Below are 129,007 nucleotides of genomic sequence, written 5' to 3'. Positions count from 1 at the left end.
TTTTCAAAATATCCTAATTAAGGCATTCAAATAAGCAAGCAGCCAGATGAACACCTAGTCCATGTATTCAAGACTGAGATAAACAAAATGTTCAGAATTAATGTGATCTTGCCATACTCATCACACTTACAATGTATATTTTATGTCAAAATAATGTTTCTCTAGCATTTGTAGCACTGTGTCACAATCTTGAAAAATAATATACTAAGCAGTGGTGATAAACAATATCCTGTCCAAATGAAACTTAAAAACAGGCTTTGCTAAAAAAAAATCTACTAGTGAGTATGGGGCTATTATGAATTCTTACAAGTGCTGTGGCTTTTGATGCACCACAGATAAAATAGTCTAGATGGTGCTGCAGTGTTGATACTCTGGAAAAAGTGTTCTTTAAAGGGCTGCCTTTCACCAGGAGCTTCTCTTTGATGGGTAAATGCTTATGGCAACAGCCTTGACAACTTACATTCACTTCTGTGCGTGTCTTAATACCTGTCAGCCAGAGATGCTCAGCAGACAAGTTACATGCCTGAGGAATCACCTTATGCTTAAATGCTACAATAGATTTTTTTTTTTCCAGTCTAAGCTTTTATCTGGCCCTCAGATCAGCTGGACACCTTTAGTCAGCACTGAACCCCTCCTAGGTGGGCTGGTGGTCCTCTTCCTCCATAGCAGTGAAGCTGAGGTAGCACTAGAGCCTTTGTGCTAGACTGCTTTTGATAAAGCTGCCCTACAGAATAAAGTGTTGTTCTGACAGTGAAAAACTTCCCAAAGTCCCTGTAGGAGAAGGGTTTGTGGGATGAAGCCCTCCAGAGCTGACTCAGCTGCATTTTTTTTTTAGAAGCCTGGTGTGTGACACTTTGCTCTCCCACAGCCCAGCACACCACATGCCTGTGGGGAGCATCACTGTATATACCAGGGCACAGGAGGGAGATGATCATGAAGGAAGATGTGTTTATTATCAGGCCAAGTAAAAGCACACAGGAAAGGGCCTCCTTTGTGCTTATTTAAAAATAAATATTGAAGAGCTGGAACAGAGAACACCTTCAGGGGCCTCAGTGAAAATTATGACAGTAGCAAAGTTCATAGCCAGAGACTGTGATATTACAAATCTATTAAAAAATAAGTTTGAGAGTAAAACAAGCGAGTTATTTTTGGGTATGGTTATCTCAGTCATGGTAACATTAAAACAACACCAGAGAGGCTCAGGTCATGGTTCTTTTACAGCTTTTCACTTTTCTAAGCTGCACACAGCTGCTATTTGGGCATGCAGTTAAGTTTCTACATGTGAGGAGAGCTTCTGACACTCCTTGTTCTCCCTGGATAGCTGTACTCTGAAGTTCATGTAGTATCTTTTAGGAATATGTTTGCCTCTGGCTTTCTAATTGCTAATGAAACTACCTGAAGTCAGATGCACAAAGAAGAACTATGTTCAGCCTAAACACTTTTTCCCAAATCTAGAAGGCAAATTGATTGTGATTTATGCATCATATCCTGGAATACAGTGTTTTTCAGGGTTGATCTTTTACCACAAATAAAATCCACCAATACCTGAACTATGTCTCTTGTTCTAGGATTTCCCTAGCAGGAAATCCAAATCCTGTGTAGTGCAGATCTGCCCTAGTGAGATAATTATTGTTCTGGCCAGGTTGTTGTAAGCAACACATCTGTTCAAAGGCAAGGGAAAGGAGCATAATTGCCATGTGAATTGTTGGAAGTCCAGTTTACTAGCAGTGTATGTTTTGAAATGGCATGGAACCACATGTATGTTGAAATCTGCCTCAAAATTGTTTATTTTTTCTTCATGTAAATGGAATATTTTGTGTGGGGTCTGATGCTGAGTGGGTGTGAAAGACTTATGCAAGACAGGAGCCCAAGAGATGCAGAGGCTTGCTGCCAGCTGTATCAGAAAAGCAGGTGAAAAACTTGGAAGAAAAAAAGGCTATAGGTCCACTTTCAGGTGTGGTGAATATTTTACATAGCTTTTAGTTGCTTTAAAATGTGTGGTTGAATTTCAGAGAACCACCTGTGATAGCAAATGGGGCTTAAAATGGCTTCCATTTTAAGGAAGGATTTTGTCTTTTTGTGTCAGAACAGATTGAAATGTGTGTGTGTTCATATCCATATTTTGTTCAGCCATCATGTATTTTCTTGGATTAGAAGCCTCTGAGGTGCTAAGGGTATTTGCATATATGTTACATTTGCAAATGGCCTGTGACTTTGAAGCATTCATAGCTGTGAAGACAATGTGGTTGTGCATCAAAATTTTTCTGTTCTGCTCTCCTCCTCCAAGACTTGCTGGAGGAGCCTTTGCACTTGCTTTATGCCCTGAGCTTCCAGGAAAATCTGGCAGCTGGATTAAACTCTTTTTATTTGTGTTTCTGATAACTGTTCCACAGTGCAAGCATCTTCAGGAACTTGTTGATTCTATACCCTGAAAAACATGACCCCCCAGGGGAATACACGTGTATGGGATGACATTCTCTCTGCACTGAAGCCAGACAGGCTTCCTGCCTTAGGTGGCAGAGTGGGTGTGTAGCAGAAGTCTCCTGCAGAGTGCAGCCATCAGTTGCTAATGTCTTGAACATCTGAGATGGAAATGAAGATGAAAGTTTTTGTCTTTATAACCATTGAGTGCGTTACTATGGTGCTTTCCTTTTTCTCCACTGAGATTTCCATTCTTCCCCCCCTGTGCCCCACCCTTGATTTCCCCCCTTGTTTCAATAATTTAAAGATGTTCAAATCATCAAATTGTGTTCCTCTGCTATGGAAAACACCACCACAATTTAGTCCTTTTATTCTAAAATAAATTAATTTTGTAAGTCTATTTAAGAGGCATTAACAAAACACCTGCCTCTTTAACTTAGCAGTGCTTGCTACCAAGCATGTGCTGCTGCTTGGGCTTCATGTTTGTTATCTGATGCCTTAGTCATGCTACAGAAAGTGCTGCATCTGTTCAGTTCTGGCTAGATTGTTCATTTCCTTCTATTCAGATGCTGACTTTTCAAGTCTTAACATATTGTTTACTTTGCTGCTTTTTCATTCAGAGCCGTGTTTATAATGGGAAGGCAGGCAAGGTTTCCTGAGAAGAGTTGTGCAGTGAAACAAAGTACTGTTATTTCTGAGGGTGTGGAAAGTATTCTTCACCTATTAGACTCTTATGTGCCTAATGCTGGGGAAATAATGGTATTAATGTGCTTAAACTGGTCCTCTTAATGGTACTGAGAATGTCAGAATTTGCACCCAAGATGTGTGTCTGAGAGGTGATCAGAAATCACTGCTGATATAAGCGGCTGGTTATTCATATTCCTTATCTTGGAGACACCTTTGGAAGGAAGTCAACAAAGAGAGAAAAATTATATAAATGTGTCATGTCCAGCTTAGTACGATATGGATTTCTCTAATATTTGATTCAAATAAACAAAGAAACTCCATGGTAAAAATATTTACCTACTACTTTCTCCTCTGAGACTATGCTATTAGACTGTGCAAACAAGCAAAGGGACTAACACTCACAGAACAATAATTAAATATATTTAACAAGTTATAACTGCAAAATAAAAGATGAAATTCCAAAGTACTAACTGATGGGTGCTGCACTTTCTTTCCTGGATGATCCTGATTTATTTTTAATAGTGGTTTGAAAAAGAAGTCTTTTAAAATTGTGCACATTTTAAAGAAGTATTTTCTGATGCAGAGAATTGTGCTAAGCATAAAAACAGCAGCTGTTACTGGAAGTTACAGTTAATTGTTGTACTTTCCAGCACAAGGTTGTTTGGTGGGAACAGTGGGGAAAAAATGCAAGCAACTGCCAAAAAAACAAGCATGTGAGGTGAAACTTGAATGTGCTCTCATGAGAACTTTGTAAGATTCATAAGTAACTGAGGAAAGCAGGCTGTATTTAAATCTCTGGAGATGTATGTGCTGTATGGAGACACAGCACAGCACACAGTGCTGGCAGAAGAGGGGAAGGGGAACAGAAAGTCCCAAGACTGCTAAGGTTCATCAGTATGGATAGAGGACAAAATGCCTGCTGCCACTTCATATACTTTTGTTCCTGGGTTGTGTGTTTGTTTGGGTTTTTGTTTTTGTTTTGTTTTTCTTTTGTGGTTCTCAGAGTAAATTTGAAGCACCTATCCTTTCCCTTGCTCCCACAGCACAGGGTTTTCCTGTGCTTTTTTAATGAAACAAACAAAGCTTGCCCCTGTTGCAAATCTGTAGAGAAGATGGATAAATTAGCCAGGGGCATTTTGTGAGCCCTGCAGGCCAAATCTGATGTGATCCGTGTATGCCTAAGAGCAATCTGGAGAGGAACTTCAGCAAAATATCCCACCTGGGCTCTGGCTGTTGTTAGAGCAGTGGGAAAGCTGTGGCAGAAAGTGTTCCTGGGCAGGCTGAAGGCAGGAGGGGAGGAGGGGGCCCTGGTGCTGTGGGTGCCTCCTGGCCTGGCACTGCCCACTGCTCTGCCCTGGCACTGCTGCTGAGCTGCAGGCTCTGCCACAGGGGCTGTGCTCTGGGAATCCAGCTTGTTAGTCCATCTGTTCTTCCAGCACGAGGCTGTAAAACATTGTAGGTCATAACAGGCAGCTATTTATTTCTTAAATCCTTAGGTGCCAGAGGGGAGGTTTCCTTTATATATATATAAATAGCAATGGAATGCATTTATTAGGAATTGACTGTATTTATTTTGAACCATGATATTTGAACATCCAGATCCATAGACAAAACTCCAAGAAAGTACAATTTCTGCCGTACTCTGAGCTCAGATCTCTGATCACTTATCCTTGCCTGTATTGCCACCCATTGTGAATAATTTCACTGACTTCAATAAAACAACATGCAGTAGCCAACTTTTAACTCAGTACTATTTGCAGCTTCCCAAATTACTCCAGTACTAAGTTTAGCCCTAAAGAACAAACACATTGCTCCCAAAAAAAACCCCAAATCCAAAATGAAAGTTGAACAATACCCTGAAATTAATTTCTTTCAACATTAAAATCAAGACTGATTACTATTAACTCATTAATCAAACATCTTTCAGCTAGAAAAAATTGTTGCCAACCGTTATTATTATTACTTTAACATAAGTGTGACTACTGAATATCAGTTGATATTAGGAAATTGCATAGTTCATGCAAAGTCAAAATACTTCTTTTGTTTTTTATAAAACAGCTAATGTCTGTATAAGTCTGTATGGAATGAGGTGATTGTTATTGTTCCCATTACATTATTAAGTTTTTGTAGTAAAGAATCAGCTGAGGCTTGTCCTGAAAGCAGGAATTTATTCCTTGAAATTTAAATTGTCTATCACAGACAGGTTTATAACATCTTGTTACTGAATGAAACTCTGGCTTTTGTGAATCCAGGATGAATTGTGGTATTAATACCATGTGTCCCCAAAGAATTTACAAAATATTGAATGATTAATTAAAATTTAAATTCTTTAAGCAGGCACAGAATTGACAACAATTTGAGAGCATATTTAAGACATTGTTATGCTATCACACTAGTGTGTCACTGCTTAACATTTGCATGTTAATAACTTCAGGCAAGTAAATGTCACTCATACAGAAATTCCGTGCATAGGAATGGCATGTGTAGGAGAAAGAAGATTTTATGTTTTATAGACAGAACATGTTGTGACCAAAAGGATTTTGAGAAAATGAACAACTTTATGTACCTTGGCCAATGCACAGGCATACAGCAAGTGTGGGCTAGTCCCTGAGTAGGCTGTATAAATAAACTGTCCTTTTCTCATTCCTGACCTGTATTCTCCTTTTTCCCATGTTTTCCATGGGAGATTGAAGAAGCAATATAGTGATGCATATGGAGCCTACTGACTGTGCAAAATTCTAACACAAGTGACAACCTCCCCCTACCATTTTGGATGAAATTGATTACTTCTGGTTAATTATCTGTTTATTTTTATTTTCTGCACAGGTATTTCATATTAGATGTTGGTGTCAGTGGAAGAGTAATTGCTTTCCAGAGCTGAGGGAGCCCTCAGACTGGTTCTACCTCTGTAATCCGTCTGCAGACACCGAGGGTTGGCAGCCACCTGGGACTGCTCCTGCCCAGGGGTGGCCAAGGGGTGAGGGACAGCGCTCACTGCAAGGGTGGGGTAAAAAAAGGATCAGTCTGCAGCTGCATTTGCACCCCATCTTGCTTTATGTGTGCAGTTTATCAATACACAGGACACAGGATCTAGCTTGTCTCTGCTGCCAATGAAAGGCTTAAAATTAGGACTAATTTTCACATTTTATTTTTGATTTTTCTCTGCTCAGACTGAGAACTGTTTCTATAAGCTCTCCCTTCTTGTTCCTGAGACTCTCCAGCCAGTGATACAAGGGTGCAGTCAAATGTGCATGGATGTAGCAGAATTTAACCCACAACAGGGAGACACTGAATTAAATGAGCATTTTGCAAAGGGCTGATATGTCTCTGGACAGCCTGAGTTCATTACAGTTATGTAAGTTTTCTTAAAAACATAATTAAAATTGGAATTATACTCCCCCAAGTATGCTGCAAGATCTGACTTGGAGCTGCAGCAAGCAGAGCTTTGCTTGACCTGCTATTTCTGTCCCTTTGCTGCCATGAATTTGGCATGGCATCCCAGGGAGTGTGATCAAGACAAGCAGTGACAAAGGCCTGATTGCTCCAGATGCTGAGGTGGGTTTGTAAACATCTTCTGCAGATACTGCACGGAAGTGCACAGGCTATTAGTGGCAGCATAGAGGGCTCCTCACTTCAGGAATTAAATCAGGAATGCAGTGTGGAATTTAAGAGAACAGAGTTCTAGGAATCCAAAGGAAAGAGCACCCTGAAATGAGTGAATTGAATGGTGCTCTGAAGTTTAGCCATGAAAGTAGCTCAGGAGCATTGCTGAATTGGATGTCTGTTTATTCATGATCACCACCACCAACCATGGATAGATGTATACATAATAGAAATAAACTTTGCTTTAACTGAATACATTCAATTCACAATGACTAAGCAGAAATAATTTCATTTTCAAGGCTGGATATTTAGGAAGGGGTATATGTCCAACCATTTATCTTTAGTGAGAGATAACCTACACATAAGAACTTCCTTGGGGAATTCAGATCTAGGACTAGCTCTGAGACCAGTTTCTAATTTTAATTACTGCTCCCACATTTAAAATTGCTCCCACAATGCAGATGAAATCCACCTATATAAATCAGCAGCAGCAGGACTCTTTAAATCTTATACAGACCTAGGCTTTGTGCTGACTTCTGCACAGCATCAGCCCCTTGCTGGGCCATCTCCACAGGAATGAATTGTATCCAGAAAGCACAGCGGAAGAGATTCAGATTAGTATTCTACATAAGGCTTTTAATATTGGGTAGCATAAAGGTCAAGTAAATAATCTAAAAATAACTAAGCATTAATGCTTAGTTACCCTTTGTCTCTTTGGTGCTGATCTTACAACAAGCAGTTTTTACCTTTCGTGATCATATTGTGAATTACTAAACCTACTCACTGAGGAGTTGATTTCTTGCTGATCAATAGTGGCTCCATAAACTTTAGCAAAGTTATTTTAAACTGTTTCAATTACCATTTAGCCAATTTGAGTATTCTTTTAAATGTTTAGGCAAGCCATTCTTAAGAAGTGAGTGCTGCTCTTGCATATTAATTCAGCACTGAACCCATTAACTAGCTATGCAGTTAGTTATCTCAATAGTTGAGATTTTCAGTTAATTAGACAGCATGATTAAGATCATAAGAGTTGAATTAAGAGGTCAGTGCATCTTCTCACTACAATTGCATCTAGGATAACTTGACCTAAAAGCCGTATGAAAAGAACGATTTAGCCTTCCCATACTCAAGATACCAATTTTGAATGTGATCAGCCCAATGTTTCATGGAAAGACTTCAGTTTTGAACTTCTATACAGAATTTCTGCTTTGAAAGGTGAATTTCTAGTTGAGACATATGGGTTTCATAGTGTCCAAACAACCATTTGCATAAAAACTGCACAACACAATGACAGAGAAAATTCTTCACTTCTTATGCCATATTGGTCAATTCATATTTAGCATGCACATCATTTTCTTCTCCTGACTGAGGATCTGAGTGATGAATTTCAATAAAAATGACATAGATCATTGCTCCAAGTACACCTCCCAGCAGAGGTGCAACTATAGGAACCCACCACCAATTATTACCAGCCCTGTAAGACAAAAAGAACAAGAATTAGTGTTGTAGCTCTGGTGAACACCTTTCTGTGAATTAGTCCCTGAACAGATCCAGTGGTGTGCCACTTGCTATACTGCAGACCTTTCTATTTTGTCTCACATTTTTGTAAATGGGTGACACCCCCATCTGCTCTGCCCAGGCTGGTTCTGATTGAAACGCTAAATAACAAGCACCAGACATGGTCTGTGTGCTGTACTTGCTGTGTTTTAGAAAATAAGGCCTTTTTACTGCATGTCTGTTTGGGGACAGAGGATGATTTCTCCCTTGTGAAAAGCATGTTTCACTGGCTTGCAGTGAAATGAAAGGGCACGTATTTATTGCCCAGCAATCTTCACTTGTGCTGTCCCCAGATGCTTGTGAATAGATTTTCAGGATGTTACAAAAGTGGCTTATTTCATCTGCATGAAATAAGCCACAAGTTCATACCTGCAATAGTTTATACTATCTTTCTCTTGGCAAATGTAATAAATTAAACTGAATTTTGAGTATATTTACCTTAAGCACTGTAATAAAACAGAGTGACTGTAAAGTTGATTATCCTTAACTGGAGTGGTCAAGATTCAAATTTCATGATGCAGTATCTTATCTCTATGTTTAAAATGCGGTGTCTTTCAGCAAGAGGCAAATAAATGCTTAGAAGTTTTATGCATCTAAAACTTAATCTTAGAATTTTTGTATTCACTAAGAAAGTCCAGCATGCTGATTCCACTGAAATGTTTACATTTGCACAGTTACTAGGATTTAATATTAAATATGTCGATTTATAAGCATATTTAAAGTAAGACTTCCACCATTGAACTGTATAAAACAGTCAATAACAACCTTTTTATGCAGGAATATTGGGCTGGTAGAATTGCTCTCCTTTTCCTAGAGGGCCACATTCAGACAGTAAATAACTGAGTATGCATGTCAAAGCACAGTCTCTCTTGACTGTACTGATGCATTAAGGTGTTTTGATTTGATAACATGCTGTATTAATTGAATATGTGAATCTCCAGTGAAAATCCAGCTACCTCAATTTCATGCATATTGAAAATGGAGATTTTTTTTTTTTTCTCCCAGAAATACAAAGGGACAAATTAATCTGTAAGAGGAACTTTACAGGAAGCTGCAGGGAAACTTTTAAACTGTCAGGATAATTATTCAACACTCAGTTGTATAGCTTTATGCAGAAGTGAGCTTGTGTTTGTCACAATGCAAGAATAGAACTGGGAGAACATTGGTGCCCTGTTGATACTATTACTGCTCGTTCAGAAATGTCTTGCATGTGTATGTTTTACCTTTAGAATTATTTCTATTTTGCCCTGAGGATATAAAGTAACTTCTAATATTGTTTTACTGAGTTTATAAGTCCGTTTGTTTTTGAATCATGGATGGCTGTTGAGCACTTGAATTTCTGGAACAAGCACGGACTAATATTTTATTGAATTAATCAGCAGAACAAAAGCTATATCAAGTACTTGCATGTATTCTTCTGTGTGATGTGTTTATACAGGGGTGTGTAATGAAGGTGTTTCTTGGCCGGTTTCTCTCAGCCTGTTCCATGAACTGGCCTGTGCCTTGTCAGCTCCTGCATGACCTTCTCCAAATCCCGGCCTGTGTTTGCAGCAGCTGCAGTCAGCTGTGCGTTGGATAGCCTGTGCTGAGATGCTGGGTGCAAAGCCTTTCAAGAGGCTGCTGCCAAAACTCGGCTGGGTCAGTCAGGACCCAGCCGAGTAGGGGCTTCTATGGCACTCGGTGCTGTGTCATCGGCACAGGAGCAAGAACTCGCTGCGCCAAGCACAGATGGCCAAAGGCCCCTGAGTGCCCTCAGCCCCTGGCTGTGCCCCGGGGCCCGGCTTTGCTGCCGGCTTAGGGGGGCACCCAGCCCCGCCTCTGCCATCGGCCGCCGCTGCTTGTGCGGGAGGCGGCAGGAGGGCCTGGCCCGCAGGACTGAGCTTGGCTGCGGGAATTCCCGGCAAACTACAGCGTCTAAGCTACAGGGACTGGAACTTGGGCCCGTTTAGACTTGCAGATACACCTTTCACTAGCCAGCTGCTGCGGGAAAGGGAGATACCGCTGTTCGTGAGGTAACCCGGGCTGCAGGGCTGCACCCCGAGGAGAATGCTAAATGCTTCTGAGGCCGCAGTGCCACGCAAATGCCCGTGCAGACAGGAGATTCCCTCCTGGCCCTTCCCGCAGTGCAGCTCTGTTCAGCGCTGCCGCCTCGTCCCCGGTGCCGGCGGCCACGAGGTGTCAGCGTTACCGCGCCGAACCGCGCGGGGCTGTCCCGGGCTGCCGTGGAATGCTGGCACGAAATACTGCTCTGGAGAGCCCTGCCTCTGTCTCTCTCATTGCTGTTTCATGCTCGGTTTTGCTTGTCAAAATCCAATCTGGTATTTGGACTCAACGCTCTGGCTGTTCTCTCACTACGAACAATACTTTGCTCCCCAAACTTTACTTAAGCTTATCAGAATATTAAGCATGTGCTTAAGAAAGACTCCTGGAAATAAACTTTTTTCCCATGGAAAATGGCCTCCGTTTGCTGCCACTCACACAGGCTGACACTGGGTTGCCAACCTAAAAATTTGCAAACTTTGCTGCATTTCTCCAAAACTTAAGCTACCAGCAAGTAGTACCCTTTATTCCCTTACAGCCAGAAATGCCACCTCTGAGATGATACCCAGAGCCTGGGGAAATGACTTCTTTTTCCCATGGAAAATGGCCTCTGTTTGCAGCTACTCACACTGGCCAACAGTGGGGTGCCAACCTAAAAACTTGCTAATTTTGCTGGATTTCTCAAAATTTTCTTAAGCTTATCACAATATTAAGCATGTGCTTAAAAAAGACTCCTGGTTCTCTGATGGGAGCCTTTAACTAAAACAACCATAGCTTGTGTCTTCGGGCTTGGTTTTGGGGAAAATGCTCCTTCAGGTGTCTTTGTGCAAAATATAGTAACAGCAACATTTAGAAAATCCCTGCTCAGATGCATTCCTATCATCTGGACAATTCCATGGTCCAGCAGAAGGGCTCCCCTCCAGTCTAGTTCCCTGCCTGAGAATGTGATAAAACCAGCATTTATTGTACCTTCAAGCACAAAGAAGGGTAGAGGGGATTTCTCTACTGTGAGGTAATTATCTCAATGTTTAGAGTATTTGCTTGGGAGCAGTGTAGAAAGTCTTGCTGTTATTTATCTGATCTGTTCCAAAGTGAGGATTTCCTGGCAGTCCTGGCTGTTCTGTAGGCAATGCTTGAACATTCACTGACATGGACTCAGTTGCCTTGGGAGATGCTTTCATCCTCCTCCAAAGGATGTTCAGTGTCTCCTGAGTATTTCCTGCTGCTGGGTTTGTAAGCACTCCCCTTGTGTCTCTGTGGAGGTTTCATGCTCAGGCCCCAGTTCCCAAACATGCCTTTACTACAGATTGTGAACACCTGTCTCAAGGTTGTGAATTCCATTTAAATGAAGATATCCAAGGTATGTTTGTCAACTGTTGCTGTACCACTTTAAGTTGCTCAGGTACAACAGAGCATCAGGCAATTTAGGATCCTAACTACAATCATTCAGGCTTTTCCCGTGGCTCTTCCATCTACCTAACAAGGCTCAGATTCTTCCTGAGTCTCACCTGGATCTGTGCAGTAAATAAAAAATAACATATTCCTCTTGTATCATTCCCTTGGACTTGGTTATAGCTGTAGCCTTTTAACTGAAGGCAGGGAGGAAGAATTCTTCCTCAATTTTTCTCATCCCTTATATTGTTTTAAGTTCTGGCAAGGATCAGAGATCTTGTATGTTATTTTTTATGTTCACATTTTAAAATTTCTTAACAAGGTCTTTCCAGTGGGACTGCATTCCCTCTCTTACATGAAACCTTAAACTACACTAGAAAAGAATCCATGTTGGTATAGATGTAGAGTTTTCTTGTAGTTTTTTTCATGTATGGCCATACTTGTAGGGAGAAGGGGCGTTCACAAGTATTCTGTGACTAGATCACAATACAATCAGGCTTCCAAACTTTCAGGAATGTAATAGCCAACTTCATAATACGTTATCAGTTATAGAATGACACCATGGCTAATACCACAGCCCACAACTACTTGTGATTATGCAGGTATGAAGAAAGGAGAATCCTGAGAGTGGTATGTTGCTCTGTGTGTCCTTGTTTTTTAAAATAGTACAGTGGTTAGAGCTACTGGGGAGGAAAAGTTTGGATGTAGCCAGACCAATGAGCTGATCTCCCACCAGCAGCTGACCAGAGCTGGGCTACATCCAGCCTTGGCTCTGGCCTGTGCTGTGGCTGTGTGCCCGTTTCAGCTGTGCCATGCCTGGCTTTTTTTTGTATGAGAAAAGCTTTGCTACTGCTTTCCTCAAATAAGGTACATGATTTGTGTAAATAGAAATCATACTGAATAAATAGAGATTATTTGTGCTTCTTCTGTTTCTTGCTAAAATAAAATCTCTACTAAGCAGAGCTCTCCAGTGGCCTACAGTACTACTGGGGATTCCTGCTTGTAAATAACTGGGAAAACAAACAATACAAAAATAAACCAAAATATCTGCTTCCTGATGACAGATTTCTCTTGCTTAGATACCCCAGAGTGCCTCTTACCCTGGCTACGTGTAAGATGTGGATTTGATGTGCAACTAATTAGCTGTGCATTAGGCCAGCCAAGAGCATGTGTGTGTGCACACGGGGGCTTGAGAGGGCTCTGAAAGGTGGGAAAATGAAGGGAGCTTTTCCATTCACTCCTTCCCTCCCAGCCAGGAAGTCAGGCTTTTAGATTGCTGTACATTTCTGCAGTAACTCAGAAGTAATCATAGGCTAAATCAATCTGATATGTCTCTGTTTTTAACAGCACCCAATAAATATTTCCACCTAATTCTCTCCTGATTTTTTTTCCCCCTGAAAGCTGCAGGACACAAGAAGAAAGCACTCATATTTTCAGTGACCTCTAGGAAGCTCTTATATTTTGGGAAAGGTCTTCTTGAAACAATGATTGATATTAGAGATTATGCATGTTTGATTTGCCCTAGGAGCAGGAAATCCTTTTTAAAGCCCAGTTCCTAGAGGATATCTGGCTTAAAGTGCATGAATAGCTGCTTCTGGTATGTAAAGAATTATCTGTATGTATATAAAGTATGACTTGGTACCATGTTGAATCAGGATCTTACTTTCCTAGAAACATTTTTTGCCAGGGGCATTTGACTTCATCTCCAGGCATACTTACGTGAATACTTCCATCCCCCATCCTGCAACGGCTGTGAAGAGCCTTGGGCCAAGATCCCTGGCTGGGTTCATGGCACAGCCACTGTTCATTCCCAGGGAGCAAGTAAGAACAATTACAAGAAGTCCTACTGCAATTGGCTCCAGGCCCTTGGGTACGCTGTTATTTTTGGTGTCAAAAATAGCAAATATAGCCAGAAGAAGAACAGCTGTTGACATCACCTGGCCAAGGCAAAGAAAAGAATATTGAATAAATATATGTAGATTTTTTCAATAATGAAAAGAGGGGCTATGGCAGCTTTGTGGATTGGAGTGGCTTAGAGCTGGTATTTAGTTTTATCCCACTATACAGAATAGCAAAATTTGGAACTCAGTGACTTTCTGCTTCACAGTAATGAGAAGTTGTGATCATCTGTGTGTCTTTCATCTGTGCTGAAAGACAAAGACAAGAAATGTGCTGAGGAAATTTGAAAAAAAAAATCTAAACCAAGAAGATTTAAAAGGCATCTCCTATGTGAGGTCTAATGCTTTGTTTCCACTTTTTTTTCCCTGTCAATTTTACACTTTTATTCACTCAATTTTTGCTGCTAAAGCAGTTCTATTGATAGAAAAGTGTTTTATGTGACTGTAGTTTATGCTGATAATTTAGACTAGATATGCATCTCTTTGTCCAGGTATTGTAAAACATCAGAAGAAAAAGTAAAATCTGTCAAGTCAAAACTGAGCAGCTAAAATTAGGAAGTACCCAGATTAGGGTTGCATGTATAACTGTACCATGAACTCTGTACTGCATATGCTAATTGAGCCACTGAAGGAAATTTTCCTGGAATTACTTCAATGCAAGTACAGCTCTGCTTAAATCAAATGCTTTGTCAATGTTGATTTTGCTAATAATTAACTTGATAGGAAAACAGACAAAAGCTTCAGTGATGTCAAAATATTCAATTTCTATACTGATTTGAAGAAGCTTAAGTTTGAGGGGTTTAAAAATTATTTGGTTTTCATCTGCTTTTAAGTTTGTTTTGAAACTTGCATGGGTAAAAAATAGCTTAGGGAAAGTCTTACCATTTGACTGATCCAAAGATCAAAACTGTCTTTCTTACAAAACTTCAAAATAAGGCTTAGATTTTTTTCAAGCCAGATTGCACAATCTTTTACGTAATGAATTTCTGTGTTCAGGCCATCCCTTGTTTTCTATCCCTTACTCATGCAGTATTTATTTCATGTATTCCTGAAGAAGATGGGTAAGTTGATTAGAAGTATATAAAAGATATGAAACTTCATTTTGTGCTGTTGCGTAATTGGAATTAAAGGACAAAGCTTAGAAATGAAGTTGTGGATTTTTCAGGTTCAGTCATTTGAAAAATAAATACTACAAATCTATCTGCAAAAAAGAAAGTTAGAGAGGAGGCTTGTGGAAGTAGAAAACTCAGTTGTTCAGGGTATGTTAAACTGTCTGCTTAGGCATTATTTAAGGAATAATAGGTCCACAAAATGGGCTGGATTTTGATGTAAGTGGACATGACTGCTGAGATTTATGGAGGAACATTGATTTATGCTGAGCAAAACCTCTTACATATATTGCTTTAAAGACATTTTGAGCGCAACAATTAAGATGATGTATGAGAAAGAACAACTTGAAATTATTTTGCTTGTAAAATATTACTAAAATATAACCCCCTGCAAACAGCATTGCATTCTCATTGTATTGTACAAGATGAGGTGTACAAAATGGTGAGGTTTGGCACACTTTTTAGATCTATGTGGTGTTTTACTGCTTGGCTTTTCAGGTTTTTTTACATTTAATTTGTAAAATTAAGATAGCAAGTGCACTTACCTGATCTGCAAACCCATTTACAAGGGACAGATATGGAGCTGGATATGTTGCAAAGATTTGTGCTGTTGCATTTGGTCCTGTGACTTCAAGTTTTCCGTCGCTGTACTCCATAAAGGCATCTGTAGAAAAAAGCCAGCAACTGCTTGCACTTCTCCATAAACTTTTCTATGTTTTCTAGGATAGAATATATGTGATAGGTCTGTGCACTTCACATTCTCAACTGAAACTGATCTCTAAGGTTCCTTCCAACCCAAACCATTTGGTGATTCTCTGATGTTTTTTTCCCTAGGAGCACCATTATTGGATTTGAAGTTATGTACTCCTCCTACCCTCCTGTCTCATTTCTCCTCCTGTGCCTTGTTTCGTGTACCACAGCTTTCCAAATGGGGCTGATCTTCCCCTGCTCATAGCTCCAAACAGTGCCAAGGAGCACTTTCTGATTCTGAATACAGATGTGTTATTCTGAAGAGATGCTACATTTTTCATAACGACCCAAGAAACGCACGGCATCCTGACTGTGCAGTTGTGGATTCCCAGCCACCAGGAATTACTGCTATTCCATTTGACAATTGTGCTGTTGTAGAAATAGGAAGATATTAAATGGAGTATTCAAATCTTCATAGACAGACATGAGTAACAAACTCAAATCCATTTTTCTATTAGTGGATCTGGTGATGAGATGATACTTGTGAATAAAGAAATAGCTCCCCATCTCCCATGAAAGTCATGGTGAGGGTGATAAGCTCCTCCTGAACCTAGCAGACAAATCTATTTCTCTTTGTTTCTGTCTATTCTAGCTTTGCTTAAAGTCACAACATGAGTGCAGAGAGTTTACTTAGATCAAGCTCTTATTTGAAGTGTCAGATAATTCTGCGGCATTTAACTATTACGAGGGGGAAAAAGGAATGATCTCCTATGTCTGTTTTTCTACCAGTGACTGCTTCTCAGTGGACCTCAAAGGGTACATGAAAGTCCTACAAGTTGCAGGAAGTAAAAGCTACAGAAGAGGTTTGGAAATTAATTAGAGCAAGAGGAGGACTTGAGCAGAGATAGGGATATGAGAAAATCCTGCACTCCTGAATATGAGGAAGATGTCCCTAACCTAGACCTAAGCTTCCTGCTTTGGCTCCCTACCCTACTGCTGCCCTTGTGGCAGAATGCAGTGACTCCCCTGTCAACCCTATGTACATGTTGACATGTTGACACACTGCGGCATCCTGGCCACTGCCCTGATTCTCGCTGTCAGGCTTGAGGAGGACTTAAATTCAGATGAAAATCCTGTTCCAGAATTCCAGTATCCAAATTCTAACACTAACGTTAAAAAGGAAACAATTCTTCCCAAAACAGTTCTCATTGTTCCTAAAGATTTGCCTCTTTGGGATTACTGTGGGTACTGAGCAGACATACGAGGGGCATTTCCATTTTTGTTCTTCCTCTGCTGTACCTAGACCCAGCACAGTCTGCAGACACAATGCCCACAGGAGGGAGATGTTGGAGGAGATGGGCTGGGCCAGTGGGAGCAGAGTTTTGGAGCAGGGGCTTGAAACAAGTGATCCAACTGAGTGGATTCAGTCAGTCAGTTCCTGTTTTTTCCTTTTCTAGCACACTGTATAAAAAACCCTGTGCCTCAGGGATAGGGGGAAATTTTTTTTCTTTTTCCCTGTCAAATATGTAACCTGTTTATCACTGTACCTGGAGTTCATTGCCTTGGAGAGTCACCTCTCAAGGGTGGTCTGAGGTTTGGTCAGGAGGGACTTGATCTCATATCCTGTACCCTCAATGAACAATGTTGGTGATTCTTGCCTACAGGCACTTGTAGCAGGTCTTTAATGTTTCTAATTTGCCTGGAAGATGGATAGCCCTATATCCTGGCTATTAAGTAATTTAAAATCCTTACTGAGAAATACATGATCTCAGAGTATCTGATTTCCCATGAATAATTTTTCTAAATATCAGAATGTTTCCTGGAGTATTAAGTGTTTCAGTAAATTTGTAGGGTACCTGGAATGTTCAAGCCATTGTTTTTCCCTTCAAACTCCTTATGCTCTTTCCTTTCTTCTTTTGTAGCTTTAGCTTCATTCCTGCCATTAGCCCTGTGTGAACAAGAGTCCTCTGCCTGCCTGACATTCATTGAAAAATTGGGGCCTTAGAGACTGCCTGACCTCTAGTTTGTCCTGTGAACATGTCTAAGGTGTACTCACTGTAATAAATCCCAAAGACAGCCGCTGCTCCAACGAATGCTCCCAGGAATTGTGCTAATATGTAAATTGGTAATTTGGTCCATTTTAATCTTCCAGTCACGCACATGGCTAATGAAACAGCTGGGTTTATGTGACCACCTGAAAAATAAATCAAAAATTAAGTCATGTGGATGACTCAGATACATGAGAATAGGTGAAGGATTTGTAAAAATGTGGGCACTTTTGAACACCAGAGCAGTACAAGGTTTTCTAGATGTTATTTTGCAGTTAAATGGTGACTGCAATTAAACTGAAACAAGTTGGATGAAACCAGAGGAAGGAGGGCAAAAGCCACTAAGATCCATCTTTAGTCTTGATGCTTGTGGACTGTGCTCTTTATCAGACTGCTATCCTGCAGTATGTAACTTATAGACAACTTTTCCAGAAAAATAGTAACCTGCCCCCTTGGTTGTGATGGGGTGGTCCCTTATTCTGCACATATTCCCTCTCCTCGAGGCCTTTGGCTTTATTTTTAGGAGAGAACTGGGGCAGAAGAACATTCCTTTAGTATCCCAAGCACATATTAGGATTAAGGACTGTTACTGGCTTGAGCATGTATCTTGAGACAGTTCTGGAGTGCCCTGGATTTAAGTCATGTTTGTGTCCCTGTCTTCAACCTGGGGTTACTTAGAAACTCAGTTTTCATGGAGACAAAATCAAATAATGTTAGAGCTGTCCAGTTTCATGTTGGCTGTTGGTGAGCTGTGCCTAGATGGAATCTGGGGGCAGCAGTGCATAGTCCTTCACCATGTTTCTATCTGGTTCTAGTGCTTTCCAGAAAGGTCCATTATAAGGAAACTGATAAAGTAGCTGTGCTGAAACAAAGTTCAGTTTCCTGTGAAACTTCCTTCCTTTTTTTATTCAGGAGTAGCTACATCTGAACTCATGCATGAAAAATATTTCAGTAGCATTGGAATTCTTCGTGACAATTTTAGTTTCTAAAATATATTTATTATGTCATATGGTCTCTTCCCTCAACATCTTTTGTCAACAAAAAAGGTGTGGTATGCTCTTGGAAAATTTCATTGCTTACAGATACATGGTTGCTACTTAAGAAATACAAATTGCCAAATAAATTAACAGGTACTTCTTTGTAATAAATACTGAAAAATAAAAACCTCAAATTTTGCAAGTATGTGGGAACCTGTGCTTATCTTCCAGATAAGGTCTCATTTCAGTCTGTAGGAATATCAGAAAAAAATGGCCTTTGTCTTTGGTAAAATAACTGAAAGAGCATGTCCTTTATCTGTCAAAGATTAGTGATGGAGAAAGGGTTTCTATGTACAGTTTCTGTGTTTGTTTGCACTTCAGGTCAGTGAGTCATTATCTTATGAAATCCAGGCACCTTTGATACATAATGAACTGACAAACACAGATAACAAGCTGGATAAAACCTTCTTTGTAGCTTTTCCAAATGCTGACCAAGTAGCACCAGTCTTGAATTAAAAGCTGAATTCCTCACTGTGTTTCAAATTCTTCAGCACAGAGCAAATAGATAGATGGCACCTAATTTAACAGCCCTTCATGTGAATTTTGATTAATTGTTGTCTTGTCTTTTGTTCCTTACTCTGGCTGGAATTAATAATTTTCCTTTCTTTCAACACCTGATTTTATTTCCCACCTGTATATAATACAGGGTGACTGTGATGGCCAGGACAAGTTATAATAATATTACAGAGGCCTGATTAACATTAAATATGGAAAGGTAAAGTCTAGTTGAAGGCCCTCAGGCTGACATAGGGGGGTTACAAGATTCTTGATTCCCATTCCACCGGTTTAAAAAAAAATTCACTTCGGACAGTGTGTTCCTCCTTTTGTAGTTGCAGTGATCACAGTCATGGCTCTGAAATGCTAAGTTGGATAATATGGTGGGAAATTATCTAGATATTGAGAATAACTGGATGGAGGAAAATTAAAAAGGGGAATTTTCCTATATAAAAAGCTCAAAATCACCAAGCATGCAGAATATATATTTTGTTAGCATTAATTTAGAATTACATAGAGAACTGATGAAAAATATTTTAGTGGTACCTAAAAATGAGAATTTGACCCAAGAGCCACAGAAATTGCTAAAAAATTCTACATAGGAGCTTGTATTTTGAAGTGTCCACTAGTAATCATGTGTTGGATAATAACAGCCTGTTGAAATATCTGTTCCTATTTTTTCACAGAGAAAATGCACTGCATGCAGAATCCTTTGTCATGGGAAAAACACAGGAAGCACAATACTGCAACATCTGCAACTGCTCTGCCCTGCTGGGATTGAACTCTAATTTTCAACATAATGATGGAGATGAATATCCCTTAAAGGTGCAAATGTAGGCTTGGTCTTCACAGGTTTGTTTTTATGATACTGCATTAGAAGAGTTTAGCTGCCTCCATGTAAACCAAGGGCTGTAGTTAAAAATTGTTCAGATAATAGGAATGTGCTGCTGAATTAATTCTGTGTGATATTAAGGAACAGTTCTGGTTTGTGTCAATGGCAGTGACAAGACTGCCTGTTTTGTAGAACCTGGAGCACTTTCTAATGTGAGACTTTCTAATGGAAACCTTCTGCATGGTGCCTCTTTAAAAAATTTGTAAAGAGAATAGAAATGGCCACAGTAATTTCTGTTACAGGAACTCTTTCTAATGTCCTAATTATACTTAAAGAAATTTGTCCAGACCAACTTGACCCTCTTATGAAGGGTAAGAAATGCCTCTGTGAGACCTGGAGTACAATGTGCTTTAAAGGCCAATATAAACTCTGCATACAACACAAAGTATTGTGTATTTTCATGCACAGCATTGTTCTTACATCATTTTCTATTTTAAAGGAAGGCTTTAATTGTTAAAAGCATTTATGCTAATGTTTCCAATCTTAGTTTAGCCAAATTGAATGGTGGAACTAGGAGGCAAGGCAGCCTCCAACATGGCACTTGTGGGCACTGGTTAGTTAGCCCAGCTAATTTAGCCCCAACTAAAGAGAGATTCCTGACCAATACAGCTTGAGCAAGTGTTACAGCAGAAATAAGGGGGAAAGGATATTACACTGACAGTGTCATTGAATGGAAAGGACAGTACACTGACAGTGTCATTGAATGGATCTCTGGTACTGAACCTTTCTGCTGTTTCTGCTTTCTATGATCGGCTGCTTCTGTGAATAATCAGACAGGAACAGACTTGCTATTGCCTGTCATAGGACATGAAGAAACAAATTGCACTTTGACGGTGGATCCTGTTCATTATACCCATTAGTGGGTCATTCTGCTTTCTGTGTAGCTGGCCACCATTTTATCTGGTGACTGCTGGATTGCTCTTCGTGGTTTTTTCTTTAAACACAGTGCCTGTTCTGCCCAGGATCATCTCTATTGACAGAATTTTCAAAGCAACACCAAGCAGATTTCTGCTTCCATAAAAGCCAGAGGTCTGCCAAGGTTTTCACACTGTAGTTGAGTTCACAATTTGGTGGGACATTTTGTCAAACAGAAAGAATAGAGGGAAATAAGAACACACAAGATTTACTTGCAAAACTCTGGTGTGGACTCTGCTGTAAGGGTGCTTACTGCTCCTAATTCATGACTGTTTATACCATGAAGTGGAAGCCCTTTAACAAGGGAGTCTGGGCACTGCAGCAATAAATGCTATATAAGAAAATAAGTCACTTACCAGAAACGCCCCCGGACACGTACACTGCTATGGTGACTGCCATGGCAAAGCCCACCGACACCGTCATGGGCCCGCCGTGCGCGCCGCGGCTCAGCACGGCCTGGCCCACACAGCCACAGCCCAGAGCCTGCGTTGGGAAAGACAAGTGTGAAATCACAGCTGTGTCTGTCAAGTGTTACTGCTTGGGACTTCTGCTCTCCTGGTATAGCTGCAAATGCTGTTGAATACTGAAACAGTGCTGGGATTTGTCATGTGTGCCACTGCTGCCTTTGCTGCAACTCACATTTGCTTTTTATTTTCCTTGTCTCTGTCACAGGAAAGAATGTCTGCTAATGAGGACCTCTCTCCACACAGAAAGCTGTTCTTCAGGCACAATGAGGGGATGCTGATCAGAACTTGGAGCCAAACAAGACTGCACTGCCTCTACAACAAAACTCAGCATCTGAAAGTGAAACTAATTCTGTGAGGTAAGTTCTCAGCTCCAGACTGATCCGATAAGTGATGAAAAATTTACTGTAAAAGTTATGAAAGGTAGTTCAAAAGGCTTCTAATGTTTAGTGCTGAAACTATGGATTGAGACAACTTTCTGGTATTTACACTGTGTTGTATCATTATGCTGACTTTATATCATATATTTCTCTAGCAAAATATTTCACTGGTTCTGCAGCTTGAAGAATTAACTGAAGTGGAGATATCGAAATAGTTCGCATTGAAGAACTCTAAATGGATTTAAACTAGTTTGGGATTTTTGTTGGTTCTCCTCAGAATAAAGTTCAGTAACAGGTTTAAATATTTGCTCAAGATGATGTTTATTCAGTTCAAAAGCCTCTGTTTACCTTCAAGCATATGTTTAGAGCCTATTAAAGATGACAGGAAAGATATTCAAAGGGACAAAAACCTTTTAGTTTGAGATAGACTAGCTGATTCATTTCTGTGTCTTTGAAAATCTGCTTTTTAAATATATGCTTATGTGCTCTGCTGAACAAGGAGCCAATACTCTATGGAAGATCTCAAATAATTTCTATAGTCTGAAAACTACTGCTTCTCTGCAGCTGTAAGTGATGTGAATCATACAGTTTCTGGGATGTGACTAGATATATGTTGAGCAACCTTATTGCTTATTTTCAGTTGCAAGACAGTTGAATTCAGAAACTGCAAAGTAATGGGAAAATCTGTCTTGCCTTAGAAATAGACTGTACCAAAATGATTTGGTGACTGAGGTTTAACAAGCAAGTTCTGCTAGAATAGATGCAATTTAAACAGGAAAATCATACTTTTGTTTCCATTATTTCCCCAAGGGTTTTAGCTAATACCAAAATGTGACAGAAAGCTCTCAATAAAATTACACTCTTAAGCAGCTTTTCAATGCAGACGGCATTTCTAAGTGCCCTGAGACTGTGTCATGCCCAGGTGCAGCTCTTGCCTTGAGGTCATAATCATGTAAGCAAACAAAACACTCACTGGTGCCAGAGTGTTGCAGCTCTGGTTATGTAAGGGTAGGGTGGTGTTAGATAGCCACAGTTTATTGGACTGTATAATTAGAAGCTCCAGGACACAGTGCACGCTCCAGTCAGCTTCTGTGCAACAGACGAGCCACGCTTGCGTTAGCCCTGCTCTAACCTGCAATGCACGTGATAAGCACAAATGCACATACAGGTAGCAAACCAAAATATCACACATTGGAGTTGGTCGCAGCTGAAATGACATCTATTTTTAAACTTCATATGAGACAATTCATAATGCATTTGTATGTTTAAATGGAAAGAATGGGTTGCTGGAATTCATAAGAATCTAGAGGATGTGGAATTAACATGCTCTAGTTCTCACTTTCCAGATTCCTTACATGCTCTAGTTCTCACTTTCCAGATTTCTTAAAAGGAGTGTTCCAGAAACTGCAGATTTTGGGAAAGATATGACTCAGATGAAGAGCAAGTTCAGTAGGCTGCTCTGGGCCCCTGCACATGCTGGGGTGCAGGTTGAATTCAGGCAACCAGCTCAATCTACAAGTATAGTGTGCACTTGTATTCTGAAATGGCACAGGCAAAGTTTTGCAGATTCAAAGGCCATTCTTTTGAAAACATTACCCCTTTCTGTAAGGATGATGAAAAAGAGAACAGGGTTGAGAAGATGGTTATAGAAAAGGATAGGGGATAGCAACATCTATGTATATCAACTACTAATTCACAAGAGAAGGGAAGGAAATAATGGAGGGAGGCTGTGGGCTCCCTTTCTTTATTACCAGCACTGAGGAGAGTCATACAGAACAGCTGTGTAGTCCTCTTGCATTGTAGCTCCTGCTCTGCATGTCTTAGGGAAATACACAACTACAGATGATCCATTTCTGTGCTAACCAGTCTCTCTTCTACAGAGAAAACATGTGAGCCAGCTGGAACACAGCTGCACTCGGTGAACCTGCTCATGTACAATGACTAAATGCTGCTGCAGGCACAGTCAGTGTGTGCCCATCCAGGAATGGGAAAACTGGGAGCTGAGCCTGCAGGTCTGAGCTGTGTCACTGTAATACTCTCTCCTTTTGCTGACCTTTTAAGAAGGAGAGAAAAGAGTTGCCTCATACCTACTGTAGCTAGGTTGGTGCAACTGGAAACTATCACCTAGTCATGTAATTACACAAACAACAATTTAATACCTTGTAAGTCTTTGCTTGACTGCATTAAGACCAACTAGATCATTAAGTTGTAATTAAATATTCTAAGATTTTAGGCCAAGCTCAGCCATCAGTTGCACCCACAACACTCATTGATTGAAGCACATGGAGTAAATGAGAGTTTAATTTACGTAGAATATAGCCAGATCTCTTTATCTTATCTTGTCTATCTTATGTTGCCAGGTTTTCCTCTTAGCAGTTGTGTATAGCCTGATCTGCTTAAAATTACTGGAGTACTTTCAGCACTGACTTTTTTTTTGTTCATAAAGTCATTACTGCCCTGAAGAATATGCTTGGGTGTGGAGTAGCTGTCTGAACCTTCTCTACCAAAAAAACTTGCTTCATAGCCCATTAGATCATTCTCTTTGTCTTGAATAACAAGGCTAATGTTAGGAAAGGAAAACAACTGGCCTTCAATGAGTGTAAGGTCCTGTTACTGTCTGGAAGCTTGCAGGACTTTCTGTATCCCATTCACCAGAGAGATTAAAGATCATTTTCCCTCCATCTTACTATTTTCAGGATTTTTCCAAATGCTTGTAACAGCATTTTTCAGTGTAAGTAGGATTTCTGCAAGAAACTACAATTTTAGGGAATCTATTTTTCTACATGGCCAGTAAAGTTTTACACATCTTAAAGAATGCTTATATAAAAAGCCCCTTTCTAATCACACAGTCCTAGAAGTGGTGTGCATTTATAGCCACACCTTCTGACTGTCACATTCAAGAGGCAACCAAGCTTTTGAGCAGTGTGGAGGCAATGAGCTGTGCAGTGGTGGACTCTGTTCATCCCCAGCTCCAGCTGTGGTGACACACACCTGCAGTGGGTTCCACAGGTGTCCCTGCAGGCAGAGTGTGGCCTCCATGGCTGCACAGCTGATGATGCTGTGCATGAGTACAGGAACTCAGTGTGTTATAAGGAATACAGTCAGCAGGTACAAAAAAATTTAGTATTTAATCATAAACTGCTCACTTCAGTCATGAAATCCTAGAAAAATAGTGGCTGTACTTGCCTTTCTGTGCAGGTAGGGATCTGTGCCTATGAAAACTTTACAGCATTCTTCATGGTGTACTGTAGTCTTGTGCAGTTCCCCTACCCAACATTAATATTTCCAAATAGAATTAGCTACTTATAAAAGTAGTAAATAAGCTTTTCAGTTTGAGGTGTGCTAAATTGGTGGTGTCTTCCTAGGGGAGTGTGTTTTAGAACTGACTTTTATTTCCACCCCTTTCATTTACAAAGCAAGTCTGATTAAGAATTTACCTATTGAATTTCATAATAAGATGTTTTATAATATTAGAAACTCTTTCCACACATAGATGTATTTTTGCTGTGTATTACATAGGATCTTAATTCAGATAGGGTTTCTAAGCATTCTTTCAACAGGGACAGTAATGCTATAAGTAACAAAAACAGAGACATGTTAGATCTTCTAAAATTCAGGGCATTAGCTCTGCAAGAATTCAGGTTACAGGAAAACCCTTTCAGTCCTCATCCAATTTAATGTTTAATATTTGCTATATTTTGTTAAATCAGAGAGTACTTAAACTTTTAAAGGTGAGATAAAAAATACAGCTTACCAGTCAAGCTTACCAGTCACAGCTCTTATTTTATCATTAATGAAATGTTTTGGTGAGTTGGGGAGGATTTCTGTATGTTATGATTTAATCAAGCTTAGAGTAATAAAAAGTCACTATATCCGTTCTCCTGATGTTCTTCTGGGAAACAACCAATATCCTCTTGAGTTCAGATGGGTTTTAATTTTTTTCAGACTTGCTATCTCATAAATAAGGAGTGCGAAAACCCCCAAGCCCTTACATTTAGTTAATTGAGTAGTATAGACATAAGCCTTCAAATTATTGCCATTTTGAAACCATTTTCTAGTGACAGAAAGAGACATTACTACTTGGAGACATGACTGTAAATTTAATAAAACTTTGGATGATTTGTGTATATAAAGCTTTAAAAACATATAAATATCAGGTTCAAATTGCTTTGTGGGAAAAAAATAGTGGAAATATTGAGGGACAGACTATGCTGTGTTATATAAACTGATGCTTTTAAATTTTATGATTGCTTCTGCATATACAATAGGAGACAAATAAAAGTTTGAAATCACCTAGAGAGAATGCAAAAGTCTGCATTTTCTCATATTTTGTTATGATTAATATTGCACACTCCATCCTGAAATGCTAAATGCTTTTCTTTCCTGAATTATAGAGGGCAACTGGTTTGAGTCAGTTTCTTCACTGAAGCTGTTTTCATTTTATTTTCTGAATTTCTAAAAATTCATAAGAAAATAAAATGTAATATTCAGATGCAAACTTTCAGGAGTAAAACATTGCCTGTTGGGCTAGAAAGAAAAGGCCAGGCAGAGGAACCAAATCTTACCTAGCAGCCTTGAAGAGAAAAAGAACCTGTTCAGTGCTGCTTCCCTCCCACCTTACTCATTTCTTCTTGAGCTATGATGCTTTGCTTCCTACCCCAGCTGAAAAGCTTTAAACCTTTCTAAACTCCTAAAATATGTTTAGTCTCTGCACCAACTCTCAGGGAACTTAGTATTGAGAAAGTGTGCAAGAGTTGGGCATTGCAGACTCGGAGAAAGGAGGTTTTCTGTCCTCTCCTTGGAGTATAAGGATGCCTGCTCCTTTTCTTTTACTCCTTCCTTTGGCTGCAGAAACAGGGGAGCTGGATCTCTGCTGTGTCCTCATGGTTAGAGGTACGTGGTTAGGAGTAATTAAAATCTAAGCTGTTTGCTGTTGAAAAAAAAAAAAAAAAGAAATCTGAATGCTCTTAACAGTAAAGAAACCTGTGAGGAATGGGTTAGAGGAACAGAGTCACATTTGCCTTTAAACATTCGATTGGAGAGCTCCCTAGAATTCACTTTCAACCAGAATGGTTTATGGAATTGTTGAGATCACAAAGATATAAACTCACTGCATAGCACAAACTACATTTATTTTCTTTTATTCTGTTCTCCAACTGTTTATGACAGCTTTAAAAAGTTATTACTTTTATTACCTTTCTTTTATTTGGTGAAACTTTTGAAAAAAACACCTTGTAAATTTGTGTCTGTGAAACATAAATTCAAGTTTTGCACTCACAGTTGAAGGTTGGAGAGATGCAAGTCTTCTGTAAGTCTCAGGCAGAGGTGCCTATGCTTCAGTCCTATAGATGCAAACTTTCTGAGGAGAAGGGTATCCACAGAAAAAGGTTTTGGGAAATTTAGTTCAACTTACTGAAACCTCTTGGTTAAACCATGAGTGTTGAGTTACGTGCTGGGGCGGACATTGCAGAAATGAAAATAATTTTCTTCAAAGCTTTCGTGTAACACAACATCTGAGTCACCTAAAAGTTTGAAATGTCATATACTGGGGGACCTAAGTTTGGATGGAAAGCAAAAGACTCCCATAATTTTTCAGAATGTTTTGCTGCATTAATATTTTGGGATAAAAGAATAATTAGCTAACCTTCCTTTCAAATCTTTCACACTGCTTAATATTCAGCTGAATTAAAGAATGACTTCTAAAACAGAAGGGCTGTCTAGAAAAAAAACCTGATTCTGATAATAATAAGATTATAAAAATAACAACAGTATGCAAGAACCCTCCTTAACCTCCTAACAACTAAGGGTCTTTGTAACCACTTCATCTTCTGTTTGCAATGCTGGTTTAATACAGTTTCAAAAGGAAGAAGAGTTTGTATGTCTTCACCAGAATAATTAGCAAAATGTAATGCCATCAAAATATATGCAACTATATAACATTAGATTCATGAGTGGCATCTATTATTTGTTGGTTGTACTATATTTTTGCTGCCAGAGACCCAAAAGTATGGATCTCTGACATAAGAGCTGCTCTTCAAAGTGCAAACACTGCTAAGGCTCATGGTCTTTGTAGCATTATGTAATATTTTAAAAGCTGAGTGACAGATCAAAATATCAATTATAAATAAGTGTTAATACCCACTTATCTAGCTTTGACAAACTTAAGTTCACTAAGAGCTAATTATACAAGATTCTGTACTCCAGGAAATTCATTGCTGATAGCAAACAAGACAGCTGTTAGAACATGCTGATATTTAATGTTTTACCTTAGACAAAACTTGCTGTAATTTCATCCTATACAAAAAGAAGTCTCCTTTTCACAAAAATTTAGGACTTGGAATTTATCTTTGTTTAAAATTTCTAAGTAGTGGTTTTGTGTTAAATGTTAAACACTTATTTAAGGAGCAAAGGATGAAAAGCTATGTTCTCTTTCATGTAGTAACATCATGCAATGAGAATTCTAATGCATGTTTAGAATAAGGGATATATGTTACCCTGCAGTATTGCAATTAAGGTGCACTGGAATGTAGGGCCACAAAAAGTAGATATAGAAAAATGGTTTAAATTTTAATCTTATGGACTGAGCAATTCCATGTAATGCTAATCTTGAAGATTTTTCTGAAGCAACTCAACTCTGCAACAGAGCAGGAGAAATAACTTGCATAATGAAGTGGTCAGAATATGAAAACAAGACTAAAATATTTTGATGATAAATAGCCTTCCTCATTAGCTGAACTATTTCAGGGCTGTCATGTATTCAGTTAATGCTTGTGCCTTGAATCTTCTAAACACACACAAACATTTGCTTCCATGGGCGTTGCAAGAGGCTCCCCACCTCCAGTTGGAGACCAGGCTTATAGGAATATGCACATAGGAATACATATATAGGTATCTATTAGGAGCATATATACTCCCCACTTGTATTTCTGTGCTAAGTGGAAGCCTGTGTTTTGTCTCAGCAAGGAAGTGAATGCTGTTCTGGCCTCTGGAGATCCTGGCTCCTGTGCAGCTCCTTTCTGGGAAGCTCTGTTCAGTAAGATGCTTTTGAGAGTGAAAATGAAATAGAAACTGTGTTAGGTAGCTGTTAAAGGAAGCCACATGGCCTATTTGGCATCTCCTTTTGGAACTGTTTCAATTCAGATATACTTAATGGTGTAAGTCAGAGTAAATCCCATTTTGGTTGAGAGCAATGCAGTCAAGTTCCAAAGAGGAATTATGGAGAGGAGCATGATTAAAAGCAGAGAGGCAGTTGGATAGGAAAGTTCCAACCAGACTCACTAAAAAGCCACATAAACCATCTATCTGATGCAGCATGGCTTCCTGACTCTCTTGTGCTAGCACACAGGTGTTGTCCCCCAGATTAACTCGGAGAAGTCCCCAGAGGAAATGCACTGAACCAGGAAACATGATGGAGAACTAAAAGCTCCCTAGAGAGCTCTTCCTCAAGGGAAACCTTGGGGCCAGTCCCAGCTGCAGGAGGCTGAGACTGTCTGAGGCTGGGCTCTCAGCCACCATGGTGCAAACAGGCAGGTGTTCTCCCAGCTCAAGATGCTTCCAGGCTCCTGGAGTTTCATGTTTCTTACTGAAATTGGGTGCTTTGCTAAGCATGGCTCACGTGAGCTGTGCCTGTATTATCATGTCGTGTAATGTAAGCACCTGAGAACCTGACTCTGGATCTCTCAGGAGGGATTACTTATTTGGAGCATCTCCAGTCTGATCCACTGGACTGAGCATCCATTAATGGTCAGCACATTTCTTGTGATTCTGGAGCTCATCTTCTACTTTATTTTTACCTGGAAAGAAGTTTGTCTACGTGCACTGAATCCATGTTGCAAGGCAAACTGCAGTATGCTGAGTAGGACTGACCAGGAGATTTTATCCAAACTCTGTGGCCAGTGCCTTTCTCAAGGCTTGTTGTGTCAAATCTGTCTAACATTGCAAACCACACCCTGAGGTGAAGGCTGGGTTTTTGTCTGATGAGTGATTCCACTTCCTAGATTTCCTGTTTGGAAAATAATGTTGCAAGACTGGGAGTTACCAAAGATGGTAGCTTAGGCTCCTATTAGTAAGTAGCCTCTCATGTTATTTTCCAGAAAAAATAGAAATAGGTGATTTGGAGGGACAGAGTTTCACCCGGCTAACTCCCAGCAGTGGGTCCCAGATTTAGGTGTGGTCAGTTAGCACTGGCTTCCAGACAGAGCCTGTAGCTAACAGAAATGCTGTCTCAGCCTCACTCCGTGGCACAGGTGCTCTCCACAGTCTCTAAACACCATCACAGCAACCCCAAGTGGCTTTCAGCAAAAATCAACTGTGAATCAACTGTGCTGTAGGCCGTGAACTCTTCTCTCCATTTGTAACAGCTTTAACACAAGAGTTCTTCCACTATCCTATTACTATGGCTTCTTTTGCATACATGCTGTTCTTCAGAGATTTCTGTCCTCTGACTCACTAGGGTGCCTCTTTCATTAGCTCCAATTGAAATTAAGGGTTTAATATTTATCTGTGCTTTAAGTGCTTACTAGCTGACACAGTTTAAAAGCTACAGCAATAAATAGAATCACAGAATCACAGAATAAACTAGATTGGAAAAGACCTTTGAGATCATCAAGTCCAACTTATTACCTAACAACACCTCAACAACTAAACCATGGCACTGAGTGCCATGTCCAATCTTTTTTTAGACACCTTCAGAATGGTGACTCCACCACCTCCCTGGGCAGGTGATTCTAGTGCCCAATCACTTTTTCAGTGAAGATTTCTTCCTGATGTGTAACCTAAACTCCCCCTGCGCAGCTTAAGACAGCAGCAGAAAAAGCAGTTTCTTCACAATAAACACTTGGTACTGCTGTTACTTGTGCAGTCTGAACACAAGCTGAGGTATCCAAGCACTGAGAAAACTGCAGCTTAATCCAGGTGAGGTTCTTTCTGCTTTAAACCAAGACTGAAACTAGAAAGGGTAAGAGAAATGAGAAACTCAGATTGTCAACAACAATTTTGTAGCTTCATTTTCTACTACACTCATATGGTGAATATACTAGAAAATAGGATCTGGGTTTGCATTTCCTTTCTAGCCTTGTGCAGCATAATATTAAATAATAGCATTTGCAGTCTAATCTGCACTTTAATATGTTTTCTTCTCTTGCTTAATTTTATTAATGGAAAGAGGGGGAGGATCTTGTGGTGAGGACAGAGTACTGGAAGTCAGGTGATGTGGGTTATAGTCAGAGTTCTGCCACAGGCTTCCTGTGCAGGCTCCTGTAATCAGGTTTGCTAATATACAAAATGAAGATAATGACATTTCCCCTCCTTACCAGGGTGTTGTGACATTTAATTCATTAATGTTTGTAAAGTGCTCTGTGCTCCTTGCTTCTAAATGTGCTCCTTACTGTAATAACATCTTATGGATGGTATTAAATTTGAGAATAATGTTATTTTAGTGCCGGTGCACTTCAGTTGGCTGAACTGTAGTAAAGACCATAATTTCCAGTATTTTATGAGCTACTGGAATTTTTAGATGACTTACTTGAAATTTAGCTGATATAGTTACAGTTATAAAACCTATGTCAGTACTGTGCCTGCTACTTTTTCCCCCCCTTTTTCACTATGATGAAATATTTAGCAATAAGCAATATTGCTTTGTCCAGACTAAAAGGAGAAAGAAAGAAAGAAAGAAAGTTTGGCATAAATAGTCTAGTTGCTTGACTTCTGGCTCTGCTACAGAGCCTGCTCTCTCCCCTGGTGAGTCACAGTTCCAGTGCAAAATGCAGAGAAAAACTGCACAAGAAATTAAGTAAAAAAAGAAAATAAAATCTGGGGTTATAAAAATGTGAAATTTAGGTGTTAATCTAAGTTGTAGCAGTACTATAGGACCAAGCAATATATATATATATATATAATAGTACAGTTTAAACCAAAAAATTTTAACTTTTAACTTACAAAATCTCCGAAGGTTTGGCAATGCAACTCCCAATAAGTTCACTCAAATCACAAAGCTAAATTCCTATATTACACAGGAAAACAACTCAACTAAAATTTTCTAAACATGCAGTACAATATGTTTGTTAATGTAAACAGAATCTGTGCATAAAATGAGCTGCTGAGTTTTTAAAAACCAGGAGAGTATTAGCAACATCCATTGTACATATCTGGACTGTTCAGAGTGTGCTCCTTCACTGAAATTCTACTCCTAGATGAAATCTAATGCCAATCAGACAATTGTAATACATAAAACAATCTGTTTTTTATAGGCAGTGATAATTACATGGGGTGAAGAAAGGAATTACAAACTTACCATCATAGGAGCAATTCATTCAAGCTGTGCACGGTCAGGCTGTAACCTCACTGCTGGCACAGTACAAGAAAAACGTACATGTCCCCTTTCAAGCACTGTCCAACATTAGATTAGTAGGAAGAAAGGAAAGCAGCTGACACTTACTATCAGTATAAAAGTTCCCAGGAACTCTGAGAGGGCTTCTTTAACCAGGCTGTTCTTCAAGGAAAATTTCTCCTTTAAACTCCTTTTGTTTTTCCGGCTCATTTTGGCTTCCTCTATTGCTCTGGTGCCCTGGTTACAAATACACACAAAATTTGTTCTGTATTCGTCCCCGCTCCAGCTGAACTTTGACACTTTTACTTAAACACTGAAATATGAGATTTCATCTTGTACAGCCAGTGAAATCATCTGACTGCAGGCATTGACAGAACCAATTCAACATGCCCTGACAATTCATGGGTTTGTCATTCTATGCCTTCTCTGAGTGCACTTCTACTTATACTGGTTAGATAATGCCAGTAAGTTCACAATCAGATTTCTTCTTTTTTCTTACAGAATGGATTAATCATTACCTTTCCTATGTTACTTTTTTTTTTTTTTTTTAATCCTGGTAAGAATGAATAAAATGTTGTTTCTATCATCTGATCAAAAAGAAAGGCAAAAAGATAAACCACGAAGTAAGGAACCAATATATAGTTGCAAATTTCTCTCTGACCTAGATTGGGATTTAAACCATGCTACTATTGGTTGTCAAAGAATTTTTCAAGGGGAAGTTGTAAAGAGAGCGAATGCCTGGGAGAATGCTGTGCTGTACCCTGCACACAAAAGCCCATAACTTCTGAGACATTTCAGTGGCTAATGAGGATTCTTACCTTGGTGATGTGTGTTGAATTTGCATATTCACTCACAATACTCTTTTTGGACTAAATGCCTTGCTCTCTAGTGAACTTCCCTGTTTACAAAAGAGCAACGAGGCAGAATAAATGAAGAACATTTAATGAAATCTGCTTTGGTCCAGTGGCTCCCTACAAGGCAGAACAGGGAAGTGAAGCACTGACTTACTATATATTTCCTGTATGTTTAGCTTAAAAGTGCGTGGTTGCTATAATATGGAGCATTATAATATTATTTTCTATGGTCTTAAGACTTGAAGTTGCCAAATATCTCGAAGAACTGCGCCTCCTAGAGAAAAATATGACACCTTTATTTCTTCAGCATCTTGATCAGTTTTATCAGATGTGATACAGACTTGACACTGTCTAGTTGATTTACAAGTATTTTCCGCTGTTTGACTTGACACCAGAACCTCAGTCCGGTTCCGGTAGATTATTTTGGCATGTATTGTAGCTGAGGTTTGTATCTGTCCTAAACAGGGTTAGGGCAATGAGCCACTTGTTATCCCATCAGTGTTCCTCCTAGCCTCCAGCTAGCTCCTGATGCGTGTTCCCTGCAGCACTTACCACCACCAGCTTCATCCCTTAACCCTCCAGTTCTCCCCACCACCCAGTTTTCATCCTTAACTGCTTTTCTGTGTCCTTTTACTCACCTTTCTCTACCTCTGCATCCAAACAGCAGTGTGTCCCCAGGTGGTTCTGGAGGCGCTGGCTTGTGGAGCAGCACGGAGCTGATGCAGCAGCAGATGGCAGCATCTGTGCTGGTGCTGCCTGACCGGGGACACCCGTGCAGAGGCGGTGACACTGCTGCAGGACAGCTCCAGGTCCTGCTCCACAGGTCCTGCCTGTGGCACAGGCAGCTGGGCCTGCCTCTGGGGAGCCCCTGAAAATAGCCTGTGTATGGCAGCTGGAAAACCTTTAGCCCACACCACCAAGAACAAACATATTATTCAGGACCTTAATTATCACAGCGTGCTAGAGTGTATGTTATGTCTGTGAGAGAATTCTTTCAGAATAATGTATACATTAGAACTGAGGGAGGATGCTTGGGAGGGTATTCATTACAGCAGGAATGAGATTAAACCACTTCCTCTCTTTCAGGAAAATGATAAATAAAGAAACATGTTTATGAAAGCAATTTTTAGTTGTTTGTCCACAGCAATTCTTTCTCTTATGCAGATGCAAGTCTTGCTCACCTAGTAGTATGTAGATATCTCTGACTTTGGTCTCATAGCATTAATTAATGCTATTTTTCAACTAATAGTGGGGTGATAATATGTCAGAGACAGAAATTCATACTCATTTGTTCAGATCATTATGACTTCCGTATATGAATTTTCTGTCTTTGCAGGGTGGAGAACTGGCACAAAAGCATCTATTTCACCTTTGATCCTATCAGATTTTCTTCAATGCTTTATAAAAATCATATGATTTAACTCCATTAATAAAAACTGGGATGCTAAGTTAGACCAAAGGTTCTCCTCAGCTCCATAATGAGACTCAAGCAGGTGCTCTAAGAAAGTATTGAAGAACAGAGTACACAGGGGAAGACTGCTCCCTTGGTAAATCCTTCCAGCTTTTGACATGTGGCAATTTAAAGGCACTGCCTCACTTTCCAAAGAGAAAAGGGGGCAGCTCAGAACATTTGAATTCAGTTTCTCCTTTTCTTATATTTAAGAAAGAGATTCTAAGATATTTACCTAATCTAACAAATATGTATGTAGCATTTTAAGAAAGACAAGTAAAGTGTGAATATAAACACCATGAAACCTTTGAGTTTAATTACTATCTATTTGATTAATCCTCTGTTTTACTGCCTTTTAGTTGTATGCAATGGAACATCTGGTTGAAAAAGGGAAAGAAAATGCACTGTGATTACTGTTTTCTACTGCTCCCTCACCTGGGCCCTGCTCCCAGAGTCAGAATGATAAGGATACCAGCAGTGCCACCCATAAATATTGAAACTGTGTCATCTGAGGGAAGAAAATGAAGACATCTTCCAAAAATGGAAGTTATGTAAGTAAGTAAGGAGCATACATATTAAATGTAGAACCACAAGAAAGGTCACCAAAAAGATTTTAAGGTTTTGCCAAGAATATGAAAGTAACAGTCTAGATGTTTTCAAATTCCATTACCAGAGGAGTCCTGTGAGCCTGTAAGTAAAGCTATGGAGGATGGAAGCACAGAAGAAGCATTCAATTTGCCTATGTCCACAGCTAAAAGAATTATTTGCCTTGCTAGATTTGGTGGGCTGAGTGTGACCAACTGTTCTAAAATAAATTGTTATCAGGAAACACTTCAAGAGAAATTGATAAATTAACAAGTAACTAATTGCTGGAGCTATGCAGCATTTCCACCAAGGGGTTAAAATGCTCAGCTTCTCAAGTGCTAGTGCCAGTGGGTTGGTTTTTTGCTGATCCTGATCCTAAGGTCAGCAAAACAGAACATAGGAAATGTACCAGTGATCTGCTGGTGCTTCAGGAGAGTCCTTCAAAGGTGATCACAGGAGCTACAAAACTGTCAGTGTGACTTCTGTGCCAGGAAAATCAGATGAACTGCTGTAAAAAGTAAAATCAATAGACACAGAGATAAAACTGGTGCTCTGTAGAAGCATCAAATGGATTCTGTTAAGGGAGGTTATGCCTCACAAATCTGCTGGCATCCTTTAAAGACATCAAAAAGCACATTGATATTATTTTCATGCTTGAATGTGGGAGCAGTGTAACCTTAGATTGCAAGACTAAGACTCTTGGGACCCTTACCCCTGAGGCAGTCTGGACTGAGCTATTTCTTCTCTTCACCTGGATTCATGCAGAGCAGGAATTCACATGATGTATATAACCTAACCATTTTTATAGTAATCTTCACTCCTATAGAAATAGCAAAGTAGAGAATAATGCACATAGCTCCCACAGTTTAAATCCCATGGGTAACAATATATAGTGTACTGAATTTTTAATAGCACATTATTCAGAGTATCACATAAATTGTTATTACTGATGTAATAAAACCTAAACCAACACAGCTGGAGAGACCAAGGTTGTAAATACACTGTATATTTTTTGTATTGTAATAATATGGGCCAAATTATTTTAAAGTCTGCTGATTTTAGTTGAATTAGACTAACTCTGACTGTGTACCTCTAATTCAGGTCCCTGGTCAAATGCCTTTGCCTAATTTATATCTCAGTTTTCATACAGAAACTGATGCGTGGTATATAAGGGGCATTCTCTGTTTTACAGATTGGTTCTGCTGGGGAAGTCAAAGGAAAAATTCAGGTGAGGAAGATCTGAACACATTGTAATTCAGTATTCTAAGTGTTTTAGTACATAAACCCTCTATTTCTTTATTTCTTCTATTTCCTGATCACCCCTCTGTCTCTGCTGTAGTCCCTGGTAAAAAGGTGCTCAAGGTGAGAAATATTTGCAATGTGCAGCTCAGGTTTAGCTAAACCCACCTTGGAGGAGGGGCACAGCACACAAGGGAACTCCTTGAGAATTTGTTCTTTCTTCTCTGTGATCTCAGTGTCCAGATAAAACATTTCTGTATCATGAATATGAGCTCAAACCTTTACCATATATGTGTACTTCAGGCTTTTTGCTCATAATCTTTAAGGCCTGACATATATATGTCTGCTGTTGCTGGCACTGATTTCAGGGAGAACTAAACTGGATTTCTCTAAAGCAGGACACAGGATTTTGCTTTGTTCTTGACTGACTGGGCACACCATGAGGCTTCAGTGCCTAGCTGATGGTACTGCACATATATAGGTTATGTATAGTTGTATCAGTGATGATAGCAAATTTCAAAGTCTGTTGTATGTGTAACACAGGTCCTGCCTGAGAGTTTGTGAGCCGGGTTAATCTCTCAGCAGCCGTGCTGGCACAGAGGGGCACAGATAACATTCCACTGCAGAGGGCCCTGTGACAGGGCTGTGAGTGCTGGCACCAGGTGGAAGTGTCAGGGCAATGCTGGACAGATGCTTATGTGCACCGCTGTTATCAGCTGCACTGGGCTGTGCTGCCTTCTCAGCTCTGGAGGAGCTTATCTGGTAGCTTATGCTATGGGCAAGTCTTACTTTCTGAATGCATCCAGAGAAAGACTGTTGCAGTATAAAAAGAATTTTGCTTTTAAAGCGTAGATCAGTTTAGTACAGTAGAACACCTTGTTTTAGCCAATTCCCTGCTCTTTTTTTCTGCAAATTCCCTTTTCTCAAATTGCTTTGCTATTAAAAACAAAAGGCATCTTGCTAAATACATTAATGCAGCATGCAGAAAGCCTCAAAGTATATCCAGTGGACTTTGCAGGGATCTGAATCCTATATTTTCTTAAACGGAATGGGATACATTATCAAAACCTTTCATCATTCTGCAGGGCACAGGTTCCCTGTAGCAGCCCTGAGACTTATTAAGGCTACTTGTAGGGTTGTGAAGAGGAGGAGATCTGAGACTACCTAACTGATAAAAGGAATGTAACATGAAAGCCAAAGATAATGACAGATTTGACTCTACTGACACACAAAAGCAAAGCTGTGCATTTGGCTAATACAGGGAGCTAACTAGGAGAGTTGATTCATGGTTCTAAAACCTAATTTCCACTGGGAAAGTGACAGTGTTTCCTGTACCTGACTCACCAACCCACCTACCTTCACCTGTCTCCCACTCTTCTTGGCTTTCCAAGGAAGCCATCCAGCCACAATCTGACCCTCTGTTGGAGAACAATATTCTGTAAGAGCTGCTGCTCCCAGTCCCCTCTCTCCCACAACAAGAGCATGTTTGTTTCACTCTGTGTTCCACTCATCCCTCATCCTTTAGCAGGTGAGTTGTCAGTCTGCCTGGTTTTCATTCTTTTAATGCCCTTTCATTCAGAATTATCCACAATCCAGAATTGTTTGAATCCTCTGTCTTTCCAGATACAAGTTTTGTTTCTGGGATTCCTTTTATGTGTTAAATATTTAGAACATTTATCTCAGGCCCCTGTATAAGAATCTTAGATTGCCAGGCCCAATTCCTTTGAAACTCCACAATCAAGACCTTTTAATAAAAAAAGGTGTTCTGAGCTTCACAGCTGACCCTTTATAGGGTGTACCTGTGAGCAGACCCAGCAGCAATCTTTTGTTACTTCTGCATGGTATCTATGTTCATTAAGGTAATGAAGCTATTAATTGAATATGTAAGTTCAGGTAATTAAATACAAGACTTATTTCTTTAGTTTAAAGGGTAATAATAAAAAATTTAAACTTGCAAACTAGATCAGACATTTAGTGATGATGAATGTGAGCTGGAAAGTGCAATATTCCAATATGAATTAGTTAATTGCATCCATTCATTAGGTGATATACATTAGCAGAAGGTCAATCCATTTGAGGCTCGATGTGTTTTACAAATAATAAATTTCAACAGGTAAATTGAAGAGAAATTCAAAACAAAGGGTTTTTATATATATTTAAATTCAGAATAAAATCCCTACACCTAAGAACATGTTCCCTATAAGTTCACAGTTACCAGCACATGCTCTTTGCAGCACTGCTGAGGTCACTCTGGCCAGTGAGGGACAGGTGACATTTCAGCTGCTGGCTTAAACTAAAATGCTAATTTTTAAAACTGACCTACTTATAAAATGAGTCAAACATTGAACTTTTTCAAGCATTTTCTGCTTTATCACTCTCACTGAATTATTTGCAGCTTGCTTAAATCCTTCAATTTGCATTTCAGTTTTGGACTAAATTTACCAAAAATTTACCAACAACTGGTAAATTTACTAACTGTATCTAGATCTCTGTTGCTTGAAAAAATTATTCTGCTCTTTAGGCCTCTTCCTTTTGCAAATTTTGCAAATTTACCAGTTGTTAATTTTGCCAGCATTTAACAGTTCTACTGGATATAAAATGGCTAATATGATCTGTTTGACTCATTTTACTAAAAATTATCAATTTAACTAATTTTTATTAAGAAAAGTGTTAAATCAAGTTTTCATCATTAGATATTTTTGAATATTCAGTCATGAAATTATTATTATTCTTGATATCAGCATTTTTCCTGGTGTTAAAGGTAATGTAGAAATAAGGAAAGTAAAAGTAGATTTTATTCTGTTTATTTATAACTTAAGATATATCTAGGCTCAGTTGTTACTAAGATTTATAATTCTAAACCAATTGATTCACTGAGATACATGAAAAATTCTGAAATAATATTTTAGAGGGTCCTCACAGCATTGTGGGTGTTGCTGCACAGGTCATATTGCTTAGGTGGATAACAATACCTTTTTACTTCCTATGTATAACATAGCTTTGTCTGGAGCAAGGACTGCTCCCATCCTGCACACAGCTCAAGGGCCATAATTCTTAAAGAGATTTCAACCAGTGAGCCTTTTGCAATGGTCAGGCATAGAGACATTTAGAGAATTGATTCAATTAACCTAGAGGAAAAAAGTGCTATAATGTGTGATTTATGTTTGCAGATAAATTAAAATACAAGTATCTCCTGAAGAGCATTTGCTGCCCTCATGGTCGGTAATGAAAATAGCAGGCAATTAAAATAGAACACCTGAGGTTGAAGCTTTAATGTGTAGATCAGAAAATGAAGTTCAGATTTCCTAAGTGGAAGTCTGAGCTGAAAAATAACTTAGGGGAAGTTTTTATTCAATCTCTACTTTTCTTCCAAAAGCAATTTATAAAGCACACAAGAAAGAGGAAGAGACATTTACTGAAGCAGGAGGCAAAGGGTACAGAGGAGTGGGATCTCTCAATCAATACTGAATTTGTATGAGGAACCAGGAATATCCTTGCTAAATGGTAGTGGAACAGCTGAGAGAAAAAGTTATATATAAAAGAACTTATGGGTCATATTGGAATAATTTTGGGGTAGAATTTGCAGTTGATCTTGAGAGGAATCATTGGAAGTGTCTGATAGAGTGATGTGACTCAGTTCCTGTGTGTGACAGTGCTTTCTGGAGCTCACTCAGGAGCATAAGAAATGTTCACGGATCAGAAGCAGCGAGAACGAAGAGCTCTTGCTTGGAGCCTTGTTGGAGTTGCTACATCCACTGCCCATTCCAGTGGTGTGTCCATATGTGCTCTGGCACAGCTAAACTGCCCAAAAGACGTTCTGAGATACAAAGAGTTTCACCTCATCCTCTAGTTCTATAATTTTCTTTAGACAACAGGTATACAGTAACATAGAGCAGAAAAGTACCAGTACTCTGACTGAGAAACCCAGGAATGCCTTAATTACATCTCTATTGTCTTCAACATTGCAGCTTTGTCTTTTCACCCTGTCTGGGCACCACAGGTCCTGTTGCCTGATGGTGTTTGTATAAGCCAGGTCTGTATCCTTATCTATAGATAATACCAGTTGTTGGGGATGGGTGGAGAAATTGAGGCTTCTAAATGTAACAAAGGTCTATCTTCAAATTATACATTCAGATTGCACCAAATATAAAAAATTAAACCCTCCAGGAACAATTTTGATATTGGCTGTATACTAGCTTAAATTCTAAGACTGAAACAAGAAACAGAGTCACTTGGTTGTTCTTCGTTTTATTGACAACCATTTCATCACAAAGTGTGAAGACTTTGTCATTGCAATCTGAAACAGAACATATTTGTTTCCTGATTTGCTGTCTAAGTAAAATTTTAATTAAAACCCAATCATGTGAGAGAGAATAAGCCAGTCTGACTTAATTGACAGTTGATTTAGTTTTGCAAATTTAAAAATAAACCCAACACCCCCCCCAAAAAAAAAAAAAAAAAAAAAAAAAAACCCAAAAAAGCCCAAAAAACCCAAAAAAAAAAAAAAAAAAAAAAACAAACCCAGAAACTACAGCACTGTATTAAGTGGTTTTCTGTTGTATGGAGGTGTTTAGGGACCACTGGACTGAACCCCGAGTATTGTTTCTGTTCTTTATTTTCTTTTTCTTAATTCATTTTTTCTTTCACAAATTAATTCATTTCCTTTCGTATTCATTGTTTTTACTGGGTTATTGTCCTAATGTCCAAGGCAATCCTGTCCACAGTAAATTATTTCTTAAATATTTGCTTGCATGTTTTAAGCCATGACTCGATTTGCTATCACAAAGTAACCAGTGTGATGCTGACTCTGGAAGCAGCTCCCAAGGCTGGGTCCATCAGTGCCCCCAAAATCTCTAAGACCTCATTCCTCACTCTGCTTGGCAGAGCTGCTCTTGTCCTTGGTGAGAGCCCACCTTGGCCTGGGCACCAAAGGCTGAGCATTGGCATCTTCCCAGGTGGTGGAAGAGGAACTCCAGTCAGTCCCTGCCCATCTGGAAGAGCAGCAGGACACGTGTGCCACGTCTTGTGGGGAGCCCTCTGAGGGTGGCTGCACACCAGGACCCCCTGGAATGGTAAGTGCAGTCCCATTCTCCATCTGGGAATGCCAACAAGCCCTTGGGCTAAAGGGCTCTGAGGGCTTTTGCAAACTGAATTGCTTTGAAATGTAAGAGGAATGTGGTTTGTACACCAAGAAGTGGATGAAGGTCACTTAAGCAGCTCCAGATTGTGTGGGTTTGAGCTGCATCTCCACACACACTGGAATCCCTTCTCACCAAAATCTCCTGAATTTTATTGATCTAATAATGAAACTGTCATACAGTTTCCTCATTCCTGAAACTTGTTTAAATGCATTCTTTTTTCGAAGGAGCACATCCCCACTCTGATTTATTTTAAAATGGCTTTTAGAAGGTGTCATCCTTGTGATGAAGTGTTAGGACTGTGTTGCCAGTGTGCCATTAAAAATTGAATTTCTGACGTTTAAATCTCTCACTCATCCCAAGTGTCACAGTTTGACAGCTCTGCATGTCACATTACAGCAGAATATTATGAATCCATTTCCTCTGTCAGGTCAAAAAAAAAAAAAGACTGAAAATGAGAGAAAGCAAAATCTGCAGTCTTCTTCATTAGTGAGATGGAAATTTACAGAAATATACATGTTAACCCTGAAATTACTTAACTGGCACTCTCTACCTTGTGCTGCCTGTCTGTGCCCAAGCAATCTTCATTCCATGCTCCTGTACAAACACTAAGAGAATGCTGGGACAATCTTTTCAATTGTCTGTGAACTTGTCAAACATGGAGTGAGGAATATAAAGGGCATCAACAAACAAATACTGTTACAAAATCAAAACATGGCCAGATCCCATTGTTTATTTTTGACTATGTCAATGAAAAGGTCGTGTGGTGTATTTCTTGTTGCTTTGTTTTGCCAACTTTGGACAGCTGTAGCTTTGGTGTCCTTTCTTTGTTCATCTATCTGGTATGTGATAACTTCAAAACATGACATCTGATCAGGTTCAAAACATTGGCAGTGTTTGCATCAGTAAGCAGAACTTCACTGATTTTGCCTAAAGTAACGAAAACGGCCTGATCTTTCTATGTTTTCTGCCAACAAGGTTTGACCAGGGAGCGTGTAGGGCTTTGACAATGAATTTCTGATGCCTGTCAGCTCGGATGTGGCTCCATTGGCCGCTGCCTTCCCGGTAACTTGCTGTACGGCACTGCCCAGCCTCTTCTCTTGCACGACGTGGCCTCCCGCTAAGAGGGCCCCCCAAAACCAATAGCTGGCATCAGGTGGCTGTTGCTTGAACAAATTATTCTGCCCTTTAAGCCTCTTTTGCAGAGAACCGTCAGGAAAAGCGCGGCCGCGGCGGGCCTGCCCTGGCCGTGAGGCGCCGCTCCCCGCGCGCTCTGTGGCGGCGGGCGCGGCCGGCAGGGGGCAGCAGGCGGCCGGCGATGGGGGCGGCAGCGCCGAGGGTCGGGGCGCAGCCGCTCCGGCGGCACCGCCGCCAAAGGAAAAGAGGGTCGGCCCGGGGAGCAGCGGCCGCGCTGCTGGCACGGCTGGCGGGGACTCTCGGGGAGCTCCCGGGGGCGGGAGCGGGGCAGGGCGGGCGCGCGGCCGCCAGGTGAGGCGCGGAGCCCCCGGCCGGCAGGGCGGGCAGCCCGGGACAGCAGCGGGCGGCGGTGGCTGGACGGGGAGCGGGCACGGACTCGCTGCCGCTCAGGCTGCGCCGTCTCCGCGCAGCGGCCCGGGTCCCGCGAGGAGTCGCCCGCCCTGCCCCGTCGGCTCCGCGCCCGAGCGCAGCCGCCGGTCCGGGGCCGCGCTGCCGGGCAGCGCCGCCGGCGGGGCACCGTGCCCCGGTCACCTCGGCCCGACAGGGCTTCCCCAGTGCAGCCCGGTGTCTCCCTCTACGCCGCTACCCCCGCCGCGGCCGGGGATCCCCAGCCTGTGTGGAGCTGGGGCTGCCCGGGCTCCCCGCGGGATGCCCCGGGCGGGGCCGGAGCCGGGACTGGCCTCTCCCGGCCGCGGCGCCTCCCCGCCCGGCCCCGGGGAGCCGAGGGGGAACACGACGGTCCCGGTGATCCCGCTCCCCGCTGCCGTTCCCCGGTTCCGCTCCTCGGGCGGCGGGCAGCGAGCCGCGCCCGGGAGCTCCGTGCTCCCACCGGGTGCCGGGAATCCCCCGGTCGGGACGGGCCGGGCCGGGGAGGCTGCGCCGCAGTGAGCGGGGCTGTGCCGCTCTCGCCCTAGGTAGGATGGACCTGCCCCCCTGCCTCTGCCCCCATGTCCAATAAGAAGAGACCCGGCTTGACACCTGCCTATATACAGAGGAGGAGAGCAACATCTTCAGCGCTGGGCTTTGGAGGGGGGGGACCAACCCAAAACACAACACAGCATCAGGGCAGAGCGGGGGGCTCGGTGGTATTATAAAACCCCCCCAAGACTATGACTTCCAGTAAAATTGAGATGCCAGGGGAGGTGAAGGCAGATCCTGCAGCTCTGATGGCATCTCTGCATCTGCTGCCTTCTCCCACTCTCAACCTTGAAATCAAATACACCAAGGTAAGTTGTGTTCGTTTGTTCTGGCAGAGAAATTCATGGTTTGCTCTCCAAAGAAGGGATTTTGCTTGAAATTCTGCCCTACCCAATGTGGTGTAGAGATATTAAAAAAAAAAAAAACTGCTAAAAGATTGCCTTGAATCTGTAATAAAAGAAAAAGATTTTTAGCCCTGTAATCATCTGAAAAACCACAGGATAATAGAAAGCAAATTAGATCTGCTGAGACTGGCTTTGCCACTTCTCTGTAAATGTACTGTTTTCTACAGAGCCGTTGGGGTCTATTTTCAGTGCAAAATCAGTAGTTCTCGAGTGTGTTTACTTGCTTTTGATGTACTTCAGAGGACATTACTATACATACCTGAGTATCTCAATCAGAAAATAAAAACGTTTTCTTTCTTGAATTGCCCTGTGTGCCCAAGGGACTCTTTTACATTTCCTGGAGGACTCTTAATACTACCAGGTTGTTACAGCACTGGAACAGGTCTCCACAAACTTCCGTGATTCTTGAATACACTCTTGAACAATATTGTGAGAGGGCATGTTTTTCCTACAAACCTTTAGGAGTGATTTTCATAAAGAGAGGGTTAAGAACAAATCCACTGTAGAAATGTAGAAAAATCTGCTGGGTTTCTGTGGTGTCTTATGAGACTAAATTGGTTTTGTTGATTAAAATGGGCTTTAAAAACAGTCATTTGTTTGTAAGTGCATTTTGCATTTCAAAATTCGTTTTTATGTTTTTAATCTTTGCATCTTCAGTATCTTTAAAGAATGTTTTCATTTCTGTTGGAGAGGTTTCAGATCTATTGTATAAACAGATTACAATGTGTCAGACTTTGTTTCTAATTACCAAGTAACTTAATAGGAAAATAAGCACATCAGCACTGGAAAAAGGTGATAACATTTTTATCTACTGGAAATACAACTTCAGGAGCTTTAATGCTGATAGGAGACTCATTTTGGCTGATGTAGTGTAATTTTTTCTTCCATATCATCACTTTAAAAGCTTTTCATCTTTTCTCTTTTTTTAGTGAGTGCCAAAATTAATTTGTCTTCTAATTTGTTACAGCAATTCCTTGTTCTAGAACAATGTTTCAGAGGAGAGTCAACTATTTTAAATTTCATTACATTTTAATGCAAACTGTAGTATGAAAATCAAAAAATGCATATGGTTTCTTGCTCATAAATTCTTTTTAAATAGTTAAATAAGCAAGGAATGTAATTACTGGATGCTGTGTAGTGCTACACCTCGGGAGCAATCATACTGTGCAAAGAGTATTTGGCATGAATTTTGTTCATTGCTGGTTTCAGTGTGAACTGTGCTTCAGGAGGGTTTCGTGGGAAGTACTTGAGAGTAGTATCACAGCCAGTTTGCCTCATAAATGTATTGCATTTCTCTGTTCTAAAACTGGAGAATTGTTTCTAAAAACCTTTGAAAAGGACAGCAGTCATCAGCAATCACAGCTTTCTCTCTGTGAAGAATGTACAGTGACCTTTAATAGATCAATGCATAATTCCATCATCTCAGATCTAAAATGTAACACATTTTATACGGATGGAACAATTAAAAGAAAGTTATTTCATTTCAATATTAAGCCAAAACCAATGGCCATGTGTTTCTTCTAAGCTTGGGTTTGAGCTATCAGGTAACTCCTGGTTGCTTTTGAGAAAATTTTGGTTTAGGACAGGTATCAAATGTTTCACTTGGCATATCCTCTGTCTCTGTTTTTCTGTCTGTCTCGCTCTTTCCTCCTTTTTCTCTTTCTCTGCAGGAAATTCAAGTGATTTATAGATAATTGGAGTCTTCAGCTTGGAGTTTTGTCTTGGGCAGGACTTTTATCCTGGATCCACTTTCCCACCTATTACAAAGAAAAACAATCAAAAAATGAAATAATGGATTGTAACTTGATTCTTGCTTTTGAGGGAGTGGTCACTTCATGTCCTAAATGACAAACAACTTCCATAAACAATAAATAACATTAGACTAAAGCACTTTAGCAAGGAAAAAAAAAAAAAAAAAAAGAAAACAACAACCCCAGACCTTGTAAAATCAGACATCTGTAAGCATTCCTAGCAGTCTCTCTCCTGCTTGTTAGCTGGGAATTTTAAATACACAACCAGGACACAGAATTCTTGAACTCTTTATTACAGGTGTCTATGAATGTAAAAACATAATGATTTGGGAGTTAATTCTTTATGAAAAATAGCAGTGTCTATGAACATTTAAACTTAGTGAAAAAATTTGAAATATATTTTGCCAATTAAATTCTATTTCTGTAATTCTAAAGTTGGTAAGTAGACAGGCTCTTTAGAGTAGAACATGTTAAAATTCCAGGATTCCCTAAGTGAGTTTTGTTAAAGATTTGTAATATGTTCTGGGAAAAAGAAAATTGTTAATTAATCTTTTAATAACTGCATTACCCTTGGGGTTGCTATGAAAACTCCTTCCAACTACATAGATGAAACAAATATCACCTGTGTAATTCTAATTTATTTGATTATTTAGCAGAATTATTTAAACTTGTGAAATATTACTCTGGTAAGTTTATTGAAATAAGCAGAAAACTGTATGTGAAGTCCTTCTGATCCATTCACCTGACAGAGCACCCAGAGGCAATGTATGTTTGGATAGGTCCGAAAAAATATGATTTAGTGATGAAAATTACCCAATGTCATGGTTTTATGTAGGATGTGCAGCAGTAGCTATTGGGACTTCAGTATTGGAAGTCAGCCTATGCTGCTTTAAAAAAAACAGTCATTAGAAATATTTTTTCCCAGTTTTTTTAATACCTTGGCACAGTCTGTGATAAATAAAGTGTTGTAGATGTATGTAATAAGAACTGGTGAGCAGGATGTGAACCAGACATGCAGGTGAGTGTTCAAGCACACAGGGTTAAGTTTTGTGTGGCAAGTACTAGAACTGCTACATTTGGGATTATGTCTTCACTGTGATGACTCTGTAACTCTTCAGTTTTTAACATTAGCATTTGGGGAGGGATTGCATCTGCAGAATAGGGCATCTTGGAGTATTGCATGGAACTAGGTTGTTCCACAGCCCTGTGGCACAGCAAGCCCTCCTCAGGCATGTCAGGAGCAAGCTGGCAGTGCTGGGCTCCATATGTAAGGGGGCTCATAGGGAGGAAGGGGATCCAGCCCTCCCCCTGGGAGTAAGTCACGCTTCTACAAAAGTCAGCTTTGTGTCAGAAACTCTCCCAGAATGGCTGTTCCAGAAATATCAGATGTGTGAGAGAAGCAGTAGCATAATGTCTGCTAAGGACATGTCATTGGCATGTTTAGGATAGGGAGCACAGCCCAGAGAACCTGACAGCTTCTCAGGGTGGTCAGAGGGTTCACACTGTTACACTGATACCTCTTTCTTTTAAACTTTTGTGAAACTCCATTTCCCCTCCCAAGACTGTCTCCCAAGGATCTGACAGTAGATATGGAATCAGCCCAGTGGATTGAGCCCTTTGCAGCATTTCCCTCCTGCTGTCTCCATTTGAGGAGCTAAAGGTGTTTCTGCAGGATGTGGCTGTCCTTCCTTTGTTATAATCATGTTATAATGGCATAATGACATCTGCTTTACAAAATATTTTCATTGTGGTTTTAATAAGTTATGTTGACTCTTTCAAGGACAGCCTGGTATAGAATGAGGACCCCAGGGATCTGTCCTGTTGCAGCTCTGTCACTACATCAGGTAGCTGAGAGAATAAACGTTCTCAGTTTGCATCATGTTGAGCACACTAATCCAGATGGATGTTTTATGTTTTGTTTCTTGCTTGCCAACTGATTTAAGTCTGAGCAAGAGCTGAACAACTTCAGCATAAGGAGAAGCTGAAGAATTGTGGTTTTGAGAGCTTTTAAGAATTAGGTGCCCTAAAGGGATGAAGTTACAGTGCAGTGGCAGTGAGGAGGTACATGAAACATTTCTCTATTAACAGCCTATGGTTTAGCTGACAACCATATCTTCTTTGTCCTGTCTAAGTGGGTTTGCTTCTACCCTTACACCACAGGCTAAAATCTGTTCAGTTTCTACACACAGGCCAGGTAAACTACCCAGCACTGCAACAGAAAGCTGTATACAGGAGTTTGTATGAAGTATAGGCAAACTGCTTCTGGGTAGATGAAAGATAACAAATGCATGTCCAATTGTCACATGATAAACATCTGTGTTTGAAGAATTTTATTGCTAGGTTTTAGTATATTCATTCCCATTGCGCTTCCTTGGCATTACCCTTTCCATTAAAATTTCCAGCACGTGTTTCCAGATAAAATTCTAGACTGACATTATGATAGAAGGCAGGAAATCTATATTATTTAGATTAATATGCAGAATCTGGGGTTTTTTTTTTAACACAAGACAAGCTTTGGCAAAACTCAGGTAAGTGAGGAATACATGCGCTTTCCCATCTGTCTTTCCCTGAATGAGCTACTTTGGTGCCTTTTGAAGTCAGATCCACTGAGCGATGCCTGAAAAAAACAGCTTGGCTTTTGGGTCACCTAGGTGAGCACAGTTCTTTTACAAAAGATGGGGCACAGAAAATTAGAGATGTTTACATGAAGAGAAGATAAATAGAACAGCTACTTTACTCCTTTGTGGAACACTTCAGCATCTGATGCTGACACTAGGGATGCCCTCTGTATCATCACATACGATGTTTCAGTGTGTATACTGTATGCAGAGTTACTGTTGTTTACATCTCCAGTTTGAATTATCTTCCAGTGTATTAATACCTTGTTTTTAGTATTACAATCCATCAACTCAGTGATCAGAAAATATTTATGCAATTCCTTCCAAGTAGTAGCCTAAATATGGGATTATTCTTTCCTCCCAAACCTTTATGGTCTTCTGCACAAACTCAATTTACCCAAGTTTTGCATGAGGGCACAAGAAACAAGCATAGCCTTACGTGTATCCAGTCCCTGCCTTTGCTTATTCCAGTACAGCCACGACAGCCATGAGCCTTAAAAACACAGAAAGCACAGGGCTGAACTGGCCCCAACTAGAGAACTGTGGCAGACTGCTGTGTTACTGAGGGGTAACTATGGCAGCAGTGACCTCTTACTGTGCTGAATCTGCTGGATCTTCAGGGAAAATGCACCCTGGTTTAATGCATCAAGCTGTACAATAATATATTGCTGTCTCTGTCAGGTTGGAAGGGTCAGATGATGCACTGAAAGACTTTCTCATTGATTTTCTCATTGCAAAAAATGTTTAACACTTGAAGTATTCAAATGCAAAAGATCCATGTATTTATTTGCATACCAAAACCAGAAGGCCAGTAATAATCGGAGCACTTGCCTGAGTTGAAAGGCAGACAAATTCATACCCTTGCTCTGAAGCAAGCAGAGCAGAAACTTGAATATGGATGCCTAATTTCTTATGGGGAATAGGTCCAAATTTTGCTAACTTTACCTGCATTTGTGAAGAATTTCATGTTACCTGCTGTTGGATAATTTACTTCTAAGTATTTATGAGGTCTCAGACATCAGCTTGATAGCCCAGTAGGCAGGACACTAATGAAGGAAAAGTAGAATTCGAGTCTTTGCTTCAGGAATAGTCATGACATGATGTTGGACACAGCAAGGAATAACACACACACTCTCACACTCTTTCATTCTGACAAAAAAAAAATATCCCTCATTAATTCTCTGTCTCATTTTGTCCTTCAGAAACATTTCCCACAGACGTTGACCAATTTCCGTATTACATTTCTATCTTGTAGATCTGCTTTTTCTGATAAATCCCGCTGTCCAAAAATTCTTGATGCAGCTTGTCCATCTCCCTGTGGAGATGCAAAATTGTTCCCAGCAGATCTTAATGGGCTCTGCCAGTTTGAAGTTATTCACTGCCGTCAACTCCCTGGGAGGACCACACCATGGACCCACCAGATCCTGTTGTTCTCTTTTCTTTACAATGCATGTGAACAGTTCCCTTCAGTGAGCTGTTCATGGACATTGCAAATCATGGCACAGATCAGCATCCAGAAGTTGTCTGAACCTTTCCTTCCAAGAGACTTGGCATCTCCCTTGAGTTGCCCAAATGTCATTTAACTTCAGCCCCAGTAATATTTTCTACAATACTCTGATTAGCCTGAACATTTTTATCTACAAACTCTGTACCTTACTATTAATGATCTGCAAAGGCAGGTGAGCCAAGATATTGATTGCTAGTCACAGTAATGAAGGGGCACCTTGCTATTAACCTCTTTCCAGGGAGAATTATCCATTTATTTCCAGTCTTTTTATCTTATCTCTTAACCACTTTTTAATCCATGGCAGGACTTTATCTTTCACCATATGGTTACTAACTTTCCTTAATAGCCTCTTGCTAAGGACTTTATCATCAAAAGCCTTTTTAAAGTCTAAATAAATTGTATCCACTGATTCATCTCGGCTTCTCATTTGACTAACTATCTTCCAAGAAATCTCACACATTTACAGAGATAAATGATAAAAGATGAGTTCAGTGGTCCATGTCATAAATTCTTTGTCAGGTCTTGCATAAAGTCATGTTTCTTCTTTTACAGTTTTGCAGCTATCTTTTGTAAGGTTGGACTGTGGCATTTCTGTATTTATTTTTTGAAAATTCTTTCATTCTCCCCAATTCTAAAAAAAGCCCCACAGCTTTTTATCTGTTTGGGGTTTTTTTAGGAGTAGAACTCATTCCTTGAAACAAGTAACCAATGTATCACATCTAGTTCAGCTGAAAGAAATGACAGACAAAAAATGCAATTAAGTAAAGACAAGATCATAAGGAAGCTATGTAAATGTAATATAAGCACAGATATGTAGAGGTTTAAAAAATTTCAGAATGCTGCAGTTCTATGCAGTTCTCTAGTGAGGAATCCTCAGACAAGGAACAAGACATACCTACTTAAAGCACAGTAAGTGCATGAATAGCTGTGTGAAGATTTACTACCAAGTATTATGCAGAGAATGACAAAGTCTAAACATTGATTGCCATCCAAGGGCTCAATCATTCATTACTGTTATGGTTAGCAAATGAATTGCTGTTCAAACTGCTTATTCCTATCTGGTTTTCTCCAAAACACAAGTTTCCTATTTCAGAATTTGTCCAAAACCATATTTCTATTCATCAGTCTTTTCTGTAAATAGTGATCTACCTTTGTGACACGAATACAACACATCAATGCTAAGTCACACGGTGAACTAAGGTTTAGGAGCACTTCATTACTAAAAGTGTGATATGTGAAGCCACATAAAGTGTTGCTGCAATAACATTGCTGCAATAGTCTCCCAAATGAAAAAAGAAAAAAAGAACCTAATCCTTGATTACTTGGAGTCAGTGCCTTTCATGGAGAGCCTGGTGAATGATATCGATGACTAGAAACAAAATGCATTCCACCTTTGTTGGACTGAAGGGGGAAGATACTGCAGAGAACCAACCACATCATGTTCTGTGACCCAAGTGAAAATGTTTAAGGTCGGCTCAATTTCTGTTTGCCTTAGCTGGAGGTTAAAACACTGGGAACCACACTGACCACTAGAGTATGTAGACCTTAATTTGTGAGGGATTCCTAGGTAATGAAGACTTTGAATTGAACTCAAAATGTAAGGGGATGCTGTGGGACAGCTGTAAGGAGCCTACAGCAGCTGGTGTGGTTACAGAAAGGATATGTTTGCTAATTTCCATGTGGATTTATAGCATGCCCTAATTTAAAATGAGTTCCAAAAAAGTCCATTTGGAAAGTCACAAAAAATACCGGAAGTGTTGCATGGTAAAACAGGCTGCAGCCCCTTTGCTGAACTTGAAAAGAGGATGCCAGAGGGACACTGTCCTCTCCCCATGCTCTGGTCCTGTGGCAATGATTACACTAAATCCCTTGGGTTTTACTCAGAAACTCTCAGAAAGTGCCCTTCCAGACAGAAATTCCAAAGACATGTATTTACACAGGTAAGGTCTTATCTCTGTATGAGACTGATTTCTTTCCAAAGCAGAGCTATTTACCATTCTGTGTAAATACGGGTATTTTTAGACTGTCTTATAAAGGCTGATCTTATCCTCTTGTGAGTAGGTCAGCATGCCTTAAATTTGTCATTTGTCAGAATGTCAGGTGTACATTTCATCTGAAATAGATCTCTCCAGTTGGAAGATCCTTCCAGATCTGTGCTGTGGCAGTTTTCTCATGCTTCATGGGAGAAACACCACTTAATGCATCATCATCATCCTCCTCATCACCCCCACCACTGGTACACTCTAAGTGGTTTTTATGCAATTCCTGATGCCTTTTGAAAACTGGAAGAACTGATGCAGTAGATTTCAGGATGCACTAGCATTTGAAATTTCTTTTTATTTCAGGAACTTTATTTCAGCTCCTTACAGCACAATTGGGAGTGAAGCACTGTGCCTGTCCTGGGCTCAGCCCTTAAATGATTTTTGATGTACTGCTGGTGTTAGATTTTCAGTAAAGATGATTCTCCAGAACAAGTATTTTTACCTGTCATTTTCCAGTCTTCCAACTAGTGGCTCTGCTTTTCTAATTTTTGAACAGAAATATAATCTCCTTTAGGATAGCCAAATAAGGATCTTCCCAAAATAAGCAGCCACCTCTGGAATTATCTTCAGTCTCCCTTTCATAGCCAGGTTGTGTTCAGAATCCAGTGACCCTCCCACAGACCCTATCTGCTTATTTATTTAATTTAGACTTCTCTTGGCTGTTTTATTTCTGTTACCTTTCCAGTAATTTTCTTCAGAAAATTTAGTATGTTTTGTAGCAATTTTTATTTTTGGTGTTTGCAGTCTTTGTGTTTTCCAGCCTACTTTTCCTCTCATGTCTTCCTTCTTTGCCACCCCATTTATTTTCTTGCCTGTGCTTCCCATTCTTAACCTTGGGAATGCAAATCTTTTTTGACTCTTTCACATTCTTAAGCCTCCATGCTGATTCTATGGATTTTAATTTCCGAGCTTCAAGCAGGGAGTTTCTAAGTTACTTCCTCTTTAAAAAAAAATCTGCTTCTTGAAGTTTAGTATCCCAGAGAGTATGGCTTCTTCATGTGTTTCTCTCCTGCAACGAAGCTGGAATTATTTACATGGTAACCATTTCTCAGGGGTTCAGACACAATTTTTAGTCCTTGACAGGACTATGTCAAATGCTGTTTACATTAGGATACATAAAACTGTTCTCTACACACTGTTTCAGTGCAGCTTGCACTGAACTAATACAGAGTTATTTTGGCTCCAGCCTTACTGCCTTCATACTGTTTTTCCTCTTCAGTACCACTTCAATGGCACTTCAGTTGCTCTTATTTTGAAGTCAGTACCTCACTCCAGCTATTATCCTTCACGATCTACACTGCTCCTATACCCGTGGGTCTGCATTTTGTGTTATTTCTCCCCTCCAAGCAGTGCCCACGCAAAGCGTTGCACACACAGAGCTGCTCCCCCCTCTGCAGCCTGACTTGTCCTCCCTACACAGCTTACACGTAAAAAGTGTGGTATGCCTCTGATAATTCTCATCCCCTTATGCTCAGAAAATGCTGTTTTTTCCTCTCAGTGACAGAGTCCAGATCACCCATTTTCACACTCAGCTTCCTTAGGCTGGTTTATAGGCACTTGCGCTTTTATTTCCCAACTATAAGATGACCTAGATGAACATTGTGATCTAGTTCGTTGAAAAACCCTGTAAAGTCTTTTCAGCTCAATCACAAAAGCACTTCCCATGACACTGCACCTCACTTTTATTTACCATTCTGCTAGTGTAAAATGTCCTTAAAATAGAATTTAATTTTAAACTGGGTTTAATACTTCTTTATATTGTCAAATTGATTTGAGAAGGCATTTATGTAACTGACAGGTGGATACACAGATATCTTCTTTTTTTTAAGGAACCACTTCATTTTGTTGTCTGAAACGTATTTGGAGTATATTTTAAACATTCTTTGCACCCAGACATAAAAGCACTGTCCTGATTCTACTGGATATTTTCAAAGCTTACCATAACATGTACATTTTATATTTGCTTATGTTTTTTTTGTTTTTCAGCTGTAACAGAAATAGTTTATTCTTGAGTTTGTCAAAACTAGCAAGAAATTACCACCTACCTTCCAAAACAAGGAATTTTTTAATTTTTCCAGTTGCTTCAGTTGTGACACACTGTTACAGCAGTCCTGTACCAGAATGGCCTGCACAGACCTTGAGAAACGAGCACAGTTGTTTTTCAGGATGTCTGGCTAAGCCTTTACCCCCTTTTCCATCAGTGCCAGACATTTTGTTGGTCTTCCTCTTTTTGTTCTTACCACACTTTCTTTACCACTGTTACTTAACAGTCTCTTCTCTTTTGTGATGTTTATTGGATGCTGTTTTCCTGCAAGGTGAAAATCAAGCTCTGGTTTTTTCATTATTAATTTGAAACAGTGATATAATACTAACACTATATGTGCCATAGCTATGCTGATGATGGCTTAGGAGTCTTGGTGGTCCAACCCTTTGATAGTGGTTTTAAATCCATTTGTTACTTTACTTAAGATGTTTTTAGCTGGTATCACTCAACTGCAAGTGTTAATATTCTTCTCCATCACATCTTTCAGAAGGCATTAATTGATTCAGCCTCACTGTAAAACTGTGACAAGGTTCCTTCACAGATGGGGGAGTTTAAATTTGTGGGAGTGTAACCATGACTAACTCAGACAGTAGGTCAGTGTCAGAGGCAGGATCTCTTGCTAAACCAGCCAGACTACAAGAAGATCAAGCCTCTATTTTTGTACATGGTATTCTGGGAAATGGCAATACAGATGAATTTTGGAGCTGGTGTTTACCTGTGGATGCATGTCTGCATTTCTGTATGTTATTAATTGCACACCTCTTAGTGTGCTCACTATACACACACACACAGTATAGATGAAAAGACTCCTTTCTTTGTGCTCTTTGCTCTCTTTCTGTGTCACTTCATCGGAGTTGTCTCTGTTGCTGTTCCTCTGAGTGTTGTCAGGGAGGCAGTGCCCTCCTTGCTGCAAGATCTGCATAATGAGTTCAGATGGAGCTGAAGCTGGTGATGTTGTTCCCCTCTGTACTTCTCTTTAGGAGGAGGAATATTCCATCAGTACAAAGCAGTGACAGTACTGGAGCTGCAATTCTGCTATTGCTTCTATTCACATCTCAAAGGTTTTCTTTCAGTAAGGCACCCCAGCATGGAGGGAGAAGGAAAGCCCTCCTGTTTAGATGCCAAGCAGGAGCCCAGTGAAGAACATGCCCACTGACAGTACAGCTGTTCCTCCCATCAGCCAAGACAATTGCTTTTAATGTCTGGATTCTGCATGCAACACCAATGTGTTCATGCTCTTGCTCTCTGTCTCAGTTAATTTCTTTCCTTGAGGGAGCAACAGGACAAATCCTTTGATAACTTGTTTCCTGGTTAGAAGCCTTTACCTGCTTTCCTGGAGTGGTTCCCTGTGGCTGGGAACCCTTGTAGTCAGCTCTTCCAGCTGTTTGCCTAAATGGTCTTTAGGGAGACTAAAAGCAATGAACCAGGAATAGCAACATTTGACTTTCAGCCAGGTCCCAGGGGAATTTTGTAATTACTCACTGCATTGGATTGGCAACATACCTTATACCTTATAGCAGGTACCTGCCAAAGGCTGCATGCCATGAACCTCCACAAACAGCTGTCACTGGTGTGCTCCTTGCAGAAGTGTGGCACTGGGGGACATGTTTGCTGTAATTAACACTGGGCTCCATACCTTTACATACCAATAGTACTTGCAATGTCTGGGTGAAAAAATTTTCAGATTTAAGTCTTGATAGTGTTTTTAGCTATTTAGTGATCATGTGTCATTGTGTTCACTACAAGCATAAATCCTGTCTTGTAGACAGCAGGGAAGCTAATGAGGTTTGCCCATATTCTGATATCATTACAAGGGGTTCCAGCAGAGAAAAATGCAGTTTGGTTATAAAGGGGAAAAGAATTTTGAAGGAAATTAGGAGAGTGGATCTCAGGATTGCATATTTGAGTATTCAAGTTTTCTAAAGAAGGCTCTTTATTGACAAGACTTATAGCACCCTTTACTCACTTAAGGAAAGCTCAGTATAACCAGGTATTGGGTTTGCTCTAATCCACTTGTTTAATACTGCATGTTTGGCAAAAGTTTAGGGTCATGTTTTTTTATTTATATACTCAAAGTCATTAGTCTGTTTCTATTTAAAGTTAAATATAAGAGCTCATTTTTCATGAAGGCCTTCATCTCTATACAGAATAACTTGCTGGTCATATACAAAAATGTTAAATTCTATCAAGCATTGGCATAATTTTGTTATATCCTCAGGCATTCTATTTGATTGAGACTGTAATCAGCTCTTGCAAGAACACTCCACACCCAGTTTTAGCTTAGCACCACAGTGTACTTTGAGGTATAAATCTGACAGGTATCCAAGCACAGCAGGATGCTTTGACAGTTTAAACCCAGTTCTCCCCAATCAGCCTTTTGAATAATAAAAAGCAGTTTTGTACATGTTTCCAGTTTTGTACATGTAAAAGGCAATGACTTAATCAACAGAAAGAACTGGAGGAGAAATTAGAACTGAACTCTGAGGAAAGGTAGTCTAACAGTTTCTTCTCTCCAGAAGAATATTTTAAAGTAAATAAATTAGTATTTTCCAAGACTTTTTGTTGAAAATAATTTCCAGCCTGTGAGATTTCATTGCAGCATTGAATGAGAGGTGTTGGGTTCTTTTGCATCTTCTCGAAGAGCAAAAAGAATTTATAAATCAGACTTCTGGGAATTGTTATCTCACAGCTTCTTCTAACAAACACAACAATTTGTTTTAAAGGCTTTCACCAAAGATGTCATAAGTGGTAATCCCTATGTTGTAAGTGGGTACTTAATGTGATTTAACTTAATGCTGATGATGCAAAGCTATTCTCCCCCAAAAAGCCCATTAAGAACATCCAATTTTCTGGTAGACTAACACTCCTGCTTACTATCGTAGAGATAAGTGACTGTTTAACCAGGAAAAGTAATACTTGTTTCAAACCAAGGCTGCAAAACTGAGTGGCCACAAAACTGTTCTTTGTGAAAGTTCAGACTTTGAATGTAGTGTCACAGGCTGAGTTTTTTGTTTTTAGGAGTAGTTTGAATTTCTGTATGTACACACATGTACACACAGGCACTTTGCATCATCTTAAAGGGTGTACTGGTGAATATCATTATTTATGATATCAGTAGGCATGGTCTAGTAAGAAAAAGGCCAGTGCAAGCCATTTGTGTAAATTAAGTAAAGAAACCAATAAATAATGAGGTTTATTTCATGTCTCTCCAAAGTGCAGATAATTCTAACAGTTTATTGAAGATAATGCTTCTCACACCACATGCTTTTTGTGGCTTCTGTACATGCAGAATGGCACAAAAGGAAATGTCTCTGGCATCACTAACTAAACATGCTAACAGTAATATCTGAAAAGCTTCAGGATGCAAAGTAGAAGCAAAGGCAAACTTTTCAGGAGCTTAAGGCTGCTCACTTGGGTCTAATATAGACTTAGCACTTTGCAGGTCAGTGGCTCTGCTATTTGTCTCTGACCTAACAGATCTGGAGTTCTTCACATCAAAACCAAGTCTTGCTGAGCTGAGATCAAACGTGTTAAGGTAAGGATCTTGCCAGTGATTTATCGTGCCAGGGAGGGTGATCAGGCCATAAGGGGCCACTGCAAATGAAGCTGACATTCCAGCAATTTCTCATGTGTAGTTATAAGGTAATTTTCTCAGGCAGAGCTTTAAGTCAAAGTAAATTTGCTTATTGTATTTTTTGTGTTGTCTATAATGTCTGAAATCCTGGGAGGAATATTTATTTATGCAGCACAGCTAATTTCTAAGTAAGAACTTGATCCTGGTGATGAACATTTAAAATGGCAGTTACCTACAAGGGAGATTAAATTCTTCCAAATGGCAGAACATATTTCCCATGTACAGAGTAATAGCTCACACTGTTTTCTGTCACACATAAGGAGAACACAAGACTTGCAATGCACAAACAATGCAAAACACAGGAGAACTACACAGAGTAATACGAGTCTTGTTTGTACAAACCCCTCCTCATTCCCACCATTTCAAATGAGCACTTGTGGAAGGGTTTCCAGGATCAAGTTCTTAATAGCCACAACTTCATTAAAGCCCAGTGACAGCCCAGTAATTGATTATGTAAACAAATACTCCTCCTCTCCACTCTCAATTTAGTGGATTTAAAAAAAATCTTTCATTATTTCACTTTTTAAGGTGCAATAAGTGATATCAAGGATCATACCCCATCAAAACCACTGCCACCCTTACCCAATTCATCCAGTGATAGTTTGTCTTTGTAATTAGTGAGAATGGAAAGCATAGTTAATTTTTTACTCATCCTGGTTTCACAAGCAATGTTTTCTGAAGAGAGTAAATGTTCTTCTCCAGCAATTAAAGAGTCCCACTGATGAAAGGATAAGTAAAGCTTGGGAGCTTAGTTTCTTAGGAATACATGAAATATTACCTGAGCTATGTTATTGCTCCTGTATTGTTCTACTAACAGCAGACAAATTCTTCATTAACTGAAAAAAAGTGAAAATTACTTTGAGGAAGGCTTTTATGTGCTGCAACGAAAGTTTCTTCCCACAGGTTTAATAAGGCAGCCAAAAGGAGTAAAATGTTTGTGGTGGGTATAGTTCAACAGACAATACAATCTGAAGTTTCTTCTCTTTAGATTAATTTTCTTGAACAACCAGGCACAAAATAATCCCTTTAATGAGACTGAATTGAAATAACGGATGCTGTACCAGCATGTGGCACAGTGAGAAACTAAAATAGAAAAGGGTATCATCACAGTTTGGCAGCCTGGGTTTTGTGCAGGAAATACTTGGCGGGGGGGGGGAGCAGGAAAGTAAGCATGCTACTGCATGTTGCTAAGACTTATTTAATCTTCTTAACTAATTACTCACACTTCCTAATTCAAAATCATACAAACAAAAATGTTTAGATAAGCTGGGAGTTTTTTCAAATGGGTACCCCCTACAGCTTAGAAAACAAACATGACAGGTTTCCCCTGTCTGATGTGCTGCCATTTGCAGAAGAACAGACCCAACTCCCAGAAAGACAGAAGACTAATTAAGACAGGAAGACAGGCAGGTCAAACATTTGGCGTGAGGGATGAGGGACATAGGGGAGAAAAAATCATGTTACATTCCACTTTCACAGCAGACTGACGGGAGGCTTCAAGCCTTTCTCTGATTCTATTTTGCTGCTCAGAGACGCTGGATTCTCCAGTTTCTCCTCCCATCACACCCTTTTCCTATCATACCATTCCCTAAACCTCTTTTGTCTGTGAGATGGCTCAGTGGGGGACTTGCTCTATCTGCCTTTAAGCACCTGAACATCCAGGTGAGCAGAACAGGGCAGCAGCCCCTGCAGACAGGTCCTGCTTTGCCCTCTCCTCCCACCTCTCTGGGACTGAAAAGAGACCAAACTCCTGCCACCATTAGGGCTCCATCATGGGAATCCTCCTCCAGCTCGTGTCGGCCACACTGAAGCCTGACTTAATTTACACAGGCTGAAATGTCACCGAACCTTGATGTATTCACCTCTTTCAAACACTTGGCTTCTGATCCAGACTCCACTGGTATGAAGCACTGGCTTTCATTTTGGTAGAGTTGACTCAGGCCTTGCTACTTGGGATTAACACCCAGAGAAGGCAAACACCCTGGTCTTCTCATCAGACACCTACCCTTGGCACAGGACTGGGCTGGCACAAACAAAATTGTACCAGAGCTGGCTGCACTGCTGCACAGTGAAACTACTCACTTCTTGGACAGTTTATTTCCAATTCCACTTCTCTGAGCCTCCTACTGTACTGTGTTTGTAAAGGTTTCAATTTCTCCAACTCTCTCAGTACACTTACAAGTTTGCCCTCTAGATTTCTTGAGTGCAATTTCAAGCTTGAATTTATGAAGGAAAGCCACATTTATGGTACAACAGGTCCAAAACCTATGGCATTATTCAATCAGGCTCTGAGGTCCAAAGGAGACTTTAAAAAAGATGAAGCACCCCACAGCACACAAAGCTTTAGAACAGAGCTCTTTTTCCTTTTCTTTTTTTTTTTCTTTCTTTTTCTATTTTTACTGTGTGTGGTATGAGTAAGGAGAGAGAGAAGTACAACCCAGCAGCCAAAGAGGAAAAATAAAAATCAACATGTTCTGGTTTTGTTTGGCCTTTCAGACCTCACAGGCTCTAGAGCATGTGTCAAGTTTCCAGTGAAACAGCTTTGTTTCCCAGTACAAACATCCCTCTGGAGGCTCTTGCCACTGATTCCTTTTCCTCAACTGGGGCCTGATTCAGCTCCCACTGAAACCAGCTGGATTTTTTTCCTTTTGTTCTACTCTGGACCTCTTGGACCTCTTGTAGCTGAAAACCAGCTATGCCCACGGGAATTTGGTTGCCCGAATTAGATTTGGTGCAATGTTGTTCCTCTACAGTTCACTGTTACTCTCATACAATTGCAGTTCCTCCACAGCTGAAAGGCATCTCTCACTAAAGAACCCTAATCTGGGTAACTTCTGAGGATGATTCTGCTGGGGGGTAATGAACGACATGAGAACCACCTGTGCTGAGGTGCTGGGCCAGCCAGGCTGCCTTGGCTCGTGCAGGGCTGTCCCCTGAGAGCAGCACAGCCACTGGCACTGCCCAGACAGACTCATTCATGGCTCAGAAGCAGGATCCTGCAACCTCCTTGGGGAGGTTGGCCTTGAAGCCCATTACTCACCTTTTGTGAACTGCCACCAAGAAGCTGTGACACTTGCTGGTCACCTGAACAAGCCTCTTAAAAATAAAATTAAATGGCACTGCTGATCCATCGCTGGTAATTCAGCCAGCAGACTGCTGGCACTGGCTTTTGCTTTCCTAGTGCCTTCTTATAAACCAGGTTTTTGCTGATTCCATAGCCAGCTGTTGGTTTCCAGTCATTCCCAGGAGTGCCTCACAACACACTCTAGAATGTGAGAGATTTGCTGTATCAAGACAGCCATAAAAGTGAAGGAAAACAAGGCCTGTGAAAATAAACAAGCTGCACCTCTGATTGGCAATCCCACCTAGTTCATTCCCTTACAATCGTACTAATCATTAGGACTCTTGAAATGTTTCCCTGGGAGAGGAAATGAAGTTGCTGAGATGGGAAAGGATATGAAATTTCCTGACCAGACTGAGGCACAGGTGCCCAGTATCTGTGATGTTATGCAGTATTTACCAAGGGAAATGCTGCTGCTGGATTTTTTGCATGCCTCTAAAATTATTGTCCATCCCCCCTAAAAAAGAAGTGCCATTATGTATTTCTAGTGCCTCCAGCTCTGAGAAGATGCTGAGGGCCAAGCAGCTGTGATTCTCTTATAAAGTACTTTGGCATCTGATGCCCCCTCCCCCATCCCAGCAGATTTTTTGTCAAAAGCTCTCTAAGGAAAAAGCCACATATGAAAAAAAGATCTTTGATGGAATGAAACTATAACCAGCTACTAAATCAATTGAGTTAGGAAATTCCCATTCCTTCCTCCATTCATCCAGAACCAAATCTCCTGTGGGAAGCCATTATTATTTGGATGTTAAAATCCTCTTCCTGTACCAAAAAACATTTCTAGGAGCTGCAACAGCACAAAAACTTTGTTTATTAAATCCATGGGAAAATAATTCCACCTCCAAAGAGCTGAATGCAGGGCCACTGTCTGTGCACTGCCTGAAGTTCTGAGCTAAACAGCTGGGGAGCCTGAAGAAAATGTCTCATGACATCATCACTAAGCAATATCGAATTAAGAATGTAGATCATCATTTCACTCACACATCATTTGAGAACATTTTCAAGAAAGGAAATGAAAAGTTACATTGTTGCCACCTGTGTTGATTAGTCTTATGAATTAAGAGAGCCCAAAATCTTTTTTTTTTTTTTTCCCTGTATGTTTTAAGGAAAGGCAATACAAAAAAGAGAGGCACTGAGCATGCAGGAATCCCCAGTGAATGTAAAAATCAGTTCCATTTCCCAAATCCAGGGCTAGCCCCTGGCTCAACAGCAGAGGGAATTTGAAGTGCCATGAAACTAAAGCTCCTTCAACTAAGAGCTGCAAAGGAGGTATTAGTTCTGTGCTTTATTTTAATTAATTATATTTATACACACACTCATAAAGATAGTTGTTTAGTAAATAGTGATGAAAACATGTTTTCTCCCTACTCTAAATTTTGCTATTGCTGCACTGCAGATCAGAATGTCCAGACTGGGTTTATACACATCCCTTCCTCTTTGAATACTTATCACTCCAATTACCTGCATGGTTTAAAATTAACATTAAGTTGCTAATTATTATTAAGCCAGCTGGGATGGATGGCTACTGAAAAAAGAGATTGTAGTTGTTTATTTGCAAAGCTAAATTTGCTTTGTGTTATGCTAAAAACATTTGCTCTTGGCTCTTGATTTCAAAACTGATGAGCATCCAAAATGCTATTGAACTCAGTGTGTAATGCTTGTGAAATACAGGTCTTGTGCAAAATGCAATGTATGAGTTTCTTCCAACTACACATCAGCAGTTTCAAAGTAACTTGGAATTTCTGCATGGTAACTTTGGAGTTTACTTTTCCTTTGTATACTTTCTGGTATGATGAGGTATCTCTAAAGCACCGAACAGTCACTTGACCTGTAGGATGAGTCAGACTGCTTTCTTGATCAGCCCTGTGGAACTCTGTCAACAGAGGCCATATATAATTAGCCACAGGCAGGATTTGAACCTAGTGAATACATGGTGGGACCATTATCTTGCAAAGTTCTAGTAAAAGGTCTGTGAGAACATGAGTTATTGTCAGTACCAGGAGTGATGTGACTGTTCTCTTAGGAAAATCCATGCCCTTTCCATCTGCTCTGTTTGGAACAGCCCCTGCCACCCCCCAACCTCACACACCCCAGCACCTGCACCCCCAGCTGCCCTGCTCTGCTGGTCTCTTTGGCATCACTGGGGAACAAAGGTATTTGGTATCCTCCTTCGCCCACCTCACACCAGCTGCAGCCAGACTGCGCTCACAGCAGCCTTGGCTGCTTTGCCTCTTGGGTTTGTTCGTGGCTAAATCAGTGCACTGCCAGGGACACCTCAGCACAGCAGCAAAGTTGGCCTTTTATCTTCTTGCTCTGACATTATGGCCATTACTGCTTCTACTGAGAATAAATGGCAAACAAAATGTTTGTGTATTCCAAGATTTTTCAAGTGCTCCCTTCTTCCCTTTGCCTTTTGGCATAATGCTATTGATAGCACCCAACAGGCCAGATTATTTAACTGCCACAATACCACATAGCAAATGCATGACACACTATAGACTTTTTCTTCTCCCTACTGCATATCACAAAAGGTAACACTAGGACTCAAACAAAAACAAATTACCTCAGTAACTCCTGGAAAACTCAAGTGGTTAATCAGTTACCTTTTATTTACATATATATGCTTAATGCTGAATTAAGTTGTAAAAACCAAAGGCTGATTTATAGCCCAAGTCAGCCTTAATTAACATTGATTCCAGGGGAATAGTAAATGTGAATAGCCTTCACAATTGAGGTTGAACAATGAACTCACTGGGTGTTGTCCAATTTGTAGCATGATTTACATGGAAGCAAGCCCTTCTTTTTCTAAGGTTACCCCTTTTTTATCTGGTGTTTAGGATGGGTTATATATAATCCATAGATAGGAACATTTGCTGTCAAATATTCCCCCTGATTTAGAGTTAGCCTTTAGCATGATCACTATAAATAAGGGAGAAAAAAAACCCAGTTTGAGGCTTTGCAGGGATTCCTTTTTCTTGCAATGTGTCATCGCTTCTCCAATTCATGGCATTTTTACGAAGTGGCCATAATGAAAGTCAGATTAAATGTACAGGATATATACATTTAATCAACAGCCATTGGAGTCAGTAGTGCTGGAAGAGTTATAAAAGCCCCTGTGAATGCAAATTTATTGCAAAAGAATCTGCGTCTCGGTGGTAGGAATATCTGCTGAATGGTACTACCTGACACAGAACACCTAAAACTTTCAAAAGTGAATTATTTAAGTGTAAGGCTTTGCTTGTAAAGCCGCCAGCTGCTGGATTTCAAGACTTGAAACTGTTCCAAAACATAGGACTAGGTATTTTATTTGTGCACAAGAGTAAATACTCTGATTTTACTGCCAATTTAAATGTGCTCAGTTTACAGTAATGAGCTTGTATAGGCAATACCTTGTTTATAGAAAGTGGAACAGGAAGAAACTAACATTAACCATTAACAGTAGCAATTTCTCTTGCTTTCAGCTCTAACTTTATGCCAAATAGATCCTTCCCATGTCCTATCTGAAATATTTACTATTACTGTTATTTTTCTAAGTCAGTGCGATAAATGGAGCATTCAATAAAACCATACAGCTTTTCCTTCCAGTCAGCTTGAATTGCAGCACTCTTTTGTAATTCCACAGCACTATTTCTCATTCCTATGGTGAAATGTATTTCAAGAACGAATATATGTCCTGTGTACTAGCAAACCTGATGATAGGTGTTAATCCCAGCAGAATGGAGTTAAATTTTTTTAATCTATTTAAAAAAGAACAGACCACTGCTCTAAGGGAAATGTACTGAATTGTGGCTGCCACAATTTCTCAGGTTCTTGTACTCAACCAAACTGCTTTATTCTTTCAATGCAGCTCACACAAGAAGCCCATGTGTTTATGTACATCCTGTCACCTTAAACAAACATGCTTACATCTTCTCTGGCCATCTGCTCCTGAAGCTGGAAGTTTTCTCCCTTCCCCTCCCTCCTCAGCACCCCCTGACACACTCACTGGGTGCAGAGTTAACTCTGAGAAAACTCAGTGGAAAGCATGAAATAAATTCCTTCTTCCACAGAGGTCACAGATCTCAGTGTTTCTTTGCTTCACTAACGGTCTAAAAGTGACAATGATAGACCAGAGGATTTCAGCTTATGGCATTGGTCACTAGAGATCATACTGGTGATTCTTTCACTATCTCATTTTGGGTTAGCTCCAGAATGTCCTAACAGGGACCAGTTTTGGGTTTGCTGAACAGTGTCATCACTGAGCAGGAAGACACCAGCACAGTCTGAGACACAGTCCAAGGATGCAAACAGGTTCAGGATAAACAGGACATGCAAGGAAAGCAATGGTAGTGGTGAGGTAGGTCCTGAGTTCAGCAACCTTTGAAAACCTAAACAGAAGGAGCAAGGAGGAGTAAAGAAATGACAGACTCTGGAATGGATGGAGGAGTACACAGCAAAGGGGTTGAAGTTTGAGGAGTAGGGAAGATGAGGAAGCACAACAGAAATGCATCCATAATAGCAAAAGCACATGGAATTGTTGGTTCCTGTGTACAGTTCTATTGGCAGGGTCTTTTCCAGGCAGGCACAGGTTCCCCCCACACATGTGCCACGAGTGAGCACTGCAGCTACTGTGGCACTGAGCTGAGCTAACAAGCCCTGCTGAGAGGAACACAGCTACAGCACTTCCATTTGGCTTGGAAGGTTTGAGCAAGCTCATGTCCAGTAACTGAAAACTCTACAGATGTATTTTTGCCTTCATGTGTATAAAGATGGGCCAGTTTCTCTCACCTGTGTATCTCTGATTGGAACTCCTCAAGTTTTCAAAGGTCCCTGTCTTTATAAACACAGCCCTGTATGCAAAAAGAAAACAAACCAGGTGGTGAACATTCCTTCTCTCTACATGTGAACTCCTGCTTTCAGTGGAGTCAGGGGGAAAATTCTGGTATATTTCAATGAGGCCAGGACATCATCTTACACATTTAAAGTTGCATTTCATGGAATCCAATAAAAATACATTGATATCTGGACTCCAAGGAACCCAAATCATGCCTGGATTTTTGGAACACTTTTATTCTTAGAAAGATTTAAAAGAAAGAGTCTGAATACCTGTAAAACTTTTTGCTCATTTTCATGTAGTGACTTCTTTAATACTTGCTAATAAATAATTGCATCCTGTTCTTAAAAGTCTTTCAGCAGAAAAGAACGGACATGTATGCAGCTACCAGTAAAAATCTACTTTAAATAAACTCATTTGTCATTACCTTTCTCAAGACAGCTGTTGTCAGCACCATTACCATTTAAATTTGTTTTGCCCCTGACAATTAAAATATCAACACTGAGAGAATGTAACAATTTCCATTGTTCCTAGCAGATAAGCAAGTTAGTTTTGTGCTGCAAGCCGTCACTGTAGCCATAATTAACTGACTGTGTATTGAAGAACTGTGATGTTTGAGATTATTCAGCCTTGACTGGGATGTATCAGTGACTAAATGTTTACTTACTGAACTGAGTGATTACTCCAAATCCTTGTCTTGTCTCCAGCAGTTTCAAGGCTTTTTCTCTGATACAGCTATTTCTTTTTTTAGTTTATTTGTTACAGTTTTTGAACCAAATTTGAACATCAACCAATGTTTAGACTTTGATGTTGCTTCTATGATGACACTGCTATAGAATACAGAAAGACATCAGGGGCTGACCTCAGCCTGAACTCTTGAAAACTGTAATTTTCACACACAAAAATAAGTTTCAGTTATTTTGTATTAGAATCTGCAGCTTTTCTCATGAGTTTGTTGTTATATACATTACTGTTTGTTCATGCAAGACACCTGATGAATTTTCTTCCTTTTCTAGATTTTCATCAATAATGAGTGGCAGAATTCTGAAAGTGGAAGAATATTCCCAGTATATAATCCAGCAACAGGAGAACAAATCTGTGACATTCAGGAAGCTGACAAGGTAATGTATCCTATGAATGGCTGTATGTTTAATGTATAAATTAAATGTATAAAAGATAATACAAATGTATAAATAGATCAAAACAACCAGTCCAGAATAGCGCTGTTGGACAGTTCTTTCATTAATCATAGTTCCAAAACCCATCACATTTGACTAAGGTTGTATAACAGCAAATTCCATAAGCCTGCTTGTGTTATTTACCTTGTATCTTCAATTTTCTTCTTGCTTCTTCCCAGGTTGATACGGACAAGGCAGTGAGGGCAGCTCGGCTGGCTTTTTCCCTTGGTTCTGTTTGGAGGAGAATGGATGCCTCAGAAAGAGGCCATCTTTTGGATAAGTTAGCAGACTTGGTGGAACGGGACAGGGCAATTCTTGCTGTAAGTGAAGCATAAAAATCAGCAGTCAAATCAGTTGTCACACTGATGGTCAGTTACATTCGGAGAGCCAATTCATTCATGATGGGGTTGATATGAATTGTATGTGAAAACCACACACAGCTTCCTGGCTGAAATGGCTCTGTCCATTTACAGCATGGTGCAAAACCCATAAAAGCCAACAAGAGGCTTCCAGCGGGCTCAGATCAGCTTTAAATTGGACGTCCCACAACAGTAGGGGTGTGCACACGTGTGTGCCCGCCAGGCACGCCTGTAACTCTTCTAGAATAAGAAATGGCAGGTTGGGATGATCTGTGCAGGCGGGAAGGGGAGGGCAAGTGAGGTGCTTTGGGACCCTCAGCTGGTGACACGAATCGCGAGCGCAGCTCCGTTGCACTCGGGGATGAAGCCGTCGGAACGGTGGCATTGTTAATGTTGTTTTCCGCATGTCAAGTGCTTTGAACTAAGCCCGTGAACATCTTAATTCCAGCTTTGTCAACACTTAAATCATCTTACCGCCGGCAGATACTGTAAAATCGCCATGGGGAGAAGGAAGTGCACAGCAAATCAAGTTTACTCTGCCTGTCATTTAATTTTTATTTCTGGAGCCAAGTTCTTTACTGAGCTGCACTGCAGGCAGTGCCATTAATTGCTCTTGGGGATATAAGTCAGTGCAGAATTAAGCTTCCATTCTTCTCTATAGAAACTCATTTGATGGTTGGTGTGTTACACAGGGGCGTCCTTTGCCCGTTCTTAATGGTTTCTATTGGACAGCTATTGAGAATGAGTTAAGCTACTCAACATCTTAGGATATTTTATTGGATTTTTTTTGCTAAATGATCTTAGGAACCCCTAAGAGGACAGCTTATAAGATACTTTTAAAAATAGGAATATTAACTAAAAAATAAAGATAGCTTGTTAATTTATGAGCTTCCCTAGAGGAAAGTTTGTTTATTTGATGGCAATAAATAAACTGGCTGTACAGTATAGATATCTCAGACCTCAGCAGGAGTCTTGGCAACCATATAGAGAAATTTTTATATTCACATCAATTATATAAAGAGGGATGTGTCCATTCTTCTCTTTATGGATTCAGATCATTAATACAGGGCTACAAGGAGCCCCTTCTCAGCTGTTATCATTAACATAACAGAACCCAGTTTGACAGGCATTTTTATCTTGGCTCCTGATTAAAGCAATTCAGCATTTATAGATCTGGACCAAACACAGTGGCTATTAGGTACAAAGTACACAAAGGCACATGTACATGCATGTGGATACACACATAAATCCACAAGACAGATGGACAGACAAGCACACATAAACATACACATATATTCTTAAAATCACATCCATTCCAGAATACTCTAGAAGAAACTAGTTTGGGTTTTTCAAGGAAAATACTTTTTGTTCACATTTGTAAAAAGTGACAAAGGGGATCAGAGAATTGTTCTGATCCTTCTGGGTTAAAATTACACCAAGGTGCAACTGATTGGTCTTCATTAAAATCTTTGTCATGGTTCAAGAGCTGTTAAAATGGTGAATACTTAGGTACAATAGTGCAAAAATGTTACAATACTTAGATCTCTTAACTTTTTCTTGTCCTGCAGACTATGGAATCACTGAACAGCGGCAAACCGTTCTTGCAAGCTTTCTATGTCGATCTCCAGGGAGTCATAAAAACCCTGAGGTATTATGCTGGCTGGGCAGACAAAATCCATGGAATGACCATTCCTGTAGGTAAGGGGAATTAAAGCACAGCTATGTACCTAAACCTTCTCATGGCCAGACTAAAGCTTAGTAGCTCACAGCTTTGTGGAAGGCAGAGCAGGAGCCTGGGTTGCTCCTGCAGTGTGTGGTGTGTTGCTGAAGCAGATGTTGGAAGGTCAGCAAGGGCAGGACTGGGTGCCCTGCTCTTGGTCTGCCCCACATGCGCATGTGAGGAAGGTTGGTTTCTTTTGCATGCATCCACTTGAGAAGGAGATAGCTCAATACCTACATTTAAATATTGATACATGTATAAAAATGGGTATAAGCCTGAAAAATACCTTGGAACTCATGAAAATAGTGTTGGGTACCTGTTTAAGAAACAGTATCATTATGTATAGATCTTGTTTGTATATGACTTCTTACTGCTGATGCAAATAATTTTAGCTTGGACTAACACTGGATCTAACTTAATTTATACTTTGAGAACATTCTTACTGTTACTATAGAGAATTACATACATATGAGATATATTTTGTTATAGATGCTTTTTCAAATTATTCAGTGGGATGAGTTTTATATTGTATATATGAGATAAATTTTCTTGCATGCTAGGAAATTATGTTCTTATTCTTTTGCTAAATAGATGTGAAAAAATCCTTACCATTATTTTTATTTAACAAGTTTCTTCCTCCTGCCCCTCCCTCCCAGCTGTTGAACAAATACAGGCTGCATTGTCTGATGCAAACAAATTCATTTGCAGGCTGGACTACATGTACCAAGTGTTATAATTACACAACATGGCAAAATTGAATAAAATGATTTTATGCAGGTGCAGTCATTAAGATAAGTGTACTTATCTTTCACCTGCATAAAGTAAATCACTGGAAAAACATTAAGGAAAACAAACATTCATTATGTGGATTCATGGTGCACATGTTCATTGCACATGCATGTTTATTCCACTTTACCCAGTAAGGGCACACTCCTGCATGTTTATTCCACTTACCCAGGAGGGCACACTCAGGGGTAAATGCCTGTTGCTGTTGCCCAGCTGTTTCCCTGTGTTTCACTGTGGGACACAGTGAAATGCACTCACTCGCCTCTCTATAGCAAAGCACCAAACTACCCAAGTGAGACAAGCAGATAAATTGAAAATATGCCTCCAAAATTTTCAGGAGGGAAACATCATGTAACTCTTCTTGCAGTTTTACTCATCTTCATTTTCATCTTATTAAAATTGCAGCGTGCACTGACTGGTGTTTATCTTCACTATCTTATTTTCACCAAACAAATGACAATAATAATATTTCAAATGTGGACATTTCTGCAAGGAGTCAAAGTTTTCCACAGTTATTTAGGCTGAGATTCGTAAATCCCAGTTTTGCTGCTTGCACTTCACATTTAATCATACGAAAGTGCAGACCACACCATAAATTCACGTATTCAGCAAATTTCCTGTTCCCTAATCTCTTTCTCCCTGGTCAGTGAAAGCCTCCTTCTCACTCTTTAGCCCCACAGGTACACAGAAATTAGGTCAGCCACCAAAAGGCACTGCCAGATTAAAGAGAATAAATATTCTCTTCTTATTCTTGGTTTCAAGTACCTTATAGGATAAAACCTGATTTTTTTTCAGTAAGGTGGACTATGCTGAGTGAAAGGAAGGCACATTTTCAGCATGCCTTCCTCAGTGCAAACTTTGTGCTAACACAGTTTTCAGTAGTGTAGAATCATAAGTCCGTTCACAGATTTTCAAGGGATCAATTATTCTTCATTTAACACTTCTCTTTATTCCTCTGCTTTTGCACCATAAATTTGTCATTCTCATGAAGCTATTTTAGGGCAAAGCCACTGTTAAACAGCAGTGCTCTTTATGTTCACTTACCATCAGCTCACCAAAGATAAGCAAGACAACAAAACCAAAAAAACCCCACTATTAAATCTTGTCTTTCTATTCAGTGTGCTAATAAATCTGAAACCTCTCAATCTTTTGTTGTTGCTGTTTTTGTTGAAGTTATCTTTTCCTTTAAAATAAAAATAGGCAATTGATAGACAAGTAGAAGAAGAAGTGTGTTTTACAGTCACATTCCTTTTGGCCCCAGAGCTACAAAACCTTCAGACTGCCCTTTGCTTGCTCCCAAGTGTAAAGCCTTGATGATTTAAATTAAAACAGAATGAGGTTAGACCAGAAACTGTTAAACTAATAAACTGAATGCAAGCAGAAATGTATCTTTAAAGCAATATATGCTATGATATAGCTTAAAGAACCAATTCAGCTCTCCTCACCCGCTTGTTTGCTGTGTCCTGCTATATGAGGCAGGGGACTGTATTATGGTTGTTATGCAAATAAAATATCCATGCTGGAGACTCCTGATGGAAATCTAAGCAAACACATCTGTGGAAGATATTGCTGTCCCTAAGTGAGATCCCTGGATAAATGGGACTTGCTTTCTGATTAAAAAATGAAAGTCTTTGGGCCAGGTGCTAAGCAGCTGCAAATTGATTTTGCTCTATTAATATCAGTGAGGACTGAAGAATGTCAGTTTACTTCAGCTGCGTATATTAAAAATACCCTTTTAACACAAAATTTCAGATTGGATGTGGGATCAGTGTCAGGTCCCTCTCGCAGGCAAAGTTCTTCTGGCAGCCAGCTAGGAAAGGATAAGAGTAACAGTCATCAGCCACAGCATCTTAGAATAAGGGTCATTAGCACGACTTAAAACCCTCAATCATTTAAAAAGTCTCCTGTATAATTTCTAAGCAAAGGGACCTTTCTGTGCTCACTGTTTAGAATAATGGAATTAAGCTCATTTAAGTCTTGAGCTGTTTTGTCATGGTAACAGCTTGTTCTACGTTAAGGACAAGGTGGCTCTTAGATCCACCTTTGGCCTGTCCAGAGACAACCAAGGCATCTGAATAACTTCAAGTCACATATGTTCCCAAAGATATTGTTAGAAAGCAACTTCAAAAATCCCATCTTGACAGAAAATCTGTGGATGATGAACTTTGGAAGTAGGTGTCAAAAAGGGCAGCTGTCTAGAGTCTAGTGGGAGACAGCAGGGAGAGCAGCTCTGCATGGGAGGCACCGCTCTGCGGAAAGAACGTCCTGCCTACGCTGGGCAGAATTAACCACCATTTGTCTGCCTTGGCAAGAGGTTCAGGTTATCTATAACTCTGTGTGATGAAGCACGCAGACATGTGGCAGTGATTATGCAGTGACAATCTAAAGTCAGACAGTGCTAATGTAACTGTGTTACTGTTATGTTGCCACCATCCTTCTGGCTGAGAACCCACCTCTCACAGTACTACTGAGTACAAACTGGTATTTTTAGCTGACTCCTCTGTGTTCCCTTGAGCACTTAGACAGTTTTCTTGTATGTACTTCTCTGTATTTTGACTTCTACTTTGCTTCCGTTGGATCTGATGAATCTTCCTATGGTCTGTGAACCACTGCTAGCATCTGTGAAAGATAACCTGGAAAACCAAACTGATGATCTTAGTCTGTGACACAAATATTCTCATCTCCACTGGGGAGTTGTCAAACCTCTGGAGATCAAAACATCACAACGATGTTTTGTCAATGCAGAGCAAACTAACTGATAAACTATTTTCTTCTGCCTTTTCCTGAATCTCTCTTCTCTCTTTCCCTCCCTCCTTTATTTTCACTGTTCTGTCCCTGTCTTGGTTGCAGACTTGTTAACTTTCTCATAATTATTCTGTATCTGGCCCCCAGCTGACATATTAGCTACTCCAGCTCAGGTTTCTACTGAGCAAATCCTGTAAAGTAGATGGATAGAAATAAGCAGACCTGACAATAAGTTATTTCTAATCAAATTCAAGTTGAAGTCTTTCCTTAAACCCAAGAAACTTTAAGGATTAACTGTTCATTGTTACCAGATATAACTTAGAGGATATTGCAGCAGGTTCCCAAAACACACTGTCCATTGTGAAGTCAGGTCCTTCCCCAGTATTGCACAAGGGTGGCTGCAGCTCTGGACTGAACGGCGGAGAGGCTGGGGCAGCCACTTCCCAGCCCAGACTGGGAGGGAAAGCACATACCCTGTGTCAGACAGAACAATAGGAGCAAAACCCCTGTAATCTCTCCTCCTCCTCTTACTCCTTTCCGCTGTCTAACCATTTCTTATCCTGGTAAATCATCTCCTGCCATTAAGCCTAGGTAACCTCATCATTCTTACATACTTAGCTGAAATTATTTTCCCAAGTTAAGAGATTTGCGTTTTTCTAGATGACCAAGCACTACGGGCCAAGGGGCACATTCAGCTCATGCCTTTAGCAAAGCCTTTCCCTCAGCTGTAGCCTCACTGAAAAACATCTGACCTAAATTCAGAGATAGTTTGAGTCTGGGCTAGTTTGTACAGCTACGAGACTCAACTGAGGTACAAAGGTGCAGTAAATCTACTTTGCACAGATGCAGGCTGAGCACGCTAACAAAGCTACTGGTTAGACAGTACCTTAACTGATCCTTTAACTGGTTCCCACACAGCAGGTCCCTTTCTGGCTCTTTGTTAACTGGGAACAAACCTGCATGTGTAACCTCAGCATGTGCTCCCAGAACACAGGAAGTAAATGATGCTCAGTGACACAAGGCACAAACTTTCCCTCCTCATGCCACATCTAGAGATTGTGGTACATCATCCCATCACATTGCCTGTGTCCTCAATGGCAGATGAGTCAGCAGCATGTTACTCTATTACCCCACATTTGGGTTGCAGATACACCTTTATATTGCTGTGTTCCACTCATTCCTTTCAGGAAATTGCCTTTGTGACTCTTCACTTCTCTCACCCTTAAATCAGCTGAGGCCAGTAAGTGCTTCCATGCTACTGCAATTTTATGTGCAGTACAGTTCTTTGCCAAGGAACAAAGCAGGTTACTTTCTGATGGGAAGCCTGCTTCCTTTGTTCTACAGAAAGAACAATTAGATTGCTCCTGAACCTAGGTTTCCCATGCTGGCTCACAAAAAAACACTTCCATGACTTCTTTATTTCTTTTTCTGCCATCAAAGGCTGATCCTTAGAGTTTTTTCCCTCCCTCTATTTTAATTTTTTTTTTGTTCTGCCAAGCCAAACTGCACTTGAGAGTAAGCATACTCATCTGTTTCAGATGGAGATTATTTTACGTTTACAAGACATGAACCCATCGGAGTGTGTGGACAGATCATCCCTGTGAGTATCTCTACTAGTGCTTTCTATTTATTTTCATTTGAACCAGCTCTCTTTAAAGACACATAAAACATGGTCTTCAGCTATGTGTGTTTTCCATTACGAAAAAAGCTGAGCTCATATTGTTGACATATCTTTAACAGCCTCCCCACAAATGCTTATTTGAACATGCTAATAGGGTTTAGGCTCTGTTATTAGGAGTTAAGTTCTCAAGTCATAGAATTCACATGATTAAAACAAGCAAAGCAAAACACAGTGTTAATATGCTGTCAGTGGTTATGGATGTTCACACAACTTATGGAAAATTGATGCTTTGCTGTGGTAGTCTCTTTATTTATTTAGTTTTTACTGTGATTTAACAGGCTCCTCAGTTCCTGGGAGAATGTGATGTATTTTAATTCCATTCTTTCCTGCTATTTCTTTTACAAGGCTGGAGGAGAAAAGGAAACTCCAGGAGACATATCATTACAATTAACATTGTGTAGCTAATAGAAGACATGAAATGTTTGTTTTATTTGTTGGGAGAGAGAAACACATCATTTCATCAAATCCAATACTCCCCCTACATCCCAGCAGACACCCTCATAATAAAACCTTGCTGAACACTGCATGGGAATTGCACTGAGAGGGTAACTTTTTCAGAAGCACCAGTTAACCAGCTCTGGCAGAAATTTCAATGGGAGGCTCACATACAGCTATTAAAATATTGCGTGGAAGCTTTTTTGCTTGACAAAACACTGAGGGACTAATCAGACCATTCTCTGAAATTTTTTGTTGATGTTGATTTTTTATTTTGTTCATATCACCACAAAGCCGCTAAACAGAAACACGGAGCAATTCCATTACAAGAGGAGCAGCCAGAAAAGCTTGCTTTAACAATGTTAAGCCCTTTTTCCCTATTTATATTTGTTGCTACTCCATGTCTTTGTTATGGGGTGGCTTTTGCGTTTGGCACTCAGCAGAAACCCAGAGAAACATGGAATGACTCAGGGAGTCTGTGGCTACAGCCATCCTGCAAACACCTACACACTCTCCCAACTTGGTCCTTATGAATGAAAGATTCCACAGCTCTGTCCCCGTTCCTCAGCCAGGCACATGGATAAGCATTTACTAAATGACAACCCCAGCATTGCTGGACATCTCTTATGCTTGTTTCACTGAGCTTAACCTGCTGAAGGAACTTGGCCACAGGCTGAGGATCATGCCAAAAGCAGATTTATTTAGTTCAGATGTGTACACCTTTGTTCAGGGTACCCAGCCATCTACCATACATGTTTGTTCTTCCCTAGTTTTGTTCTCCAAAGCCTGAAGATGGCTGTCATATCCATCTGTTCTAACACCACTGCTGATCTGTTCTGTATTTCCTCCACGCTACCAGTCCCAGAGGACAGCCCAGGCTGCTGCATGTGCTTGGCCATTGCCTGAGCAAATACATTATTCAAAAATAAAATTAAACAGCAAGTCTAACGCTGAACTCCTCATCCTCTTTCACATCCCAGCTTCCATCAAAACATGCTCTTTGGCAGTGCTGTAGCATAAACAGGGCTATGTAGTGCCCTATAAAACTGCTGTGAGCTCTCCTTGCAATGCCATTAGAAGTGCAGGCTGTTAGCACACTGCTGGCCCGACAGCTCCCCTCCCAGGTTTATGTACTGGAGATGGAATTAAAACATCACTTTGTCTCCGGAGTTTATAAACAACAGAGGGAGTAAAAAATTGGGTGTTCTGTGAAGGAAAGACAGTTGTGTATTTTTTCAAGCTAGCCAGGGGCTAGAGAGATGTCTGAGAGTGGCAGCTGATATGCATCAGGCAGCAACACGTTCTGGCCAGTGGCTGACTCTGACTGATATTTTCTATTCTCTGTCTAAAAGAGACTGTTGTATGCATTTGTAAGAGTGATTGTGGAAACACAGTTATTTTATTACTCTGACATTTTCACTGAAATCAGCAGAACTATCCACTTAACTTGCTAGGATCAGGCCTTTGTTACTTTTATTTTTATCCAAGGCATGTTTGTGCATCAAACAAATATAATTCACTACGTCATCTGCTGCAGTTCAGTGAAGTTATAATGAATGACAATACCAAATTTTATAGCAGCAAAGCATTTCTCAACTTGTTTTTTACTGTCCTTTTAACATCTTCCATATAGATTTCTCAGTAAAAAGTCTTCAAGAAAATTAAATACTTTGATTGAACATTGACATTTATGGACTTTTTATTGTAATTCCATCAATTAGGGATTATATAATTTTGAGTATAAATTTTATATCTTAAGATGTATTCAGGGATATAAAATTTACATCCAAAACTACCTCAACATGAACAAACAGTTCTTTCCAAATGTATCAGAAGTAAGACCTATTATCATGGGGGAATTAAGAGTGCCAATAGCAAAACACTAAATGAAATAAAAAAGTTGTGACTTAAAAAATTAACAGATAACAGAACTTTTTAAATGGAGATTGCAGGTGGGGGTTGTATTTCTTTGAACAGGAGAGAAAGAACTAAGAAGTCACTGTTGTTCTTTTCTTAATGGCAGTTATTTAAAAAAAATCCTTGCTTTGTGCTGGGAAAGATTTATGTTGAGGATCAGCCTGAGAAATAAGTGAGGTATCAGCTTGACATCTTGAAAACAAAACACCAGGGCAATATTTTTCCATCTATCAACTTTTTTTTTCCTACAGTGGAACTTCCCCCTGCTGATGTTTGCATGGAAGATTGCTCCAGCTCTGTGCTGTGGCAATACAGTAGTTATTAAACCAGCAGAACAAACACCACTCAGTGCTCTCTATATGGGTGCCCTCATCAAGGAGGTAAGAATAATTGAGGGGAGTGATGTCTGTCTCCCTTGTGGGGAGGGAACCACCAGCACATGCCTGCTTTAACGTGCTCTAACAGTTCTCATAAGTCATGCTTACCTTCATTCATTCCTGTTTTGACAGGCTGGCTTTCCACCAGGAGTTGTCAATATTTTGCCAGGATTTGGTCCAATTGTTGGTGCAGCCATAGCCTCTCATGTTGGCATTGACAAAATTGCTTTCACTGGATCCACTGAGGTAAGAGGATTCACACATTACTGTAAAACATGAATAAATACTTCAGTCCTTGTGCTGCATTTCTTACTGCCACTGGGTAAAAGAGCTACATCTAAATAACAGTGGTCTGTGCTTCCCAGCTAAACTTATGTACCACAGGACTTCCCAAGCACAAGCAGCTCCTTTCCTCCAGCCCCTGCTGTGCTCAGCACCTCAGCACAGGAGATATGCCTGGAAAAATATTACTGGGATTTCCTGTGGGCTTATGAGGATGTGAATCACATGCAAGTAGGCAGAACATCCCGTGTATATCATAGCACACATAAGTGCTGCTTTAACGTCCATAATTTGTGTATCCTGCTGTACTTGGGGAAAAGGGAGAGGAAGGGAGCAAATTGTGCAAATATACTTCAACTTTGATGCTGCATACAAGTATATTGAGACGAGGAGGAGGCCTAAAAAGGAAGGAATGCAGGGAGAAAAGGAGATTGTCCAAGGTTTCAGTTCCCAAACTGATGGAAAGAAGCTGGCCAGAGGATGAAGGGAGACAGTTGTCTCCTGGATGCCAAAATGCCTTGCTAGGAGTCTATGCTGCAGATGTTAGAGGAGGCTCACTCTGAAGATGAAGGCTGCAATCTACAGCAAGACTAACCCCCAAAACTCTCATCACATCTTGCTCTCAAATATGTGCCAAGCTGGCTGTTATCAGGGCTGGGGTGGGGATGACAGAGGTACTCCAGACTGAAGTCACAGGAGAAGGGGCCTTATCTCATCGTCTGAAGGCAGACAGAAAGGAATCTCTGTGGGAGTTTCAGGGCTGGTTATATTTAGAGAGTGCTAAACCCAGCCCTTTTCAATTCAGAATCTGACAAACTATTGTATGGAGGGAGCTAAACCCCAGGGATCCAGTCTCCCTTTGATATGTTTGACTCCCACTCGTGGCAGTGGAAGGCTTTATGCATCCCAGGGATACTGCTCTTCACAGTGAGGCAATTTGCTTTTTGATTTGCATCAATAAATTCACTGACCATTGCCCTGCTAGATATGTGTGGCTATCTCCCTGGTGGGCCCAAGGATTGCAGAGACCGGCTCAATTATTTCAAATAAATTATTCTGGTGGAATTATTCTGTAACTGAGTTTGCAAGTCACACACAAACCTAAATTACCAGTAAAACGTAGCTGCAGTCCTATGCCTAATTTGCACACACAGGTGTTTTGCAATTACTATATGCCTGCATGTGATTTTTTAATGACAACTTCAGATTCTAATATACACAGGTTACATTCTAAATCAATGGCCACATCAGATTTCAGATTATTCTATGGAATTACTCTAGTCATTACATCTCCTGTATCCAATTAAGATTAGCATCCTGGAATACTGAAAATTTTAATATGAGTTGATTACCCCCCATAAATTAAGTTGAAACAATTGTTTTTATAAAGATATGTGGTCTCTGTTTAAGATAAATATTCTATTATACAGGATGTTGCACTGTTTGGAAGAGGAAAAATACAGATGGGTTAGGTTTCAAAGTTGTCTCTTGTAGCCAAAATAAATTTTTATTGTAGTTCCAGACAGCTTTAGTTTTAATAGGCGTTTAAACTCAAAAGCTGTGGGTTTTATACTAACTCAGTGCCTACCTTTAAAAGCCTTACTAATAGGAAGTGAAAAGCATTACAGAGATGAAAAAGCAATTCTCTAAGAACCTAAAGCAAGAACAGATGGATCGTTTTAATGCAGAGTTAGTGTAAACTATTCCATATTGTTTCTGATTTCCTGTAACACTGAATTTTTGTAACAGCAAGTCAACATTGTAACATTTTAAACACCACGTTCTGATATCAGCCGGACTAGAGTCTCTGACTCCTCCAAAGCAGATTTCAATTTCTAGTGAAATAATAATGGAAATATTTTGTCTCTCTGGTACTTGCCTGAAGCATGTCAACTGTACACTCCAGTGATGGGGATTTCCAATAGCCATTAGGTTATACTGTTACCTCCATTCCATCCATGTGCTAGTTAAGGCAGTTCATGATGGGCAAGTTAGTGATAAAACTTACCAGTACAAACACAACGATCTTCAAATTGAGATTCCAAAGCACAGGTTTTTCTCAAGTTTTCACCATGAGGTTCTTTTTTGTAAGTTCTTTACCTTTGAAATATACACTAATGAAAACTCTCCGTTTGCCTGTAAAAATCAGAAAATTGACTAGTACTATCTTTTTTCTGCAGTATTCTTGAAAGGCAGAAAACAGGCTGCTCCTCCTACAGAAAAAAAAAAAAAAAAGAATGCTAATGTGTTCCAGTATTTGTAGAACCCAGTCCATAGAAATACAAGCCAAGAGGCCAAGTTCACAACCTTACCTCAATAAAGCCTGACACAGGCACACCACAGAGCCCTCCAGCCTCACACCTTATCTTGCAACAGGACCAGTTCCAGATGCTCACAGAAGGAGTGATCCATGTGTAGAGTGATCCTTTCCTTGCTGCAGCCTCACAGCTTCTGACAATCAATGACTTACACACTTCCAGAGCCCAGAGGTGCATGGGGACACTTGTATTCTTTGTGCCAATGGCCTTGTCACCCGTGCATTAGTCCAGTACCTCTTGACACTCCTGATGACTGGCAGGCTTCAATCCCATGCCCACGCAATGACAACACAGAAATAACTTTCAACTTCTGCTTCTGATTTCTAGTTCAGAGCTATCCAGTGTGCACTCTCTTCTCTGGATTTTAGATTCTCAGGTGCTCTGAATTTTTAAAAAAATACTGCTATTTACTTCCCCCCACCCCACCCCACAAAATAATGCATGAAAAAGCAGAAAGAGCTCTTTTTCTCTGGTGCCACTGCTGTTTGATTTCACTTCTCTCCATCCTTCCTGCTGCCCCTCCTTTTATGGGTTAGCTTGCACACATTAAAAGAACAGTCTGCCAACTCTTTCATCCCTCAGCCTATCTGCTCCTTATGAGACACTCTCGCATGGATCATCTTCCTCTCCCAATCCCCTAGCTCCTCAAAGCTCTTCCCTCCACGGCTTACTTGGAAGGGGAAGGGTTCTGCAAACACCTGGCAGGCTATGGATTTCACTCTGACAACTGTCACACTGAAAGAAATAAAATCATACTGAGTATGGAAGCCCACCTAAAATACTGTGCCTCCTCAGATTCCAGTAGCTTTCTTGGCTTCTCTGCTTGCTTCAGTTCACTCTTCAGCAGCCTGTTTGGTACAGGCATTTAAACCAAAATGTTTATTTTTACTGTGTTGGTTTTAGTGAACCAGGGCTAATCCACAATCCTCCTTAATTACAGCAATCTCCTCTCAGGCTTCAGTGACACATTTTTTCCTCATCTTCCACAATCAGATGAAATTTAAACTGCCATAACCAAACTTTCTTCCAGCCAATATGACCATGTTAACAGTTGCTCCTATCCTTTTCCTACCTTTCCTTGAAAGTCCATAACCAATGTAGATATCGCATTACATCTTACTGAATTCCTCCTTGCTCCTTCTGCTCCCGAGCTGCAGGATGGAGCTCCCACTCACTGGGAGCATGGGAAGGGTAAAGCTCAGCTGTGTCCCACCGTCCCCGTTGTTTACTGTACATGCCTTTACCTTTTGCACTGCCCCTCTCTGCCTCAGCTTCCTCACTGTTCCACACATTCGTGCCTGAGTTTCTTAAAAAAACATATTAGCAATGATTTAATTAGAACTAACAATGTTCTACAAGTCTCTTGCCCAGTGAAATAACAGTGGGTTTTATGTACTTCCAAGACAAATGCTGATGAGGGGACAATTTTTACACATACCAGAAATGCAAAGAGTTTCTTCAGATTACTTTTTTATTCTTTGAAAGAATGCTTGCTATGCCAAAGATGTGAAAGGCCTTCAAATATCAGAGAAAAGCAGCCATCAGAAGCTGGTTTGCTCTTAATTTGCCTTTATTTCCATTCAGATCTGTGAGCTCAGCTAAGGGTTTGCAAATACAGCCATTTTCCTGCTGTGAGCTGTCTGCCCAAGTCACTACCTGTGTGCTCCACCTGAACTGGAATTCGTGTGGGGATGGTGTAACCAGAAGTTCCTGGTACACAGGGAGAAGTTGAGGGCAGTATGTTCTGGGTTTAAAATTGGAGATGATTATGGAGAGTAAGAAGTTATAAATATTTTAGAATGCAGATTTAAAGCCCTGCCTGGGATAAAAATTGTATTTTGATTGTTGCAAAAGTTTAATGAGTTCTAATAACTTCTGTTTAAAACCAAATGTGTAACCTCCAAATCAGACTGGCTACAACTCCCTCCAGTTGTTAAATGCTCTCAAGATGAGAATTATAGATAGCACAGAAAACATTTGAAGTTCTGGCCAACAAGAAATGTATCCTAAGTGGCTGGTTTCCACTTTGTTCAAACTACGACCCATTAAAATGCAGACAGATTTAAGATAGGATTCAGGTCTGTGTTCAGGCAGCTCTGTAGAGTAACCCAAATAAATATCCAACAAATTGGTTTGGATGCCTGTGTAAACAAAAGGTCTATAAACAACTGCAATAAACCCCAGCAAAAGAGTCTGCATTTTGCTTGGCAGAATGTTTTCTTTATGCACTTAGATTAACAAACCATGATCTCATCATTAGTCAACAAGATACTAGAGAGACCATCAAAGCAAACTACGGGAGAGTTGAGATTGATTCATGCCAAACAAATGTTTGTAGCTAACAGCTGTATTACCACTGATTCTAATTTACTCAGCAGGATTCTCCTTTCATTTCCAAAGTGAGATGAATGTCCCAATGCATGATGTAGACAGAATGTCTTCCTACTGCACAGGCAATGGCTTGTGTGAGTTCTGGATCACACATTCTCGTGCTGCTTTTAGGCTTCATAGAATGTCTTCCTACTGCACAGGCAATGGCTTGTGTGAGTTCTTCTGGATCACACATTCTCTTGCTGCTTTTAGGCTTCAAGAAGAATTGCAACCTGGCATTTTCTACTGCAGCAAAAAGAATCCTAAAGGTGATCTGACCTGTTCTGAGAAGTCTGTGAGTTATGGTTCTACACACATGCCCTGTGTAAGGATTTAGGGAGGCTACATTAGCATTCATTCCTGCTCCTGTGGAATCTTTTGGATCCTATCTTGGACAGCTCGTGCCTCCTGAATGAGAAGTTGTTTCCCTTCTCCTTCCTTCATGTTTTTGGTAGCATTTGGGAAGCTGTTCCTGGGCAACAGTTGTGCCTTTTTGCCTACAAAAGATGCATGTGAAAAGGAATCACCTTCTTAAACCCAGTACAAATAGGATGGTGTGTCAGTCCTATCAACAGGAGTTTAGCCACAGACTTCCATGGGGCCAGGATTTAACCTATGGAACAAATGAGCCATTTGTAGTTTAGGATTCTCTCCAGGAATTTGTGTTTAGGATTGCCTTTTCACTTGTGCTGCACTATTCAGTATGCTCTTTTCAGGGCTGCTCCTCACACAGGGCATTGCACAGTCAAATAAACCTGCTCTTCTTTGTGCCAGTATTCCAAATTCGCTTGTCATTGCAGGAGACACACCCTGAACATGCCAGGAGGTTCTAAAATGCTTGCCAGAAAGATTTTGCATATAATCTGGAATTAATAAAAAATAAGGCAAACTGAGTGAGCAGCAGCATGGTTTGAGGGTTTTGCCAAAACAACGACATCCAGTGTCTCAATAGCTGGAGAGAGAAAACTGTACTTCCAGAAAACATTGAAAATTTCTGTCTGGCCACGTCATCTCCACAAAACTTAATTAATCTGTTGTAACTTAAACCACTTACTGTCCTACCGATATTCTCTCAATATCCCAAGAAAGGATATTATTTAAAATGCCTAACTAACTATGATGTGTATCTCCACTGTCATATTTTGCACTGTTCATGGAATATTTCAATCCATACCTCTCTCTGTGCAGTTCTTCCCTTCACTGTCTTGTCTGTGGCTGTGTTAAGAAAATGACCTGCTGTTCAGCTAGACTGCAGCTCCCTATATTCAGGTGTTCCTGATGATTCACTGTTTATCTGTGAGCAAAGGAAGGTTCAAAGGAGAACCCAGATATTCTGAATGACAGAATAGCACAAACCTTGGAGGTTTGCTTTTGACTCATGAGACTTTGAGTGCTCCAACAGTAACAGGCAAACCCACTGTACCCTTTAGAAATACAGTTTGCTGTCTGAAAACAGAAAATTAAGTGAACATGAAAGGCAGCAAACATTTTTAAATTTCTGCACAAAGTATTTAAAATGTGACTGCTTAAGCCTCCTCTTGAAGGAGACATTAAACTGCCATACAGAGAAGGCATAAATAAACAATAAAATGTCTTAGATCATGATACATTCTCACTGCCCACTGTCACACCATAGACAGTCCAGAAACAGACCCTTCCAGGACTATCCTTCAAATAGCTTTGTTGCACAGGAGTGCCCCAAACTATTTTTCTAATCTTTGTTTTTGTTGGTCTGCATAACAAATTGTTTTCTTTGAGATGGACCAAATTACATCTGCCTCACCCTCCATGCAGCTTACAAGGTTATGGTACTTCACAAGCTATCCGGGGATACTCATGATATCAATCTTGAAGCCTATTCAAAACAAGGCTGGGGAGTCAGGGCTTTCTCTGCCAACATTCCTGCTGAATAATCACACAGCTCCATTATCTGTGGGGGAGTCCTCTCTTCCAGCGTTCCCTCTCCGGGCTGTGCTGCCTATTGGGAGCTCGGGGATCGAGCTGAGACTCCGCGGGAAGCGTGTCCTGAAAGCCCAGGCAGATTGCAACACTATCACTTATCCCTTTCAGGCTGTCTTCCTCCATAAAGAGAGGGCCAGTCACAAAAGGCCGCCTTTGTCACTAAATAACCACGGTGCTGGTGCCTTCCCTGAGACTTTTCTCAACTTGTAAGTGCACAGGGCACAACGGGAGCACAGTGAACAAAAATGCTGAGCAGCGTGAGCCCCACCATCCTGATGTCTACACTGATCTCTAACAGGAAAGACACAGTGAAGCCTTCTATTAAGTTTTTACTGGGAAACTTGACAACTTCTCCGTATTAAAAATACCTCAGATTACACTCTTCCAAAATAACACCACTGTCTCAAAGCCCTTTGGACTTGAATATTTACCATATACTATACTTGCATACTTGTCAATTACTTGTTTGCATGGAATCCTTTCAAAGTCTTTACTTGCATGTAAGTAAAGCAGAGAGATGAGGGCTGGACACATTGCTCTGGTTTTCTTGGCCTGTCCTGCTCTTTGTGAATTTTTGAGGGGAAATACCTGGTTGTTGTTCTTTGAGAGAGGGAAGTTCAAGGCAGTGAGAGTGTGAATGGCATTGGCTGGCACGGGCTATAAACACAGAACTCTGGTTTCCAGTGTACATTTTCAGCACAGTTTGAGAGGCTGGAATTTCCAGATGACGTGCTCGATGTATGTGGTGGGGGTGGAAGGCAAAAAGGATTCTTTTTTTTCAGGTTCACTTCTGGCTGTCAGTCAAACATAGCAATAAAATCAGCTCCAATTAAGGGGATATGCAAGGAATTTCATGATAATGTCAACACTCCATTCCATCAATATAGGGGTATAGAAAAAAAGCTTTTTCTTTTTTTTTTTTTTTTAAAGGAAAAAACCTCAGTCACACTCAACTGTGGTATCACCAGATAAACAGTTAATCACAAAGGTACATGAAGTGGTTCACAATTCCTTCATTATCTTTTCTGGTTTTTCCTTTGGTTTTTTTGTTTTTTTTTTTTGTTTTTTTTTTTTTCCTTTGGGGGCCCTGGTTTCTGTTTCATTTGCTTTCTGATTACTCCAGTGCTGACATAACTTTCTCTAGCAGACTGCCTTCAATTCTCTAAGAGTTTCAGCTTCTCATCCATTAACCCCTTGCTGCAGGGAATCTCACTCACATAACCTTAGAAATAGAAAACAGAGAGACCAGAGTACTACATGGAGAAAAAAAGCCCAGCTCTGGACTCGCTCGCATCTCACTTCACCTCTAACTTTCTATGTGACATTAAAACATGTCCCAGTTAAAATAAAGCACTTACCAAAGTTCTTAGGCTCCTCAATATTCAATAGGTACTTTTAGTCCTGTGTTTTACCATGTAAGAGTCTAAATCTACCTGTGATTACTTCCTTTGCTGCAAAATAGTCACAGTTATACCACAACCATACAAAAGCTGATCTATTTTGGATTTGTTGATCCAGGGAGAGGAGAATTTCCAGGGAGCACAGCTACCCCTCCAACTGTACTGATGTGGAAGCACATCAGATCTGTAGCTGTCAGATTGCTACTTCATTTAATCTACGCTCATGTTCATTGGTGAGATCTGCAATTTGTGGCTGCTCCAGCTGACCACACAATCTACAAAGACATTTTGGAGGTGATTTTGACCTCCTCAACCCTTATTAAGATTATCTGTGGTGCAGCTGTGGGTCAGGTCTGGGATGGTGCTTTTGTAACTTCTTGGTATTCGGCTCTGTGCTGTTAATCCTGCAGAGGAGGAAGATGATTTCATCAGAATTTGATGTATTAAGCCTTGTGAACATGTCAGTGGTTTGGATGGAAGTAATTGAAGTCACATCCATTTCAAATTTCTAATTCAGCCCTCCTAAATGCCCTAAAAGAAAGCCCCAAGCCATTTTAGCATAGCTGCATAGGGGTGAATGGTATACAGACTTAGTGCTGTGCCTTATCCCCTCTCAATTTCTAGGAAAAAAAAAAAAAAAAAAAAAAAAAAAAAAAAAAGCGTCCACTACTGATGAGAATATGTTTGGAACGAAGAACCTGCTGGATTATTTAAAGCTCTGCTCTACTGATAGCCAGCCCTGGCTGTTAAAATGAACTGTATGACTACATTCCCTGTAAAATGTGTCTCCATTTCCTTTCAGGTTGGGAAGCTGATCCAAGAAGCAGCTGGAAGGAGTAATTTGAAGAGAGTTACACTGGAGCTGGGTGGGAAAAGCCCAAACATTATTTTCGCAGATGCTGATTGTAAGTCAGCACTTCCATATTTTTGCTAAAAACATGATTGCATGATGTCTTTTTCATTTTTTTAAAACTATTTTTAGGGCACATCTTTCATATAAGGTGAAGTGAAGCAATACAGCTGTATCTAATGGCACTTTTCAATCCTACAGAAGTGATCAAAGATGTGCTATCTTTCATAAAATACAACTTTTAAACCCACACATTCATGGTCAACCAGAGAGCAGAAAAAAGTTTATAACCAAGCATATAGACATGGTGTTTTTCACAGTTAGTCCCGCACACATTTGCCATCTTATGCTCTGCAGCAAGGTGATTTAGTGCTTTAAATCTGGAAATTCTGTGATTTTTTTAGTTCAAAGCAATTATAAAAAGGGACAACTTTTATGTACACGTGACTTGTTAACTTAGTCAGTGCAGTATTCCTTTGTTAAGTAGCTGTAAAGGGAGATGATTCCATTTTTAAAATTTTCATAACTAAAGAATTGTGTATTGAAATATCCTCACTGCCACTGTCTGCAGGGAGCTGAACATTTTGGCAGATGTATGATGTTGTGCAGCTGAGATTTCTGGCACCTGAGAAGGTACAGGACAGCTGTTTAGCTTAGGATATAAACACAAACTGGAAGTTTCTGCTTAAATGATCAGCAATGAAATAGTTACAATGTTGAAATCTAAATTGTCAGCAGGAGGTTTTGAAGTTAACACCCGCTAAGATGAATGAGATGGTTCACACCTTGCTCTGAGCTCTTGTTTCAGGCTGGGTGCAGGCACACTATACTCAATGCCCTTTCTGAGAACATTGCAACCCCAGTAAATAGACATAAGGATTTGGTCTTCTCATTTAAAAGGGGGAAGTGAATAGAATGATTTTGAATTGCAACAATTACAAGAGATGGTTACAATCCTGTATCCATTTTCAAAACGTATCAATAGCTGAAAAACTAGGGAAAGCTTGACAACTTCCAGCAGTTTTTCTACAAAGAAATTCTTTTACCATGTCAAGGATTGAAATTTCAGCCAGTCATCCTGGTAAGCTAAAAAAGCTCTTGTCAGCTGGAGCCAGACACAGATATTCCAGCCTTCTACCCCAGTTACTCATCTCCACCTCCCACCAGGTATCACCACACCTCAAATATCCCTCACCTGCTAGCTCACACTTGAACACCTAAACATTTCTAGTAGAGTGACATGTGCCAGGGCAGGTCTGTGTTATGACCTTCCATGGGGGAAGGACAGCTGCTGTCTGGTCTTCCCACAATTAAAACCTCCAGTACTTGGCCTAAGATTTAAACTTCAAAGCTCTGATTATTTAAAAACAGCAACTGGCTCACCATTCCAAAGGAATTGTTTGTTCTGCTTGAGGAACACTGTGTGCCAAAAGTTAGCAGAAAGCATGATAAAGCTCTTGAAGGTTTAGTGCACCAAAAAAACGGAGAATTGTTAGAGCCCCTCATGGTGAAAAACTGCTAACAATAGAGAAGAAACATTAGTTAATCACAGCTATCCACTAGTGCTTTCAATCTCCATGGAGCTGCCAGGGAAAATTTAAATGTGGTCCAGGGAACACCCCATATAATTTTTCTTAAGACCACACTGAGGGCATAAAAAGACTTTTCTGTTAGACAGAGTTGTCTAGAGTGTGCTGAAAGTAAAGCACTGTTGCTTTGTTTAGTCCATAAAAGATTATACTTTAAGCAATGTTCCAAAGTGCTACAACTGGTAACAGAGGTATTACAGTGCTGTAGGGCATCACTGTTCAGGGATTAATTCATTCTTCTTGTCTAGTCAGTTATTACACCCAAAGTAAGAATGTGGCCTTGAATGTCTGAATATGACCAGATCCTCTCTCCTGCTAGGACAGAATGTGTTAGCTGTACCTCCAAGGAAGTTAGAGTAGAAATCAAGGGTTGATTGTTCTATAACAGACCTATAATTTTAAGGCCTTACCCAGTCACCTGCGTGGGCCAAAAGGAAATTTCTATGTTACAGAAAAAGAATCTGGCTTTTTGGGAAGGATGGGTCTTGCCATTATCAAAGGACAGGTCTTGCCATTATCAAAGTCAAATTTACCCATGTATTTGTTTTGCTGTAATTCTCCCACATGAAGTATTAATAACCCATTGCCAACTTAGGATCACAGACAAATTTTCTTCTCCTATAGTGACCCAGTCAGATGTATTTATGATGGGCACATCCTGCTTCTGAGGTTCCCTTCTGAGGTTACCTCTGAGGTTTTACTTGGTAAATGACATGTTGCTGGATATAAGTCATTGGTGAAGTTGTTCTTGCATACCTTACTCCTATTGACTGCTAAGGCACTGTCTTAGCTTTTCCAGTGGGAGTCATCCTCATTTCTCACCTGACACCACTACAGGATATCTTGATTTAGTTTTATTTAACCAAATACTACTACTGAAGTTTCAGGAATGTGGCACTGTGTAATAAATACACACAGCACTGGTGCAAAGGCAGATTTGCCCACAGTGTTCCAGTGCAACATGTGCTGTCTTGTTTTTCAGTGGACTATGCTGTGGAACAAGCTCACCAAGGAGTCTTCTTCAATCAAGGTCAATGCTGCACTGCAGGCTCACGGATTTACGTGGAAGAATCGATCTATGAAGAGTTTGTCAGAAGAAGTGTAGAACGTGCAAAGAGGAGAGTTGTGGGCAGTCCTTTTGACCCAACTACAGAACAAGGTCCACAGGTAAAGGATTAGGGCTCTACAGCCCAGGACATGCCTGGAAGTACTTAAACTCCACTAAGGCAGAGGTCAGCCAGTGAACACTCACTCAAGGTCCAGGGTAGCTGACATGATACATGATTTCAATATTAAAATTCTAAAGGAGTAAATAGGCTGTGCACCTCTGAGGTGTTTCTTGTTAAATAAATTTAAAAAAAAAATCCCAGTTTAAATAGCAATGTTTGCCTCCCAGTTTTAAGAGCAGGATTTGGATCTTTAGCCCCCAAAATACAGCTGTAAAGTGAGAAGCTCTTAAAAGTCTCTGTCAAGAACTATCTACAACCATAACTGTACTTGGATATCTGTACTTGGAAATTCTAAGCAGAAGATGAGCATAATCAGAAATAAGTCTTTAGAAAATGTTCCTGCACTAATAACCAGCTGGGTTTATAACATTTTCAGGAAGTTAATCTGGGGCAAAACCTAATGATTTGGTTTTTTTGTGCTTGTAAACTAGATTGTTTAGCAAGAGCATGGGTTAAGCCACAAACATAAAGTGACACATCTTAAGAAGTCTGAGCCTGAGGTCACAGTCAGCACCTGCTTGTACATCTCTGTCATCTGCAGCTCAAAGAGCGGTGAATGGAAGCAGGAACCAATTCACTGGAGCCTGACTTGTCTAAAAACACCTATTTGGACTTGGTTGTCAAGTACATGGTCTGCACATCAAACAGCTTTTTCTCTCTTTCAGATTGATAAAAAACAATACAACAAGATCTTGGAACTGATTCAAAGTGGCATCACTGAAGGAGCAAAACTTGAATGTGGGGGAAAGGGGCTGGGAAGAAAGGGATTCTTCATTGAACCTACAGTGTTTTCCAATGTAACAGATGACATGCGGATTGCCAAGGAGGAGGTATTCACATGTGTGGGCAAGATCTTTTTAAAATGTCCTAAATATTGCTTTTTTCCTTTTGTTTAATTCCTAAGACAAAAACTTGAGAGTGAAAATTATGACCATATTAAAAAAAATCGTTTCAGAACTCCTTATGCACACAGCAAGTGACATCAGCGGGTAAGGAAGCTCAATTTTTGTCACTGACTGTAAGGTCTCAGATGTCAAAGAGGAGATACGGGTAGAATGGACAAGTTCCCCTGAGGCAGCTGCTTTGGAAAATTCATGCAGTTTTACAGACAGATATTATCACTATTTATCAGTAAATTTTGCTGTGGGAAATTTTAAAGAGTATAATAGGACAGAGAAGATAATTAAGGAAGCAGAATAAAACAAGAATAAAATGCCTCTGAGGGGGGTAGTTTATTAATTATTAATCTTTGTTGCAGATTTTTGGGCCTGTTCAAGAAATACTGAGATTTAAAACCATGGATGAAGTTATAGAGAGAGCCAACAATTCTGATTTTGGGCTGGTAGCTGCTGTCTTTACAAATGACATAAACAAGGCCCTGACAGTCTCTTCAGCAATGCAGGCTGGGACAGTCTGGTAAGCAGAAGTTACCCCACTCCCGCTCTTGAAGATAAAAGAGTTTGACTCACTATCATCATTTCACTGCAGTTTTGGACCCTTTGTTAAGAATACTCATGCAGCCCATCCTAGTGGTGGATCACTGGCCAAGCCATGGACAGCAGTGGGGAGGTTCTGTGGCTGTTCAGTGCTGGGGAATGCTGCTGGAGCTGGAAAGCACCTTGCTTCCCAGGAACACGGCAGCCCCTGCTGAGCAGCCTTACTGAGAACAGCCAGGGTAAATGATCCTTTCTGGGCAGCACAGGAAACCTGGGAGGGTTTACTAAAGGCACAAGGGATTACCTACTTTCTACAACATTAAGGAACTGAGGGGACACCTCCTCTCCAGTCTTTAGGAATGGGGAATGCCAACTCTGGAGTTTAGTAGCTTGCAATTTAGTATGTGAAACCTGAATAAAGATCTGCAAGAAATCAGGGAGGAAAAGGGCAAACTCAAATCTAACAGCTCTTTGTTATAAACTGGCACTGAGGTTTGGCAGCAGATTAACAGTTCATTCCTGAAGATGTGTCCAAGGGTATGGTGCTCTCCTCCTGCCTTCACAGGTCAAATCCAATTCTCCTTAGGAGTGAGAAGCAGACTGTTGTTTTTGTAGCATAAGTCCCTCATTTCTTTTCAACATGAAACAAGTTTGTTATTACTAAGAGGTAGAGAGTGTCCTTAGCTCCACAAGTTTCAGCCTCTGTCTGAGTTATCCAAAGGTCTTTCTGGCAGTGCAGCTGGACTTAATGCCTCTTCCTGTTGCAGGATAAATTGCTACAATGCCTTAAATGCCCAAAGTCCTTTTGGAGGATTCAAAATGTCTGGCAATGGGAGAGAGATGTAAGTATTGCACTGTTGTTTTCTAAATTGTTTTCAACTCTACAACTTAATAAACATTAGTGAATGCTTCCATGAAAATTAAGATCCAGAAGTATTCCAACCTGAGAATTGGGGCATAATATAAGGTGACCTTTAATCATGATTATCAGTTCTAAATGCAATTGATTTGCATTGTAAGACTTTTTTGGGTTTTTTTTTTTTTTTGTTGGTTTTTTTTTTTTTTTTTTTTTTTTTAATTAACATTGCAAACTAACTTATTGGAATTCTCTTCTTATCCTGAAAGGAACTGAAAATTTCTGAGTATATTTCTGGACTTGTAACCTGTGATTTCTTGAAGGTTTTTTTACCCATATCAAGCATCACTGTTCAGAAAGACTCTCTCTTTCGTGCTGCTGAGTGCTTTTTGATTTGGTGTATTGTTTCAGAGTTTTTTGCCATGTATTGTGCCTCCCTTGGTAGTTTTTCCTTTCCTTTCTTCAGTTTTCACTATATTTATTAATATAGGTGCATTTGAATTTTATAAAAAAGTTATCAGCTTGCAGATTTTTAAAAAATGAAATCAGGCAAAGAGAAGTAAACAAATGTGTTTACATATCTGAAAAAAATCCACTTGCCATTATAAAGCTTTCTGTCATTCCATTTAGCAATAAGTGCCAAATATTTTGAAATGGAGCTCCACACTCAAATATTGTCCCGTGTACCTAATTTAAAGTCTTACCAGTTTCTCATTACAATCACAAGGAAGTTTAGCAATTGCATCACCCCCAGATTGGTTACATACCAAGGATTCAATTAATTTCTGTGCAGGAGGTATGTGTACCAGATATATCTCACCTAAGTTTTCAAAATAGCTTATGGCTAATGGCAAACTCAGCAGTAAAACTAAAGTAAGGTCAAACTCTTTAAAACTTTAAATATGTTGAAGTATACAACTTGATCTATAAAATAAGCTTTATGTAGTCTGAAGTATTTTCCCTCGTTAGGGAGTACTTTGAATAACACATTCATACTATTCACATTCATGAGTTATGAGGTGATCTCACACTGGCATAAATATGTCAGGTCATCTAACTCTTATCATTGTGAAAATATTCTAAAACTACTAAGCTTGATAGAGCACATGAGTAACTTGACACCCAGGGGTGACCCCACTCACTCCAGGGAGGTTCAACTGCAAGCAAAATATTCACTTATCAATGTTGCAGAGCTCTTGAAAGGGGGGAAACCCAGGCAGCACCCCAGCTCTCATGGAAAAATCTGTGGTAATTGCACACTTGATTCCCACTACAGCTTTGAAAGTATTCATCATAAACAATAAATGTTTGGAATGGCAATAATCTCCATCTCACAAAGATGCCTGAAAGCCTACCTATGAGTAATTATTCTACTCCTTTCAGAACCTCTTTGATCAGATATCACCTTCTAATTCACCTCCTCCACCCTGCATTAATACCTGCATACTTTTTATTAAAATGCCAGTTTCCTACATTCTTGTTTTTAAGGCATACATTTTACAGCATAAATAATGTTGAGTTGGGCAATTACAGAAAAAAAAAAAAAAGTGTCTATACATAAGTGTGTCATTGCTAAGGTGACACTATGTTACAGCCAGATCATAACTGGGCCACTGTGCTGCCTGTGCCAGCACTGCATTATCTGGGACTTGTTCTGGTCCTGCATTTAAATTCACAGGTTATCATCACACATGGGCAAAAATCAACACAAAGTTGAGAACTGTTATGCTCATTTTACACTCCCACAGAAGGCAGCAGGGTATGTGCATCCTGGTAGAGTGCACAATACAGGTGATTTCTGATTGCATTAACACTACTTTCAATATTCTCGTATCCTTGAAGAGGTCTAGAAGCCATGGGGTTTTTTCATTCATGTTTCTTTAAAGCTTCTTACCTGGGAGACGTAAAATTTAACTCCTGTAACTAAAAATTGGGTGTTTCACCCCAGATAGCCACATGTGGCCATTTTATATTAGAGCTTCCCAAAATTCTGGCCTCTGTCCAAATGTCTTCAAGGGAAGGAAGTGCCATTCTATTTCAGAACTCTCCTTTAATGTCATAGGAATTGTTATTGTATGGATAGCTCTGAGATACAGCACTGCACACCTGCATTCTGAAAAACAAGTGCAAGCAGAGGAACAGCTTGGAGTTCTAATTCCCTTATCTTTTTTTCTCCTGGACTGAGGGAGGGAAGAGTATATTTAATATTTATTCTTAAAAAGCATTTTGTTCCCCCTCCCTCACACCTACACAATCAAGGGACAGTACCATGCAAATCTGACCCATGGCTCCTTCCTCTTCACAGACCCAACCTTTGTTCTCACTCTGATACCAAAGTGCTATCCCAGAAGACCCAGAGTGGCCATGGAACAGGATGGTTTTGCTCTCTGTATTAGGCTGTGGGGACAATCGAGCCCTTTAGCTAAACACACACCGACTCTTCTGCTCTGAATGTCTGGCATAACCCATCTTCCTATTGAGCAAGTGTAGCTTTTCAACTTTTGAAAAATATTTGCCTTAGAATTCATCACAATTCTCCTTTTCCAAACTGACCAGAAAAAAAACCCATGTAAAGTCCTGAAGCCATGAGCTGACGAAACAGACAATAATTGTCTCTAATTTTGTGTGGCAGAACAAGATGAGAGATAAGTAGCATTTGGAATGTACATAAAGTCACTTGCTGCTGTCAGCTGGGTTATCTGTTGGCTTGCAAAAATGTGTCCAATGGGTGTCTGGAGCTACACAGCAGCCCTGCTGAATCCAGAATCTTCCACACAGACACTCACTAGCATTACTTATTGGGCTCCAGGCAGCTCCTGGTGACAGCTTCCACTGAGCCCTAAGGGAATGCTGATAAACAGCTGAAGTTTTTGGTCATTCTTTGGAGACAAATCCACCACTTTCTACTGAAAGGTGGGACTGGCGTGGTTCAGCTCAATGGGAACCTTTCACATGTAAAAAATCTTCACTAATATTTGCTTGCAGGTACTTAGAGTCTGGTAAATCTTAAGACTTCCTACCGAATCATCAGTCTGCTGTATCCCTTAAACACTGACCACTATATCACGTATAAGGCTTCCCAAGCCAACAGGCACATCAGCTTTCAAAACTGCAGATGAAGTGACATGGGCTGGTAAATACTGATATTTCTGCTCAAATGAATTAACTTTCCAAGGAAGGATACAGGAGTTTCACCCCAATGTTATATTTTCATTAAAATCTGCAGTGTAGGAGTAAATACAAAATGGGTTGCACAGCACTGGGGGCCTGCAGAGGGATTTAATTGCCTTAAATAGTGGCCACTCACTCCATTCTGAAACACTTGTTAGAAGGAGGTTCCAAGGAATTCCTCTGAAATATTCTTTATGGTTCAATTGACATTAAGTACTTCACAGGAGAATCCAGAGGGGAGGGAGTGTCAAATAGTAAACATGCTAACATCATATCCATGCTAACATGTTCTACATTTTAATATAAGTAATAGAGCAATACTGTGTGTGTCTTAGGGGTGAGAATAAAAATTCAACCAAGAAACAAATGTCTGTAAGAGCTCCTGAAAAAGAAAATCCTCATTGACTTAATATGGAAGAGGTATTATTCTACTTCTAGATTGGGACTGTACCTGTTTTGAGGTGGGGACAGTGTTTGCTTTACACACACAGCATCTGGAAAGACAAACTTCACTAATGACATAAAGAGACTTCTCCATTACTCAAAATAGGCACAGGAAAATAGAAATACCTGTACTTCAGAGAAGACAAGTGCAAGTCCCACAAAGCCAGGCAACACCCACTCTAAACCTCAGCACAGAGGCCAAAGAGATGAGCTAGGCTGCAGCTGACTGAAGCAGAATGTTAACAGCATTCAGAAGCACCCACTTTTTAAGCAGAATCTATCCAAAGCAGAATGTGCCTCCCTCAGAGCCATGTGTCAGATGACTGGGACCTAGGAGGTGCCTGGTCTCCAGCAGTATGGAGGTTCTTATGTAAGGTCCTGTGCCAGGACAAAACGAGGAATTCCACAGAGAATTGTAGAAGGGAATCTGAGCAAGCTGAACCCTCTTCCACATTATGTGCAAAGATGATTTCTACTGCTGGATGTGTTGCTAGGGAGAAAAGATCAGCGGGTTAGGAGTCAAGTTCATCTGAGTAGTTAATTCTTCATTATGCTCAGTGCAGACCTTCCCTTTCTTGAATGCAATATAAACAGTAATTTCACTGGCCAGTGGGGTAGGTCTTAGTATTTGGACTTTTTCAAGGTCTAGGAAGGACAAAGGACATCAAATTATTCCCAACAGCTCCATCAACAGACAGTGAGTATTTCTGGGTTTAATATTCTGTATCTCCTTATCAGATTCTGAAGCCATCCATTGATCTGACCTAAACTGAACTGCAGTTCTGAGTTGTATCTTAACTTTATCAAGAAATCACTTTGCAGATTTTTTCTTGATAAACAATACCTGGTATAAACTGATGCTGCATTTTGTTCTTTAGGGGTGAATGTGGATTGAGAGAATATTCTGAAGTTAAAACTGTGACAATAAAGATCCCTCAGAAGAACTCCTAAAATTACAGAGGACCGTGTTGTGCAGAAGAGCACATGATGCCACCTTCTCTATTCCTTATGGAGACCAGCACTCAGGAATAAAAAGTGTTACACAATATATATTTAAGAAATTAAGTTGCAACATATATACTGGGCACATAACTGAGTACGTAATGCAAACCAACTTTGCATGTTTTCATAAAACTCTCCTGAGAATCGTTACATCTTTATAAAACAAATCTTAACGAGATAAAATTGCTACTGGGCATCATTTAATAATGGTTCCAGCTATAAAACTGTTAAATGCAAATGCATGCACACACACATTTATCTCTTCCTTAAATAAACAAAATAAGTCTTACTGCTTTCAGGTTGCCTTCTCAAACAGACCTGCCTTGTACTGACATTGTAGTTTCAACCAGGGCTCTACAACCCAGATTTTACCCAGAACACTAGCAATGAACAACGCAAACAAGTGTCATTGATGTTCTTAAAAAATAAAAGACTCTGAATGGTAATGGCCTCAAACCTGGCATAGTGGCAACTTTCCAATTAGCACGCCCACAGAAAGAGGTCAGACTGGGGAGGGAATCAATCTGCTGCGTGGCCAATGAAAGCCAAATACTTATCAGTGAAATTTGGCTTTCATGGCTCACAGCAATTTGGATTTCAAAGCTTATTTTCGTAATTACTTTATGTCTTGCTATAAGCAAAAAGTCCTCCTTCACTCACAGGAACTTGAAGGGATTTACCTGCCTGCCAAAAGAGCAAGGCCAGACAGGGTGGGTGGGTGTTAACGAGAACAGGAACAGATTCCAAGGCTTCACAGAATATTTTAGCTTTCACTGCTTGTCTAGTTTTGTTGTTGTTGTTACTGTTGTTGCTTTCACCTTTTTTTCTTTTTTAAACAGGCTCCATTTATTTGTCTGCTATTAAATTGCCTGTGATTACATTGGGAATCATTAAGTACTTGTTACAGCTTTTACTAAATGATGTCTTGCCATCCTCACCATGCTTGTGCACCACAGATGATGTTACTGGCTGGTACTGAACTTTCAATTATTTGGGTTTTTTTGACCCAGGACAAAAATATAAGCAAGTTCTTACAGAATTGAGGTGTTTACAGCCTGTCACATTATTACCTGCTGCCTACAAAAGTCTCTTCAAATCTATCACTGACAAACTAAACACTATCTCTTTCTTTTTTCAGCTGAAGAGCTCATCAATTCCCCACATTCTTTTAAAGAGGTTTCATTTATGTTTTAACTTAGAATTAATAAAATCTATTTTAGAAGTACAATAAATAATCCACACAGTGTAGCTACACAATCTGAGGTGTAAGGACAGAATTACAGCCTCAGGTGTAAGTTTTCCTAGCTGCAGAGTCTGTGCTATGAACTGTTCAAACTCCAGCCCTGATCAGAAACTAACTTCTGCATGTTCTTAACTTCCTTTAGTCTCTGAGGAGTTCCTCTTAGATTTGAAGTTGTATGTGTCCTTCAACACACTGCTGGATCAGGACAAGAGTCTCCAGCACTTTGTAATGTGGTGGCCCTCAACATTTTGTAACTCATGTCAAACTGTGTGTGTTTTTAAGCAATATGTCTATATGTCATTATTGAGAACTGACAGTACATTCACAGATATGGAGATAAATCAAAGTATTCCTGAGTTGTTAAATACCAATGCCATATACTTCTACTGTAGAGTATGTCAGAGTGAAGAAAAAACAAAATTCAGCAAGTAAGAGATTAGTAACCTTTTAAACTGCAATATAAAATGTGAAAAAGGAGATTTTACTTCTTTTCTCCTATTTGCTTAAAAAAGAAACTTCCTGTGCTTACAGCATTTACACCATGTACTCTTTTGTATTCTTTTCATGTATTTTGTATGTCTGTGCTTTATTCCCAATACATTCAGGTAAATAATATAGAGTTGCCATTTTTTTCAACCCTGTCACTGCAGCTCCATTTGATGTACATGGATTTGTGAAATCCTTTTTTAGATGTACCATCTGCATGGATCCAACAAAACATTCTTCCAGTCCCTGCAGCTTTTTGTTACAGTTTTTAATCATGTATATAGTTATATGTTATTAAAAAAGTAAAAGGATATTTTCTATGAAGTTTTTTCCATTAAAAAGGTTTAGAGAAAGACTTTAGACTGTGAGACTCCTTTATTGTTGACAGAGCTATAAAAATATTAAAAAAAATATTTTCTTAGCAAAAGATCTGCTCTCACAGTAGCTTTATTTTCATTTGCAAAAGTGAATGAAGTAAAAGGCCAATTACATTTTCTGGAATATTATTGCAGCTGTATGAAAACACTTGTGAATTGCAGATCTAGGTCATAGTCAAAGTTCATCCTCACCCTTATGGTCATAAAGTTTAGCTATTGGGGCAGGTCTGAAGTCATCAAAACCAGTGGGGCACCCTTGCAAACTGCTGCATCACAGCTTGATTTTTGGATAATGTTTTAAAAAATCATTATGCCTTTTCTTTCTCTAGTAGATGTTTCACAGAGATTATTAAATTATCAGTCAGAGCTTTTATGGAGAGATAGTCTACTTAACTTGGATTTCATAATGCTAAAACGGGACAAGGGCAGTCTGAGTTCACATAGCCAGGTACTATATAACTCTCCCTCAAGCATTGACTTTATTTCAGGTTATTTTCATTGCCAGGAACTGTATTCCTTTTTGAAATGGTATTTAGGTAAAGTAACTACTCAGTTAATAGTGCCAAGCTACTTCATTGTATGGCAAGCAATGGTCACACCTCAGAATAATACCATTGGTTTAATCAACACTTGAGAGGCAATCACAATGAAGTAACTTGACTAGAATAGATGGGATTAAATAGAATAAAACTCAATAATAGGAAGGAAATTGCATTCTTAGGAAGGAGCACTGTTCCTGAAAGTCTGGAATATCAGGTATATATTAAGCAGAGTATCATTTCTATTTAACAAGTGGCATGGACAGCTCTGTTGTGGGACTTTGGGTGGACAATTAGCACTTTCCATACTCCCCATCTGTCTGACCCACTTGCCACCTGTCTCAGCACTCCAGGCAGTCACACAGGCACAAGCAATAGAGACCTTTTCTGAAAGCAAAACAAAGGAAGGAAGGTTGTTCTGGAACCCACTGAAAACAAGGAGTGTCTTCTGGTGAAATGAGCAAAGTTCCAGCCAGTGAAAGTGAATGTAGCAATAAAAGTGTACAGGCATAGTAAAGAGAGAGTTTGGAACTCATTGCGCATTTCTTCTAGAAAAGGATGTGAAGAAAGGCAAAAAAGTTTCAGTTCTGTGGCCTTCAGACAAAGCAGTGGATATTGATACTACTTGGATAGCATTCACACATTTATTTGTGCCCTGTTACAGAGAATGCTCTTGCTCTTTCCCCCACAGAGGCCAGGATGAAAAATCTTGCCTTGCATATGCAGTGGCACTGTGTGTCACAGCACCCTGTTATTTCTCAGTTCTGTCCTGGAAAAAAAGAACCATAATAACACTGAATTCAGGGCACCAGCTGAGCTAGAGAGGAAGTCAAAGACAAGCAATGCTCTGTACTTTTTACTTATGACTCTGCATGGTTACACATAGAGCTCTGGAGAGCTACATTTACCACCTTACATTTGCATCCGTACATCTCCATTTACTGCATGCTAAGTCCATCAACACAGGAAGTTATTTTTCTCGTAACAACTTCATACCACAATGACTGATATTCACAGTGCTATATCTATCAGGAAGCAGGAAAAGCCTTCGTGGCTATTAGATGCCATCAGCATTCCCAACCCATTCAAACAGATTTCTCTCAGCACATTAGACTACAGCTGCATAAAACCCATCTTCCTCCCTTGTCCTCATTAAACACACAGTCTATAATTCTTTCTGTATCTTCACTGTATCTTCTGTGTCCACTGACAGTGCACAGGTATCAGGGAACTGTGTGTGGCTCAGCCAGAAAGCTCAGGAACTCCTGAAGCAACTGTGGGACTTAAGCATGAAGTTGGGCCATTTATAAGGATATATTAGTCTAAAGTGAGAAGAGTGGTATAATCTCACATGACTAAAGTGTGGCTAGAATATGCTACTACTAAGGCTCTTGAGGCTTGGGGTCCCACTTCTCTCTTCCACCCAGCACAGTGTGGAGTGCTAGGATGCTGGTTTCAATAAGCACTTCCCTAATTTTTCTCAGAGGACCGGAACTGACATGCTGGAATTCAAGGTTAACACAAGAAACAGATGATTACAGCTGGCTGCAGCACAAGTTCAGGCATTTCAGTGGTGGAGAGCAGGTTAAGTTTTCTTTGTAGCCACAGCTGTTGCACTGGGTAGTGCTCAGCACCAAGTGCCTGCTTATCTATGCCTTAGGCCCAGAGGCTGCACGTGCACACAGCACTGGGAATCTGTCCCAACACTGTGAGGGGAGGCACAAGGCTAATTTGCCTCTTGGTACAACTGGGGTAAGTCACCACAGCTCTCCATAATATCCCAACCTAAGTCCCTTAGCTTACTGTTAGAGAGGGAGGAAAAGCACCATCTGCATGCCCCTGGTTCCTAAGAATGGTTGGTTCTGATCAGTTCTGCCAGCTGAGTTTACATCCTGAACCCTCACTAAAAGCCAGCCTCATCCCACTAGCACAGGTATTCTAGAGCTCAGTTGCATCATAAAGACCACAACTATTTTTTTCTGATATCATACATTTAAATCCACTCAAGCCCGTACTGAAGAGAGACCACACCTACAATCCACTGCTTCTTTATGGTGAGCATTTGCACTGTTACTTTCCATGGGTTATTAGGATGAGTTTCATCAAATAACGGAGGCTGGCTTGTACTGTGCATAGTACATGTATTTCTGGCTGTGCCTGCAGTGCCAGGAAGCACTCCAGGGAACACTTTTTTCACCTGATTTCATGTGAAATTTATGAACACATAGTGGAGGGCCTTTGCCATCATCTGTAATACCCTGAAGTCACCAGTATCCAGGAAGGCTGGGACATCTGCTGGGACAATCTGCCTTAAGGACCAACTGAGTCTACATTACTGATATGTTCCCCAATGCATTACTGTAACCATTCCTTGTATTGTCATTTAATCCTAGTATCTAACATCAAATCCTGCAATTCCACGATGTTTTCAAGGTGTTTTTAACTGCCTAGAGTCTCTTGATGAGACACACTACATAAACCTGCATTGTGCAACCACCACAGCAACAGACTGTAAGAAAAGCTCCAGCTGCAGAGGTTGCCAAGGAGGCTGTGCACACAGCAGGCTGGAGTAACCCAAAAGGGTGCTTGTGAAATGTTTGTGCTGCTGGCAGGCAGCACATTGCCAGGACAGATCACACATCATGCATTTGCACATCAAATGAAGCTGCACTGGTCTGAGAGCATGGGAAAGGCCTGTCTTGAACGGCATGTGTCCTACTTCCTAAACATGTATATTTTACACTTTACACTTGGTTATTGGCCAGATTGAAAGTACCGCAAGTTCCCCAAAGCTTGTCATTTTGCCTTTGAAGTAGAACTGTTTGGATAATGTTTCCTTTGGCAATTTATCTATGTAACAAAGCAGGAACTTAACTGCCTTGGCCTCTCAATGATCCACCACTAGCTTTTGTCAAAGTCTTCATACTCTTGTGTATGTACGCTCTCACAGAATTTGATCATTTTTGTGACCTTGCTTAGCCCCTCTCCTTCTCCCTTATGGTCCCACTGGTGAGGCTGGTGCTCATATAATCTCAGTTCTGGGGGTTTTCCCTGCTCTGTGTATGTCTGGTTGAGTTTCCATCTCCTAGAGCAGCATAATTAGTAAGATTTTTGTGTGCACCTCACTCCTGCTACCAAACATAAAGAATATGTGTTTCTACTGCTTGCCCTTGCAAAAGGGCTCCAGCTCATGGTCCACCACTTTTCTCTCTCTGTACTCTCACCATACCACAAGATGGGACACAGAGCAAGATCTCCTGAGAGGTTTCTGCTGTTTTCTGCTTTCTGTTTGTCCAAAACCTCTCCCACAGTATTTGGCACTTGACATCTAATCTCAAAGCACAGTCAGTGCCTGCCAAGCAAGGCCTTCTTTTAATTTTTGATTTTGAACATCACAAACACTCAGATTTCTGGGAAGGATGCTGAATCAAAAGGTGCTCTTTGATCCCACCAAGAGACTGCAGATAAGGGATTTTGGCTAAAGCACTCCCCACTAGGGGATGCCTAGTGGCATCTGACACACTGGGTTAGAACTCACAGCTTGTTCATTCACCAGAGAATATTGTGGCTCTTGCTCAGAGCTGGCTGGTGAGATGCCTTGTCCCAGGCTGTACAGCTATGGGGACTAAGCAGACAGACTCTATTCAAATCAAGTATTCCAAGGAGTGCAGAAAAGTCATCAAATACTCACCAGCCTTATTCCTTCAGCATCACATGCATACATACTCTATTTTGAATACAACCTGGCTGTGAAATCAAGGAGAAAAACATATTGTTGCCAAAGAAATGGGCATTGACAGAGTTACCAGTCTGCTGTTCCTGGGTAGCCTGGAGCTCCTGAGCAGAACCAGGAAAGCTCCCACACCAGGATGCTGCATTGCCCCAGGGCTGCCTTACCACAGGGGTGCCACATCTGTTGTGAGGGAGGAGGCTGCTGGGAGCAAACGCCCCTTCCCCTGCTATCCTGGCATGAAACTAAACTGGAAGCAAGATTCTTCCTTGAAAATCTCTCCCATGTTTCTCCACAGTGCACACTGCACACCTTAAACCACAAGAAGCCATTGCTACACTGCTCCTGGGAACAGCTAAATTGGCCAGGTCTCTGAACAGACCAATATACACAGAACCACCTACTCCCATAAGGAGACTGCAGCAAAACCCAGAGCAACTCCTACTCTGCCTTTGCTGCAGCCCAGCCTCTCCAGCAGTCTTCCCCTTGCAGCATTTGCCTGCCAAGGACAAACACTTTTCTGGGGGAAAATGCCCAGGAAATACCACTGGTAAAATAGACTCTTACAGGAGTTTCCTTAGGGAACATCTGACACTCCACAAGTCCCATTAGATTCCCTATTATTAACCTTTCTGATGAACTATTTCAGCTCACTCTAGTGGGAAAATGATAGCAGGCTCCAGCTGCCCAGTGTTTTCAAAAAGACACAGAAAGATGCACATATCTCCTGCATTTGTAGCAACTTCATAGTCAAGTCTCTGAGACAAATGTTTGAAGTTAATTTCATATTCCATTATAGAGACATAAAAACAACTAAGACAAAAATCACTGGAGAAAATTTTTCAGTTTTCAAAATCACCTTGGAGGTCTTTCCTATGAAAATTCCAAGCCTGTTTTCTTCCCTGTAGTGAACTGAATGTGTATTATAGAATGGCTGGTGCAATGGCCTGCTGAAAGACAGGACTGCTCATTGCTTTCTACTGTAAAAACACATAGACCATCCCCAGCTCTTTCTCAGGGTTTTGGCAAAGAGGCTCTTTTAACTGTGTTCTTAGGTAGAGCAGCAACAAATGACTTGATGATTTGTTTTTACAATGTCCTCTCTGGGAAGACTAATTACCAGCTAACCTTGCAGCATGCAGTTTCCAACATGAAAAGAGTGGGGCCCCATTCCTTTTCAGGAAAAATTCATACTACAGACTGCAGAATCTCTCTGGGTGAGGGTATTTTGTTGAAAGTTTCTAAATACTCTAGGATTATGGGCTGGCCAAGAGATTTCATTATGATTTTAGAATTTTACTGATAGAATGAACAATTTTAGAATGAAAAATTGAGTGGAAAAAATCCCACGCTTTCCTCAGTTTTACTATTTGTCTCTTTGGGGTAGTAATACAGTCACCAAACCAAAGCCACTGGAAATGCTGTTCTCAGTTGTTTTGCTGACAAAGCACAGAAGAACAAAGGTAAATTTCTTGCATTATTTGTGGAAGTTGTGTTCAGCAGCAAGAACCATGTTGCACAGAGAGCTGAGTTGAGCCACCAGCAGATTCTGCCTGAGAAAGGACATCAAACTGGTGGGCTTCTTCCAATTTGTCTTTGTTTCATGCAAAGTTTCAGGACAAGATACTTTTCTTCCTTATTATTCTTCCTGTTGGACTTCTTTCTCCCTTCTTAATTCCTCTTGGAGTAAATGGTGCCTCTCTAAAGGTTTGGGCTGAGGCAAAGCCCTGAATGTGCATGTAGTCTCTGCTGGTGTTTTCCAGGTGTGCAATTAAACACTTGGGAAGACCAGGCAGTAGCTTCTCATTAGACTGTGTTCCTGGGTGATTCAGACTGCAGAACCAAGGCAGCAAACATCTCTGAGTTTTCTGGCTTAGGCACAGCAGCCAGTGTTTGCTAAGTCATCAGTCACATCTGCAGAAGCCTATCTTAACCATCCTCTCCATTCCAACACACCTTTTCCTCAATTATAGTTATCAAGCAAATAATAATACAGTTATCAGCAAATAACTTTGCAATCTACTTTTACTGGCAACTAAGCAGCAGCAACATAGTGTATGTTCAGAACTCATTGTTTAAACATGTTTTATAACCTTTAAAATAAAAGTAAACATTCTAGGTTTTTAAATCTTTCCCGGCTTTGAATGCTATTAAAGATCTGGAAGACATGCATGATTACTTCAGCTTGAGTTGCAAACCATTGCAACCACAGGCATCTGAGGTTGGAGAATCTGAGCAAATGTAGATGCTGCTGAGCAGAGAGAAAAATTGATAAACCAGGACAAAATTTACAGATGGGAATGGGGAGTGGGAGGCTTAAATGGGTTTTCACTTCCTCTTTTCCCCACAGTCCTTAGCACACCTTGTACAGCCTCATGCCCCACTCCCAGTCATGAACCTGATCACATCTCCTGCACAGCTCCTCCTCTACAACTGTCTTTAAGTGATATTATTCTAGAAATTTAAATAAAAATGTAAATAAAAATTTAAATTTAGAAATTTAAATTAAAAGGTTCCTCTGCATATAAGACATCTAGTTACATAAACCTCATACAATATTCAGAATTTCCAGAATCCATATAAAATCCAAACCCATGCATTTGCTTCAGCTGCTTCTTTATGTCAGGGATTTTCAAGAAGTTCAGACCGGGAAAGAAACTTCTCCTCTCTTCATGAGACTGTAGATATCATCACTTCCTATGGAATACATTTACAACACGAATAGGCTTTGGATGATCTACAAACCAAAGTTACAAGAACTGTGGGAGTTAGAGTTACAAGGTAAGCATCCATTTTGAAACTGTCTAATAAAATCAAGTTATTTCAGCTGCAATGGCCTGCAGGGACAACAATATTTGCTTTCTTTTGCAACATCTTTGTGAATCCTCCTTCATGGCACAAAAAAAGGAAAAGTTGTTAATTAATCACTTGATTATTTGTATGCACTTGATCAAAAGCACAGCCTCACTGTCCTCTACAAACATCCTCGATTTGGTACAGGACTTGAAAGTTTTAAAAGTAAAATGAAAATCTATTAAGAAAATAATTATTATTATAATTTTTCAGACAAGAAGGTGATTGAGAAAAAAATGGAGTAACTTATCTCAAGATTACAGAGGACAACCTGCTGCAAAGGCCAGCACTAGGCATGGATCTCCTGGCTCCTAGAACAGTGAGCTGCTTGGTACTGGCTTGTTACTTATATTATTGCAAAGGAAAAATTAATACACGCAAACACATACACAGAGGTTATGAGACTCTTGCAGAGGAATTCAGTTTGTCTAAAGATCTGTAAAAGTAGAATTTACACTTCTGACAAACTGAGCTGAGGAAAGTCCTTGGAAATTCTTTGGAACTAATGATCTTTCAAGGCCTTATGTAGTGGGGTCTGATTTTCCTCGTGACATATAGCCACACCAGCCACTCACTTCTACACATTTAGACTCAGAGCAGGATCTCTCAGCTAATAAATAGTACCATCAGCTTTCACCATGGCTTGCCCATAGACAAATGAGCTTTTCAGCACTTGTATCAGTCTCCTGCAGTTCTGGTGTGTTGATTCCTGTTCCTCCACAGCCAAGTGGCAAATTCCATCTTGGATACAACTGTGATTTATTTGTTTGTTTGTTTGTTTTTATACACACACATATTCAGGCTGCAGGTTTTTTGTTTGGATGCACACAATTCAATCCCCTGCATTCCCTTTCTCTCCCCATTCCTACAATTGCTCCCCACAACAGAGGAGTTTGCAGAGGACCTAAGCACTATTCATTCCTGATGAGTTCACTGGGAACTGACTGTGTTCAGCACCTATAAAAACCTAGGATATACAGGTATTTGGTTATCTGTGAGGCATTAACTCAAGGAAGCAATCAGGGATTAGTCAGGACTGGTTGTGCTTAACACCAATTAATTGCAGCCTGACTAAAAATCTTTGAAAAGCTGAGTCTAGAAATGGAACCCTACCTGAGATTCCTAATTGAGGTCCAGCCAGAACAGGCAGTGGCTTTCAGGGGAGAGCTCTACCCTGAGGTGACCCTGTTGACTGGATCCTTTAAGACAGCAGTGGGAGATCAGGCACACAGAGCAGGTGGCAGCACCTCCAGCACAGACACATAAATTTACAGCAAGATTCATCTTGTCCAGGTTCCTAATTTGGGAATCTCATTTTAATCTTACCCTGATTAATTCAAATCATATTCAATGCTGCATGTTTTAAACCCACAGCTATTGATGACTGATGGCGAAGCTACATCACTAGGTAAGCAATGTGCTGGGTCACCCTCAGGGAATCCTGATTGGAGCCTCTTACTAACTGTTGCTAAATCCTCGGACTGAAAACACCAAGGTGCCAATAAACAACTCCATTGTAACACACGTATATTAATGCCTTGAGAATGTAAAAAAGTGCATGCTTTTAAGTAAAAAACCCCTATACTTTTAGAAAAACATATACAGAGAAAAACCACATAAACAGACACTAGTAGAAGTTCATTCTAAGTTCTTGACAATCACCATCCTGAATGTTAATGGTTTGGTAAACTGATCAGATAATTAATGTTGATATGCTTTTTGTTAAACCCTTGCCACTTCATTATTTTGGTTCCTTATGCACCTAAGCATTTACACTGTGTTATTTATGCTGTCCTGTACATGATTTTCCTCTACTCTTTTATTACTAGTCTCGATACTCTTTTTTGCTGTCTAATACTGAACAAACAGCATATACAAACAGTAGCTCCTTGCTCTAAGCTCCTGGTATTTTCTTTTTACAGTGCAATTACAGTGCCATACCCTCCTAGAAGGTACCAACTACTACAAACAATTCAGCTGCCTTCACAACTACAATAATATGCTCAAGCCAGTGCAAACAAGTGATGCAATGCAAGCTGTGTTCTTCCCAAGGGTGGAGAGCACTCCCCAACCAGACTCTCAACTTGTTTCTTCCCAAGGAGAATAACTTGCAAGGTCACTTTTGAGCCCTTACTTCCCATGGGGTGGCCACAGTCCACTCAGCAGAGCTAAGGGAAAAGAAAATTAACCTTTGAACTATCCTCGCACATATACAGTGTACATGAACTAGCAAACAGCAATACATAACACTAATTAATTGCAGCTTCACTTGCAAGGATTGAAAGATTCTCCTAAATAACCTGAAAGGACCCAGGACTATTAAAAAATTCCTGTGACTTTATTCTGAAGCTCAAATTAGATGGAAACATCTAAACCTGGTACAAATTCCAAGTAATTTTCATACAAATCTATAATTCAGAAAATGTTTTAACTAAAAGAAAAACAACACAATCTAAATAGACTTCATCTTCCAACTGTTTGCTGTTTAAAGCACTGTGGAAATAGATAATATGAAAATATATTATTTAGTGTAACAAAGGAATTGATAAGATTAGTACTATAGCAATTTTTTAGTTATTAATCATGCTTCTTCAATAACTATTGTTTGATCACTTAAAATCTACATTTAGTATTCTGATGAATATAAATAGCCTTTTTATTATTATTTTATTCTTTAAGCAGCCAAAATATGTATCTCTGAATTGGCCCCTGCTGGCATTTGAACTTCTGACAGTTTTTCAAATATATAACTAGACATAAGCAGAAAAACATATTAAAGAAGACATAAATTCAGATGCATTAAGAAATACTTGGACTTTTGTAAAATGTTGAACATGTCTGAACTCTCACCAAGGCTTAATACCCAAGTACACCTGTTGACCTACTCATTCCCCTGCTTCATTCCCATTCGGAATGTTTTTCATTGTTCAGTGCACCAGATAACTTTTTCTTCTCATGACAGTCTCAATTCAGCTGGCTCTGGTTAGAAATCTCTTCTTGTGGAAGCCCAACCCATTCTCAACACCAAAGAATGGTGATAAGCCACCAGACTTCTAAAAGGCCAGACCAATATTTTTTCAATTTTTTCAGACATTACTAGCCCATAACATAGAACACTTCAATATCAGCCCTTTGCAATTCAATCAATATTCTTAACTAACCAGCTATAGAACCTCAAAAAACTTACCATCTTTTTCCTTAAGTGTGTACACATCTATCTAAGAAGCAAAAAACCTAAACCAGAACCACTGCACATGGGAAAGGACATGGAAACACACAAACAGATGCTTGTTACTCTGTACTTCCAGGAGGCTCTCGAACTGTGCATGGGGGGGAACAGTCTGCAGAGAAACTCTCATACCACCTACCAAATACTGCTGCTGTGAGATTTTCTAGCTTCCTTCAAGCAGATAAACATCTTCCAGAGTCTTACAAAGGGCCATGCTTGGGCCAGTTCTCACTGGATTGGACTGAAGTTGTGCATCTACTGCACACAATAAATAAAAGTTTTCTTGCACAGGGTAATATGACCTACTTAAAATGTAGCCTTCATGCCCATAGCATTCCATAGCATCTAAAAGAATCATGAACCAAAGGTTTGACCTTCCAGTAGGTAACATCTGTTGTCCCAGTGATGTGTTCCTCAAGAAATATGTGCACAACACTAAAGATAACATGTGACATCGGTAAAGAAAAACAAAGCAAAATAAAACAAACATGGGAGGGAGAAAAGACAAGAAAAGACATCACATTTTTCTGAGCAGGGCAGAACAAATGTTTGACTGAGAAGCTTCAGGTCCGGCTGGGAGAAGGCCAAGACTAATTTAACCTTTGGTCAAATGGTTGGGAGTTAGCTAGTTTCCTTTTTCCTCTTACATCACTCCCAGAGATTTTGACAAAAATAATATGGCACCGATTACATGACATTACAGGCTCTCATAATGCACTGGGGAGGATAGTGTTGAAACCCCTTAGAGACAAATTAATCCCAGCAAAGCAACAGCTGTAAGATTGCTGTAAAGGGGGAAAACAACTGCAATGTTTGCATTATGCACTTACATGATTTTAATATAACTTATTTAGGGGATTACATTATTGGACTTTTTAATAGGTCTAACAGCTTTGTATCATCATGAAAATATCAGCTGTCAGGTTGCACATAGTTGCTATTAAGGCATTTAACCACTCAGTACATTCCTTTAAAGAGCTAAAGCAGCCCCAGGTATAAGATGATTTCTCATGCTTTAGAAAATGTATGCAGTCAGAGGACACATGTTCTACTGGGTTTTTTGAACATGCTGGAACAATCACCACTGCTGTCACCGTGTGCCTCCTAGAGCCCCTGTGAGCACTCAGGAGTCAGGCACCTGCTCAGCCCGCCCACTCTGGGATGCTGCTGCAGCCATGGCACTTCCAAATCAAGAATTCCCCAGCTGAAGCAAACACGACCCTCCTGTCCTGCTGTCCAGTTACCCTATACACACCCCACTTTTCTTGTACTCTGAAACGTGGTATCAAACACGTGCTGTTCTCACCTGCTATAAAACCACTCTGGTTGTAGCCCACACACTTATTTGGGAAGAAGACAAACTGACCTAAAAGCAGATTTCAGTTTAAACTCCCTCTATGTAGCCAACCCACACATCCCTCCAAGGTTTTGGGTGCTGCCACTCTCGTGCTGCCAGACAAATGTCAGCCACCTGCACCCAGCCTGGCAGAATCTCTGTCACAGCAGCCATCCCCGAGGCCACATGTGCTCCAGGCCAACCAACGGGCCTGGAGAACTACAAAGTGGTTGTTTCGGACTGGTTGGGCCAGACTGACCCCTCTCTGTGTTCCTCCCCACGCACAACTCCCGCCCCCACAGCACTGTCAGACCTCAGGAGTGAGTCCCACACACCATGGCATTCCAGGCAGCGATGCTGCTCCAGCACAGGCAGGACACAGGACAGGTTCACCTGGGCCACCTCTGGACACAGCACTTGAAGAGATGCGCTGCAAAGCCAAGTTGGCTGGGAGATGTCCCCAGCCCCAACACTGGGACACTGCCCACGACCACCCCTCATCCCCAGGTCCCCAGGGGTACGCGGTGGGGTGGCACTGTGGGCTCACCACTCACCCTCACCATCAGTCATACCACAGACGTTACCATCCCTGTGCCCTCACGTGGTGTGGCAGCACAAACCTCTAGTGTAGCCCTGCCCTCCTGCACAGCAGCTCTGCCCAAGCAGCTGAACGGTGCCCCTGTGGGAAAGACTTCAACGAAATCCATTGCTTTTTTGAGATAAAGCAGCCAAAACTACCTCCCCCGGTTTATAGCAGCCGGTGGAAAGCTGTGCAGCAAGTGAGAAGAGCAGAGACCTCTGCATGTGTTATGAGGAGAGAGGAAGATGATTTTTTTCCAAACTGAGAAAATATGCTCATATGGAACAGTATTTTTAGGTGTTTTGTGTTGCTACTTTGAGAACAGGTTTTATCTTCCCTTACTTAGTTTGGATTGCATGTCTGCCTTCCAGTTTGGAGGAGTAAAGAGAGCTGGTCATGGTAACTGTGAAATATGACACTACGTGCATTTTTAAGAAGTGGTTTTATATATGGTAAGGTTAATTTCATCTGACTAAATTGTGACTGCAGTTTGTTAGTGCTTTGTTTAATAAATTGCAGCTAACAATGTCATGAGCATAACAACTAGTTCATAATATCACAAATATTGCTGTGAAACAGCACATATTGCATCTTAATCTCATGAAAAGCATAAAGCAGTTTCATGAAAATTGCATCGCTTTTGAATAAACACTATTTTTTATTTCAAACTGGGGGTTTTTATCAGGTGAGACAAGATATGACTAAATATGCTGTTATGTTTACCCATATACTTCATGAATACATGGATCTCATGGCAGATATTTCAGGAATATACTACCAGACCTGTACCTTGATGAATGCTGTACCACTGTATTGTATAAAATCCACAGGGGTTTAAATATGTAAAAATCCACAAGGGCTTAAAAAACATACTGTCTTACAGGAATTTTAACATAATAAAATAAAATGTGGAAACTTGAGAAGAAGTAATTAATAAAAGCAGTGAAAGCTTGCACACTGTGTTAAAAGCTCAACACTACCCCCAAACTTAAAAGTTGTGAAGGCATATGCCTCTGGTGTGCAGGCTGCACTTCAGGCTGGGGCTGGGCTGCTGAGGTGGCCCAAAGACCAGAGTTTTCCCTGATACCTTGGGCAGGTTCCTAAACCCTGCAGCTGAGAGACTGTTACTTGTTGCTGTATAATTCCCATTCACACTGTTCACAGTCACAGCACTGGCCTCCTGTGAAATCAGAAAGATGGAAGGGCTTCCAGGCCACAGACACTGCCAGGTGGGTAGTGAACTAGGAGCTGCCTGCTGTGCCTTGCTGAGAACAGGGCTCCAGCAGTCAGACCTGCCCAGGGACCATTGCTGTGGCCTGGGCCTTCCTGTATTTCATGAGGGCAGAAAGGGTCTGTTGGGGTGACATGTTGTTTACAGGAGATCTTACAGATAAGAAATTACCTGTGTTCTTATGAAGGGCAGAGCTGACACTTCTTAGGAGATGCAAAGTATGTCTCAAAGACAAGGGTCTCCACTGCTATGCAAGGTATGCTTTGATGTTATTCCTCCGAATGATCTTTCAAGATCTACTGAATTGGAAAGGCAGCTCTGCATAAGGTGGAAGAAACAATCAGATCTGTTAAGTAATAAGGCTGCAACACAGCACTTTCCTTGAAATGTAATTGTTCTGTATACATGCAAAAGATATATAAGTCTGCTGGGAAATAAACAAGGTCTTTCAAGGATCATTCCAAACCAAGAAATCAAGAATGTTCTTACTTGATGAATGCCTTATTAACTGTGTACACTAAAACAACCTGTGGCATAACAGTCTACATAAATGTCAACCCATATTAATTGTGCTCTGAAAATTCACTGTTTTCAAACAGGACACTAGAATGTGCAACACTGTTCACCCATTAGCATGCAAAAGTAATTACTTGAAGAAAAAGCAGGATCAGTAATCCATGGCACTCACAGCCAAGAAAAGTCAGCACAAGGATGGATACCTTGTAGGATGCTTAGTGTGTAGATGAGGGTTACAAAAGATGAAAAGAGGCATCCTTGGAAAGGAGCAGCTTCCATCTTCCAAGGAATTCAACCACACAAGGAATGGCCATACCACCATCAGCCAGCCCATCTGCAAATCAACAGGAAATGGGAAGTGCTGCTTTGCCAGAAGAAAGTTGCTGCCACTACCTCTGATCTACTTGCATCCTTCACCTCTAACTGTAGAATACCCAGTTTGGACACCAAAATAACAAACTGGCCACTCACAAAATGCTGTTCACCCCAGTAGTATAACACATTGTTAAGCCAGTCCCACAACCTAGTTGAGTAATTTTAATAAAGTTGCTCGTTAAAAATATTGGGATCATACATTTCTAGTAATCACACGATGAAAATCTTAGGGTTTTTTAGAGGATAGTATGGTAAGGGCAAACTAATCAACACAGTATATTTAGAGGAGCAATGAGATTAGAGTTTGTGGGACTGTTATATTTCAGCCTTATTAATGATTACAATATGGAAAAAAAATCCTTTTCCAGGATTGACTATTCACAATCTGTTGGGTGAAAGAAGAAGGAGATAGCTGAGGTTGCTCTCCTGAATCTCTGTATTAAAAACCTTTGTATGATCCAGCTTTTAATAGACCATTATAACATATTAAAAATAACAGTTTTAAAAACCAATATGCAATCTGTCTGCATATTAATGCAGACTAATGCATGCATGCACATTACTGAAAGAAAGATACATTTTTCTTTAACTTCTGAATATGAGAGCCATGCTGGTAGGCAGACTTCTCAAATATCTTCCATTTCATGGTACACTTTTATGGTGGGAAGTTATTGACATCAGAAAGGAAGAATAATGAAACTGAGGTCACAGAGTTATTTACACTGGCGGGTGGATCCCACAGCATTCCTGTATGATTCGATTGTTTTCATGACCCTCTTTTTGGGATTCTGTCACACATTACATCTGATATTTGGATCTTGGTAACTTGAAAGAGACACTGAGAGGTCAGTTTGGTTTCTGTTACCACTGAGTTAACACAAGGTTAAAAAGTCTGTCCCTGTTCAAGCCAATGGCACAATTCCCAATGACTTCAGGAAGCTTCCAAACTCCCTGTCCAAAAGTGCTAACAAGCCAAACAGAAGGAGCCATAGAGATACCAAGCTGAGCAAGGGACACCTAAAGAACACTCAGGGAACATCCAGAGAAATCTGATTAAATTATTGAGGAGGGAAAGGAGAAAAAATAGCAGTATGCAAATGCCTTTAAAAGGCAAGCTTTACTTTAAATTTTGCTGTCAATGGGGAAATGTGGGAATAATTGCCTCAAAGGCTTTTGTTTAGAGTTAGGAATTGACAAACCACTGCTGCATAAAGCAATAAAAGAAATTGAGCACAAAAAGCCATATTCAGATAATAAGCAGAAGTCTCATAAAGAAAAGAAGAAATCTCCCCAGACCTGAGATAAGCCTTCCTTTTGTTCTCAGACCATTACTGTAAAGCTGTTAACCTTCACAGATACTGTACCAGGGCCTGCCGAGCAGGAATTAAAAACCCAGGCCACAGTGATTGAAAAAATCAGAGCAGTGACACATTAGCAACAAGGATGTGTATGTATGGCTGTGAATAGCACAGCTCTGATCCTGGTGCCGAAGCCTAGGGCTTCATTACATTTAATTACTTCCGGCTTTAAATCAAGGCCTGCTTCAAAATGAGGGTGGCTGCTATTAAACTAAATTACTTTCCCCTCAAGCTTGTATGGAAAAGTACAGTACCAAAGGAAGACATCTTCTATTAAAAGCACTTTGGTGAAGGTGCTGCTGCCAGTCTAGAGATGGTTTGTAACTGGGAGCAGCTCATAAATGAAGTTTTATATGGTACCTGTCTTCAATATTTTATAAGGGAGAGCTGTCTGTATTTGGCTGAGTTCCTTTCTGCCTGATTCTTTTTGCAGCTCCTTGTTCTGCTCTGAACTGCTACATGACAACTGTTCCTAATGAAGAAGTCACACATCAACACACTGATCCTTCTTCCTGTGGGCTTCCCCTCTCCAGGGTGGATATAGGGAGTGCCAGTACTACACTCAGCAACACCAGACTTCCCAGAAACAGAGTGCTCTGGGATGCAGGCAGGTTTGGATGACCGTGTGTTTGAGCATGTATTTCAAACATAAACACATTAAGTGATAGAAGAAACCTTCTCCCACAAAGGTCACAGCACTTACATCCTGGACCTACCCAGATGACAGGCCCAATTAATACTGGTTAAAAAACCAGTACAAAGCAAAACACCAGCAACAGCCCTTGAAAATAATCTGCTGTGGATAGACCAGATTCCTAGCAGACAAGCTGAAATTAAAGTGAGGGATGGGTTACTCAAATCAAACCAAATACAAACTTAACAAGAATTTACCCAAATCTTCTGACAGATTTTTTTAATCCCTGTTGTGTTTTGGCTCTCACTCATATTCAGCATCTGCTCTCTATCCTTGATCACTATCCGAATATTTGTTCCACGCACTTAATTTCATTCTCTTTCATTTTACAGCCTGCCTGGTTCATTTGCTCATTCTTTGATTTGCCCTCACATTTTCTCAGCTTTTCAACTCTTTCTGCTTTTTTTCCTCCTGTCTCCTGGCTTTATTGTCTCTCTCTCTCTTTTTTTTTTTTTTTTTTTTTTTTTTTTTGCCTTAGCCTATACAGCCCGAAATTTCTCTTCCCTATTTCCCTGATGCCTTGCTGTCACCATTTGTTTTCTATCACCCTGCTTTTCTGCTGGTTGATGTTGGAAATATTTCAGGAATTTGTAATTCTCAGTGCCATGAGAACCGTTATCTTTGCATTTTCACTGGTGAAAGTGCTCTCAGCATGGTGAAGATAATGAGGATGATGACGGAGTGGGCCTGGGACGGAGAGGCTTCAGATGGACTCTTCCCTGAGCCCACTTTGCCTCCAAAGTGGTACGCTCCAGTGTGGAATGTGCGAGAGGAAGCTGGGTCCGTGGGGAGTGCGCAGGCTGGGGGCAGGGAATGTATTGAGAAACCTCAAATTCCACACTACAGAAATGAGTACAGGAGAAACTGAAATACAAGAGAGAAGCAAGATGAGGGACCAGCTGGAGAAGGGTGGGGGGGAAGTGCAGGAAAAGAAAATACACCCACCACCACCACACCCTACCCTTCAAGTTTTTCTTTCATGCAGGTGCAGATGAGCAGCAGTACCAGCCCTTGCTAATATTCACTTGCTCTGAGTAGTAATACTAAGAAAGTCTCAGACAGCAATCTACTCATTATTTCTTTCCCTGAGCAGGGTCAGGGGTCATCTTTAAAATAACAACTGCAAACAAAAGGCAATTACATGGAATAAAAAATGATAAGTGACTGAAAAATCCAGCCAGTGCATGGAGTGTGGTGACTTGTCACTGGAATATGACAACATGCCAACTCAAAGTCACCACAGAGAGAAAAATAAATAAATGAATAAGCAACTGTATTCTAATACCTAGAGCTGTTTCAGGAAAGGACCATCAAAGGTTAACCAACCTGCTTTGTTATTGTTCTGCTGCGCCTGCTATTGTTATTTGTATTCTGGTATCACCAAGAGGCCTCAACCAAGATCAAGGCTGTTGCGTTAGACTCAAAATAAATATGCACAGGAAGAGAAAGTTCCTGTTTTAAAAACCTAAAGCTTAATGGGTAAGATGAGCAAGTTGAGGAAAAACAGAGATAATGAGAAGTGAAATGACTCAAACTGAGTCACAGCAGGTCAGTCTGAGAGACCTATCCTATCTTTTAGAGTTGCAAGGAGCTGAATAGGAAGAAATTGGGAATATTATATATACTATTATCATTACTGTTTAGAAATGTAAGAATTCCACAGGCTCTTCCTTCCTTAGTGATGGAAGCCTCCTCTGTATGTGAAGATAAAAGTTAATTTGTGTTTTCTGTTTGCTCAGTTGGTCCTTCCCATGCCCACTATAATGTCCTGCCATGATGAACATTCATGGTACTCACGATCATTTACAGCTTGTGTGCATGGTGATGAGATGGAGATATGTTCAGCTAATATAAAGTATCTTTGTCTTGTCCTTGTCACTTCCTTTCAGTTTCAGTGCTGACTTTAGTTAAGCTCTCACAGTTTCAAGAGCTGCCAGAATTGTCATGCTGTTACAGAACAGGTGACCTCAATCAGTAGCAGGAATTAAGAGCTCCTTGAACTCTGTGGTCATCTCTGCTTCAAGTTCACACTCTCCAAATACTACCACACAGAGTTTGCTAAAACATTCTCCTCTGCATTTCAGCTCCAGCTGAAATCCAAATATTAAAGCTAGTAGCCGGTAAAGGGAAACCACATTTCCACAACACATTGTGACAAATAGGAGCAGCACTGCACAGTGCTCAAAAACAGGGTTTCAAAATCTTCACAAACATTTTGCTACAAATTCACATTTGCTAATAGATGTAAGAGAGTGCAGAGATGTCCCTAAATGTCAATTGCAGACATACCAGGATGGGGCTCTTGAAAGAAGTACCACCTATCACTCACCACCATCCATGTTTTTCAAAACTTCAGAGTTTAAAAAAAATGTAGAATAAAGCCAGGACTAGTCCTGTAATAGCAGCTACTCCCAAGACTTCAGGATGGATGCAGAGTGGCTGTTAATGCTGCAAGACTCTCATACGATAATGAACCATAGAGTATGTACACACTGGGTCAACAGGACACAGTGGTACCATGCCTGAGAGATGCCTGTGCACTAAGCTCACAAGTGTTGAAAACACTTTCAGCATGGGCCACTACTATCAAAGAAAAATTCTCTTCTGAGTAATAGAGAAGAGTGAGCAAGCTAATATCTGTAGGGAACCTATCCCTACTACAAACACTTCTCCCTCTCAAGATCAGAGAAAAGAACCCCGGAGCTGATCAGTGACCTGAGCTGGCCAGTGCCAGTCACAGCATCTTCCAAGCACCACACAAGTTCCAAGAAGAAGACCTGTGATTACAGCAGAGAACGCATTAGTCCTCGTCCTCATGATTTCCCCTGAAATCCTATTAACTGGTTAGCAATGACTGGCAGTTACTGCAGCATTGATTTGACTCCTGTCTCCAAAGTGTAAACCAAAGTAGCATGCTTATCAAAAGCTGTTGAATGGTTTAAGATGACCAACTAGAAATGAAACTACAAATTACAAAACTCTGACATGGGGAATGAGAAGAGCTTTCCAAAATCCTGAGAAAAACAAGTGAGGGGAGGTACTTCCATCAAGTGCACCTCTAGAACAGCATACTCCTGAGGACTTATTCGAAACTTTTAGGGTCCAGTGTACAAAGATCCAAAACCAAGAATACTCAGTAGCAACCAGATGAGAAAACAATTAGGACAACACAGAGTAGATTAAACACTGTGGTCTGTTTAAAGCACTGAGAGGTGGTTCTTTATTCTCAGTAGTCTTCAGGCATGTCAGCATAACATCCCTTAAAGACAATGATCAAATTCCATGTACTTAATAAGGAGATTCTGTTCCAAATACTTTAACTTCATTTATGGTCATTGAGCACTGGTAGTCTCAGGACACAAAAGACAGAGGGGGAAAGTCAGAAAAGGACTCAGATATTAATCAAAATATGTCTGACCGTAAAAATACTTTATCATTACTTTCTAAGCTTGTGAAAAAATGTTGAAAACATCAAACTGGAACTGCTAGCTCATATGGTGTTCAAAATATGACATAGTTAAGCAGATGTGGCCACACCAGACAAGTAAAAACCTACAGAAAATTATCTATGGTTTCTTGTGGCTCACAAACTGAATAGGAATCAGCCCTGTCATGCTGCTGCAACAAAATGTAAACACAAGAGGACAGAAACAGAAGCATAAGCAGGAAGGCAGAGTACAGTTGCAAGTTGAAGATGGTGAAGTTAAAATAATGAGGCTGACCAGGGATTCTGACAGCATGTTTGCTTGAAGATTCAATGAGCTGGAGGTATGCAACCTCATGAAAATACTCTAGAAAGTGATGGGGGTGGGCAGGTTTGGAACAGTAAAAACCTCTGAACATGTAAAACGCTATACAAAAAGGACTGGAGGAACCTGACCTCCATAAATTTAAACTGTGGCAGTGAAAGTTCAGGTTAAGTTTTAGGGAAAGCATTTTTAATGTTAAATATTGTACTGGATTAGAGCACCAGAAAAGCTGTGGTGTCTTCATGACTGGACCCCTTTAAGAATAGCTGAACACTTATTTGGAATGACTGATGTAGACCACATCACTTCTTGGGGATAGGAGATAGACTGGATGTTTGCTCAGGTTTTTCACATTTTTCATTGTAATTGGTCACCTGGAACACAAGTCACTTCTCTGGACAGGAAAACATCACCAGACTTCTGGTAATGTTCATATTCAAATACCCCAGTTGTCAGACATTTATGTTAGACAATGGGTTTGGCAGGGCAAAAAAGGGAAGCTATCAGCATGTCTTGAATGGTAATCTGGAGTCTAAAAAACAGAAAATAAATTCAACTGTGAAGGACAGAATGCATTTGGGAGTATTCTCAAATCACTTCCCATATTGAGAAATCACAGCCGTAATTTTCTGTGCAACTGACACAGTTTTCAAATACTGAGGCCACCTTCACATTACCTCAGGTACTATCTCTTTTCATGCTATCTGATGCAAGATTATGCTTCATTTTTCCTGTGGAGAAGAGAGGGTTAGTGTTCCCCTTACAAGGTTTATGGGCAAAAACAAGGAAACGAGGTTGACATTTTAAACTAATACTCTTGATTACCTCTTGTGTTAGCTTCAAAACATTATTTTCCTTGCTCAACATGTCAATCTGTTTGACTTTTGTAACAAAAATACAGTCAGACCTGTGCATATTGTATTTCAGAAAAGTTGGGGTTTTTTTTGAAACATCTGTTTGGAAGTGTTAAGGTTCTGCTGAAAAACCTCACACAGATGTGGGCAGCATGCCATATTCTGAACAACAATAGAATCTCCAAGCATCCTCCCAGGACATGCCTAAATAAAATTCCCAAAGAAGAATGAAATAAAAATTTTTTAACCCAAAATTTCTTCTGCTAAGCTGCACATGGTGCTGTATCTGTGCACTTGCAAGGAAGACCAAGTCAGCTGCCATTTTCTGGCAGTGCCATGTAGTCCCATGTAAATGGTCCCACAGTATGTTTTCCACTATCCCATGTCTACTGTACCCTAGCACATTGGTCAAAGGAGAAAAAAATGGGGGAGAAAGCACCACGGAACTCAGAGGAATTAAGGTTTTCTTATTCTTCCCTTTTTGCCATTACTGTACTGTGTCTGTGCTAAATATCTGCCAGGATTCTCCACCCAAACTTAGTGTTCTCAATTCACCCATGCTTTTCAACACTTCTCTTGGGGTTCTCATTCCATTGTTTCTTTCAAATTTCATTTTCTTTTCTCTTTTACTCCCTTGCTTTCTTTACTTTCCCCCTCTATTTTTCACAGTCCCTCTCACCCCTACAGGAAAGAAAGAAAAAAAAATAGAAAGGAATGAAATGAACTGCATTTTAACAATCAGAATAACAGCGAAACAATGCTCTTGAGATCCCATCTGTTGCCAACACATCTCCCAAGACAGAAAATGAAGGGCATTCCTTGCTAAATAAAGAGAATTTCCCACACCCATTAAAGATCTACACAGCAAAGACTGTTGCTTAAGTATTTACTTTTTATGGCATACAAGAAAACTACCTGGAATTGTAAATACCAATGACATATTGTTCACATCTCTACCAAGCATGTGGTCAGTGGCCATATGGATAACTTCTGGGTGTGAAATGTCCTTTCTCTTTTTTACAGTGCTGCAATATCTTTGTGCCAGAAGCCTTTTTTAAAAGTTTAATTGCATAATTCTACCTCCAGCGCATGAAGTTAAATTCTATTTACAAACAAAACTCACATCCCTTCCTACTGCAAAAATCTACCAAAGCAAACTGACTCCATTCCTACAACCTACCTAATAAAGAGCTGTTTTTTTCTTTTTCAATTCATTCAGACTTTCTCTGATGAGGATTTCACAAATCTTGATCCAACACAGAAACATTTATGCACACCATTTATATAATCCATCTAATTCACAAGGAACAGCAATTATTTAAGTATGATTTCCCTGGATTTATAAAGTGGACTTATCAAAAACAACAACACTAACAAAACACTTCTCAAAGTGAGACAGTTTACTGAGGCCTTAAATGGGAGCATAGTAAAGCTACAAAAGAACATGTTTAAAGTGTCATTTCTCATTAACTTGATAATGAACTTCTTCATTAAAAAAGGAAAGTGACAGACTCTGTAAGAGATATTGTGCGAGTTCTTAAGAATTTTCTTGGGAGTTGCCTTGACATCCCTACTGCTTCAGCTTTAGGTCTGCACTCTAAAGAAATGCGATTTCCATATGGTTAAGCAAATGTTTCTCACCAGCATATCTCCAAACCCAAGTTATTTTGTATCTCCTTTTTCATGAGAGTTGTATCCCAGATGGTGCTTCACAACAATAGGTGTTACTGTAAAAATACTGAGGCTTCAGAAATGTAAAACCACTAGAGAAACTCTGAGGCAAGGATGGGGGAAAAATGGTGCAAATAAATATCACTTTATTTGCATGAACACTGAAAGACTTTTTTTTTAAATGGGTGGAAATCCATGATCCAGAGAACTGAAGTAAGGAAAAGGCAAATATGAAAGAGTGTAAGAGCAAGTAACAAGCCTCTATTAGTTGAAGAGATGAAAGGAGACAAAGATGAACCCAAGGAATTTTAAAATCAATCAATGCTTTTTTTTTGAAGCAGGCTGTGAGTTGAGTGGGGAACCATTTGAGTTGTTTGAGGACTTGGATGGTTTGGTTATGGTCTCTTGCATATGAAAGGATGGAGACAGCACTGCTCTGTATAAGCAGGAACCTGGAGGGGGGAAAGCGTTGAATGCCATAAAGAAAGAAACTGCTTTAGGAAAGGTGAAGAGACAAAACCAGTCACAAAGAGGATTATGGCTAAAGCAAATCCAAAGCCTGACATACATGTTTGGTACTTTAGAGGTATGATTGATGTGGTGAGGAGGAATAATGTAGTGTTCAGCAGAAGGCCAAATTTCAAGGCAGGGGAAGTAATCAAAAGATCTGAGCAGAGAAGGGAGGCAGATGATATGGAGTCATGTTAAGGAAGTTGCCCTACTTTTGCAAGATATTTAGGTGAAGAAATTAGCCAAAAGATACTTAGTGAAAGTTTTGAACAGATTTACAGTTGAACCTGATAAGGATGAAAACAATAAGACACAGTTCATAGGAAAGGATAGCATATTTTATTATATATAAATGATGTAGACCTTACTGATGTAATTGAAAAATAAAGTCTTTCAAATAGAGAATTTCCTCTTCTCATTCCATACAAATACAACTCAAACCATGTTTTGCAATAACTAAAGATATCCAAGGAAATAGTGGAAAAGACAGAGGCCTAGACTATATAAAAGGTACATACCTTAGCAAAAAGCATTGCCATTACATACAGAGTAGAAGGGAAGACAGCTGTCTGGATAATGTACATGAAACCTTGGAAGGAGGAGGACAGCTGAAACAGTTCAGAGGGGTGAACATATTTGAAAGCAGAATATATGCACTGCCATTATCTTCCATACAACAAAATCCTTCGTTGAAAACTATGGATGATAAAAAGATCTGTGCTAAACTATAATGTATTTCTCCAGCTGAGTACAAACATCTCTGAAAGCTCAAGGTTTGATCCTTATATCCAGAAAATGCTATTTCAAAAAATGTTCTCTGCAGTGATACAACATCACAGACAGAATATTGCTGAATTGATCATCTGCTGTGATAAACTATTTTGGAAATACAGTCTTTCAAGAAGTAATATAAAACCTAGCTTCTGCCTACACATAATATGCTGGGTTTAGTAATCCATTACTCAGCAAGTGCACAAACTGCTTGTGTCTCCTCTACATGTTAAAATAACCATGGCCAGAAGTAAAAAATCTGAGTTTCCTCATACAAGGAGGAAACAGAGAAAACGTGTCAGCAGGAAATGGTCACACCTGTTTAGCAATGCCTGACTGATAAAATGGTGTGAACACATTTGTAAACGACCTAAAATGCCTCAAGGATTACACATTGTGGTTACATTTATGCTTCCTTGTCTGTTCCAGCAAAGTAACAGTCTCTCACATTTCTAAAATACTGCAAATACTGCCATAAAGATGCAGGAAGCACATGCATCAGGTACAGCTTCATATTTTTTCCCAGTTGGAATTTGTTAAATCACCTTTGCATTTTCTCTTCTCCATTCTATGTCCCCTTTCACTTATTCATCTTGAGGTCTCTTTCCTTATCTGGCCACGGCTGTGGAACAGATTTATACCACCTGGACATGCAAACACTCTCATATTCAAACCAAGGACAGTGGCATTTTCCTGCAGTTCACTGGGTGGGAAGAGTAGGAATATATTCTATAAACAATTCTGAAGGATTATAAATAGTGTCTGCTCCTGTCTGTGTGACAGATCTCGAGTCAGCAAGAACCAGTTAGCCTTACACTTTCCATTTCTTCTTTCTGTGAGATAAAGAAATCCACAACCAATTTGCTACTTGAAAAGAGGAAAGGATGTAAGGAGCACAATTCTCTCCCAGATGATGAGGGCTGAATTCACAGCCTTTACTCTTTAGCATCATTAATACTACCTCAATTAAGTTTGATGATGATGAAGATATAGTTAGTATAAAGCTCCATTATGTTTTATTGATGTTAATTGTATGTTGATTATAAATGGGACAGGATGTATTTACATGAGCTTCACTATTCGAAGAAGGTTGTGAAATCAGAGTCCAATCCTGCACCAAGAATAAAACCTGCACCTTCTATAATTGTAATGGTATCCAGATGTTCTTCTGTAACATGAATGCAGGTGGTGAAAGCAGTAAACTGGTATGGAGCAGATGTGCTCTTAGCACAGGTGGGACTTGCTCCCAGTGCTACAGTGAATTTTGCACTCACTGACGTAACAAAAGAAGAGTCCAGAAGATAGAAATACAAGGTAAAAAGTGAATTAAAAACGTAAAAAATAGTTCTCATTTTGGTGGTGCACCTTTTTTGTTGAGATTTTAGAAAATCTCACAAGCAGAGCAAACAGGGATTTTTTTTTTTTTAAACTGAAACAACAAAAATCCAAAGTGGCCAGCAATGGAGAATGTTCACATAAAGAAACCCTGGAGGGTGTAGTACTTCATGCTTTGTGGGATGTGCATAACGTGCATCAGTTGCAGAGATTGTTTCTGCCTCATACCACCACATAAATAATCATTAGTACCATGTTTTGGTTACATATTATTCACCTGGCACTTGAGAGTTCTTCTTTACTGTTCTATTGTGGTAGATATAGGAAGACTGATTCAACTTTGTCAGCAAGCTGGGCCAACCAGCCTCATTCCAATTAACTTTTCAGACTGCATCTAAATAAATCTAACAAGTCTTCACTGTCATGTAGAACAGACTTTCTGAAATTTTACATAAAGGCTGAATGCTATTTGCACTTCTCTGTCATTATGTAACACCTGCTCCCAAAATACATGCACCATTTAGGCCCTCTCTGTGCTAGGTGTCAAACCAATCTGTACCCATCTAAAAGGATAATCTGTGCCCCAAAACTATGTACATTGAAAGACAATCCATCGGATATGAAGAGATAAAATGAACTTGGAAACTGAGAACATAATGTCACCTGGGTAGGATTGCAATGGCCATGTTCTCTGGAGACACATAAGCAAGGGAAAATGCTGGAGAGGGTGTAGAAGGGATGGAATGAGACATTACTATGGAGGTTTTGTTATGGTGTGCTTGCCAAGTGTAGAAGGCAGCACTGGAGTATATTCAACAGGTTATGCTATTAAGATCTAGATACCAGAGACAGAATCCTCTGGATACAGAAAGGCTAGGCTGCAACCGACTGTGAAAATGAAATCTGAGATGGATGGATGTCCTGGATTACCTGAAGGACAGGAAAGCAGCAGCACTGAGTGGATCTATGGGTGACAGAAACAAAGGGAAGAAGCCACCACACAGTGGTGGACAGTATAAGTTAGGACAGTATACCAGCACAGTGTCCTTGGCCTGCAAAACACTCTCAATAAACTGCAACTGCTCAGTCACCAGTGCACAGGTTAGTTTTCATTATCTCCATATCATTATTTATGCCCCATGCTCAGAGACACCACCCAAAATAGGTGGTTTATAGACAAATAATAAAGAGCCTCCTTCCTATCCCAGGGAGTTTGCAGTCTAGACAAAATCATCTCTGCTATTCCTAATCATATCAAGCTGAATCTGGCCGTTCACATTTGGAGCCCAGATGAGAATAAGATTTCTAAGGCATGCCCCATGACTACTTCCCCTCTGTGAGTTGAGTAATCAAGTTATAAACCATACCATGATGGGCTGGGCAATTAAACATTCTAACTCATCTGAAGAGATTGCTATGGCAACAATTTCTATACCAGTTCTATTGTTGGTCCCATTTATTCTACCTTCTTCTTTATTTAGTAACAGTCATTCTTTATCTTATACAAGGTGGTTACTCTGATAGCAGCAGACATAGTGTAAGAATGCTGCTATATAAGGAAAATAACATGGCTATGATATGTCTGGATCAAAGAGATAAAAATATAACATAGCCAAATTCTGATAATAATTCCCTGTATGAGCCAGAAGCTTTATGATAGTATGCTGAAAACATTAACAGTGAGACAGCACAATACCTCCTTAAGCAACCTCCAAACAAGTACTTTAGGGGACAACCGCAGGATAGCAAGTGTCCTTCCTGAATGCAGTGTGTAATTGTTTTGACATTGATAGGACCTGATAGCTTGATGGCTTCAAGACATCTTACAGTGGCTGCAGTGCACTGTGGCCATATCTAAGTTATCTTTAAATTAGCCAATAGGAATAGCAATCACAGGTCAAAAGTTAGATGCTTTAAGACTCCCAGACTTGGGCCATACATTAAGATTCATCCCATTCAGAGATGAAGGAAACCATCTGGGGCAGAAGTACAGTTATTGTGGAACTACTGCACAGCAACACCACACAGAAGGGCTAATGATGAATACTGCATGTATTTGAAACGCCCTGTTGCACAAATTAGGCTGATTATAAACTTAAATAGAAATAACTCCCTCAGCAGTTTGGACAAAGTAATTCTGTAAAGAGGATATATCCTGACATTACCTCTAATCCAAAGGACAAGGAAAAAAAGTTGTCACATTTTCAAGTTTGAAAGATCACCATTTTTACATTTTTCACTGCACTCACCTCTACCATGAGCACACAGCACATTTAATGGAATTAAAGTTCTTATGTATGTCTATAATACCTCAACTTATTGAGAAGAATAAATATCACAGTCTAGATATCAGTCATTAACTATTCCTCTGATTTCAGCTTTTCCCTATGACCAGCAGAAGCCAGCTCACAAGAGGAAGGTCTATGCCAATGTGTAAGTTTGGAAGGGAAGTTTAAATCTCATTATGGGACAAACTGCCAGCTGTAAAGGCTTAGGTGTTTTCTACTCTTTCCTACTTTCAAGTTAAGAGAAAGGTCAGATTAAAAAAAGTTTGGAGTCTCAGAAAAGTGAGACAATCTAAGAAGGAAGAAACAACTAGGAAAAGGTAAAAATCTCTGCTTTGAGATCTGTGGATGGGTAGAACTGTGCAAAACTATTATGATGGAAGGGAGAAGAGGAAATTACTCTTACCTGTTCTAAGCATCAATAAATTCACCCGACCAAAAGAATCATTCCCTGAAAAAGGACACATTATGCATGTATATTTGTATGTAAGTTTAGCTTATATAGTGTGGGTATGATAAAGCCACTAAAGAAAATGGAAACTCGAGATGTGACTTACATCTGTGTAATAGCAGGCAGATTTGTGACAGGAGTGAACCAGCAACAGCAATGCACTGCTTTGCAAGCACCCAAACACCACTGATGCATCGTAAAAATCAGGGACGGTTGAATCTCAAATGATTCTGTTAACTACAGCTGATTACAATACTTGAAAAGTCACCGAAATTCTAGCCCAGAAAATCAGTTTCCAGTAGCATGAGTACCTAGGCCCTCTCTGTGTGAAAGACTGCAGCTAATAACTCAGGTCATGCTTTGGTGTTCTCACCTATAAGGTAGCCAAAGGAGGCAGAATTATGTTAAAATCTTGGGATAGAAGTTGTCAATAGCTTAATAAAGATATAAATGGTTCCAACATGGGCTTGGTTTGACTTGGAATGATTGTTACAATGCAAAACAGGAGACAGTTTGGTTCAAGAATGCTGGAAGTCAGACTTATTTTACATGTTATAGTCACACCATACATATGAAACAGCCTTTTAATGGAGTTTTGTTTCCATCACGGCTAGATGCGACCTCTGTTGCAATGCAAGATATTTACAGCATTAATTAATTAATTTATTACAACATTTTTCATCCTTGCTACTGCATTGACATTGCCTGTCTAAAATAAGTACTAAAACCAGAACACATCCACACTGACTCTGGTTTATTTATCCAGAGAGATAAAAATTATCTAAAGGAGATGAATCTTGCCGGAATTTTATGAGCTTGAGTATCATCCCATTTCACAATTGCATTCCAGAATTATTTTGGTTATGTTTACATTTTACAGCCAAAGCATAAGGTACTTCTATCAAGAATGGTGCCTTTGTGTCACTGCACCTGTTGTGAATTTGTTTTTATTTTGGGTGGAATAGGGATGGTTTTTAATGCTTAGTCAACTTCATGCCAGCAATAGAGGTGAAATCTTGGGGAAATGTAGGGAACACTCTAAGAAAAAGCCTGGTGAAACTGGAGAATACCTAAAGGGATGCTGTTTGGATGCATGTGCTTCCTCCAATTGTTCCACCTCTGTCTCTTTAGTGTTGCCACCTATCCCTCTCCTTATCATTTATATTTCACATGGGCTTCTTGTCAGTTACAGCTGCTGTTCCTCCCTATAAAAGGTATATTAATAAAAGGAAAATGCCAAATCCCTGCTGTCTTCTGACTGATGTGCATTTTTCAGAATATAAACAGCTGGAGTTTTAAAACTCTGTTCTGCATTACATGTGGCTGGGAGATGAGGGAATGAGAGGGAAACCACATTTAATTTACTGTTAAGTTTTTATACATAGAAGAACCCAGGGAAACAATTAAAATAGTCTTAACTGTGGCATGTAAAAGGTGATACCCATTGTGCCATGTGCATTTATTACTGAGTAAAGGTCACAGTGTCAAATAGCACCACATTACCACATTGCTCAATATTCTCAGTATGGCTGACACACTAAGCAACACTTGTCAGTATGTATTTAAGCAATTTATACCAGGGATATGGTATATGTTTGACCAAAAAAGAATTAGCATCAATTCTGAGGACTCCTTATATCAACTTTTGAAATAATAACTTTTTCTCACAAATTATTTATATCAAATTGAAGTGTAATTGAAAGTTAAGTTTCTCGCAGGAGAACCCAGACACTGAAGAAGTAAAATCATTAATAATCAAATTCTTTCTTTACTGCAATATACATGGGGTTTCAATTTAAGGAAGTGAATGCTTTTTGTAGACTCTTATCCTATTTGATGCTTATACCATTTGATGCAGCTATATTCTATATTCATACAAGGAAGGATCATGGTGTTAACATGAATATCAACGCTAATAACCAATGTAGAGAAATGTTAGTGGCCACGAAAGACAGAGCAGGATTTCTGTTCTATCAGATATGCTTGTCCCTGCCAATCTTGCCTTACTAAGACACTGAACCTTCCCTTGGGGCCTTTTCCTGGTAGTGTCCCCAAGATGTTATCCTGCTCATCTTCCCTTCTCATACTCTTTGTAGGGCATAACTTGCAGATTATCACTCTCTGCTATCAACTGTCCTCATGTGAGCAGCACCCTCTCTCACCCCAAGCCTTCAAAAAAAAAAAAAAAATCTACTATCTTCTACTATCTCCTCATGCTGTCTTGCCAGAATATGGAGCCATGATCTCTTGAGCAGAGACAGCAAAGACACAATGGGGCTTCACTTTGCTGAGCACCACCAGTCCAGAGCCTCACAGAACACAGCACCTGGCTGGGCACAACACAAATACTGCAGAATCAGCACCAAGTAACACTGCCCTTTAGTTCTGCTTCTATCACGAATCACTACATTACCCTGTGGGTCAGTCTCAGCCAATATTTCTGAACTAGGAGCCAAAAGACAATGTTAACAATTGGCTGCTCAGAGAAAAGATTCACAGGAAGGTAGCAGTGGCATAGAACACAAAGAAGCTGAAGTGTCAAACTGCCTCCAAGGTGTTAAGCTGAAATGTTGCATTTCTAGTGTATTTACATTGCCACTGTCTTGTGTTTTCAACCAGTATAATGAAGTCTCTGCTTTTTATGAGACAGAAGAGTATGTCACCATATCCCTCCCAAATTAATGTTTTTATTTGCTTTGAAAATAAAAACATTGGTGCACTCCATTCAGTAGTTTACTTTAAAGAATTTCCCATTTCATATCACAATGTTAGGGGGAAAAATGTGTATTGCAGAGTCCTGCATGGGAGAAGGTTCTTTCCCATGTTCTCCAGTTCTCAGAGCACAACACACTCTTCAACAATGCCTTCCAAGCTCTATTTCTTGATTTCAGTATTTCCTACAACATTTCCTACATAATAATCCTTTATTATGACAGAACTGATTGTACACAACTTGCATTCTTCCTAATAAATGTCACCTCTCCTGTTATACAGTCTCAGCTTCTAATTTCTCCCTGGTGTTCGCCACATGCTCCACAGCTACCAACTGTCCACTGTCAAAACTGACAAGTCATTGCTACAGGCTAGAGATCTTCCAACACAGCTTCCTCAGAGCCAGATATCCCCCCTTGCAAAAGAAGGTAAAGTACAACAAAATCTCACAGAAAACACTACATAAATAATCTCCCCTTTCACATACATCTTTTATTAAAACACAATCCCTAGCCTAGTGCAACTGACTACTACTTCATAACCTACTTTTGGACAGGTGTCAAATAGTCCTTTTCCCTTCCTAGCTAATAACTGTAAAGAAAAAGTACTGTTTTCTTTTTTATTTTAATTAGAAGTTGCTGACTTCATCCTTTTCCTATAAACTTGAAGTAAGTAGAAGTGAGAGGTGGCATACCTAATTCTGCTATAATTAAAATTTTACTCCATTTACTACCAATCTGACATC

The 129,007-nt window shown here is 40.2% G+C and overlaps 2 protein-coding genes across 4 annotated transcripts; one reads left to right on the top strand and one right to left on the bottom strand.

Moving 5' to 3' along the window:
• Nucleotides 1-7,707: 7,707 nt before the first annotated feature.
• Nucleotides 7,708-32,245, bottom strand: AQP9 (aquaporin 9). Of its 2 annotated transcripts, none has more exons than XM_041469119.1 (6): nucleotides 32,064-32,245; nucleotides 21,141-21,267; nucleotides 17,454-17,591; nucleotides 15,253-15,371; nucleotides 13,420-13,637; nucleotides 7,708-8,185 (listed from the first exon to the last, which is right to left on the bottom strand). In XM_041469119.1, the coding sequence occupies exons 1-6, from the start codon at nucleotides 32,163-32,165 to the stop codon at nucleotides 8,023-8,025; spliced, it is 867 nt and encodes a 288-aa protein (XP_041325053.1). In that variant the 5' UTR covers nucleotides 32,166-32,245; the 3' UTR covers nucleotides 7,708-8,022. The 2 variants fall into 2 exon arrangements, with proteins under 2 accessions (XP_041325053.1, XP_041325054.1); XM_041469120.1 differs by lacking the exon at nucleotides 32,064-32,245 and adding an exon at nucleotides 31,920-32,052.
• On the top strand, nucleotides 30,467-96,255 carry ALDH1A2 (aldehyde dehydrogenase 1 family member A2). 2 transcript variants are annotated; one of them, XM_041469117.1, is made up of 16 exons: nucleotides 30,467-30,541; nucleotides 34,619-34,810; nucleotides 36,037-36,072; nucleotides 41,039-41,155; nucleotides 66,287-66,391; nucleotides 66,628-66,768; nucleotides 68,376-68,505; nucleotides 73,597-73,658; nucleotides 76,343-76,471; nucleotides 76,601-76,714; nucleotides 85,603-85,705; nucleotides 88,222-88,406; nucleotides 89,134-89,298; nucleotides 89,727-89,884; nucleotides 90,672-90,746; nucleotides 95,254-96,255. In XM_041469117.1, the coding sequence occupies exons 2-16, from the start codon at nucleotides 34,781-34,783 to the stop codon at nucleotides 95,324-95,326; spliced, it is 1,623 nt and encodes a 540-aa protein (XP_041325051.1). In that variant the 5' UTR covers nucleotides 30,467-30,541; nucleotides 34,619-34,780; the 3' UTR covers nucleotides 95,327-96,255. The 2 variants fall into 2 exon arrangements, with proteins under 2 accessions (XP_041325051.1, XP_041325052.1); XM_041469118.1 differs by lacking the exons at nucleotides 30,467-30,541; nucleotides 34,619-34,810; nucleotides 36,037-36,072; nucleotides 41,039-41,155 and adding an exon at nucleotides 43,438-43,644.
• Nucleotides 96,256-129,007: the final 32,752 nt, after the last annotated feature.

Source organism: Pyrgilauda ruficollis, unplaced genomic scaffold, assembly GCF_017590135.1.
Source record: "Pyrgilauda ruficollis isolate IOZ18807 unplaced genomic scaffold, ASM1759013v1 scaffold23, whole genome shotgun sequence".
Lineage (NCBI taxonomy): Eukaryota > Metazoa > Chordata > Aves > Passeriformes > Passeridae > Pyrgilauda > Pyrgilauda ruficollis.
The sequence above is the reverse complement of the archived record's forward strand: the minus strand, read 5'-3'. Positions and strand labels throughout refer to the sequence as shown.

Bases quoted from the DNA above. Each gene is read 5' to 3' on its own strand.
- AQP9 (XM_041469119.1), bottom strand. From the start codon at position 32,165: ATGAGCCGGAAAAACAAAAGGAGTTTAAAGGAGAAATTTTCCTTGAAG. The intron at 17,592-21,140 runs GTAAGTGACTTA...TTTATTTTTCAG, and splicing joins CGTGTCCGGGGGCGTTTCTG to GTGGTCACATAAACCCAGCT. The intron at 13,638-15,252 runs GTAAGTGCACTT...TGCCTTGGCCAG, and splicing joins TAAATGGGTTTGCAGATCAG to GTGATGTCAACAGCTGTTCT.
- ALDH1A2 (XM_041469117.1), top strand. From the start codon at position 34,781: ATGAAGACATCTTCCAAAAATGGAAGTTAT. The intron at 41,156-66,286 runs GTAAGTGCAGTC...TTCCTTTTCTAG, and splicing joins CACCAGGACCCCCTGGAATG to ATTTTCATCAATAATGAGTG. The intron at 66,392-66,627 runs GTAATGTATCCT...GCTTCTTCCCAG, and splicing joins ACATTCAGGAAGCTGACAAG to GTTGATACGGACAAGGCAGT.